Here is a 136,734-nt window from a genome sequence, read left to right on the forward strand (position 1 = left end):
CATCTCTCGCTGCACCAAAGTACCCACTTGCACGACGTTCGCCCGTCCACGTCTGCACTAGGCTGCATTAGGCGCCTTTCTGCGGCGCCTAGTGCAGCCGTTTTATTAGTCGGTGCCAGTGCATTCGAAGCAGTAGGCGGCGGAGAAACACCGTTGGTCCATTTGGAAGGGGCCCTACGCTGGCGCGGAGGCCTCCATCATTAAACCTTGCACGTAACTGCGCCGTCACCGAATTGAATCACCGCGCACGCCGCGTTTCACTGACAACAGTTTCCTACAACACTGCAGCGAAATCCTCCGCTGCGTTGAGACTACCAGAACGCTCGCAGTCGTCGCTCGTTATTGTCATGGTGAATTACTCGTTGCCTCCGAGATTGGCTCCGGCACCGCAGCGTTCCGTTGCTAGTGTTGCTGAGGCCGGTGCATTCGCACGGGGAGAGTGTAATCGGAGAAAGCGGTGTGACAGCTATACTCCGTCTCAGAAGTACCTTGCAGCACTGTGGAAGCTGCAGCGCTTGTTAGCCCATAGGAACGGCGAAAAACCCTCAAGACGTGTTCAACCGCATCACGTCGGCTCCCCTGCTTTTCGGTACTTGCTCCCTGCAGTTAATATAGCACGCAAAAACCCCTTTGGTAACGCCACCTCGCCGTTCCTTTGATGTTCAGAAACCGACTTGTACACGACGCTTTTGCTGGCATTATTTGTGAGAAACGCGGTTCATTTTGTAACAGCGTTCATACTGTCGCTTTCACCGAGTTTTTTTTTTTTGACTGCACCAAAACGTTTCTAGTACACTCTAACCAAACGCATTCAGCGCCTTGCTTCTTTCGGAAAATACTCGATATTTGACCTATAGCGCTCCGGTGATCCACTCGAAGCGATTTCAGTGGCCATCACGTACCGTTCTTGGTGGGATGGATACAATTTTATTTCAAACAATCTAAGTAAATGTGGTTGGGCCCCTAGACGTCCGGGAGCCCCCTGGCCGACATCTCTAGGCAGGCCCGGTTCACCAGCCACAGCTGGTCATCCGAGCCAGTGGCCCGAAGAGCGACCTCCCACGAGAAAAGGGAAGGGTCGGGCATAGGGTCTACCGCGAGAGCCTTGGGGCAGATCCACAAACAGGGGAAAGATCCGCCCGGGTGCCCCGCAGGTGGTGCAATGTGGTTTAGCGGAAGAGCAAATTATTCGCGCAGTAAACAATCAGGGCGTTTCGCATCGTCGACGCATCACCGACGCTAACGTTGTGGCGCCATCTGGTCAGTTGACATCAAACCACTTTTGCGGCTCGGCACCGCCTCGGTAGTCCTAGCAGCATCAAAACTAACAATTTATCTAAATAATACCAACAAAACATACCTGATGCTTTGCCCTCAGCGTTAGGTCAGACTAAGCGATGACAGATTATACCACTTATTTCTTGCTGTCCGGGCAGAGAGCCAGTAAATAGTACAAATTCGGATGGAAGCGGACGGTCTGGGCTGTATGGGGTCGGCCATGTTGTTGTACATCATCGCAGTTAGAGTGGCTATTACGGTTACCAGCCGGTAATCGCTACAAGAATTCATCAAATGCCAAGTGCATGCGTGGAAGGCCTGACGTACCACGTATCCCTGTAACGCGCCATGCAAGCAGCACAGTTAAAACACTTGTATCTCGTTGATAATAAAACAGTTACGCCCTGAACAATATTATATGGTGCGCAAGGATATGCCTGTGTGCTCCTCGTAGCTTCGGCAGTGCTGCAAGGTAGTTGTGCGATTGAGTATAGAAGACCGTCGCTGACTGGACGCTTCGCTTGAGCTAAGGTCGACATCCCGCGGAATGTTAGAGTTATCACACCCCGACCTGGCTAGAAATGCGACGGGAAACGCGACGCGCGTCGTGTCTCTCCTCTTGTCTGGCCGTGATTGCACACAAGGAGAGCGGGGAAGGCTGTGTGACAGCCAGGCAAACGTCGGAGACCTATTTTTAATATGGGTGGATGTTATGAGCGAGGCTTCGAATAAAGCCGCCACCTCGCGCTGTGTTGAGGCGCTGACAAAATCGCACTTCTATATGAAATGCGCCGAATGGGACGGCCGTAGCAACGATGCGTTGCCGGAGCCAATACGGAGACCACGCATTACAACCACTCTTCCGCTTCCAGACGGCGAGACCACCCCGCGAACCAAGATTGAGAGGAAAGTGTGAGAGATGAAAGGCGCATTCATGTAGCCTCCTTCACATGTTTGACGGTAGCGCAGTGGTTTAAGCGCCCGCCAGCTATTGGCGTGGAGCAAGAGGTCGGCAGTTGGATTCTCATCAATGCAGCTTTTTCTTCTAGTTTTTAAGCTCTTAAAGCTCGAGGTAAAACGTCAGGTGTCTGCAAAAAAACCTCCACGCCGTCACTTATCAATAACCAAGCCACAGCTGCGCACCACCTGGGTTTTACCTCGCCTAGCCGCGCATGCGCCGAGGAGCAGCCGCCGTCATGCCACGCTCACAGACGGAGACAGTCGGCGCAGCCGCCGCGCCGAGTTGGTCCAGCGTGGCGCGAGCCGAGTACGAGCGACGAAATGTCCGCGCTTCTACAGGGGTTGCCACAGCCATGTTTGCACGTTAGTTTCTGGCGCTCGAGTTTGGACATTCTTACATGGTCTGTGACATGCTGTGGTTCGACTCTGCCCTGTTTACGCTAAGGAAAGACCTAGCATCAGCCAAGAAGGCCACGTTAAGATGCTAAGGTCAACCAGCTTCGCCGTTTCTTAAGCTTTACGCGGCTAATGTAAACTTGCTCTTTTTTTTCTCTGCCATCTCATCGCTAGCATTTTCCTGACGCATTCGTGTGAAGGAAACACGTCATGAAAGTGTTCGTGCACCCCGGCATGAAACACTTCCGTGGCTTTCGCCTTCGAGTCGTCTTAGGCGAATGCATAAGGGACGCTGTTTTTTCTCTGGTTTTTTTTTTCTCGCGCTAATACATGCTGCGATTCATACTATTCCAACGAACAGACCCTAAAACTGTGGTCTCGTTATCACTCAGATATATGTTGCAGTCCTCATATAAGTTTCTCTTTCGCGCTTATTTAAAATGTTTTTGGTCTATTTGATTAGACTTGTACTCATCCATTATCTTTTTTTCTCTGGTGTGCGCTTTCATTCATAGTACCACTAGCACCGTTTACTTACGGATGCCACAATCGTCGCTCGCCTTGGTTCCCTCCATAACGACCACGCTCGTAGACTCAGCCTCCAGGTACCTGGTGATAACCCGGCAGGTGTAGCTCCCAGTCAGGTTTGAGTGCATCCGGCGTATCCACAGGGTGCTAGGTGGAACCAAGTACAGATCGGGCTGGGGCTCGGAAGGGTTTAGCATCACCCCGTCTTTGAACCTGCATGTGACAACCCAGACAATGCGCTGAAGTTTGAATACAATGGCTTAGGCAGCGTTTGTGGCTACCCACCGCGGTGATCTAGTGGTTATGGTGCTTGGCTGCTGACCCGAAGATCGCGCGATCAAATCCCGGCTGCGGCTGGCGCATTTCGGTGTAGGCGAAATGCTAGGGGCCCGTGTACTTAGATTTAGGTGCACGTTAAAGAACCTCAAGTGGTCAAAATTTCCGGACTCCTTCAGTACGGCGTCACCCACAATCATAAGATGGCGTTGGAACGTAAAACCCGAACAATTATATTATATAGCGCTTGTGGCTCGCATGCTCTTTTTGTAAATATCCCGGTACAGTTCCCATGAAACGTCTCTAATTAGGATGCTTTGACTCCGCCGTCCCTAGCAGCAGACACATGAAATGCAGAAAAAAACAAGAAAGCGCTGGATAGCTTAAAATATACGTACACCACTCCATTTAAATATATGAGATGACCAGTGCGCAGTTATAATTAAAACATATATGTTCAATTTCTCGAGGGTGAGTGAGTGAGTGAGTGAGTGAGTGAGTGAGTGAGTGAGTGAGTGAGTGAGTGAGTGAGTGAGTGAGTGAGTGAGTGAGTGAGTGAGTGAGTGAGTGAGTGAGTGAGTGAGTGAGTGAGTGAGTGAGTGAGTGAGTGAGTGAGTGAGTGAGTGAGTGAGTGAGGGTGGTGAGTTCGTGCGTTGTGGTGTTGTGGTGTTGCAACTCATCTTGAAAACAATCCGCGCCAAACTTCATCGCTTAATGTGATCTGATCACACGGGGCGTCAGTCCGAAAAACGTGTTTCGTACCACGTCACGCCTGATCCAGGTACCTTCGGTATGCAGTTTAGAAGCGCCTCGTCATCTTGGGCAACGGCTACGCCTCCGGGAATATCTTGCATCAGCTTAAGGGCCGGGACCAGCGTCCTGTTGAGCGTGACTATGGTGTTGCCTTCCGCCGCTTTCGGTCTGTCTGTACGCAACAGAGATAAAGGGTTGAAAAGGAGAGACATATCTAAACGTAAGTTATGCTGTTCTCAACCCACTCGTTATTCTAGGTATTAGCTGACCACTGTTATTGTAAGCAAGACTGCCACGTACCAATGAAATTGCCACGTGCGACCCCCTGCCAATGGCCACGTCACGTGATGTTGCACTCGGAGTCAAAATCATCTCGCAGTAATTCCATTTTACTCTCCTCAACGACTCGTCCTCCTCCTCTCGTAATAATTAAACGTTCTGTCATTGATCTTGATAACAAAATTCCAGCGATGCTTGAGACTAGTTTGATAACAGCGGTAGTAAGGACTCTGGAGGAGGCAATCGACATTTGCGAAATTTGGCACACACAGCTCGGCACTAAACACTTCGGGATATCCTATGAAACACCAGCGTCGACAACGACAGCACTGCCCTCCGCCACACCATCCGTTAAGTGCAAGAGAATCGTATGAGTGGCTCCGGCTGTAGACAAGCACATATCCGCGTCCGCGTCTAAAGCATGTCACCCACCCAACCGCATATCCCGGTACTTGCCCGTGGTGTGGAGGACAGCCAAGTCTCGGCCATGTTACGTGGGAATCGGAACTCGGGCCATCCAAAATTAACACGCCTCACATTCCGGCGCAAAAAAAAATTTGGACGGAGCAGTGGGAGACCTGGCTTGCCAGCGAGGACAAGGAGGCGCGAGTGGTGTGGCGCTCCTCGACCACGCACGGTCGGCCGCTGAGGCCAGAGGAGCCCTAAACAAGTTGGGTCACCCACCTGCTTCCCCGACCCCTTTCGTTTTAGTGAACTTTTTTTCGATTCATTTCTACTGAACTTACCTTGCGGGAAGACCAGGCGGAAGTTGGCCACGAAGCCTCGCCACTCGGTGAGGTTGTCGCAGTCGAACTCCACTCGCATGCGGTTCTCGGAGGACACCAGCTCGGCGATCTCCTCTTTGTCTCCGCACAGTCGTCCCATAGATTGCCAGCCTGCAGCGTCAGGGTGGCAAATGAATGGCGCCATACCTAAAGTCACTTAAATGGCAATTAACAAGACTTTGCCATGCCGAACCCTTAACGTCTTTTACAACCAAAAACGAATTCTTTCAAATACTCTTTCCTCCCTCACACCATTTCAGAATAGAGTGGTTTGCTTCTCACATCTATACATAGCACTGACTTGATTGGTCATATAATATCATAACTTCTCAGAAAAAAAAGTAACATTTCCACCGCAAGGGCGAAGCGATGAATGCGATAGCAACAAATTGTAATGTTATACGAAGTGAGGTTGGCAGCTGACTCTTTTGAATCCGATCTCGCGTAACTCTAGAAAACGCTGGTGTAAGAGGATACGGCCGCTCCATGGAGAAATGCCCTTTCCGCACACTCTCTTCGCGTTGAGAGCGCAGCACGTAGAAGGGTGTACGAGCCGCCCACTGATGGCTGCCGAGATAGCGCGCGCGTCAGCGATCGTGACCGCGCCCTTAGAATCAAAGTTCAACGTTGCTGCTCGAGCAACGCCCCCCCCCCCCTCGCGTCTTTTCATGCTCGTTCAAGACGGGCGGGGCGTTTCATCTCTGCTTCGACGGCAGGCCTCCCGAGCGGGGTGATGTTATCGCATGCGCCCTCTGAGCGACGGAATAAAATGCTCTGCTGGGTGTGTTGGTTCATTATGTAATAAATTGAGCGCAAATGGACGGGACAAAAGAAGACAAGACGTCTAGAAGAGCGCTCACTACCAACTGGTTTTATTCAGAAAAAAACATAAGTATATAAAGCATAGTACGCCACAAGCGCGCCTGGGCACACATCACGTGAGAAAAAATTATTAATAAAGTTATCTTAGATACCACTGAATCAACTGAAGCTCACTCCCCCGCAAGCATACTGACGTTTGGCTAACACAATCGGTGCCTTTCTTTTGGATGTGAAAAGACTCCAGAAGCTCACGTGCCATGGTGTCTCTACTGCGGCCCAGCACCTTCAGTTCAGTAAACCGAGGCTCACAGTCGCACCCCACGCAGTGCGCCGGAAGGTGCGCGCGCCGATCATTTGTGAGCAACAGCTCATGATCACGTGCCCGGTCGTTGACACGCCGGCTCGTTTGTCCGATATAGGACTTCCCGCAGCTCAGTGGCAACTCATACGCGACCGCCTCCGCACATTCCCTGTAAGGCCGGGTGTGCTTTTTACCACAAGACGCTTTCCTGTCACAACAGGAAAGCGTCTCACCTGATGTGTGCGCAGGCGCGCTTGTGGCGTACTATGCTTTATATACTTATGTTTTTTTCTGAATAAAACCAGTTGGTAGTGAGCGCTCGTCTAGTCGTCTTGTCTTCTTTTGTCCCGTCCATTTGAGCGACGGAGATGGGCCGGCTCGTTTGATCTCTGCTTCAGCCGTGTTCGTCGCCCCCGCTCGCGCACTTCTACTCGCTTTTACCCGCGGGGGGATGTTACCAACTTGGACATCATACGGGACATCACGGCGACGGCAAAAACTCCTCGAGAGTGTCCATATAACTGATGTCGCAATATTATACTTACAACGAGGTTCATATGCTGTACCATGCATTACTCATTATTCGGTGGCTTAGCACTTACGTGCCGTGTTGTTTTGTTTATTCTTTCGCACATATATTGTTTTGGCTGTTTATTTCATTTAGTTCTTACACGATGCTCCTCCTGCATGGGCCGTTCACAGGCCTGCAGTACTTCTGTAAATAATTAAAAAAACATCCACAGCATATCCGCGGGGTGAATGATGATGAGTGGGGCGAAGCTCCGGAGAGAATCATCGGTAGACCGTGAATACTCCGAGTAATTCGCCCTGTATATGATCAAGTAAGCACGTGAGAAACACCGTGTACATATTAAACATAAAACTTTTATTGTACTGTTGGTTTACGGGGTCGCTTCATTACAACCGTCCCCCTAGCGTACGTCGCGGCACTAAATCGAACGATTGCTTTCCACCAATTACACGCGCTATATGTGAATCTTCCGTGAATTCTGGCCAGTATATCATCAACGACGTGAGATCGGGCGCGTCTATACTTAAGGGTCGATGAGAGTCATGGCGACTTGCAGCTCACTTTAATTTTGCATGTACGCTGTGAATTTTTATTGTTCAATCACGCACAGGAGAAATCTCACACAAGCGCTACATTGGAGGCAAAAATCCAGTGCCATATATACGGGGTGGTCAGTGAACGGTTGTGCAGCGCGAGCAGTCGGTTTTTTCAATCAAGAAACTCGCTAGCAGACGCTGCCTGCGTCGGCCTCGCGAGGCGAGAGAGGGGGGGGGGGGAGACTAGAGCACGCATCTACAACGCAGCGAGCGCCTCCGCGCCATCTAGAGATCTTTCTTATCCCTACGACAACGCAATCTAGTGAACACTCCAAGAACTAGAGGTGGCTACCTACTACTACTACTACATACTATAGAGGAGGGAAAGACCCACACCCAAAGGAGCTTCGCCCCTAAAAGAACCCGAGAGCAAAGGAAAGGGAGATGACGGTAACAAAAGCAAGGTTGCGTCTTTCTGCAGCCTGAAAAGCGGGACATGCGATCGCCATCACGTGCGGGGTAGTCACATGACCTTTGCAGAAACATCAAGTATGACGTCATTGGTCTGAGCGGTGTGTCGCTGTCCACTCTGGTTCTGGCAGTAGTGATGTTGGCAAAATAGCGAGAACTCCGAAGCGGCATGGCGTACGTTACTGGCAGACCCTCCATGTGGCACGAACCAACCACACTGCCAAAATAGCGATGCTTGTGCAACACCAGGCAGAACCTTTGCATTTAATTGGCAAATTTTACGGCGGTAGTGTGACGTCACACGTGACGTTTCTGCCCAGCTCACCTGACTGTCCCGTATGTGACGGCGACCGGAAGTTCTGTTACTGCGCGCTTTAGGATGTGGAAACGCGCTGCAAGGTTGGAGTCGAGACAGGCGGCGTTCAGACACAACTCAATGCGTGGCAGCCGATTTTACAGTATTGTCAATATGTTTTTACGGCGTCCTTCGTCTTTAGTTTACCGATGGTTATGAAGGGTAACAGACTGGATTCCGAAAGAAGGTAAGCGCATATGGGGGTGCCATATTGTTAGGTGGGCGGATGATATGAAGCTTCCGAGGATTAAGTCGCCTTAGTTAGCACAGGACCGGGTTAATCCGGTTTCTATTTTTTTTTCACGTTCTTGTGCGCCCTCTGCCGTTTTGGTACAGTCTTGGTAAAGGCCGGGAAAACTGTTATCGACAGAACGAAAGACTCCGTGATCGAGAGGCGTTTATCTACTTTTCCTCTAGGGAACGAGCGAATGCGTCTTGGCATCGTGAAAGAAGACAAAGCGAAAAAATATCGAGAGGTCATTGCCCCGCAGTGGGTGCAGTCAGGTTGATGGTGATTGTGATGACGATGAAGAGGGGACGATGATTACGATTTCGCTATGGTTATTACGTATTTTTTGTTCTACGCATTGTGAAGCTGTTGCTGGATCAGGGTGAAGACTTGGGCTAGTCGGTACGCACTTAGAAGGGAACAGCACGCAAGTACGAAAGGAGAGGAAAAGGGACATAATGCAGCGCTTTTGGCCAGGAAACTGTTGCGTTGTTGGCCAGCTGTTTGACCCTCTTCTTCGTGCTTCGTCCTTGCGCGGAATCGTCCGCAGCTGCTTTCTGACGAAAAAAATCACAGCATATCCACGGAGTGAATGATGATCACTGGGCGAAGCTGCGGAGGTTCATCGGTAAACCGTGAATCTTCCGTGAATTCTGCCCAGTACATCATCACCGACGTGAGATCGGGCGCGTTTATACTAAAGGTTCGATGAGTTATGACGACTTGCAGCTCACTTTAATTTTACATGTACGCTGTGAATTTTCATTGTTTAGAAAACCATTGCTTTAGAAAACATCTGGCGTCTTTCGTTAAGCAGCTGGCGTCTTTTCGTTTTGCTTTAGAAACATCTGGCGTTCTTTCGTTCTGCTTTTACAAAACATTTGGCGTCTTTCGTTGGTTTATTTCATCAATCAACGGCGTTTTGAACAAAATTTTTATTGTTTAATCACGCACAGGAGAAATCTCACCAGGCACTACCTTGGAGGTAAACAATGGCTGCTAATGGGAATGAGAGACAGAAGAAGTCGGCTTTTAGCTAACACTTACACTTCTACTTCTACTAACGTTTCCTACTGGAACATGCCAATGGCTGCTAATGGGGAATGAGAGACAGAAGAATTCGGCTTTTAGTTAACGCGCACGCTGCGAATTTTTTATTGTTCAACAACGCACAGGAAAAATCTCCCACCGGCACCACCTTGGAGGTCAAAGCGTAAGACTTGTTACGGACTACGACTACTACTACTACTACTACTACGACGACGACGACGACTACGAGGGACGAACGGGTGCCGCCTTAAGGAGCTTCGCCCCTAATAAAGTTTTAGGAGCTGGCTCGCCAGGTTGTTAAGCTGGAGCAAAGTCCCGCGCCGTAAGCGTAACCTTAGTTCCAGAGGCGCCCGCTACAGGCGCAGCTCGGGCGAAAGAAAAGTCTTCTTCCTCTTGCTCTTCGAGCGTCGTGATGATGATATTACCGCAAGCAAAAACACATATAGCATAGCCAACTGCAGCATGGGCACGCTCGCGCGAAAGAGAAGACTTCTTCCTCGTGTTCTTCGAGCGTCTTAGTGATGACATTAAAAGGCCCCTCACCAGGTTTGACCATTTTGAGCTGACGAGCGCAATGCATGCACTGGGCGTTCACGATTACGTCTGCCAAAATTTGCAACGCTACGCGCCGCGTAAATGGGTCCAATTTCAAGCTGAACGCTGCTTGCCCTTCTTGTCGCGGCCGCACGCCCAGAGAATGGGGGATGACGTACATGGTGGAATGGCCCTACGTAGATGGTAGTGCTGTGACGTCGCTCTTCTACGTAGACGACTGTAGTCTGACGCCGCCAACAGTAGCACGTGACACTGCGATAATTATTTCACACGACGTGTAGTTTGTGTAATTTGTTGCTTGAATGGATCAATAAAACTTGAGAGCAATAATAAAATACACAAACGGAAGGTGTGCGTTTTCTTTTTTAATTTTTACTGCGAATTGCAGCGAGATTCGAGACTAATCTACCTCCGTTTCGCACGCGTTCGTGTTCTCGCACTTTGTGCATCGTGCAGACGCCACCCTTTACAAGGAAACTAATTTTCTACCGCGTTCCAGCGCTCGTTAGGCTCATTTATCCTCCCGCGTCTAACTAGATGCTCATGCGGCACACCGCTGGTCTCGCGTCCGTACAAATGTCGCAGCTTTCGTGCTCAGTAATAGGTTGAAAGCCAAGTGATCGGCGACGGCGCATTCGGCATAACTTGCAGAGATGAAGCGCAAAGAAAGCCGCCACAACACCGCTCGCGTCTCGGGGGCTCGGGCTGGTCAGTGCACGTCATGCGCTCGTGACACTGTGTGCGCATGACGTCTTCATGTGTATGCGTTATGTGATCCTCCTGCTCGCGTGCCGAAGAGGGCAGGGAAGGGATTTGGCTTGCGAAGGCTACACCGGGCGAGCGGCAAGGGTTTGCAGCTCGCCTCCTCGTATCATGGTTTCGCGCCGCTACAAATTATTGTTTTTATCGGCTTCTAACAGACCGATTAGAAAATTCTTAGAGCATCATGCTCTTTATTGGGCTCCCAACAACTTCCAATGTCTAACTAAAATTCGTTATTTCACCTGGTGAGGGGCCCTTTAACGCAGGCAAAACCACATATAGCATAGTCAACTGTAGCATGCGCACGTTCGCGCGAAAGAGAAGTCTTCTTCCTCTTGTTCTTCGAGAGCCTTGATGATGATAATAAAGCAGGCAAAACCACATATAGCATAGCCAACTGTAGCATGCGGCGCTCACTCCACTCCGGCAGTGCTCTTCTATACTATTACCATGAACGAGGAAGGCAAGGCGGCGGAGCGGAGGGCGCGCAAGGCAGCAGCAGTGCGGGCTCGCCGCCAAGACCCTGGGGTGAGAGCTCGCGAGGCCGCGAGAGACGTCAGCGTCGTGCGGACCCCTAGATACAAGCCCGCAAAGCCGAAGCAGCATGGAAGCGGCCGCAAGAGAATCTCGAAGAGGTGCGGGCGCGGGATGCAGCGGCCAAGCGCTGAAAGCGGTCGCTACCTGAGGTTGGTGGCGCCAACGCGCGCTTCAAGCGCGATATCCTCGGTCACACGTTCGGCCACAGCTGCGAGGTCTGCGACCGCTCGTGGTTCGACAGCAACCTGACCACAGTCGCTACTATAACAATGTGTCACGTCTTTATATGACAGTAGAGGAGTTGTACGGAGCAGTCAAGGTTTACCCGATTATCTCCACGCCGGCTCCTCAATCATCATTCACTTCGTGGATATGGCATGATTTTTTTTCCATCCATCCATCGTCCTTGCGTGCCGTTTCCTTTACAAGCCTGTCGTTGCTCACTTCCCTAAGTAAAGGTCTCGCTACATAACTGTTACAAGAAGGATCCAGAGGTGCTGCAACCCAAGAGCGTACAGTGTTTCACGCAAGCCGCATGCTCCAGTTATTCGCTTTCTCCTCCTCTTCTGATTTCCGCCTCCTCGTCGTCTATGAACTCCGGTGCATCAAGTTTCTTATGACCGTCCGGGACGCGGGACGCTCGCTCGCCTCTCAGCACCTTACATTCCTACCACCATGCAGCCACACCTCTTCTTGTACCCCAATGCTTAATAAGCCCAGTTGATTCTTTTTAACAAAAGCCCAGTGATTGATCAGCCTCTATGATAAGACATAACCAAATAATTATCACAAAGAGTATATCGTCGTTCACGTACCGTCCTTCTGTCTGTCCCAAATCTCGACGAAATCGTAGTGGCATTGAGCTTCCTGCTCGACTGAGAAGTCGACGAATCGCAGCGCCACGTTGGCTTCTCGAGGAGCTTTAAGGTCGATCAGGCAGCGCGCCAAGGCCGGGTAATTGTTGGGGTACCCGGGTGACGCCACGGTGCCGTTCTCAAATCCTGATGTCACCATGCAACCTGTACAGGGACCCAAGCTGACCTTGTGAACCAGGAAGACAAAATTTGTGCTCTTCTAAGGACTTAAAGCTTGTATTAACCGGTGTACATGTGCCACAGACAGGCCGGCCGACGTTTAAGCCCGGTGAGCCTATCTTTCATGTTAAAAGGCACGGTTTTCCTGACTTCTCACTTGTGTCCCTGTTTGCACGCCCCGTCCTTTAATAGGGAGTTTTAGCTTGTAACGTATACTTCTTTACGTTACCGTGTTACCGGATACCGGATGGAATCTGCGCATGCGCGAACTCTTACGGAACGTAAACTACTCGCCGGATAGGCTTTACGTTTACGGCCCTATCTGGCAAGTCCACCTTCGTTCGTGGCTACTCGCGATATCCGCTTCGCGGAGACTCCAGCCTCCGAGTCAAAATAAGCCGAAGTGCGAGCGCCACTTACGATCACCTTATTTCAGCCAGATTACCGAGGCTAGAGCGACCAAGAATACCGAATCCGCAAATGTGAGAGGCCTAAAGACGCTGACAGGCTGGATAGGTGGCGCCGTCTAGCGGGGCCAAGGTGTACCAGGCGAGCACAAAATTGTTATTGCAGAAACATCGGGCATTCTACTCCCAGTGTAAATGCCTTGCAGCGGGATTATTACGAATGAGTTGCCTTTTCAATCATTTTTTCCCCTCAAGAACACTAAGCAAGAACAAACATGTCCATGATTGTGGTTGCGAGAAGTGTCACAAGGTGTCGACACCATCGCCCGGTAACCTGGTATTGCTACAGTCCTTCGCTTAATTATACCGGGATACTGCACACGCTAAAAACCTCTCTTATGATTTTGCCGCAGCGTAATTCAATATTACCTAATTTAAATGTAGTTTAAATGCTGTTATCATCACCATTTAGTGGTTTGCGCAAACGTAAAGGTTTACGTACGTACGTAAAGCTTTACGTTACGCAGCTAAAAAACTTTACTGAAACTCGAGTTCCGGTAAAACGGTAAACGTAATCCGGTAACGGTAACGTAAAGAAGTATACGTTACAAGCTTAAACTCCCTAATATATATCACTGCCAACTAGCTAAACGTTCTGTTATTCGAATATATCTTTGTGAAACCTGTCTTGTCAGCCTGACTTTTCAGCTTTAACTGGGGTAGTCGTTGACATCTAACAACCCCATCGAGATTAACCCTGAGGCTAACGCTTCAAACTTGACAAGGCCCCTTTGACGAAGATGAGTCCACCTACCGAAATGTCGGTGGCTGTGGCACCTTTCCGGTTCATACAGCCTCTATAGCGTGTTGCTTTGTAGCATTACCTACACTTGCCTAGCCGGAGCCAATTTCGCGTGGAGCGTCATGAGCCGTGCTGCGCATGCGCGAGGATCAGTGATGTCACACAGCTGGGTCACCGAAGCTGGCATCTCACGCGCTCTCCGACACCGCTGCGCGCGGCTCGCGCGCTGCTTGTCTGCGCGTTCAAGAGAAGTGGCGTCGTAGCCGCGGCAGACAAACTGGCGCCGGCGCGCGCGCAGACTCCGCCACCGCCGCGCGCGACTCGCCGCCGCCGGTCTGCGCTTTCCAGAGTGACGTCGTAGCCTTGGCAGATGTATTGGCGCCAGCGCGCGCGCAGCTATTCGCCTTCGCTGTGCATTCGCCGTCTGACACTGTGCTGGGGGCCGCTTGATAGCGCCTCTGACTGGCGTTTGCAGGTGGGTAACGCCATGGATAAGGAGAGCGCAAATGCTGCTCAAAGGCGCAGAAGAGCCGAGAAGCTTATCTCATCGGATCCCGAAGTAGTTGCCTAGAAATTAGCGGTTCAGTGTACGAAGAATGAACAGAAGAAGGCCAATAATCCTAGACAATCTGGAAAGCTAAGAATAATCAGCTGAACCTTTGCTAACGCTACGTATATCCCGGCGTAGCCGAGCTAACCACTGCAAATTTTTTCCATCTGTCATCTCCTAACTTTGCTTTGGCATTATAAGTACATATTTTATTTCAAAATGAACTACCCTCTAAATACATAAAGCAAGAACCAACTCTTAATTTCTGGTTCTCTGGTAAACGTGAAGTTTCTTTTGGCTTGCTTCAAAGGGTTGACCTTCGTCCTGCCATGTGCCAACCAGTATACATCAGTGCTATTCTGGTCACTGTCAAAATCCGCCATTTTGTCAGATTTTGTAATGGTGGCACTGGAAGCCAATAAGAGGAGTCATAGCAGATCTCTGGGCTAATCATCATCATCATCAGCCTAACTAACCCACTGCAGGTCAAAGGTCTCTCCTATGTTCTGCCAATGAACGGGGTCCTGTGCTTTCTGCTGCCACGTTATACCCGCAAACTTCTTAAATCTCATCTGCCCACCTAACTTTCTGTCTCCCCCTCGCGCGTTTGCCTTCCTTGGAGTCCAGTCAGTTACTCCTAATGACCAGGGCTATCTTGCCTACGCGCTACATGCCCTGCCCATGTCCATTTCTTCTTCTTGATTTCGACTAAGATGTCCTTAATACCCGTCTGTTCCCTCATGCACTCTGCTCTCTTCTTGTCTCTTAAGGTTACACCTATCATTTTCCTTTCCATTGCTCGCTGCATCGTCCTCAGTTTCAATTGAACCCTCTTTGTGCGCATCCAGGTGTCTGCTCCGTAGGAGAGTACCGGTAAGATGCAGCTGTTTTATACCTTCCTCTTGAGTGACAGTGGTAAACTGTCATCACAGTCGACATACAGGTAATAGCAGTTGACAAATGGCGGAATTTGGCAAAACAACGTCATTCGACAGTGTCCGGAATAGCAGCCCATATATAGGCTTGTAAATGTTCGCAACCACTGGAGAGATGAGCGTACTACTACTACTCGTTCACGCGACGACCGATACTTGTTTGCCCCTGGTAGTTTACCTCCTTCGTGGCTGACCTGGAGTCCCACGCTGGCACTTTTGTACTCGAGAAGGAATCCCCTACTGCTGGTGAAGTCGTCGGACTTGAAGTGGACCAGGACGCTGCTGGTCGTAGACCTGAGCGTCCGTTGCTGGGAGTCCGTGCAGAACCGTCCGAACGATGGAGAGTCTTCAAATAAAAGAGAGAGGGCAAACAAGACGTAGCTGAAGCCATGCCTGATCACGTTTTATGTGCTCATAATAATAATAATAATAATAATAATAATAATAATAATAATAATAATAATAATAATAATAATAATAATAATAATAATAATAATAATATTAATAATAATAATAATATCTTATTTCTATCATTTCTTATTTATTAGTAACTTTCATTGCACTGTGAGGCATTACAGCAGGTTGGGTCACATACTTAAAGGGGCCCTGCAACACCTTTCTTAGTTATATTGGAATAGTCTCATTATTGACGTATGACTCTTCACGAGTCATATGCCGCAAAAATTTTTCGAATCCGTCAAGTCTAAGTGGTGTTACCAAATTATAGAGATCACGTTCCGCAGCTTTCTCCCTCAACTCAACGCCGCGAGCGCGCGGAAAGGTAGGCAGCGAGTCGAGGGAGGCAGCGCAGAGGAGCGAGGCCCCGCCCAAGAGCGCCGGCGGAGTTTTTTTCTTCATTTTTTTCTCTCTGACGTCTGGGCGCAACCACGTGGTCTGTGCCGCCACTTCCGGTCGGCTTGCGTCGTTCTCGTCGAGCGGAGCCGATATCGCGCGTGCTTGAAAACTGCGCGTCGGTTTGGTAATGTTGGGTGTGCACCTCGAACGCCGTAGTGTTTTCATCGCTCTGCCAACCATGGAAGCAAACCTGCGCGCTCATTTGGAACGAATGACAGCTGAGATCGGTTTCGGCCCCATACTCCGATACACCGCCTCGTAAGACGGCACTGGCAGACGAGCCCGAAGCGCCGCCATTACCGGACGCCAGCATTGTTATCGGAGACACGCTGTGCCCGTGCCTCGGTCGGTCGTGAGAACGTGCCGACGATGCAGTTCTCAGCTGACGAGGCAACACTCGAACGGCTGCCACTCTCAACGGCAACCGGCGATGGTCAAAAGCACAGAAATATTCACGTTTTCGGCACTACGAGCAGACGAGCTGTCGGTGAGACCGGAAGTGCTAATATTAATGTTTGTTCGGTGTTTTTTAACGCGATAACAGAATATAAACATACATATTATCTACTTATTGAACTCAAAATTAACAACGAAAGTAATAATGAGGGTGTTATCGTGATTATAACATCAGCCAATGGTGGAACTGCCGACAATCGCGTCATATTTTGCGGACTAATACATCATTTGTCGAGAGAAGAGGGAGCTATTTTCAGCTGACTTTGAGAATTTATTGTAAATTCCAGGCCGTGCGCATCGCTGTAATATTTGGCTCGCGTGTTCTCGGGAGCCTCGACTACCGATCGGCAGCGCTTTTTGAGCATGCTCGAAAAGTGTTGCAGGGCCCCTTTAACTGCGAACACGAACAAATTCTTTCAATGCGTGGAAAAAAACATGATTTGATGTGATATTGCCACGCGTGTTTTATTTTGACGTATTCGGATTTCACCCACACGGACTGTTAGCAACGCTGGGCGATCGTTTGAGATTATTCGGTTAAGATGGCGCGCAGGACGCGAATAGTCTAGATTATTCGAGAGCGTACGCGGCCGCCAGCGATGACGCTGGAATCTTTGATGGCACCTGTACAACAGCCGACGCGCTTTACCGAATGGCAGATTATCCGACTTCCGACGACAGTGCTCGCCGCTATCAGCGTATAACGCGTGTATTGTTTGTCCCTTAAGTTTTCATTTCCTGGGCACAAGTTCGCCCGAATAAAAAATTTCGTCGTGAACACGCCGACTGCTGCATTCGTCAACGTCCCGACCACGTGCTAATATACACAATGCTACATACAAAGTCGAATTATATCGGTCGCGAAGCTTGGAACAAAAAGTGGTCGAAAACCTATCGCCACAGACATCAACGCACGCCGTGCGATCGAAGCGCGACTAGGTGAGGAGGGGACAAATAACGAAAACCAAAAACTCAATGTAATTTTTTTTCGAATACTCTTAATTTATATATGCCAAAGTAAACTAGAAATTGACTTTAAGGTTTATCTGACACCTGGCTAAATAGTTCGTACCCTCAATATTTTGGTCAAGCGTCATAAATGGGGGGGGGGGGGGGGAGGGCGCAGGCAGGCAGTCGGCTATGTGGGCTCTTGTTTAGTTCGGCTCATTGTCAACGAGGCATCGCTCACTTTTGCACGGTGGTTTCGTTTCGTGAGTATCTTCCGTAGGTCATTCATTTGCTTATGCGTTGTTTACTGGCGTGACACTTCCAAGAAGCTGAACTAGCTCACAGAATGTGTAGATAACCGCTCCTACGACTGCCGACTGCTTTCACTGGCGCACGGCCGGCGTGCCCTCGCTTTTTGTGACGGCGAATGCGGCACGCTAAGCGAATAAACGCTGTACTGTAAGGTTGCCAAAGTGATACTTTCAAGGCTTCTGTCTCGCTCCAGTGGTTTTGCTCGATTGGACTACGTGAGTTTTCGAATTTTTGTGCTGTTGTACTTGGTGAGCTCATAATTTCTTCATCTGCAAAGTATTTTGGTGTGTATTGCAAGTACACTGTTTAGCTGATAAAACAAGCTTGCTTCCCCAACCTTTCTTGTTGATCTTCCTTTTCTCTCGTACACGCAACTGGTGAGCAATAAAGACGCAATGAAATCGCGTAGCTATCAAAAGCATAAAAACAATTAGCAATTAAAAATTCAATTTTGCGCCATGTAGTGCAGATGCGCGACGTCGCAACCGCTTCCGGTAGTGACGTCATATGTTATTTTTTATTTCTTGCTTGCTGTTAGTTGTCCCCACGATACGTACATAGTGACGGTGGCAACGAGCCGCCAACTGCTTCACACATGGGCTTCTATGGATGCTCTTTACATATACCTTGCAATGCTAGATAACAAGCTGTTCCAATCTGCAACAGTTCGAGTGAAAACAAGAACAACCAAAGACGTCACCTTTACAAGAAAACTGCATGACCTTCAAGCAGTGGTCCAGTATTTTTAATATATATGTTGGTGCCTGAATATATTGTTCTTAGTGTATGCCTGTTTTAAAATTATAGGTGTCATGAAAACATTTTAGTCTGATGTGCCTTCTACGGTCCCTCAACTCTGCCATTTCACTTTGTGTTTACTTCCTGTCATACCAAGCTGCCGGCTACAGTTACCAAGAATTTGCGGTTTTATGTCGGTAACTGGAGTTTGATGTGCCGAAACTACGATAGGATTATGAGAGACACCGTAGTCGAGGGCTCCGGAAATTTCGGCCACCTGGAGGTCTTTAACGTGCACCATCGCATTTGTATGGAGGCGCTTTGCCTCCATCGATATGCGACAGCCGCAGCCGGGATCGAGACTGCGACCTTCGGAGGAGCATCCGAGCACCGTAACAGCTGTACCATGGCGCCGACATTACGTACTCATAATGAAATCAAACATGCTTGTCTATAACAATAATAAAACAGATCTTTATGTGCACTTTTAGTGCGAAATGAAGCATTGTGACAGTTGGTGTGTTGCTAGCCAGATCCGCCTACAAGGTGTCCAGGATCTCCGAGAACGATGTATTTACGAAGTCACCGTGTGCCGTCATTGCCATGCATACGACGTCTATTTCGAAAACAGCATTGTTGGCGCGCACGGACACTGGGCATATAAAAAGAGACACAGAGCACAAACACCGAACTGCTACGCAATTGAATCTCTGCGTTCCTCTTCTTTGTCTCTCGCTGTGTCCCGTCATAATGCGCACCTATGAAACCATGTTCCATAAAGCCAGTAGCCAAGTAGCCAACCTTAGTATGTTAGTTACGCACAACGGCGTTGCAGCAATAGTTCTTCACAGAATGCATGACTACTTCTGAACCACGCATGCCACACTCACCTTCCGACGGGCCGTTGAAGATCTCGACGTAATCGAAGGTGCACAGCTCGTCCGCCTCCAGCGCCAAGTCCTTGAAGCGCATGACGATGACGCGGCCAGGATCGACGTTAATTAGCGTCCAGCAGCTGCTTTTGTGCGGATATTGGAGCGGGTATCCCGGGCTCATGACAATGCCAATGCCCCTTTTTCCCACCAGTGCGTCGCCGCATTCTTCGGCGAGACCTGCATTGCAACAGACGCGAAGGTCGACCACCTGTCCGTCGTGTAACGTGGTAGTGGTCATTGTCAGAAAAAAAGTGAGCTGTAGCTTACAGTGCCCTTGCTGCAGGGAACGTATGCTCTGACGGCGCTCTGACTGTGATCTAGAATCGAGAACGCATGATCTGACGATGCTTCTCGTTACGTAGGGAGAAATACTGCACAGAACAAAAATGGAGCTCGGCCCTCAAGTTCTCGGAGTATCATCATCAACTGTCCAGAGAGCCTGGGATGCGGCGGTTAGGTTAGGTCTCACTGTCCCCACTTGGGAGCGCCCTGGGGGGTTGCCCTAACGGGTGGCACTACTTTACGGTGCTTTCAATAACGTTTTATACTCGCGGACAGCTTTTCCTGGCAATGAAGGGAAGGCTACAGAGCCAAACTACGCGTGTGCTACCGCTGAAGAATATAGCCCCACGATTGCGTCCGTATTTTCTGCGTAAGAATAAAAAACAACAACGTTACTTTATTTTCTACGGGGCGCTGTTTGAAGAGAGGGTCAGCGCGCACCATGGAGACATTTACATTTGTTTTGCTTTATGCAGAGTCATTTCGCGTTTTTGGACCTGTGGAAACGTCGCACCTTTTACGTGCACCTCACAGTCAAAATGGCGTCTTCGTCTTCAGGTGAGCGCTCGTCACCCTCCAGCTTTTCCGACGATTCGCCGAGGGAGCTTGTGACGAATTTCACTAACAAATGGCTGTCTAAGCCTGTGACGGCCGCTCGAATAACCCGAACGGCCGTCACAGGAGATACGGAAGGTTCACAAACCAAAACTAAAATCGAAACGCGCGCCGAACCGGACTACTTCGCGGAGCAGTACGTGTGCAGTAGCTCCGCCCCCATAGCCTTTCCTTCATTGCCAGGAAAAGTTGTCCGCGAGGATAGGTACCATACAGAGGCTCCAGATTCTGCAGCCCATAAGGAAGCACGCGGATTAGCGCAACAGGGATGGTTGTGTGGCGATTGAAGCAGAAAACAGAGGAGCAAGAGATTTGACCCCATGGGCGGAGCGGGTGTCCTTATGTCATCAAACAAGCGGAGAGGGCGCCCGCACGTCTGTGACCTGCATCGACCAAGTCACGAGGCTGTCGCGTAATGCGCACACCTGCTGTCACATCTGGCATGACCTTCATTCTCACGTTCTCTGCCATGGGATGCTTAGCGGTCGCCATAGAAAAACTGTTTTTCACTTAAGTCACAGTATTGAGCTATAATAATTTCATCATCACCCCCACCCCCCGCCCTCTGCCATTTTCCTTTCTTTTACCTTGCGAAGTATAGATAATGCTCTTGTGTATATATCAATCTGTGAGGAGCACACAGTTTCTTGGCGTGTAGCTGCTTCTAGTACGCCTCGTACCGATTACCCATACTGAGATCCCGTATTTTTTTCAGGTATCCGCCTTTCCACACGTACAGCAATTACACGCTTAGAAAAAAGGTCGGCATGTTCACTAACTGTGTACTAACCGTTTACTTGTCGCAAAAAGCACTAAACTCGTAGTAAATCAAGGTGGTAAAATACAGGTTGGTGAAATTCGCTACCCACCTTGGTAAGTGAATAGTACTATCTCGAATGGTTAGTCCGTTACTAAGTTGTAATAACATAGCAACTTCGTAGCCGTACTAAAAGTCTAAAACTGAGAACTGCCTTTGCACAACTAGATGTTTCTGCCTATTTAGTATTTTTATGCGTGTGCATTGCCATATCAATTTGATTATATTACAAAAGTACATATAGGATGAAATAAAAAGAAACGAAGTGGCAGGTAATTGTCCTTTTACGCAAATTAATAACCGCTAATTAGTTCAAAAAATTACCATGGTAAGTACACAGCGCAGCAACGTACCTAAGGCATGAACGGACCATTAACGATAACACACACTCACACACGCGCAGAAAATCAAGACTTTTACGTACCCGACATTGGCTCCAACAGCACCTTGAAGGCTAAATATTCTCCTACTTTGGGATAGCACACCGTGTACCGGTAAGCAGTCATAGAATTTTGAAGAAAATTTTACTAATTATTCTGTGCCCTACTATTTGAATATATGTGTGTCATCACGTAGCACGAAACTGTTATTCTAACTTAATGAAGTAAATTAAGGTTTGTCTCAATTTTGCATAAGACTGTCACAGTTATGCAATAATATACTGCGGCATCTACGAAGCATCTGGCAACACAGATGGCTTAGCAGTTACCTAGTTAAGATACCAAGAAAGCCTCCCTCGTTAGTAACGGCAAAATTTACATGCTTTACTAGTTGCTGGCTAGTAAAGGAAAAGGAATGCCGTGAAGGTAGTAAAATACTCTGGAACTTAGTGCATACATGTGTTCACCAATTGTTTGCTAACTATTTAAGAATGTACTGCTGTTGCATTAGCGCTATAATGAACTAAAATATATTCTCGTTCACTATAATTAGCGCGCAGATTGGCGATAAGCTGAGGCTTTATTTGATCGGTGGCCAGTTGTTTTTTCACCCTGTTTCGTTCCTTTGCTTCGTCATTTCGTTGTTCACTTAAGTAATTAATTTTCGCCACGCCTTCCTTTATTATCATTGTGTCCTGGCTTCTTCATTACAAATCTTCCATCGCCTCGACTGCATTTTAAACAAATGTTACTTTGCGATCCTCCGGCTTCGCGATGCATCCTTTTTGGATTGGCTATGGCAGCGGATGCCTGCTCGTTCCCGACAAAGGCTGTGTTCCAATTCTGGACAGCATCGTAGACAGTCTACGCTGACAGCTTAGAAGACAGCATCGAAGTCATGTTGTCCGACAAATGGAACGCGTCCAGAAGACGTCTACGCGACGCGATGCCACCTCGCGTCGAGAAGAGAAAGCTAAGACAAACAAACGTAAATGTCCTTTCTTTAGCCTCTTTCGTGTTCAAACCTATGAAAAAAATAACGTAGCTTACATTGAGCGCCTGGAAAAGCGCCTACTGGTGTACAGACGACCATACCGGCGGGATCCGAGCTACGCGAGCATTGCGCTGAGCCGCCATCTTGTTTGGACAGCAAAGTAGCCTGCATCGTTTTTGTCTTTCTCGAAGCTGTCTATTTTGCCGGCTACGTGAGAATTGGAATGGGACTTAAGATGGCCGCTGTCCACTTAGCTGTCTATCTAGCCGTCTACGCTGAGTATTGGAACACACCCAAAGAAGGCGATCCATGGATAGAAGGATGGATGCTATGAGCGTCCCCTTTATAACGGGGCGGTGACAAGTGTGCCACCAGGCTCGACAAAAAAAGCCCTTTACTCTTCTTTTTCTTAGCGTTGGCCTAGTGTCTTTACTTCAATTAAAACTATCTTACTCCAGAAAAAAAAAACTTAAGTTTTCAGCTCCGTTCTCTGCCCTTTACGGCAGAATGTCCTTATTTTTTTTTCCAATATTTATTTTTGTCCTTTCTCTCTAATTTTCTGCCACCAATACTCTAACTGTCTCTTACTTATTTGAATCGCGGGTGTGTTCAGCTTTCCATTGTCTCTAAAACCCAAGGCGTCATGTAGGTTCGTGCCCAAACGTACACCTGGGTGGATGTCTCCACAGCTCGCCATAAAAGGCTACAAAAGCTCAATTGTTGGACACCCATATTTAGGCTTTGAAATTTTTTAATTTTTATCGCAATGTTTTTTCTTGGCTCTAGTGAAATCGTGTCAAATAATATCTTGCAAACTGCATCTCGTGTTCTTGCCTACATCTTTGCTAGGTAGTAAAGAGGTTATGCGAATTAAATCAACGATTCTGTTGCAGCTGGCCTTTACGGTAACAGATCTGCATCGGTGGTATATTCATGGGGATAACTCACCGTTTGCGTCAATCTCAGCGTAGAATTCCAAAGAGAATCCTTTCTCTTCGTGCGAGCCGTCCGACCGAAAGACGACCGTTACGGTTGATGAGTTTGTGGCGATCGTGTGGTTCGTCATGGCGCCGCACAACTTTACCGCGGACCCTTGACCCGGGCCAGGCAGGACTCCGACGCTGTCGAACCTGTACGAGAGTTACAGGCACGTGCTCTGTTATGGTGTAGTAATTATGATGTAAATGTGAAGAAAGGAAAGTGGACAAAAAGATAACTTGCCGCTGGCAGGGACCGAACCTGCGACCTGCGAAGAGCGTGACCGATGCTCTACCAACTGAGCTACAGCGGCGGTCATCCCCCGTCCACTTTACGGGGTATATCTGTGCATTTTTAAACTTGGGATTGTTAGTCAGCGCCGCTAGTAGCTATGACGGCGAGTGTGGAACACTTTTTGTCTGCTGGCGTCACGAAGCACGTGATCTTTTTACAAGCTTGTAATGCTTGCCTTGGCTTGGCTTGGATATTTTTACGAGCTTCGTTTTTCTTGTCTGTTAGTCCTAATTTATGTTCTGTCCAGCAAAGAACAACTAGCCCTTAAAATGGCCCTTCCTACGCACGTGCTCTATACGACGAAAGCGTCCTGTTTCTTTTTTTTTTTTTAATGATATGTTCATGAGCTACGCAGAAGTCACTGGTTTCCAGCATTTTTATTGTGAGGCACCCCATGCGGTCACGATGTGTTCAACAAAAACTCCATATTTTAGAATCGGCGTCCTAATTTTAGTCATTCTGGTGTTTCTTAAACGTGTTGGTCCAAACCTGTCGTCAAATCCCCTTCGAAGATGACCCATACATGAGATATGGGAAAACCTTTCTTTCGAATACCAACGGCCCCCACCCCTCTACAACCTTTTTCCCTTTCCCTGCCCTTGCGGAAGACTAAACTTTGTGACTGCGGCCCGCTGTCTGAGCTGAGGCTGAGATCCCTGGCCTACAGTGTTTCTATGTACTATACTGGGTAGCGGGTGTGGCAGGTCTGACATTTGCTGTTTGGCTTACGCCTCCTAGTGTCACGTCCTTTTCGAGATCAGCAAGTGCATAGAGAGGCAAGGACTGTATCCACGAAAACGTGCTTTTTTTATGCGGACTTACCCGCAACCTGGTGACTCTTCGATCTGCACATTGAGAAATCGGAGCGTGACGCTTCCCTGGTCCGCGGTGATGACCCATCGGCAGAGCCGGTCTGAATCGTAGGTCATCGGGTAACCAGGCGAGTATAACATCGTCGGCTGTGAGAACGCCGTCAAGTTACCTCCACAGTCTGCGCGACAGGCGAAGACAAAAAAAAGTGAACACGGATCCACGTGCTGCCTAAAACAACGACGCTAATAGTGTAAGCAGTTTAAGTTGTTTCACGATGTGCAGTGTAGCGCTCCGTTGCTAAACAGGTTCTGCTTTTTGACGGACGATTACGACGCAAAAAAAAAGTACAAAAACTTTATTTCGATAAATACGTCAAAATCCTCCGTACAAAATGTGACAGCTGCTTCCGTTTTTTGTTTTCCACGCGCTTCCAAAGGTAATAATTCGCTTAGTGCAACGTTTTTCATGAAATTGATAGAACATCCGCACTATTTTGATATGGAATATTCGTATCTTTTTTTAGCGGCAGACGTACGGGCGCGCTCGCCGATTCTTGCCTTAATTTCTTTCACTTAGCTACGCCACAGACTTTGACCAGGGCAGCTTTTAAAGTGCACAAAGGACGAGCACACACGTGCACTCATAGCTCATATGCATAGCTGGCGGAGTTCCTATTTACTTATTTATTTTATTATTAAACATTATTTCTATGCCCAAGGCCACTAAATGAGGGAGCAGTGGTTCCTTGAACAGAAAATATGCTGTAGATAATCATTACAAAACATTTTGAAAGTGTGCAGGAATCTTCGCCCCGACGCGCTCAGGCCATAAAAATCCATATAAAATCAAGGTCTAGTGTTTAATAACGAAGATTTATTTATTTATTTATTTATTTATTTATTTATTTATTTATTTATTTATTTATTTATTTATTTATTTATTTATTTATTTATTTAACAATACTGCCGATCTCATTCGAGATCACTGCGGGAAGAACACGTATTAAGGTATAGCATACTAAAATTCATAGACGAGAGAATAAAACAAAAATTGAATAGTACACTGGAAATTGGTTAGTACAATACAACCTATAGAGACTTCTGCAATAACTATACAATAGCGTCCGTAGGACACCGCAGCAGCTCGAACAAAAAATGAGAGTATTTCGCGTGATTATGCGCATTTTCAGATGTGTAGCCATACGAATGAAGGAGGGAAAAAATGCATTCAGTCGCAGCAGATACATTTAACGACAATAAAATAAGTACAGTATTATAATATACACTCGCATACGCGTTATAAAAAAAATCGATTTTGATGCTAGTGTTATGCAGATGCGTTGGGGAAAAAAACAACCAAGACAAGGGAGAAAAAAAAGAGATAGAAAAAACGGTACCTATACTGGTTCGGCTAAAGAACATTCCACGGTAAAGTGTAGTTTCTCGGAGGAAAAAGGCAAGAAACAGAAGGACTATGGCGACTGTGTGGTAATCAGCACTTTTTTTAATAATGTTACAAAAGTGTTTATGGATTTAGTATTAGCGATTGATTTATCTAATTTATTCCATTCTCTAATTACCAGAGGAAAATAAGAGTATTTGGGGCAGTTTGCGCTGGTTGAGTATTCAGCCAGTGTGCGGGAGTGTTTGCGTCTTGTCGGTCTAGAAGTGTTGAATGAGATGAACTTAGTGATATCAGTCTTAATGTCTCCATTCAGACATTGGAATAAGAACTTGAGTCTCGCTATTTTTGCTCTGTTTTCTATGGTTAGTAATCCGGCTTTTATTGGCAGTTCTGTTGGTGAATCAGTAGGTTTATATTTATTAAATACAACGTGAATCGCTTTTCGTTGTACGCCTTCCAGTTGAGATATCAGTTTCTTGGTATGTGGAAACCATGCGATTATGCCATATTCTAGTATTGATTGAATTAGTGTAGTGTAGGCCAGTAGTTTTGTCCTTGATGATGCGAGCCGTAGCCGGTGTCTAAGAAGAAAAAGCTTTTTTAGGGCTGCTGACGTGATGTTATTTATGTGGGTTTCGCACCTGAGATCGTGTGAAAGTGTTAGTCCCAAGTATTTGTGCTCGTTCACTCTTGGAATTGTGATATTATTGATCGCGTAATTGAAGTGTGTTTTTACTTTTTTACGGCTTATTGAGAGTATCGCAGACTTTTTGATGTTAATCGTCATCTGCCATTCTTGAAACCAGTTATGAACAGAGTTTAGTGCTTCATTAAGTGTCTCGTGATCAGATAAATCATTTGTTGGATCTGTAGCCAAAGACTATTTGAAGGTCCGATAAAAAGTACCTAGGTCGATGATCACGCTTACCTGGCGCGAATCATTTCATGAGTGGCGTGGCCAGTGAAAAGTCACTCACCCCTGAATTCACGCACGGACCCAGGTTCGGGTATTGTCACGTACGGTGTCCTGCTTCTCCGAGCGCGCAAGGAGCCGTTTTGTGGGTGTATGGACAGCTGCAGACACCTGCGTATGAGGACACACATATTAAAGATCACCTGTGAAGTCGCCTGTACTACCGTTATCAAGAGAGTCATGGTCATTGAAACACGCCATTAGGTTTGGAGATACTTTTATGATTCTCACAGTCGCGTAAAGTGACTCGATTCATGCCAGAACGAAAGAATAGGAATGTTTTCGAGGGGCTTGTTTTCCTTGTTAGACACAACCAAACAGACCCACTAAACAATTAGGTCAGGGAAGGCATAGGGGACCTTAATTGTTGTCTTCAAGTGCAGCGTAGTAATTATGAAGTAAATTAAAACAGACTAAACAGGACGAAAATTCACCGTTTCCAGTGTTGGGATCATAACCCCCAACCTTCGAATGACGCGTCCCATGCTCCATGAACTGAACTACGAGAGAAGACACTTCCGCAGCTACTTCGTTTGGGTATTTAGGATAGAATCTTTCGTTGGGTATCTTAGAATAGAATCATTCATGCAATTGATTCTATTCTACGGTTATAATGCCTCAAAATGTACCCGGATTTTCCACCGTTTTGCCGTTGAACAGTCGTGCTGGCTAGATTTCAATTACTCATCATCACAAACAGACCTGATTAGTAACCACATACTTTCGAACGTCTCCCGGACGAAGGGGAGATAGACGGAGACGAGGTTGAGAGGCTGATGGATGTCGACGACTTGAATGACCCAAAGATATGCGTCATGGATATAAATGCGTCAAGTCAGACGGTTCTTTACGATGAAACATGAATGGCCACTCTGCAACATCAGACACGCTTTTTAACCATCGCTTCCGGCGAAGGTCAGACTCCAATCTCACTTTTATACGATTCTAATTTGGAAGACCATTCAAGCGACTTCGCAGTGGGTAATCGTTCTGGGTGTCACAGCCTCCGTGTCCAACCACCTTCAGAGCGTTGACTGGAGCCATTATTTTTTTAAGGTTTTGCCTCCTTGTTTACCTATAGACTCGGAGCTAGGCGTTTTACTACTCCTGACAAACGAGACCACCACCCCACCACAAGCCAACCAAGCGGCTCGCTATCACCTGGCGCCTACTCCAGACGCATTCCTTCCCGTCCCCGTATGTTTACTCGCGTATCTACCCTGACTTCATTAGTCCCCATTGCTCATTATGCGGGGAAATAGCCACCCTGTTTCATATTCTCTGCAACTGCAGGGAAGACGCTCCCCCACCTAGTCTCCTCGTCACTCCTTCACCTGTGGCGTCCGGGGGTCCAGCTTCGGGCCATAAATGGAGCCGTGGAGGTGGCTGACAGGCATGGTCTGGCAGAATACCTCCCCTTATAGAAGACTCGCCGGTCACTAAATGTTTCTTCTTCATACTACTCCTGCTCACTGCTCAACGGGTTGGTTTATTCGCTTGAGCTCCAAAGCCTAATGTCTATCCACACAATAGTTGTGAGGCATTTGCTGCGTGGGACTCCATCGTTTCCTCCTCCTCTCTTTTTTTTTCACTTCTGGAGAGGTTCTCCTTGGAGCCGCTGTCACATCTGCCCGAGGGACTGTTCTTCTTGACGTAAAGAGGAAGATTGTTCCTCCTCGTCCAGGTGAGTTGCCAGCTCGCCCAGATAGACCTGAACTGCTCTTCTCTCAAGACGAGGAGCAGTGTTTGATAGCAGTCATGCCAGCGCAAGAGTATACGAGCTCACAACATCAGAAACAGCAAATAAGGTGATCCAGGCGACGCTGCGTGGCAACAAATCCTTCAGAGTTTGAGTAATGTATATATCTTTGGCACGTTGAACGATAGCCATGTCGGGCCCAGACTGCTGACACCGTACAACTATAGCCTCGTGCTGGTATCTCTGCAACATGACACTCCAAAGCGGAACTTTCCGAGTGGAGTGTCGAGATTAGAAGACGGGTAATACGCTCACCTCGACCAGCTCAGCTATGAAGGATCGCCTCGCGCTTGTGATCCCCTGTGAACTGCACGTTCTTGTGGACGCACTCAGTCCAATCTGAGAAGTTATGTGTTTTTTTGTTGTTGGTATAAGGCGCATGACACGCTGTTCATACCGGCAGTAATTCAAGCTTGTCGGTAGAAGGTTCAATGGTAAAAAATTGGCCGCGTATCTGCGTGCTTCGCTGCAAATGTCGTCTAAAGACGATAGAAGAGGCGCTGCGTGAGATATGGACGCCATCTGGCAATACGTCGGGAAACACGAGTGCTGTGTTGCGGGCTGGTAGTCCCGGCGCAGCGCAGGCGAAGAACGGCGGTGACCAACGCGACCGGTGGGGACGCCGGCCAGCCCGAACACGCTGTTTGGCGCGATACGCCGAAGGAGAAGAAACGTCCGAACTCAACGAGTACTCTCCACAAACTCTCTTACTTACACGTCGCCTGGGTAAAACAGGAATGCCAGAGCGGCGCCCCCTGTCATTCGTACAATGCAATACTGAACCGAAACCGAAACGCAACATGAGCTTGTGCAGAGGGCACGGAGGAAGACAAGTTTCAGCGCAGTCGCATTTTCAGCGCACCTTAAGAAACTAGGGTTGTAACATTGTAGGGCGAGTAGGGCCAGAAGGACCGTCACGACGAAAACCTGCCTCCTCAGTCGTATTCGCCTGGAACGTTGGTGTGGCTTCGCGTTCCCTCCTCCGCTCCTGGCCTTTCCACAAAGCTACTGCCTAAGTACGAAGGCCCCTACCGCGTCCTACGTCAAGCATCCCCAGTTAACTATATGATTGAGCCTGTTCAATCATCTACGGACCGCCGTCGTCGCGGCCGCGAGACTGTTCACGTCGATCGACTGAAGCCGCATTATGACCCACCAGTTGTACCTGTTCCTTAGGTCGCCAGGATGGCTCCTTTTCCGCGGGGGAGTGATTTGTAACATGGTAGGGCGCAGGCAAGAACGCCTGCGAAAGAAGACGACGAAGACGGTTGTTGTTGGCGCTCGCGCTTGCTCGGCTTGGACCGCTGATCGCTTCAGCTGTGGCAATCTTTTAATAAACGCGTTACTGTCTCAACGTTAAACGCATACCATCAAGGTCTTTAAAATTGCGTATCTATGTATTTTCTGTTAAAGGAACACACCGCCTAATACTTACCTAGTGATGTTGCGCCTCAGATATGCGTAATGTTTGCTTTTTGATCAACAATGTACACATGTATGAACCTCTTCAGCCGTTCACGATGGCTGGCCCTTGGGCAAGTGGTTCAACTTTGGCCGAGTGGCTGAATCGAGGGACGTGCCGACAAACAGAAAGACAGACAGAAAGACAGACAGAAGGACAGACAGAAAGACAGACCAAAATTTCTGCGTTTAAGTTCCCCAAGAAAGACTATCGTCTTTAAAAATGTTTCCTAATGGCGTTCTCTTTGTGAGCTTCGGTTCATTTGGGCCCGTGTCTGTGTGTATAACCTTTTTTTCTGTTATATATACATATATAATATATGATAATATTACTCAGCTATGGTAAGTGCTCAACACACAGGCATTCTTTAACACAGCTTTTGTCACCCGATACCTTAAATTAGGGAATAGGCCTCTCAAAACTGGTCGGGCATCATTGAAACAGCTAATTTTCACTTTTGCAGTTTTATGTTGCTTTTTGTGTGTCCTTTTCTTTTTCCTTTGAATTAGGTGCCCCTTCACATTAATTCACATAAGTTTAGAATGTGTCGCTAAAGTGAAAATTTCCCAAAAAAATAATTGCTAGGTTCGTTAATGGTATGGATACCTACAATAGCATCATGACGCCGAGATTGAGAGAACCTATGTGTGAGACATGATCAACCGTAAGCGCATTTCCACTCTAGAAAATCAAATTTTACGAGTGAAAAGTTCCGGCCTAGTCGGCACGCATTCAGGCTGGCACTGCATTCAGACTGGTTTTGACACTAACGCTACAAAGAGGCCAAATATGTAATCGCCCAACCAAGTTCTAGGCATCCTATGAAGAACCATCTCGCTGACCTCATCTCATCGGTTGTGTACTTACGTGGCTTGGCTCGCCAACATCACGACGGCCGCTGATAGGAATACTGTCCGAAGTCTCACTTTTCGAACATTCCTGCAGTGCCTTCCATATGCCACCTCCTCGTTTGACTGCCGGCCATTGACGGTCGCTTTCTTCGTGACAACGACGTTTGAAAGATCCTCGGTCAAAGCAACCATGGTCTTATTCTCTTAACGTCACACGAGATCACCGGACGCAACAGAAATCCGTACTGACTCCTCGCCCGGTGAACAAGTTCAGCGCACACTCAAGTATCGAAAGACGCTGGGTGAAAGACTTTGTTGACTAACTTGCGACTTTCTTCGTCACTTCTTGCATCGAGGTGCGTCACTTTCTTCGAGACATGCAGAGAAGGCAATGCGGGTGCAAAACAGAAAGAGAGAGAGAAAGGAAGCCGGGGAAGGGTGGAGAAGCAGTTTTATCAATGCGACGGCCTATTCATTATCTAAGCAACGGCTACCTGCTTTGCCGTCGTAAGCGGAGACGTGTCGTACTTCATAAGGATGAGTCTGGAGGTGAACTAAGTGGCCACGCACTCCCCCCTCCCGTGTCATTCAATCTGTCAAGATGAAACAGCAAACAGGGCAAATAGAAATTATCCCGAAGACAGATAGAGAATAGAGTGAGAAAGAATGCTAAATGACACGTTCCTCTTCCCCGAAGATTGCGGGATTGCATCCCGGCCGCGGCGGCTGCATTTTCGATGGAGGCGAAAATGTTTGAGGCCCGTGTACTTAGGTTTAGGTGCAAGTTAAAGAACCCCAAGTGGTCGAAATTTCCGGAGCCCTCCACTACGGCGTCCCTCATAATCATATCGTTGTTTTGGGACGTTAAACCCCAGATATTGTTATTACTCTTACTTCCTTTTTTTGCGCTATTTCGTCAAGTCGTTTCTCATGAAAAAAAAAGCAACCACATTAGAGTAAATCCAAAACTTGGCGAGCCCAATGCAACAGTGGAAGCGCACATATTGAAAAACAAGTTGCAATAAAGCTTGAATAAACAGAGGTAAAATGTCTCAGACTGACTGCCCGACGTTTCGATAGATGGACCATCTTTCCCATCCATGCTTTACCTCCACGATAGGCGTGGGGTGATCCCTTAATCCGGTCCGAGGTCCGAGCCGCTCAAGCTGATTCGCAAGAGCCCTTTCGGAAGTGCTGTGAGATTTTCTTTCTTGTTCTTGTTTTAATTTTTTTCTTTATATATGAAAGATATAGAAAGGTAGGCTACGTAGAGCTGGCTATCCTACCAACATATTTTTATTGCATAAACACGCAAAAACAAGAAAACTTGTTGGTGCTGCTGCTGTCGTATGCTTATATTTAAAAAGATGGGATGGGAGGCTGCTGTAGAGCTGGCTATCCCAACGTCGTGAACGAAAGTTAGTGATTGCATGTGTTGTTGTTGTTGTTGTTGTCGTCGTCGTCGTCGTCGTCGTCGTCGTCGTCGTCGTCGTCGTCGTTGTTGTTGTTGTTGTTGTTGTTGTTGTTGTTGTTGTTGTTGTTGTTGTTGTTCAGGGCATTTCTATACCGGGGCCTGCAACTGGCGATACGTCTCCATCGTGGCGGTTTCTAGAGACAAAGGGCGAGAAGATATGCGACCCAGTTTCTCATGGCTCTCTCTTTTCGTATAAATGCAAATTGCTTTCTTACTTCACGCGGATAAAAAAACAAAGTCACGCCGCATGAGCCTCATAAGACCGCGCCGTCATACATATCTCGCGAATCTTTGACAGCGTTCTGGAAAGAACACGCTTCGGGGCAGGCTAGATCAGCAGAGAGAGTGTGCAAAGTTTTTTTTAATGCGAAGCATTTCTTAGCGAACTTCTGCGACTTTGAGCGTATCTATCTATCTATCTATCTATCTATCTATCTATCTATCTATCTATCTATCTATCTATCTATCTATCTATCTATCTATCTATCTATCTATCCGCCTACGACTTTGTGCTCTCCTGGTCGCTTGGTTCATCGAATGTGCACCAAAATTGGTATGGCGTAACATGACTGTATGACGAACATAAATGTCAAGTCATAACATGAAAATCATGACACCCATGTCATGTACAGCATGATTTACATGCCACGATCATGGCGCGCTGGCGGCCGTTTCGCTAGTTTGATATACACCAAAATTGGTATCTTGCGACGTGACTCTGTGACGAACATAAATAACACGAGTTAACATGAAAATCATGACACGCATGTCATGCACAGCATGACTTACGTGCCACGCTCATGGTGCGCTGGCAGCCGTTTCGCTAGCTTTATATACACCAAAATTGGTATCTTGCGACGTGACCGTGTAACGAAAATAAATAACACGAGATAACATGAAAATCATGACACGCACGTCATGTACAGCATGACTTACGTGGCACGCTCATGGGGCGCTGGCGGCAGTTTCGCTAGCTTGATCTACCCCGAAATTGGTATTGCGCGACGTGACTGTATGACGAACATAAAAACTCGAGTTAACATGAAAATCATGACACGCATGTCATGTACAGCATGACTTACGTGCCACGCTCATGGAGCGCTGGCGGCAGTTTCGCTAGCTTGATATACACCAAAATTGGTATCTTGTGACGTGACTGTCTAATGAACATAAATAACACGAGTTAACATGAAAATCATGACACGCATGTCATGTACAGCATGACTTACGTGCCACGCTCATGGAGCGCTGGCGGCAGTTTCGCTAGCTTGATCTACCCCGAAATTGGTATTGCGCGACGTGACTGTGTAACGAACATAAATACACGAGTTAACATGAAAATCATGACACGCATGTCATGTACAGTATGACTTACGTGCCACGCACATGGGGCGCTGGCGGCGGTTTCGCTAGATTTATATACACCAAAATTGGTATCTTGTGACGTCACTGTGTGACGAACATAAAAACACGAGGTAACATGACAATCATGACTCGCAACATGCACAGCATGACACGTGCCACACTCATGGGGCGCTGGCGGCCATTTCGCTAGCTTGATCTACCCTGAAATTGGTATTGCGCGACGTGACTGTGTGACGAACATAAATAACACGAGTTAATATGAAAATCATGACACGCATGTCATGTACAGCATGACTTACGTGCCACGCTCATGGAGCGCTGGCGGCCATTTCACTAGCTTGCTCTACCCCGAAATTGGTATTGCGCGATGTGACTGTGTGGCGAACATAAAAACACGAGTTAACATGAAAATCATGACACGCATGTCACGTGCAGCATGACTTACGTGCCACGCTCATGGGGCGCTGGCGGCCGTTTCGCTAGCTTGATCTACCCCGAAATTGGTATTGCGCGACGTGACTGTGTAACGAACATAAATAACACGAGTTAACATGAAAATCATGACACGCATGTCATGTACAGCATGACTTCCGTGCCACGCTCATGGGGCGCTGGCGGCGGTTTCGCTAGCTGGATCTACACCGAAATTGGTATTGCGCGACGTGACTGTGTAACGAACAGAAATAACACGAGTTAACATGAAAATCATGACACGCATGTCATGTACAGCATGACTTCCGTGCCACGCTCATGGGGCGCTGGCGGCGGTTTCGCTAGCTAGATCTACCCCGAAATTGGTATTGCGCGACGTGACTGTGTAACGAACATAAATAACACGACTTAACATGAAAATCATGACACGCATGTCATGTACAGCATGACTTCCGTGCCACGCTCATGGAGCGCTGGCGGCCATTTCACTAGCTTGCTCTACCCCGAAATTGGTATTGCGCGATGTGACTGTGTGACGAACATAAAAACACGAGTTAACATGAAAATCATGACACGCATGTCACGTGCAGCATGACTTACGTGCCACGCTCATGGGGCGCTGGCGGCCGTTTCGCTAGCTTGATCTACCCTGAAATTGGTATTGCGCGACGTGACTATGTGACGAACATAATAACACGAGTTAACATGAAAATAATGACACGCATGTCATGTACAGCACCACTTACGTGCCACGATCATGGCGCGCTGGCGGCCGTTTCGCTAGCTTGATCTACCCGGGAATTGGTTTTGCGCGACGTGACTGTGTGACGAACATAAAAACACGAGTTAACATGAAAATCATGACACGCATGTCACGTACAGCATGACTTACGTGCCACGCTCATGGGGTGCTGGCGGCCGTTTCGCTAGCTTGATATACACCAAAATTGGTATCTTGCGACGTAACCGTGTGAGGAACATAAATACCACGAGTTAACGTGAAAGTCATGACACGTATGTCATGTACAGCATGACTTGCGTGCCACGCTCATGGGGCGCTGGCGGCCGTTTCTCTAGCTTGATCGACCCCGAAGTTGGTATTGCGCGACGTGACTGTGTAACGAACATAAATAACACGAGTTAACATGAAAATCATGACACGCATGTCATGTACAGCATGACTTCCGTGCCACGCTCATGGGGCGCTGGCGGCGGTTTCGCTAGCTAGATCTACACCGAAATTGGTATTGCGCGACGTGACTGTGTAACGAACAGAAATAACACGAGTTGACATGAAAATCATGACACGCATGTCATGTACAGCATGACTTCCGTGCCACGCTCATGGGGCGCTGGCGGCGGTTTCGCTAGCTAGATCTACCCCGAAATTGGTATTGCGCGACGTGACTGTGTAACGAACATAAATAACACGAGTTAACATGAAAATCATGACACGCATGTCATGTACAGCATGACTTCCGTGCCACGCTCATGGAGCGCTGGCGGCCATTTCACTAGCTTGCTCTACCCCGAAATTGGTATTGCGCGATGTGACTGTGTGGCGAACATAAAAACACGAGTTAACATGAAAATCATGACACGCATGTCACGTGCAGCATGACTTACGTGCCACGCTTATGGGGCGCTGGCGGCCGTTTCGCTAGCTTGATCTACCCTGAAATTGGTATTGCGCGACGTGACTGTGTGACGAACATAAAAACACGAGTTAACATGAAAATCATGACACGCATGTCACGTACAGCATGACTTACGTGCCACGCTCATGGGGTGCTGGCGGCCGTTTCGCTAGCTTGATATACACCAAAATTGGTATCTTGCGACGTAACCGTGTGAGGAACATAAATACCACGAGTTAACGTGAAAGTCATGACACGTATGTCATGTACAGCATGACTTGCGTGCCACGCTCATGGGGCGCTGGCGGCCGTTTCTCTAGCTTGATCGACCCCGAAGTTGGTATTGCGCGACGTTACTGTGTGACTAACATAAATAATAGGAGTCAACATGAAAACCATGACACGCATTTTCCTCAATGACATACAAGACGATGTATGCAGCTCTTTGCTGGCTGCTTCGCATTACATCGATTCCCACAATGCGTGGGATCTGCCGGCTTTTTTTAAAAAAACGAGTGACCGGAAGCATTCGGGGAATGGCGGTTTTATGTAGAGACGATGATTACGTCGGAGTGGCGTGCACGGCAGCGGCGACCTTTGTAGAGAAAACGTGCAAAGCGAGCTCCCCGCGCGCAGCTCTATGGTTTCTTTGGTAAGGCATAAGTACTCACTTGCGTAACAAGGAGCCTATTTCGTTAGGCCCTTTCATTTATTCTTTCCTTACTTCTTCCTTTTTCTTTTGTTTTCATTTTCTTTCTGCAATATGGATTGCTTTCTCGCGTGCACATTGTGTAGAGAGCTTTTTTACAGCAAAACTGTCTTAATCTACCCTGTGTTGTCGTCGTTGTCGTAGTAGTAGTAGTAGTAGTAGTAGTAGTAGTAGTAGTAGTAGTAGTAGTAGTAGTAGTAGTAGCAGCAGCAGTAGTAGTAGTAGTAGTGGTAGTTTTCGTTGCGTTGGTCACGTGAACGGAGGGGTAGTGGATATATAAGTAGAACGAAATGCTGGCGATGCCCTGAATGATGATGGTGATGATGATGATACTTTTTTCTTCCGAAAGCAATTATCATCATCAATGCAGCTACGCTGTCCGACGGCTCTTTTTTTTTTCAATCGTTTTCATTTCCTATGAGCTACCGTATACCTGTACAACTGTGCGATGCACCAGCACATCCAACATGGCCCGCAAAGAAGTTCGAAAATCGCTGGGAATCCCTGAACCACCACAGCCTCAGCCGCATGCCTTAAGCTACGCTGCTGCAGCCCGACGCACCCGCCCCCCCTCCACGCCCGCAGAGCTTCAGTACCACCGCAGAGCCTCAGAGCCTCAGTACCACCGCACAGCCGCAGCTAACATCCATGCTCTCTGCAAGGTCATCCTTCATGCCGCCGCAAGGTCTTCAGAGTTCGCTGCTAAGCTCTAGGGGGCAGGTTCGATTCCCTGCCACGGCGGCCGCATTTTGATGGGGCTTCGGCCGCATTTCAACGAATGCTTTGTGTGCTCGGTGATCCATCACCTTAGGACCCAGAAGCGTTACCGTGGCTCAATTTTAGGGGCGAAGCTCCTTAAGGCGGCACCCGTTCGTCCCTCGTAGTCGTCGTCATCGTAGTAGTCCGTAACAAGTCTTACGCTTTGACCTCCAAGATGGTGCCGGTGGGAGATTTCTCCTGTGCGTTCTTGAACAATAAAAAATTCGCAGCGTGCGCGTTAACTAAAAGCCGAATTCTTCTGTCTCTCATTCCCCATTAGCAGCCATTGGCATGTTCCAGTAGGAAACGTTAGTAGAAGTAGAAGTGTAAGTGTTAGCTAAAAGCCGACTTCTTCTGTCTCTCATTCCCATTAGCAGCCATTGTTTACCTCCAAGGTAGTGCCTGGTGAGATTTCTCCTGTGCGTGATTAAACAATAAAAATTTTGTTCAAAACGCCGTTGATTGATGAAATAAACCAACGAAAGACGCCAGATGTTTTGTAAAAGCAGAACGAAAGAACGCCAGATGTTTTTCTTAAAGTGTAGTAGTAGTAGTTGTATGTAGCCACCTCGCCCGATCGTCAACGGGCGAGGTGGACCGGCAACGGCGCGAGGACCCTGCCGTACGAGAGTTAAATCACACTAAAGACATACTTTGCGGGCGATACACTCTAGTGAGCTTTCGACTTTTCGTCTTAATGTACATGATAAAGAAATTATTTCTACGAAAAACGCAAGGCACACCTTGAGCAATATATTTGGTTTTGGGACGCTAAATGGAACCATGAGGCGATGCGAAGCCGGAGCAGGCTAGTGAAAGAAACCCACGTGACCGGTATGGCAAATTGAGGCGCCATCTGTTGACTGGGATCAGAGTTAAAATCTGCGTTCCGTCTCTTTCCTCCCAACTCTCTTCAACCCCCTCTCTGGCGGGATCAACTCCCTTTCCTGCGGGAGGCGCGCTTTCCGCCGCCTTGCTGGCGCCGCCGACTTTGAAATCCGTTAGAAAGTTTCGTGTCTGGCGTTGGTAAGGCGTGCGTTAGCCGTCGTCGCTCGTCCGTTTCATGGTGCTCGCTCGCTGTGTGCTTGTGCGACGCGATGTTTTACGACTCGCGCTGTTCGTGCATAGTGCTTTGTTGCTTGAATACTTCCAGAACAAGTCCCGGAATATATGTGCCGGCCCCCAAAAGAACGACAGGTGAGCGTGCCCTTTGACAGACAGACAACGAACTTTGAGTCGCGGTTTTCATTGTGTCAATTTGAACTCACGTCCATACCGAGTAGCTGTTCTTTGCAGTGGGGCTTCAGTTAATGTTTTCAAAAATGTCTGATTTGAAAAGGGCACGATGCTGCGTTTAAATCGTTATACGAACAAGCAGTGGACATGAAGCCCATGCGACGTAACTATAGTTACAGGTTTACAACTCTCACAGAATGTTTGAGTGTGTGCTTTGCATTTGTCTCCGGTTAATTACTCTCCATCGCCTATAACCACGTTTGTGAGACATTAGGTAGATGTATGAAAACTTGTGCTGCGCTGAGACGAACAAACGAGTTAACTTTTGCACGAGTCGACGGCGCTCTTTATCTGATTGAAACTTGCCCTTTTCTTTAGGGTGTATTTCGGAACGCAACACAGCTGATCGGTGCGCCCAGAGAAAAGCTGAAGAACTGCAGAATCGGCGCACTTCAAGAAGAGATGCCATGAATCATCCGATATCAGTCGTTCATTTTCTTCGCGTTTATCATCACTAGTTATGTGAAGATCAACGTTTTTGGAAATGTAGTCAATAAAGTGCGGCCAATATTAGTTGTGTTATATGTGGAGTTCATTTTGACATCTTTAAAATGATATTTACATTATTATTCTACTTTTAGGTATTTCAACTGCTTTCATTGTTTTTGCATTTCAGGAATTGTTCAATTTTGTTATGATAATTTTGTGCAATATCGTGCGCATATATCAGAAGCTGTTCTGCACTTTTGTCAGTATAAATATTGTGTTTTTGAATATGTGCCCTAGTGTTATGTTCTGTTTTTTTTTCACTGTTCTTTAAATTCTTAACATTGCCGAGAACTTTCGTGTTGTTTAGTGATCATGAACACGTGTATGTTAATAACCTGAGCCTGTATCGCACCACATTTGATAGAATGTTGATTTTCGGAAACGAGGAGAATAAAAAGAGACCAAAGATATTTTGTGTTGTGAGTGGAATTCATTCTTTTGCGTTCTGGCACATGCTGCACGACTGCAGTGTTTGCAGAATGCCTGATTGCAAATTGCGCACATTCAAACGCGCAACGAACGCGCGGCGCAGCACGCGCAGCGGATGCAAAAAAAAAAAAAAAAAAAGCGCCCGGCGCGCTGCACGGCGCAGCACGCGGAGGAGGGGCGAGGGGGTCATAAAAGAAAGGGAGAGGGAGCCCGCGCACGCAAACAAAACAAAAAGAGAAAAACCCGGCGCGCGCGAGGGTGCTAGGAGAGGAGGCGCGGCTGGTGTTAGTGTTGCCATGACGACGCATACCGTGTGCGCCGCCATTCTGCCGTTCGAGTCTCTGAATCCCAGCCGCCAGGATATTAACTGAAGGGACGTTTGGCGCTGCCAGCGCTGACGTCATGAATTAAGGCATCCTATGGGAGGTATACGGAGTAACCTCCCCCTGGCCGGAGCACTTGCACGATCGCGTTCCGTTGGCTTTCGTTGGGCATGCTACCGACCTCGCGTCGTGGAACGCGCGTCCTGTCTTCCCTCTAGCCTTGCCTTTAATTCGCACAGGGCGAGCGGGGAATGCGGTCGCTCTTGGCGCTCTTTCGCTCGGGAGCGGACTTCTTCCTTGCATTTCACCGATCACAAGTGATAATGAAGGGACCACGTAAACCAACAGTACAATAAAAGTTTGATGTTTAAATATATACACGATGTTTCACACTCTTTATATTATGTACTGGGCGCATTTCACGGAAGAGTTTCACGGTTTACAGATGATTCCCTCCGTAGCTTCGCCCCACTCATCATCATTCACCCCGTGGATATGCTGTGATTTTTTTCTACCAATTGGCTTTTTTACCACTAAATTAGCGCTTTGGGTAGTTCTTATACCCCTCTTCGTTTATCTTGATTGGCTTTACGCCCGTTATTGCTTACAGTAGGAGCGGGCATGCCCCCACTTTGTTTTAATGTTCTTTTCCTATTCGGATGGCGAAGAGTTTGGAGTGCGGGCCAAAATGCAAAGAACACTCGTGTGGCTAAATTTAGGTGCACCTTAAAGAACCCCGGGTGGTCCCTATTAATCCGCAGTCCCCCACTAGTGTGTGCCTCATAATTATATATCGTGGTTTTGGCACGTAAAACCTCAGCAATTAGTAAGGTCTTCGGAGCCCGCTGGCACGTGCGACCCAGTCGCGCCTCGTAAGGCACGGATGAAGCAGTGCCACACATTGCGTCAAAAATATGACAACGGAATGAGTGAATCCCTTTTATTTCCAAAGTGTTCAGGAGAAGCCATGGAGCATCTTTTTGGTTTGCACAGGCGTCGTATTTGATTGTCTCGGGCTGACAGACGTGGAAACTTGCCCCTGCTAATAACATGTCCTTTTTTTCCACGTCAAACAAGACAGCCGTTGCTTGCTGAAACAAATCGGAAGGTACCTACATATGCGGTGCAAGAATGTCTCCAACTTGCCGAGCCGTTCCCACAGCAGTTCCTTGTGGAATGCAGCAACTGTGTTTCTGCCCAATATATTCTTAAAAAATGACCACCGTAGCGGGCTTTCCTACATGAATTGTAGAGAAGTTACTCTCATGAACACAGTCAAAAGAACATTCACGGTGTACTGGTCCTGCGTCTATGTTAAGGTGAAAGCCTCAAATGCCTCATCAAAAGAGGAGGAGGGGGTTGAGATCACTATATCGAATGAGAGAGAAGGAACAGAAGAATATGGCTTTCGCCTTCTAAGGAACCCTGTGTTGTTGTTGTTTTATTCGAGTAAGCCTGGTAGGGATCACGTCCTCCGTTGTCCTCCTGGACTAGACAAGTGTCGTATTGCCGGCTATTACGGAGAAGTTTGTTCATTTTCCTGCTTGATGTAGACTTCCTCGGTTACAAGCAGAAATATAACATTGGTTTACTTGCACCACTTGAGAAGCCATCACTCGGGTTTGTCCGCTTAAACCATTGTTCAAGCTGCAGGAGAGGCGTCCGGCCGTTTCTCACAAAGCACGGAGGGACAGTGAAGGTCCGCCTGCTAGTAGACGATTTTCTCCTTGATCCAGTTGTGATAGTTGGTGACCCTGGTGTAGTACCCGTAGCTCCCCCTGCGGCCGCATCCCACGCCCCAGCTGACAATGCCGATAACGTACCAGCGATTCTTGCGTCGCACCACGAAGGGACCTCCGCTGTCTCCCTGACAGGCGTCGCCCACTATCTCCTGCGCGTATCCCGCACAGAACATATTGTCCGTGACCTGCAAAACAAGACGAAAAGCAAAAACAAATTGGACCAATAGTACGCACACTGACACGCTAAGAAACCGCTTGTACTCAATTCCTATGCGTAGCTAAGTCAACGACATCAATAGAATGTGAGACTTGACTAGTCGGTTAATGTTTATTATCTTAGGCAGTGCTGAAGACGGCAACACAGGACAAAAAGTACCACAGGACAAGGACTTTGTCCCGTAGCGCTCTTCTTTGCCTTAAGCTGCTGCATTTTTCGCTGCCGTAAAAAAAATCATTAGCATCGTCTGAGCCCGTTTCACGACAACTTTCGTAGACCGGAAGCTGTCCTAACGGCACACGCCAGAGAATTGTGACGTTAGACGTGTTATTAGCAAGTACGGTGGTCCAGTGGCAAGAATTCCTTTCGAAAAGCTTTCAGAACTGGTGGTGGTGGTGGTGGTGGACCGTGGGAGCGGTTTGTGTGTTGTAAATGATGATGGTGGCGTTGAAAATACCTTGTTCACCGTCGCGTTTCGGCAGACGTCTTGGTCCACGATGGGCAGCTCGATCTCCTGCAGGTACCGGGGCAGCGTGTGGACGTCCTCGGCGAGCTGACCCCATCCGGTGACCTTGCCCTTGCGCACACCATCCGTCGAGTTGAACTGGTCGCGCTCGATGGCCGCGCTGTCGCCCAGGCACGCCGGCTGGATGTAGTCCGTGAATTTCACCCGGTCGGCGAGCAGAAGCAGCGCTAAGTCGTTGTCGAACGTGTTCGCGTCGAACTGCCTGCAAATTGACGAGACCGTGGCGCTCCGCTGACCTTTTCTTAGACCAGTAGAGAGGTTTATTTTGACCGCAATCTTAACATATGTGAATACCGGGTTACCGGAGCTGTTGACGGTTGACGGCAGTAGCAGAGCAGCTGGCGAACTCTTGCGGTAAAACTACCATAGGCTTGTGCAGGGTTGTCTGTTAAAGGGGGTAAAGTTTCCTCGAAGCTCTTCAGAAGGGAGGACGTTTGGGCGTGTTGGTAGTTGATCGCACTTCAGGAAACATAGCGCGCTAAACGAACACGAGACGAGACGAAGACAGGACAAGCCCTTACTTTCAACTAAGGTTTTATTGCGTATCCCGGGCATACATAAACGCGCATCTGAAACTGCAAGAGGAAACGAAGTGGCAGAAAGAAAGAAGGCAAATGGACACGTGTCTGTCATTTTACCTAAGTGCTTGATTGTTTGGCTTAGACGACACATTTCCATTCACCTTCTTTCTTACTGCGAGTTGTTTCCTCTTGCAGGTTCAGATGTGCCTTTACATATGCCCAGCATCTACAATAAAAGCTTAGTTGAGAGTAAGCGCTTGTCCTGGCTTCGTTTGGTGCGTTTTGTTTTTTGAAGTACGTTCATCGAAGCACACCCTCCCTCCTCCCTCTCTTTGAACGAGTCCAAACGACAATGTTGGCAATAACAATGTTGGCAATGGATGCCAGAATGAAAGTAAAAGTGATGACGTGCTTCGCACAACGAACGACCTGCATTTGGTCCCCGGCATTCCTGGGGTAAAGGCGGAAAGCAAACAGTTCTTGGTATGCAACAATACGAGTCCTTGGCTGTCATTATCGTCAAAAACCTGTGTGGCCTAGCAATGACGGAACAGGTCCGCCTAAGTAAATATACGGTGCTGACTTAGCGCCCTCCTTAAATTATTAGGAGGAGGGGGGGCCTCGCTCCCCCCCTCCTGCCCCCACCCCCTGTGCGCACGCTTATGTTACCTACAATACATTTGAATTTCTTTTTAAGCTGTGTCAGTGTTCTCGTCGAAAGAATATAATGAAAGTACTGTGCCTTAATGGTTAACTCACCCTCAATGCAACACGGGCGTGTTAGTGGTAATTCTTCACTCATAGGCTACAGCGCTAAGCGGAGGAGGGCAGCAGAAAGAAGAGGTCATAGCCATAGGCGTGCGCACAGGGGGGGGGGGGGGGGGGCGCAATATCTGCCCCGCACATTGGCCCTTCTGGTCACCTAAGAGAGGGGGGGGGGGGCAAAATCTGCCCCATACATTGAATTAGTAGGGTGGGGGCACTGCGATGAACCCCCCTGATGGGGAACCCTGCGCACGCCTATGGTCATAGCTCTTCTTTTCCATACTCCACAAGCCATACCCCACGAAACGTATATGCGTGTGTGGATGTGTGCGCGAATGAGGGAGTGCTAAGTTGCGTCTAGTTGCTTTATTATGACGGCTTACCAACTAAAGCAGCATCAAGTTGTATTAAGGTCATAAGAGGCTAACTTGCGACGTAATCTATTCATTTGAGCACACAGCGCTTGAGGAAACACGTACACAGAGGGCAAAGAACGAGGAAGGGCACTGACTGCCAACAGTGGATTTCCTGGGCGTTAACATATATAAGCGGCCGGAAAAAGGAGGCTTGGAAACCACGAAAGAAAATAGACTTGTGCGCATGGGTGACACGGCGACAAGACAACAAGATGCTTTCGATTATTGACTTCGATAGCGGTATTCCTTCTCTGTTAGGGTGAGCAAAGGGGCACTGACGCACTCCTCACCTTTGCACATGATCGTCAGCACCCGTACTCGTTCTTTGCCCTCTGTCTGTGTGTTTCCTCAAGCGCTGTGTATTCGAATGGATCCTCACCAACGAGCTCGCCTCAACACCCTTTTAAGTCGCGTAATCTATTCCTGCGATTATCACTGCGACGCATCCCAAGCGTGGACGCACTTACGGGTGGAAGTAGACGTCGGCGATCTTGGTGACGACCTCCTCGGGTTCGACTTCGAGCCGGTCGTGCTCGCCCAGGCGTGCTTCGACTTCGGCCGGCTGGATCAACTCGTGCCGAAAGCAGTGCGCCGCCGACAGCACCCACCGGTCGGTCAGCAGAGTGCCTCCGCAGAACGCTCTCCCCAAAGACGGCGACCAGAACATCACCTGCCCGAGTTAATTGGCAATAATTACAAAAACTTCCAGGGTCCCTTATGCATTCACTTAAGACGACTCGAAGGGGAAAGCCATCTTTTTATTCCTCTCAGCCGATGTGCTGGTGCTGCCCCGCCACACTTCGAAAGTGTTCTGCACCTAACGTGGTTTTGCACTGCCTCCAAGAAGTGAGCCATTTATAGTATAGTATAGCAATGGGTGGGAAAAAAAAGTGAGGCTGAGAAGGACCGATGTGAGGGTGATTAGGAGCGAAAGGAGGAGGTGAGTGGGTAAAGCATAGTATAGTCATGTGTAGTATATGAGAGCAAGGGGGTGTAAACAAGGAGTTAGAGTGAGAAGCAAGGAAAGGAGGAGGGGATGGTCGTCAGCTCCGCTGGTTCCTTAGTCCTCGCACCACTCGTGCGTAGATGCCGCGATTCTTTTTTTTAGATGCGAAGCAGCTTTTGCTCGGGGCTGTGTCCGACGCTGGTGGTGGCGTCCGCACTCCACTGCGCATGCACCTACCCTCTCTCCCACTCTGCTCCTTTACGCAGGTGTTCGGTCGCCTTCTCTCCTCTCCTTCCCCGCGCTGCAGCCACGGCGCAGCCTCTTCTCCCACGTGATGCAGCCGCGCCGCAGCCAAATACAACCTGTAACCCACTCTCTCCTTTCCATCCCCCATTTCATGTGTCTATAAGCGCGTGCGCTCGGTTGGCTTCCGTCAATCTCGCTTCGCTCCCGTTCAGATGAGTTGTAACGTCAACGTCAGCACCACTCGTTCACTCGGAGCTAACGGAAAGCAACGCACAAACACAACGTAATGATAACACAAACACTAAATACAAACCTCACACACTAACGGAAATTCCGAGTGAATGTAACGGAAACTTGGTGTGCGCCCCAATGTTTCTTCGCATCCCCTCATGGTTCCCTTGAGTGAGAGATGTTGTAACTTTTTTAATCAGAAAGCCTTACAAATCTGGAAACGACGACACCTGCATCGCTTCTGATAATTTACCGGCCGAGGAGTGACAGAACATCATCCCTCTCACCTGCCACGGATAGGCACCCTTCACGGTGTCCTCTCCGCCAACAATCTTGCCTTTCGGTCTGGGTGGCCTCATTGCGTTGGCGCGGCTGACGATAGGATTGCCACAAACTGAAAAGAAATAGTGCATTTCGTACTCAGCAGCTAGTAAGGCAACCATGCATATCTTTTTCAGTGATAACTTGTTAATGGTTCCTCAGGAAACGTGCGTAACTCAAGAGAAGCGCTGGGATAGTTCTGTGGCAATGACGATGCGTTAATCACGGGATAGGAAGTTCGATTCCCGGACGTTGGTATTGCATGTACATCAGAGGCAATGTGTTAATGCTTATGTGGCCGGTCATCTGGCCCACTTTAACAGTGTTCTATTTTACCAAATTAGTATGACGACAGAAAGGTTAATATCTGAGCTAGTTGTTACATGTCAACTTAACGTAGCAACGCGAAACTATGGGACAAGAAAGGCAACACGTTTAGGATGCGTTAATGTTAAGGCATTTCCTACGTGTTTAAATGCCTTGTTTATTCTTCCGACTCTCCATGTTCACTTGTTTCTTTTTATCGCCATTAAAACGGAAGCAGTGGCCATTTTACGGCTAGTGCGAAGTAATCTTGGGCTGTAATGTGACTCTCCGGCAATAAAGGAAGATATCATGCGAGCCTGTCGCACTTGGAATAACACCGTATTCTACAGCGACATTCCCCATTCGAGAACTTCGCACAACTCTTTGCGACACGCATTATGTTCAACTGTCTATAAGTGCGTGATGTTTACACAATTTGATGCCAAGGTCCTGGACACCAAGTTTAAAGTGGAAGAGTTAGAATAAATTATAGTGTATTCTGCAGCAATTAATTTTAATTACAAGTTAAGTAACTATATCATTATCGCACTCTCAGTCATGTGATTTTTTCTTCATAAACCGGATTCAACGACCCGCTCAAGTAACATACGATAGTTAACTGCTGGCAGCGAGCATTCCTAAAAAGACTTTAAAAATATTCTGAAATTCCTGCCGAACTGTCTGACGTCCAGCATCTCGTTAAATACGTTACTGCCTTCACCGAAGCGACCATGTGTAGCAAAATATTTCAGCCAGAAGCGATATAAAAGAACTTTAAGCACCAAGAATGCTTAATTTACTATTACTTCAGTTTATGGTCTCCTCCTCGCCAATAGGGAACAGAAATTGCAAAAGTAATTCGCGTCTCCAAATGACGGCTCCGGGTCGCAAAGGGACAACTTCGAGCCTCCATCTTCCCCGGTGTTTCAAGGGTTGAAAAACTCACTCTCCTCGACACTGATCCTGGGCATGACCCTGTACAGAGCAGATTTCTGGAGGCTGCACTTGTTGTGGCGGTCAGTGGCAACGCAAGTGTATACAGCAGTGTCCTTGGGCGCGGCGTCACTGACGTAAGCAAGCCCGTTGCCCAGATCCCGGGACCGGTTGCTGGTCGGGAACGGCAGGCCGTTGCGTAGCCACGCTATCTTGACGTCCGACGCAGGCTCCAGTGAGATCTGGGCGGCGCACTGCAGGACCATCGTCTCACCCTGGGGAAGCTCCTCGTCCTTGGGACTCTTGCGGAATACTGGAATGTAGGCGTACGGTAGCGCAATGAAACGAGTGTTGATTGTACGTGGAACACCGTTGCAGTGTTCCTTGAACAAGTGGTCGTGGAACACGCTGCAGTGAAACACCGCTACAGGCGCTGTGGTGGTACTTGGCTCCCCCTAATGCAGACCCCTCCGCGCGCCTATGGTCACTACTAAATACACCGACCACTAGGGTACCTATCAGGATTATCGACGAAGTGGCGTAGGCTTATAAGACTACAGAAGTTGTACTGATGGACAGCCATTGTTGCTGGGATGGTCGATTAATACTTTCAGAAGGGTTGCTGTTCGGGCGAGTTGGTGTTTCATAACAGCAGCATGTATTAGCGCGACACATGTAAGAAAAGGAACCACGGAACAGACGAAGAGGCATGTGGCGCCTATTTGTCTCTCGTGTGTGTCGTGGTTTTTTGCTTATACGTGCAGCACTAATACATGCTGCGATTCGTACTATTCGAACAGACCATAAACTGTGGTCTCTATATCACTCCCCTAGCTTGTATCCCTCCAAATCCTTCCTTTTTCTCGATGATTCAACATAGTCCTGTGGTATATTCCATTATACTTGTACTTATCCGTTGTCTCTTTCTTGGTGTGCGCTGTCATTCATAGTATCATTGGTACCGTCTACTTACGGATGCCACACTCGTCACTCTGCTTCGTTCCCTCCATGACGACTACGCTCGTAGACGTGGTCTCCAAGTGATGGCGATGACTCGGCAGGTGTAACTGCCTGTCAGGTTTGAGTGCATCCGCCGTATCCATAGAGTGCTCGGTGGAACCAGGTACAGATCGGGCAGGGGCTCGGCACCATTTACCATTAGCCCGTCCTTGAACCTGCACATAAAAACCCACGGAGAAAGTGCTCAAGTTTTGTTACGATGGTTGAGGCAGCGTTTGTGACTCGCAGGTACCATATCCAGGTGCGATTCCCGTGAAACGTACCTGAATGAGCAGCTCTGAGTCTGCCGTCACTAGGAGCAGATATTTGAGACAGATAAAGGACAAAGAAGAGCTTTGAACAGCTAAATATATCCATGCACAAGTCCGTTTGAGAATATGTTGCCAGAATACAGCGATAACTGGCACATATGTTTATTTTCAATTTATAGGCTGTGTGTGTGTGTGTGTGTGTGTGTGTGTGTGGTGTGTGAGTGCGTTGCGTGCGTGCGTGCGTGGTGTGTGTGTGTGTGTGTGTGTGTGTGTGTGTGTGTGTTTGTGTGTGTGTGTGTGTGTGTGTGTGTGTGTGTGTGTGTGTGTGTGTGTGTGTGTGTGTGTGTGTGTGTGTGTGTGTGTGTGTGTGTGTGTGTGTGTGTGTGTGTGTGTGTGTGTGTGTGTGTGTGTGTGTGTGTGTGTGTGTGTGTGTGTCTAACCCGGATTGAAAATATTCCGTCTTAAACTTCAGCGTTTAATACGGGGCAACAGTAACAAAAACCTCATTCGTACCACGTGACGTTGTATCCAGGCGCCTTCGGTATGCAGTTTAGAAACACCTCCTCATCTTGGGCAACGGCTACGTCGCCGGGAATCTCCTGCATGAGCTTAATGGCCGGAACCAGCGTCCTATTTTGCATGACTGTGGCGTTGCCTGCTGCCACTTCCGGTAGACTGTCTGCGTGCAACAGAGATATAAAGGTGAGAAAAGAAGATACATTGTAAGCGCAAGTGATATTGAATGAGTGCACCTAACTCGGCTGGTTGGTACATCATTGAAAATTTTAATTGTTGGTGTTTTACGTCCCAAAACAACGATATGATTATGAGGCACGCCGTAGTGGCGGGCACACTCTCAGCAATGCTTGAAACGAGTTTGATAACGGTGTTAATAAGGGACTCGCGAGGAGGCGCCGCCAGCTTTACGAAGCTGGGCAAACGAAACTGGACAATCGCGTCTAGGCACTAACCGCGACCTTACCTTCCGGGAAGACGAGCTGGAAGTTGGCCACGAAGCCTCGCGACTCGGTGGAGTTGTCGCTGTGGAACTTGAGTCGCATACGGTTCTCGGAGGACACCAGCTCCGTGTTCTCCCCTTTGTCGCCGCACAGTCGCCCCAGAGATCGCCAGCCTGCAGGGTCGGGGCGACAAATAAATGGCACCATGGAACACGACAGTCGAGGAAAGAGGGAGAGTCCTTGAAAGGAAAGGCGCAGATTTAGACACCACAAAAGTGAGACAACAAGACGAGCGTGCTGCCCAAATTTTCGCCTTGCCTTTCATGACGCTTCGCCGACTAGCCCCTCAAGAAGTACTTGTAAGAGTGAGGAGGGTGACGGTGTGCAAGGTTGTGAGTTTATACGTCCTAAAGCGCACCATAACGGAACTTGCGGTCCCCATCACATGCGGGATGGTCACGTGACCTTAGCGGAAATGTCACGTATGTCGTCATTCGTAGAGCGGTACGTCAATGTCGACTCTGGTTCTGGTTGTACGTATAGTGCATGATGCTGGCAAAATTGTAAGGACCGCGAAGCGGCCCTTCCTTGGCTAATTTCCTGTTGGATTTCCTGTTGGATTTCCTGGTGTCTGACATAATGTAGAAGCTTGGACGTGTTGGTGCAGCATCGGAAGGAGCACAGCGCAACAGAATACGGGGAGAAGGAAGGGCGAGCCACACAAAGCGCTGGCTTCTGCTTACTGTACGTGTGCGTCGCCTTTCCTTGTCCACGGGGTCTTCTATTGAGCTGTGTTCCTTCCAGTGTGTGACATAACCACAAGAAGTATACCGTCGTGCACGTACCGTCCTGCTGTCCGTCCCAAATCTCGACAAAATCGAAGGTGCATTCGTCGTCCGGTTCGAGCGAGAAGTCAACAAACCGCAGCGCCACCTTGGCCTCCCGCGGAGCCTTCATGTCGATCAGGCAGCGCGCCGAGGCCGGGTAGTTGTTGGGGTAGCCGGGTGAGGCCACGGTACCAGTTCCCAAATCCCGATGTCACCGCACAGCCTGTACGGGGACACATGCTCACCTGAATTATCTCTCTCTCTCTCTCTCTCATGCGGACCTGAATGAACAAAAAGCAGCCGAAATGCGTACTTTCTTTTGCTAAACATGTTATTTCTGGCGCAATGCTTGAAAACATGAGATATGACAGAGGAGCGCCAACTACCGAATGTTTGTTGAAGGTAGGCAGCTGGAATCCAGAAAACTTCCAAGCATGCGCAGTGGCGTGAAAGAGTGACGTCAGACATGTCATCAGGGAAGCTGTTCATTAAAAAAGCGTAACGCAGATCCATATAACACAATTGATGTGTCATATGTATTGATGTTATACGGATCTGAATGGAGCTTTTTAACCTCCCTGCCTTTCACTTAACTTTCTCTTTCCCCCCCCTCTCTATCTCTTAATGACAGCTTCTGCGAGGACAGTGTTTGACGTCACTCTTTCGTGCCACTACGCATGCTTAGAAGTTTACCTGTTTCCAACTTTTACCGTCGATAAACGGTTGGTAGTTTGCGCTACTGTGTCTCTTCTCTGTCCTTTCTTCATGTTTCAAGCATTGCGCCAGAAATTACATGCTTAGCGAACTTAGGCGTCAAGTCGCAGAGGAACAAATTCCTTCTAGCGTGCCCTTCTAAGGACATAGAGGTTCTATGAACACGAATATGTGCCTCAGACAGCCGGTCCACCCCGGTCCGCAGCCTTCTAAGCAAGACTTCTTGCGCCCTAGTAAGGTGAGGGGGGAAGTACACTGGCTGTCATCTCAACGTGGAACTGGTCGCATTTGCCAATGGTTGCCATGTGTCCATACTGCTCCGTACCAGTGATGGACGCAGATGCGTACCATCTCTTGTGGACATAATGCTTGCATTGAGAACGCTCCCGTCTCCTACTGCAAGTGGGCCATTGCTACAGTGTCACGACCTGCCTACTCCTTCGGGAGTAGAAATAGAGGAAAGGTAGATAAGAGAAGAGAAAGATGAAAGAAGATAGAAAAGAAAAGAAAACAATTCACGAAGACTTGGACAAAAATAGGTAAAAACACGAAAGAAGACGTCTATGAACGAATGGCCAGATCCGAGCGTTCACTACTCGTTCACGCAACGACCGATTCTTGTTTGCTCGTGGTGTTTACCTCCTTCATGGCTGACCTTAACGCCAGCGCTGTCGCTTCTGTATTCGAGGAGGAAACCCCGACTATTTGTCAAGTCGTCGGACTTGAAGTGGACCAAGGACGCTGCTGGTCGTAGACCTAAGGGTCCGTTGCTGGGATTCCATGCAGAACCGTCCGAGCGACGGAGAGCCTTCGAATAAAAGAAAGAGGACAAACAAAACGTAGCTGAAGCCATATCCAATCACTTTTTATGTGCTCATCATGAAAACATCAGTTGGAGGTGGTGGGGCAGTAGATATTGAAAAATCACTATAATCGCTTAACGTGAGCGGAAATAAAAACACATTTGTCTGTAATGAAAAGGAAACAGCTCTTTATGGGCTGTCTTAGTGCGAAATGAAGCATTGTGACAGCCGGGCTTGTCAGGTGCTTTCTCCAAGGTGTCCAGGGATATCGGGAAGCGATGCAATCACGAAGTCACCATGTTCCGGCAATGCCATGCATACAACGGTTATTCGGAAAATACCATTATCGATGCGTATGGTGACTGGGCATAGCCAGATACACAGAGGACCGGCGCCGAACTTCTACAGAGTTGAATCTCGGCGTTCCTCCTCTTTGTCTCTTACTGTGCCGCGTCACAATACCGGCCGATGAAACCATATTCCATAAAGCCCGTTACCAAGCACACAACCTATTGGAACATTCGACTGGTCATTTTCGAGTGCTCCAGTGCGCTCTGGCGACGCACGTTACATTTCAGCTGGTCGTAGTGGAGCGCTGAATACATTCGGCTGGGTCTTTCAGAGCACGACGCTCCAACTTGGGGCGCTCTGGGGCGCTCTCACTTTGAACTCCTAGCGAGACCGACATCTCACCACGTGACACACGTCACCGCGTCTTGTGTTGCAAGCAGTCACGTGGTGACTGCTTGCAACACAAGACGCGGTGATGTGTGTCCTCTCCCGGCCTCCGATTGCTCTGGCAAGCAGCTGCTCGTTCGGCTCGCACACGCGTTTTCTGGCTCTGATCAAGAGCGGGCTCTGCATTGTTGCAATCCGGGTCAGAGCGCGGTGTCACCCAGCCGAATGTACCATTAGTCTCTTAGTAACATACAACGGCGTCGCAGCTACAGTTCTTTACAAAGTGTATAACTCTCAATAAACCAAGCATGACACACGTACCTTCTGATGGGCCGTCAAAGACCTCGACGAAGTCGAAGGTGCACAGCTCGTCCTCCTCCAGCGTCAAGTCTTTGAAGCGCATGACAATGACGCGGCCAGGATCGACGTTAATTAAAGTCCAGCAGCTGCTTTTGTGCGGGTATGGGAGCGGGTATCCCGGGCTCGTGACGTTGCCTGCTTCTCCCACCAGGGTGTCACCGCATTCTTCGGCAAGACCTGCATTGCAATTGACGCGATGGTCGACTACCTGTCTGTCGCGTAACGGGGGATGCGATCATTGTTAGCAAAAGAGCAGTGTCACTAGAATCTGCAGCTCATGGGGAAGCACGGCCGCTGCTTGTTTCCATACCATGAACAGCGCAGCAGCAAAGCTTCCGGTCGTCGCCACATGTAGGAGAGTCACGTGACTTAAGCAGAAACGTTGCGTACGACGGCATTCCTAGAGCGGTACGTCGCTGTCGACACAGGCTTTGGAAGTAGGGATGCTGGCAAAATAGTGAAAACCGCGGAGCCGCTTAGCTGCCCCCCCCCCCACACTCTAAAAAATATCTTTCGACTCTTTTTGGTGAATCTTGACGTAACACGTATATGACCCCCTTTAAAGAGACACGTGACTCTCTTGGGAGAATCGTGTGACTCAATATGGAATTAAAGTGCCTCTCTAAGGAGAGTCATATACGTGGAAAGTCAGTACTCACCAAAAAGAGTAACACATACTCTCTTTTTCTTAGAGTGCAGTCACACGGGCCTACTACCGGCACTGGCAGAATAGCGATACTCATGCAACGCCTGACCGAACGTTCGCTTTCGCACAAATTTTACGGTGGCGGTATGACGTCATACGCGGCGTTTCTGACTACAGCGCGCTCCTGGGATAGCTTGGAACATATTTCTATTGTACATAAGCTTGCACTAAGTCACGCAAGCCACAGCGAAGATGGACGATAATGAAGTCTAACCCCGTTGTTTCTAGGTTGTTGCTAGGCTTTAGCTAGAGGATGCTAGGTTGTTTCTAGGTTGCTTCTAGGCTGTTGCTAGGCTGTTGTTAGGCTTTAGTAGGTGACGCTAGGTTGTTTCTACGTTGATTCTCTGCGCAGAGAGGTTCGAGTTAAACCACAGACAGTCACAGACACGACACAGATGCCCAAACCCCAGGGACAGAAACTCGCGCTGAAACCAAGCGTTCACACCTCCCATAAATCTACGGGCACGTCGTCATTCGCGTAGGGCTTCCATCGCTTGGGGGTCTTCTCGCAACCGCCGTTGCCTTTCCCATTCCCTAGTACTCTCACTGTATTTGTACGTACCACTGGAGCACTCCGTACAGATACTTCAGCGAAGCTGAAATGTGCGGCCACAGTGTTTATTACTGGGTTAATCCCGACGATTTATTAAAGCTTTTCTCAATTACTGGTTACGTCTGTGTAGAAATCTTAATTTGTGTTTGCCGCCCGTCTATTGCCTTCTTCATTTTTAGTGGTCCAGTGGTGAGTAGTGGGATTTGCCCAATTTCTGTGGTACATACCCGTTCATGATGACGATACTTTTTGTACACACTGTACACACCGAAGTTTTTATGGCTGGCTGTTAAAAGGAAGACACGACAAGAAAATACGGGCATGAAATTGACAGGACCTGTCCTTCATGTCCGCGTTTTAGTCAATCACATTTCTTCTACAGTAGGCCCTTTTATATGTTCTCTACCTAATGAGCCTTGTGAGCCACATCGCTGTTGCAACATGCCATGCATGACTTCTTGGCTTTTGCCCGAAGAAGGGCCTCCTGCCCCTAGAACTGATCAAGCTCTTTGGACCTGTCAAGCCATCTCATGGCCACGTGAAGCGACTTTGCAAGGTTCTCAAATCGGAGGTTTGGTTACCACTCGTACTGCGCTACATGTCAGGGTTTTCTTGTCGCCTCTTCCTTTTCTAAGTGGCGTTTCTGCGCCAGGTCATGTGACTGCCGCAAGGGACCGCGACCGGAAATTTTGCATTTGCACTATTTAGGATTTGGAAACGTGCCTCGGTGTCACAGGAATGTTTCTATGAGAACTGCAAGACGGGAATAAAGAGGAGTAGGATATTTGACCTGACGTGCGGAGCGGGCTCCCGCATGTGTGCAGTCTGCATCGACCGAGCGACGAGGCTGTCGCGTAACGTTTTTAGCTGTTGCGCTATAGGACAGCATAGCCTTTATTCCCGCGTTCTCGGTCATTGTGTGCATAACTGTTGCCTGGCAAACACAGTTGTTCCTTCAGGTCATGGTACCGAGTAGTAATGCTTCCACCCCACGCCCACCCCAACTCCCCATTTTTATTTCTTTTACTCACGTTTCATAACGCTCCTTACTCTGTGTGAATCAAGGAGTATTGGTTGGTCTTTCGTCTAAGCGGCTTTTAGTGCTTGCGACATTCCGATCCCGCATTTTCTCAAACCCAGTGTTCAACACGTAACTCCTATTACATTAGCACACAGACGCCCGGCCGAGGCACTGTTTGTTCCCGCCTGAGTTTGCTTCCTTCGTCATTTATTAGTTCAGTTAATTAATCATTAGGTAATTTCCCTACGATTGCCTTCGTTATCATTGTCTGTTGGGTCCATTCTGATTTACGCAGTTCTTCCAACACAACTCGGCCTTTGATGAAGGGCCCCACCTCCAATAAACCATTTTTTTTAATAATAAATGTTGTCTGTCTCTCTCTCACCAACACAGAACACAATGAATATTCTTTCAGCTCGTCGCATTTTAGGTAAATAGTGCTATGCCATCCCCGCGCCTCTCGGCGGATTGGTTTTGGAGCTGCTACGGCAGGTGATACCTGGTTGCTTCTGACCGATACACAAGGCGATCCATGGTGGCGCTACTGCGGCGGCCCCTGGTGCATGATCTGCAGACTTCTCGCTCTAATAGGCCTGCGTTATTTGCGCCAACTTAGCCAAAGTAAAATTGCGTTGTCGCTGACTTTTACGGTAATAGATTCGCGTCTGTAGCATTGATGGAAATAACTCACTTGTGGGGTCAATTTCTGCGTAGAACTCCAAGGAGAACCCTTTTTCTTCGTAAGAATCGTCCGACTGAAAGACGACCGTGACGGTTGAGGAGTTGGTGGCGATCGTGTGGTTCGTCAGTGCACCGCACAGCCTACCCGCGGACTCTTGGCTCGAACCAATCAGGACGTCGACGCTGTCGAACCTGTAAGATAGTAAGAAGATAATATTTAATGAAGAGAAAGGAGGAGAGGTTGGCCTGGAGAGCGTGTCTCTAGCCTGCTACTGCTCACCGTGGGAAGGGTTAAAGGGACAGACAGGGGTAGAGGGAGGTATGATGACAGGTGACTATGGTATGATGCAACGAACTGTTACTGTACAGACGTTGTCCTGCGTTTCGAATGCGCACTGCGCGCAAGTCTTCGAAGCACAGCACATCCCTGCTGAAACATTCCGTACATTCCAATAATTCTGGACGTTCTCGTACGGAATCCGTACACCATTGAGTCCACATATTTTCCGTATATTTGCCCTGTACTTCCGTAAGAAACTTACGGAAACATATGGATGTATTGGAACAGCATACGGAACGTTTCAAGTAAGGACTCTCTAGACGAGGCGAGTATCTAAGCCTGTCTCAATGAGAAACTTCAATAGGAACGAGAGAATAATATGATTTATGACGGGGACGTTTGCTCATAGCAAGGGTTGTGTTCCAATTCTGGACAGCATTGTAGACAGTCTATGCTGACAGCTGAGAAGACAGCATCGAGCCCCAGGTACTCTGAAGAATGAATGCGTCTGGATGACATCTGCGCGACGTAGCGCCACCTCGCTCCGAGAGGAGAAAAGCTAAGAAAAACAAACGCAACTGTTATTTCTTTAACTTCTTTCGTGTTCAAATCTATTAAAAATTGAACGTAGCTCACATTGAGCGCCCGGAAAAGCGCATGCTTGTGTGCAGACGACCATACCGGAGAGATCCGAGCTATCCGAGAATTTCGCTGAGCCGCAATCTTGTTTGGACAGCACCGTAGCGTGCATCTTTTTTGTCTCCGATACCATCTTCTCTAAGCTGTCTATTCTGACAACTACGTCAGAATCTGCCTTTTTCATTTTCTTGTACTACCCTCCGCCGTTTTGGTAGGGCTTTGGTCGGGGCCGGGACAATCGGTATTGCCAGAACGAAAGCCTGCGAGGTGAACAGGTGTTTCGTGACTTTTCCGCTAGGGGAAGGGTGCATGCGCTGTGGCATCATGAAAGAGGCGGATTGGAATGGGAATTAAGATGGCTGCTGTCCACTTAGCTGTCTATTTAGACGTCTACCATGAGTATTGGAACACACCCAAGGTTAGCACCTTTTCTTCGCGAAAGATGGACTACAGTGTACATAAAATTGGCGACAGACTGGTCTTGTCTCTGCCGAGCTCGACTGGCTGCCAGCGGCGGCCGCGTTTCGATGGCGGCGAAATGCAAGCACACCCATGTACTCGCATTTAATTGCACGTTAAAAAACGCCGCGTGGTTGTAATCAATCCGGAGTATCCCACCATCCCTCCACGTGGTGCCCCGTGATCATACCGTCATCTTGGCACGTAAGACACCAGAAATTATTATTGTACTTGTCTCGATTATAGAACCATAGGTGTGCGCAGCGCTCCCCATTAGGGGGGGGGGGGGGGTATCGCAGCCCCCGCCCATCGTTAGTCAAGAATCCTAAGGGCGACAGTCTTCATAGTTATTGAAAAAAAAGTTAAAAATGAAGCCATGTCCGTGCTTCTCACAGCGGCCTGCCTTTGGTTCCTGGCTTTCCTGAAGTTAAGATCGCAAGTAAACAGCTCTTGGAATGCAACATCAGGGACCTTCGGCTGCCATTATCGTCAAACACTTACGTGGTCATAACTGAGTAAACGTATGGGACAGACTTAGCCCCCCCCCTCCTAGTTGATTAAGGGGGGGGAGGGGGCACGTTCATGTACAGAACTTTTAGTCACCAATGACGACCAGAATATCGAAGCGAACTTCGAAATCCCTGACATCACAAAGACGTACGGCGCTCAAAATTAAAGTTTTAGTGGAATGCTGACTCATCGTTCTTTTCAAAACAATTTCCGATATAGCTTCGAAAGGACACTTTCTGTTTGAACTGGTTTAGTGCATTTATTGTAACAGAAAGGATAGGCTTGGCATATTCGGCTGGAGTGTTGCCGCGTGGTGTCACGTCCTTTTCGCGATCAGTGAATGCATAAAGAAACAACGGCAGTGTCCACGAAAACCTTCTCTTTTTTTTTTTTTTGCAGACTTACTCGCAGTCGGGTGACTCTTCGATCTGTACATTAAGAAATCGGAGCGTAACGTTTCCCTGGACTGCGCTGATGACCCAACGGCACAGCTGATCCGAGTCGTAGGTCCTCGGGTAACCAGGTGAGTATAACTTCGCTGGCTGCGAGAACGCCGTCAGGTTACCTCCGCAGTCTACAAAATAGGAGAACACAACAAAGCGAGAAAACGTCACCATGTTACCTCATACAATCACGTTAATAGTGTAAAGAAATAAGGGGTTTAGCAATGTCTAATGTGGGGCTACCTGCTAAACAAGCTCCGCAATTTGTCAGACATAATGTACATGAAGGAAGGACAATAACTTCGTATAAAAAATACCAAGACACCCTGTGTAAAAGAATGGAAAGGTGCTTCCGTGTTAAGTTCTACACACATTTCGAACGTAGGAACTCGGCCACTGTTCTGTTTTCCTGAAATTGGCATACCGTCCTTATTTTATTTAGGAGCACATTCTTACTATATTTTAGTAGTATACGCACGGATGCAACCACCAGGGCTTGCTTTAATTTTGCTTCTTCTGCGACGCGCCGAAATTTGACCTGACCAGCTCTAACGTTACAAAGGACGAACACACAGGCGTACCTTTAGTTGGTGCATAGCTGCCGGAGTTTTTAATTATTTATTTTATTATTAAAAATCCTTTAAATGCATAGAGTCACTACTTGAGGGGGTGATGGTTCGTGGAACAGAAAATGCGCTATAGAGAATTGTGACAAAAAGTATTGCATGTGGGCAGAAAACCTCGTCCCGGTGCTGTCAGGAGATGACACTTAGCATGCACTTCAGAAGCAGTGTGACCAATTAACTGTCACTCACCCCTGAATTCGCGCACGACCCCGGGCTCGGGTGTTGTCATGTACGGTCTCCTGCCTCTCAGAATGCTCACGGAGCCGTTTGCGGGGTCTATGGACAGCTGCAGACACCTGCACATAAGACAGCATTCACCAGTGAAGCCACTATACCACCGTTACCGGTGGAGTGACGGTTACTGAAGTACGATGTTATATTTGGTGATAATTTGGTGACTCCTGCAAGTCCCGTTATTGTGGTTCGATTCCGGAAAATTATTCGATTCTTTTGATGTGCTGCCTCAAAATGGGCGCGGATTCCCCACCCTCTTGCCGCTGAACAAAATTTTGCTGGCTAGCTGTTCAATTACTCTTCAACACAAACAGACCTCACCAGTAAAATAAATTAGGCTCGTTTACATAAGTTTTTATGATTCTGAAGGCTCAGCAATGAGATGAAATAATGAAGCAATGATACGACTTCTTTGATTTGTCTACGACGCTTGTGCAATCCGTCGTCGATAGATATTTCACAGCGAAATTAAGCTATTATGAGATCGCAACAACAGCCGTTTTTGGCGTCGTGGTTGTCCGCCGCCGCCGCCGGTGTTCGTAATCGCTATCGCGCGAAATAAGAAAAAAATATTCATAATAGAACGGGGTTCGAACCTGGACCCTCTGTGTGGCAGCCCAGTAGTCTACCTCAGAGCCATGCCGGTGCTTGAAACTAATAATAATAATAATAATATCTGGGGTTTAACGTCCCAAAACCACGATATGATTATGAGAGACGCCGTAGTGAAGGGCTCCGGAAATTTCGACCTCCTGGGGTTCTTTAACGTGCACCTAAATCTAAGTACACGGGCCTCAAACATTTTCGCCTCCATCGAAAATGCAGCCGCCGCGGCCGGGATTCGATCCCGCGACCTTCGGGTCAGCAGTCGAGCGCCATAACCACTAGACCACCGTGGCGGGGCCAGTGCTTGAAACTCTTTTGCAAAAATATCCTGTACAGGCTTCATGTCAGGAACGAACCAGATTAACACATGTAAAATAACAACCATGCAGAAGAGCAAAATAACAACCATGTATCACAAAAGGTGAATTCGGTAACTAGGCATCCCACAATGCGATTTGCGCATCGAGTGGGTCGTTGAATGTTTCCAACCCATTACAAAGGGATCAGCCGTAATTCCTCGTCGTCATCAGCCACAGCATCAACAAAGTGCACATAATGCCTTAAAAGTGTTTAGCGGATACCCCCATTCTCCACAGAATGACGAAAAATGGCACAGTGGCTGCTTCCCCTACTTCACAAAAATTATGATGATTTATAGCGTAGTAGGTACCTCGCAAGTGCACATGTATAAGTTGCCAAGGAAGCCCATAGGCCACCACGATCCATTTCCTCGGGGCCTCAGTAATGTTCTTTCCCTCCTTCTCGCTCTTTCTCACGTTAAAGCATGTTATATAGTGTGGTAGAAGAGCGAAATAACGACCGGACGTCACACAATGCGAATTACGTAACTAGGGGTCGTTTAAAGCTTCCAACCCATTACAAAGGGCTCAGCCATAATTCTTCATCGTCATCAGCCGCCGCATCAACAAAGCGTACATAATGCCTTACAGACGATTAGCGGGTACCTCGCTTCTCCGCAGAATGACGAACAATGGCGTAGTGAGTGCTTCCCAACTTCACACAAATTATTATTTATAGCGTAGTGGGTACCTTGTTGCACGTGTACTTGTATTAGTAGTCCCAAGAGAGTTTATAAGGGGCTCTAGAAATGCCGCTCTTCCAGCTTTCGCTGTGAATGTGCCGTGCTTTCCGCGCAGGCCTGGCATTCTTTTAAGACCATGCATGCTGGGTTTATGAGGCCTCGAATTTAGGCGTTTTACTACACTTGCTCACTGCTTAACGGGTCCGTACATTCGCTCGAGCTCTAAGGGCAGTGGGAGCCTTTCGTCTGTCGCACAATGGATGTAGGGCATTTGCTGCTCGAAGCCCCATCGCAGCTTCCGTTTTCTTTAAGGCGATAGCCTTAGATGCCTCATCAAACGCGAAAATTTAGCGTCGACGTCGTCAACAAGAATGATACAAAAAATTATCATCACGTGATGACGTCAAACATTTAAACATTTGTAACGTTATCATGTCGTCATGATGACGTCACATAACGGGGCGTCACATGATGACTTCATCACATGACAACGTCGCTTGGTTAAATGTGGGCCGATCACGGAGCCAGTGCAAAACCAGGCGAGGTGCAGAAAGCTTGCAATTCATCCGATCCCGGAGGCAATGCAAAACCACGTTAGGTACCGAAACTTTCGGACAGAAAGGGGAGGGGGGGGGTCACTACATCTACTGAGAAGAAAAAGATGACTTTTGCCTTCGAGTTGTCTTAGGCGAAAGCAATAAAGACCCTGTGAGATTTTTTTTTTCACTTCTGGAGTGGCTCTCTTCGGAGCCGCTATTGCATCTGCCCGAAGAACGAACCTTCTTGACTTCAAGAAGATTCATCTTCCACGTCTAGATAAATTACTCATCTTGCCCACGCCCCGCCACGGTGATCTAGTGGTTATGGCGCTCGAATGCTGACCCGAAGGTCGCGGAATCGAATCCTGGCCGCGGCGGCTGCATTTTCGATGGAGGCGAAAAAGCTTGAGGCCAGATTTAGGTGCACGTTAAAGAACCCCAGGTGGTCGAAATTTCCGGAGACCTCCACTACGGCGTCTCTTATTTATTTATTTAAAAATACCTTACAGGCCTCCGTTGAGGCATTGTGTAAGGGGGCAGTACAAAAAAGTGGACTTCCGAAGCATAACACAACAAAGCACGAGGTCCGTAACATAACACAAAGTTCATGAACAGCGGTCATGTAGCAGATCACGTAAGAAGAGCAGTACAATATAATTAATGAGTTCATCAGCAATGGTAACAAAAAAATTAAAAGAAATCAACAACACTGGCAAATATAAGACATATAATAAAGAAATATTCATCTAGTCAAGCACAACTGAAATCGTACAGTACTAGAGTTAAATAGAAAAAGAAAAGAAAAAGAAAAGCGACACTGCGGTGCTATACAATAAGAAATTGCAAAAATGTTACGACACAATAATCATATCGTGGTTTTTGGACGTTAAACCCCAGAAAAAAAAATCTTGCCCTGCAAAACCATCCTTCTGAATTGTTTACTCCTTGAGGAAGGGAAGTTTCTTTGAAAGTGGCCGTGCGAGCGTAAAAATTCACGGATGAGTTATCAACAGTTGAAGCAGCTGATAAGCTGAGACATGCCTAAGTGCGCGGCGACAATTCCTCCAGAGTTCGAGTAACGTATATGCATGTCTGGGGCACATTGAACAACCGCCGGGGCGGGCCCAGCCTGCTAACCGCCGACAGCGTAAAAATATAGCTTCGCGTTGGTATCTTTGCAACGCGACACTCCAAAGAGGAACTTAGCGTGGTGTGGAGATTAGAAGACGGGTAAGACGGGTCACCTCGTCCAGCTCTGAAGGATCGCCTCCGGCTTGTGATCCCCTGTGAGCTGCATATTCTTGTGGACAACCTCCAACGAAACTGTGCAATGAGGTGTTTTGTTGGTCTGCGACGACCCAGTTGTTGTTTAGACCGACATAAAATCAAGAATGTTGATAGGGGGTTTAATACAAAAAGATGTTCCTGGTGGTATTAGTGGTGTTAGTGTTGTCCATTTCGGTTCACTTGTGCCCGCGACTGCGTGTGCAACTTTTTTTTTCTCAGTCATATTGGGTCCTGCCTCGTGCTTCGACGCTTCTTTAAACATCGCGCAGCCAAATTTAGTCACGTTAAAAAAATTTTGTGATAGTAATTTGCTATGGCAAGTGTTCAATACAAAGGCTAGGCCAAGCTCTTTTAACACCTCGTTTGCCTCACATTGGCTTGAATTCAGAAAACTGGCCTTTCAGACATGGTCGGCCTCACTGAAACGATTTTCTCTATAGTTTTAATAGTTTTCTATTGTATCGTGTCTGTTTTTTTTTTCTTTTGTATTGCATACACCTCCATATTCACTAAATACGAAAATGGGCAACTAAACGTGAAGATATAATAGAATTGGTTGCTGGACGATTTAACGGTAATGGTATGCACGTCAAATAACAACAGGTGGCAGAACTTTCCGGAACCCTCCACTGAGGCGTCTCTTACAATCATATCGCCCTTTCAAGACGTAAAACCCCAACAATTATTATTACTTTATGGTATGGGTGCCCATATTGCAGTAATAACGCAAAGATTTCATTGGGTAAGGTGTGGGACATAATAAATCCTGAGCCCCATTTCACAACAAAACTTCAGATTTTGCTAGTAGTAAGCACAGGCCCAGTCGGCTCGCATTCAGAGTGGTACTGGTCAAACGAACCTCTTGCACACGGAACCGTTTGGAGACGAATGCTGCAGAGCAACTGAAGATTTCACCACCCAATGAAGTTCTATGCATATTAGGAAGCCCATATTCGGTGACGGCATCTCCACGGCTGTGTACTTACGTAGCTTGGCTCGCCAAGATCACGACGGTCGCTGCAAAGAACACCGTCCAACGTCGCATGTTCCCAACATTCCTACAGTCTCCTCCACTCGGCACCTGTCTGCTAGCGATTGTCTGCCGGCCATTGACGCTCACTTTCTTCGTGAGGACTATGTTCGAAAAATCACAGCTCGAACGAAGCATGGTCACATATTCTTGTTCCATAATTAATTCCCACACGAGATCACCACACGCAACAAAAAATCATACTGTTGCCTCGGCTGGCGAATGTGCACAGCGCACTCTGAAGCGTCGAAAAACACTGGGTGAAGAAGGCTATGTTGACTAACTTGCAACTTTGTCGTCACTTCCTGCATCGATATGCGTCACTTCCTTCGAGGAAATATGGAGAAGGCAATGCGGGTGCAAGAAAGGGACAGAGATTAAAAGGGGAGGCGGGTTTATCAACGAGACTGCCGATTCATTATCTAACCAACGGCAGCCTGCTTCGCCACCGTAAGCTGAGAGGTGTCGTACGTCGTAAGGATGGTGCCGGAGAGGAGCTAGTGGCAACGTTCTCCCCCAACCCACGTCATTCGACCTGTCAAGAATAAACAGCTAAACGTCCGTCTCGGTGGCACAGTGCTTAAGTTTCTCCATTCTATCTTACAGCGCACCCTGGCACACGGACGAAGAAGAGACACACGAAGACCATGTGTCAGAGTGCACTGTAAGCTATACAATGTATCTTCACCAAATAGCCCGGTCAAAAACCTGGCTACAGTTAAGTCACTCGGCTGCTGACCCGAAGGTTGCGGGTTCGATCCCGGCAGCGGCGGTCCCATCTTGATGGAGGCGAACTTCTAGATGCCACAGAACTAGAGTCTGGCCTAGTTGGTGCTTACTGTTTGGCATCTCGACCGCACACAGTGTGCTGTGCGATGTCAGTGCACGTGAAAGAACACCAGATGACCGAAAATTTCCAGAGCTCTTCACTCCGGCGTGCCTCATAATTGTATCGTGGTTTTGGCCCGTAAAACCCTAGATATTATTATTATGAAACAGCAAATAGGGAAAACGAAAAAATATCGCGAAGACGGATAGAGGCAATGATGAGAAACAATGTTAAACGACACGCTCCTTTTACTGCCCTTCTCTTTTTTCTTGTGCTCTTTCGTCGAGTCGTTTTTCATGGAAAAACAACAAATTTGAAGTGTAATAAATCATAAATCTAAACCTTGGCGAGTCCAATGCAAAAGCGGGAGCCGACAGATCGAAACACAAGTTGCAATAAAAGTTGGATAAACAGAGGTAAATTGCCTCAGTGTGGCTGGCTGACGTTTCGATAGATGGACATATGTTTGTCAAAAGCGGCTTCGTCATCCTTGGTAGGTTGCATTTAGAGGGTTAGTGGTTGACGTCACGTAGTGTCGCTGCCGGCGCCTGTCATCTGCAAAAGAAGAAACCACGTGACGAAACCACGTGGCGTCAACCACAATGCCTGCAAAATGAAGCCACAAAGGATGACGGGGTGCATTTTGACAAGTCCACCAACCGAAACTACCGCTAGCCAGTCTAAGGCAGTTTACACCTCTGCTGATTCTACTTTTATTGCAAACCTTGGCGAGATAACACTCCACCAAGACTGGCTTACTGCATACGAGTGATTGCGACGCGAAAGACACTTCGACAAAGACGTAATAATGAGGGGAAAAAACTTTATTCTATGGCATGACAACACGGTCACAGGAACCTCGGTGACATTTGGTACATGAACATGAATATAAATGTTTCGCGGAGAGAATAATAATAATAGTCGAGAAAAATGAGGAAGTTGAAATACCACAAGAGGGCGCCCCGCGCACAGATATAAATACTGACTACAATGTACGCCTAGACACACCGGTTCGCAACGCAATGTATAAAACAAAATTAAAATAGAAAGAGCGAGAGCTATGTTACGTCGGCGTGAATGTACGACTCCGCTTGTCTATGACGTCACGTTTCTTCATCTGGCTTTGTTGACCTACAAGTTGACGTACAATGGTTCACTACTACTCGTAGAAAAGTACTGACTCTCCGCAGGAGCAATAATCCTATCCGGCATATAAAGGTAAGCATGGACATGTGGACTCCTGGATCTCATAGGCTTTATCTAGATTGAGCTTTTCTCGTGAGATGGCACACACAAACAGAGCAGTGGAAGATATCACATGTATACTCAAGATGTCATGATGGAGTTATTAAAAATGAGTCTACTTGCGACTGGCTTGATCGATGCTGTAGTTTTACGTTTAATTTGAGCCACTTCTTTAAGAAAGAGTTTGCTTAAGTACTACCGCAATCACGCTTAATAGGTATTTGCTTCATAGGCTTGAGCATAATGCTGATGTGCAAATGAACATAAAGCCAGCATCAAAAGCTTAGAGACCATGATACATAAGAAAAAGCTGAATATTCCCGCTTACTCGGCAGGCAACCTTGAATTTATATTTTAGATCTGTCCTAAAACGCGCTAACAACATGTACAGTGCAATACGATCGAACGCATTCACAAAGTTACTGAAAAATTCAAAGTTTTCTCAGACATATAGTGATCTCTAAACTTTTGACGTCGACTGTACTTCTAAGCGATTCCCTGGAACGGAAAACAACACCGCTATACTCGCTATCAATCTTGCGTGAATACACTATAAATGCAACCATGCTGACGGTACAAACGCTGCTACCTATGCACATGTTAACTTCGCGATTCTAATCAACGCAATCGCACCATTTCGAAAAGCGCACGAGCGATGGTAATGCCTGGACTGCTCCATTATCACAAGATACAAGCGCAGGACCAAGTATCATACGCCATGTCACCCATTGGCGTCAAAGCTTCAAAACGTCTTCTAGCGATAACTGAAAAATACGTCTAAGAGGGCTCTCCGAAAAACTAAGCGCCTCGACATACTGGCGAAACAAGCACACACATACACACACAAATACACATGGAAACACAGAAACAGTGACACGTAAGAAAAAGTCCTTATCGAATAAATTATAAACAGCAGGACGGTATAAGCAGCGTCTGCCACATTACTGCATTTGGGACGTGTTTACAAGTCCTGCTCTCGGTCGGCAAACTTTTTCTTGCCGCGAAAAAGGCACTTAGCTGCACAGAACAACTTGCTTTTTGATTAGGCAGGAAAGCTAGAATTGTTCCTCAATGTGACGTAAGTTCCAGTGCAGGACTTCCTGGAACATGAATCAGTGTTACACGGCACGGCACAACCTTTATACTAAACGCCCAGTTGTATGCGTTTTTAACAATGCCATTACGTGTGGTCAGGAAGCATCGCGATGATTGAATAATCAAGTAACACATGCTTCGGCAGAGCATATAGTTCACATAAAATATCCACTGAATGCCCAAAGACCAGTAGAAAATCGGCCTTAAAAGCCTGCTATTCAAAAAGAAAGACTCTGAGACGTCGATATTGTTAACTGGATGCCCGTTCTCATAATGCCTCGCCTCGAACAAGTTCATGTAGACACATCTCTGCTAAACTCTTACCCATCACTTCCATTGCAATTGTTGCACATAACCAACAATTCCACTGCGTGCCAGGCAATTTTCACATTGTCGCATCATCGCATACACCACAGTCTATTTACCAAGCACTTGATCTTTCTTTCTTTCATTTTTTTTTCTGTAAAGCTTTACAAGTATGTGGTTATATCTACTACGATCACCTTTCTCTCAAACCTTCCTTCTCATAAATGATGGTTCATTGTCATCAGTGATAACGTATCGAAGGCGACGGTCCCTGCCTGTTATCGACATATTAACTATCATGTGTTGACAAGTGCTTGCGCTTTAGCAAGCTCGTCGGTTCAACAGGAACACCACACATGTGTTGGTCCAGACAACGATGTCCCGGCAGACGTTGTTCAAGGTGTCCACACTCTGGTCCGATGATCCCACAGCACGGCACAGTTCTCGTTGGGAGCAGCGTCGTCGTCTTCGGTTTCACAGGTCGCGCGTTGCTCGTAATCGTTGAGCAATCAGTCCTGAGCTCGCACGATCGATGTATCCCTCAAAATGAAAGAGGGAGAGGGTATCGACGCTTTGATCTAGTAAAGGATCTTCTCCTTAATCCAGCTGTGGTAGTTGCTGACCTTGGCGTAGTAGCCGTAGTGGTCCTTGCGACCGCACCCAACACCCCAGCTGACGATGCCGATGAGGTACCAGCGGTTCTTGCGCTGCACCACGAAGGGACCACCGCTGTCGCCCTTGCAGGCGTCTCCCACAATCTCCTGCTTGTAGCCGGCGCAGAACATGTTCCTCGTCACCTGAAAGCCGCCCAATGACAATAAAAGTGTTTAGAAGACTAGAAGACGTAAGCTAATGACCACTCAGTGCACACGTGAGACAATGTGAGGTCATTTTGATTTTTCAAGCGCTCTCCTCCACGGTATGAATTGAGCTAGCTAACACGGACAGAGTCACCTGACACCGACAGTGTGATGTCAGCTGACTCAGCTATAGTACTGTACACAAGCCCTGCCTGGGAGTATGCGTAGTTCTACAAAATGAATTGTGAGCAGATGCCAAAAAAAAAAAGAAAGCCTGCTCAAAAAAGCACAAAAGAAATTCGTAAACATAACCAGCTCGCTCTCGATTACATCCTTATAATAAACATTCCTGCAGACGTTTCAAAGACCTGCAGAGTGCCGTAACAGTTTATCAGCCCAATTCCTTCGATGCCTAGGAACCTTGCTTGACTTTTATTTGCCCTGTCTGCTGCATAGATCTGAGCTGTTAACGACAAACAGCGTCTGGTAACATTTCACAAGGTGCCCAAACCGAGAAGAAAATTGTTTTCGTAGCTGAAACATTTGAGAAGCTCCGATATTTTACAGAGATACAGGACAAAAAACATGCAAAGATTTTGCTTGCATTTTCCTACAATAAGAAAGGTGCACATTAGTTCGAATTGTCTTTTATTTCTTTTGAACTATGTTCTTTACGATACTAAATGCTCGGTATCTCCTTCACGAGAGGCTTCCCCTTCTCGCAAGATGGCAAGATGTTTTCCTACAGTCCCCAACAATACACCACGGCCAAAATCAAATGGCAATAGTTGGTGGCATTGTACTGCTGTACTGCTATGCACGAGGTCGTTGGTTCGATTCCCGGTCGCAGGGGCCGCATTTCGGTATGAAAGAACGTAAAAAACGTCGTCTCACTTAGATTAAGGTTTAACTAACCCCAGTGTGTCAAAATTATTCCGTAGTCTTCCACTCCACCAGATTTCACAATCAGATTTGTGCACGGTTTCGGCGCATAAAACACGAGCATTCAGTTTATGAACACAATAGTGTTTTATGCCACGTTTTAAGTCACCAAGAACTGTTCCACGTCATTTCCGTCACGGAAGTGGCATCAATAAAAGAGCACGATTTTATGAATTTCGAACAAGCATGGGGGTGGAACGTGCCTACCACTACACCATGAACGCAAACACCATTGCGTCGCCGTCAGCTTCTTAGAGATAGGTTGTGCTCCCACAGGAAGAGTCGCTCGAGTAGCGTTCAAGTATCTTACCGGGTACTGCGTGGACGCTTGGCAGGTCTTGTGGTCGATGATGGGCAGCCTGATCTCCTGCAGGAACCGAGGTAGCGTGTTGACGCTCTCCGTGAGCTGTCCCCAGCCGGTCACGGTGCCCAGTTGCACGTCGCCCGAGCTGAAGAAGTCGCGCTCGATGGTGGCGCTGTCGCCCAGGCACACGGGCAGGATGAAGTCCGTGAAGGTGACCCGGTCGGCAAGCTGCACCAACGCGATGTCGTTGTCGAACGTGTTCACGTTGAAGTTCCTGCGAGGAGAGGGTAGCCGTGGAAACGTTGTTTAGTTGGTTACCGGTGTTTCAAACCTCCCCCTCACTTCAGAGTTTCATCTACGATTACAGCAGCTGTTCAACTCATCTGAAAAGAAAAACTGTATGTTTCATGCCTCGCCTTTTTATGATCTAAGGAATAGTTGGCGCAATATTTATGCACCAAGTTCAACATCTCTTTATATGATGTCAATAAGGAAAGCTTGCTCCAGCTTTTACTCCTCTAAAAATAACGATTCGCTGCGAACTAGAGTGTTTTTATTTGTACAGCCTGCCGGAACAGGTTTTAGTAATAGTTAGTCTCAGTGTTAAGTGCTCTAATCGTGTCATGTATCACCCTAATAGCATTCAGACTATTCTTTTCCAGCATTAGGTTCGCGGTTGTCCTCGCACGATTTCTTTAGTAGACTGATAAAGGGCACATGCTAACAAAAGAAACGTGGAGGTTTCAACTTTTCACTCTGAGACCGCGCACATGCTCTCCTCAAGAATGACAGTAGGCTTAAAAGAACGACGTTGCACAACTTCAACATGCCTATACAAACTATCAGAATCGGATCTAGCACTGTAAATAAATGCGAACACTTTTCTTCACATCCGCAATTAACAAGGACAGCATTGATGTAAAAGTCAATTCCACAAATTGTAGTGGGTGTCGTTCCTGTGGACATACGTCTCTGAGGCTTAAAAGCAGTTTATGGAATCGGGGGTCGAATTCACCCTAACCTTTCTGTTCAAAGGTGACCTTTGTCACTCGCCAGCTGCCTTTGGTAATCACATGTCCAGCTTCACGATTGGTTACGACTGGATCGCATAAACGGTTCTATCATACGAGTTTTTTTTTTCATGAATTCGAGTTTTGGCCCTATGGCAGCAGATGCTCCAAGTGCTGGAAGTCGTTTTACCGTGATCGCTCTTCTTAGAATCTAACAGTGTCTCTTGTGTGAACATCGTGATGTTACTTCTGTTACGTGCGAACGTACCGGTCGTGTGAACATTTATGCTGCGTTAACTCTCCTGTTTCGTGAATATTTATATTGTCACGTATCTTCGGAGGTCTAGGCGGCGTTTCTTGCCACCACAATATTACCACCACAGGTGGCAATATTTTACTACTGAGACTGAGTATAAATGCCGATTAACGTGTTTGTTTGTTTAATTTTGTGATTGTTGAAAGTTTTACGAGAACTATCATGTAAGAGGAGAGTAGACGCCAACCTCTCCTTAAATACATTCATTTTAAAAAAAGGCATTACTGCGCATGGCATGGAGGTATCTTTTTTTTACATGTTATGAGTCATCTTATGCAAGCAGCTGTTCTTCCTCCGCATGCTACTTACGGGTGGAAGTGCACGTCGGCAATCTTGGTGACCATCTGCTGCGGCTCGACCACGGTCTGGTCGTATTTTCCTAGCCTCACTTCCACTTCGTCGATGCGGATCTCGTCCCGCTTGAAGCAGTGCGAGGCAGTGAGCACCCACTGGTCGTTCACCAGGCTTCCGCCGCAGAAGGCCTTGCGCAAGTCAGTCCAGAACATGACCTGCACGAACATAGCGGAACACACTGTGTAACCACCGACTAGTGCACTCCAAATAAATGATACTAATAATTGTTGGGGTTTAACGTCCCAAAACCACGATATGATTATGAGAGACGCCAGAGTTGAGGGCTCCGCGAAATTTCGACCAACCGGGGTTCTTTAACGTGCACCTAAATCGAAGTACACGGGCCTCAATCATTTTCGCCTCCATCGAAAATGCAGCCGCCGCGGCCGGGAATTCCAAACAAAAGCACTGAATGAAAGGGCATGTTGCTCGCCCAAGTGGCGTTTACTTGAAGTGACATTGCAGATCCAAGGCACAATTATTCATACAACTACGTCTGTGATGTGTAGTTGCCTAATTTCTTGCGATTGTGCCTTTGCGCTACAATATATCTCCTAATTAAGACATTCGTTACAATGAGTCCTAAAGCCACAAAAAAAATCGCAGGGTGGGTCTCTTATGCATTGGCATAAAGTGGCTTGAAGGCGACAACCATCTTTTTCTTCTTCTTCTTCTTCTTCTTCTTCTTCTTCTTCTTCTTCTACTTCTTCTTCTTCTTCTTCTCAATTGATTATATTCATCTTCTCTTCCCCCACTAAAGTTCCCTTCACTTAACGTGTCTTTGCAGTGCCTCCAGGATCGAAGGCATCGCAGCTTCACCTCACATGGTTTTACAGCCCTGCCTCCGAGATCGCCCCACATTTGACCAATTGACGATGTCGTGTGATGACGTCATCGACTGACGTCATGTAATTTAGAAGAACAACAACAACAACAATTTTATTCATTCAAAGAGATGTTACACAGCAACATAATATACAGAAGGAATGTGACGTCACTATGGCAGTCTATGACGTCGTGATGATGTCATGAAGCCATAATCTATGATCACGTGAATTTTCTGTTGGCGACGACAGTCGCTTTTCGCGTTTGATGAGGCGTCTAAGGCTCGCGCCTTAATGAAGCAATTAAGACAGTCGTATTCGACCTGTCTAGGATCAGTAAATGCATTTCAAGGGTCCGCAATGTCATCCCCCAAGTTAGAGTTTCATTTCTCCATTTGCGGAAGACAAGACCAGAATAGCAAAAACAGGTCAAAGGGATGGTTTTCCATCTTTCACGTGAGCTTCCTACCCCATATTTCCCATGCGTAAGTGGGGTTTCTAGTTCCAGCATCACAAAGAAGATAGTCATCGAGCTCACCTGCCAAGGGTAGGCCCCCTTGATAGAGTCCATTCCACCGACGATTTTTCCATGCTCGACGTGAGGCTTCGTCATGTTGGGACGTCCCACAAACGGAATTCCGCAAACTGGGAAAAGGGCAGAAGTTCTTCATTGATGCTGTGTTTATCCTTTCCTTTATTTAAATACTATCGCTCAGCAACTCCGGTATTTTCTTCTTACAGGTGCTCAGCAAGTGTAAGTACAAAATACAAAAGGGATAACTGCGCTACCTGACACACACGTAACAACCATAGACACACACAGGCGCCTGTGTGTGTCTATGGTTGTTACGTGTGTGTCAGGTAGCGCAGTTATCCCTTTTGTATTAAGATGCACCAACTCGCCCACCAACAAGTTCTTGTAAGTACAAATGCAGACAAAAAGGGACTAAGACCTCCAGACCCCAGTACACCGGAAACCAGCCAGCAACGAAGTACTTAGATAGCAGGTATTCGTGTCGAAACCATGAGCTTTCCAAAGGGAACTTGTGGCTCGGACCTCCCAAGTGTGTTAAATAGTAGCGTTTGTTTCGCTGGCGGAACAGTGCCGCGTAGGAGGAACAAAATTATCCAAGAGGTAACACATGACAAAGTACTTACTGTGATTGGAAACTCAAATATTTACTGTTTAACTTGAGTCCCATTACTATTTACCTAAGGAGAGGCATGAGAGATCGCTCTCGCGGGCAGTAAATACCTTAAGGGTGGTCAGTGCACTACTTATTATAGAGAGATTATACGATACGCCAAAGTACGTGGTCACTTCATTTTGCTGAATATAGGGAGTCCTACGTTCAAGATGCCAGCCAATGTTCTTGGCTCAGTGTAATCAAATGCTGCTATCCCGAATTCCTGTGTACTCGTACAGAGAACAGAAACTACAATATAGCAAGGTTACCTACACTAGACTTTCAGTTCGTTACATTGCACAGTGAAAACATAAAGAGGGCGCGATGAGCGCAAGATAGCGCCCAGACGAAATATGTCATGTGGTTCCTTCTTTCCTCCTTCCTCTCATATTTCACGCTCAATCACACAAAGGCATTTTATGTAGGGCCACTAACCACAATCTTCTATATAAAGTATGGCAATGCAGGACTGGTTACGTTTGTGTGTCTTGTATTTCACGAGAGAGGTACGTTATACCGCCTTCAACTCATAAATGCACAAAGATGGTTGGATCATGTGACTCACTCTCCTCGATGTTCACCCTAGGCAGCACCCTGAGCAGAGCTGACTCCTGGACGGTGCAGTTACTGCGTCGGTCGGTGGCCACGCAGGTGTAGACGGCGGAGTCCTTGGGCATGGCGTCGCTGATGTAGACCAGCCCGTTGCCGAGGTCCCGGTACCGGTTGCTAGTCGGGAATGGTAGCCCGTTGCGTAGCCAGCTGATCTTGACGTCAGAGGAGGGCCGCTGCGGCGCCTGCGCCGTACAGTGCATGATGGCCGTCTCGCCATGGGGGATCTCCTGATCCTTGGGACTTTTGCGGAAAACTGCGTTTGTTTTAACAGCGAAGCTGTTTAGGCCTGCCGTAAAAACTTTGCGGGGTACAATGTATACAAAAAGCTATCATCTCATGAACCGTCACGCGCTCTATTCATTCTCTTTACAGTGACATTGCTTAAGCTATCGGTAAGTTGTGCTCCGTCGTGCAAAACTCCTCAGGTGGGTATGCGCCACGGGTATTGGGCAAGCCCCACTACCGAGTACAGCAGGTGCGATCGTTAAACGAAAACTCTGCTCGGCGAAGCGGAGCACGTGAAACACGTGAGAGAGAGAAAAAAAAGAAATAGAAAGAAAGAGCAAGAGAAAATAGAGAGAGAGAAAGAAGGAGACAAAGAAAGCGATTGCGGCACTCGGAAGTAGCCGTGCATTGTCGGTAACACTCAAGAAGGCGTCAGTTGTGTTCGAAATTTGGAAGCTTATTTACACATTGTTAATTTCAGATGTACGCTAAGCACCCAGAAGAAAACGCAGTCGGTAATTAACGCTGCCTATAAGGTTCACTGTCCGGAAAGGGGAGCGTGGAGGTGGAGTCTTGACCCTTCGTGGATGAGCCGGGGGGAAAGCGCGTGAGAGCACCCTGCTTCTCGTAACTTACGCTGATGGACACGGACTATACTCCATTCTTTGTACGTCGTTTTCCGGGATTCGTACGAAGATACGTAGCCGTTATAAAACGAGGCAGTTAAAGCGAGCCTATACTCACAGACGTTGCACTTGCTGCGAGGCTTCGTTCCGGCCATGACGACAAGTGTGGACGCCATGGCCTCTCGGTCCTCAGTGCTGACCAGGCAGGTGTAGCTGCCCGCCAGGTCCGAGTGCATGCGCCGGATCCACAGCGTGCTCGGCGACACCAGGTACAGATGGGGAAGGGGCATGGTTCCGTTCAACACCGTCTCGTTCTTCACCCTGCGCCAACGGCACCAAGCGATGAACACACGCGTTTGTAGTGCCATTATTTTTTTTCCTTTCATCTCCTTCAGGACATACCACACACATTGACCCGCAGTACTCCACGATACTAGAATATTGCAGAGGCAGCGGGAGAAGACATCCACCCCTGCAGAAGGAATTCGCGGCGACTGAGTCCACGACACTATACAGACTTCAAACAGGTGCATATACTTACATCTACATATCCTACACATAACGCACCCCACAGTATACACGGACAATATGCCCATGAGGCGGGTCAATACCCACACTATCTCCTATAGCTGGGAGTGTACAGTACATAGCATCACACATATCAGAAACCCAAATGAGCGTCAATGAGAAGCACTGCTGTCCAGCTCGGACAGGGACGACCATGTGCTCCTCATCAACCAAGTGACCCTCACTAGCGCAAGCCAGTGGAGCCTTGGAAGAGGGCTCCACTGGCTTGTATAACCATCGTATAGCCCTCAACCGGCCACCAAGAATATTTAAAACAATAATTAAGTTTTTATTCCTTTCTTTCTTTCATGCACTAACCACTGCATGTTTGTCTCAGACTGAAAACTTGCAGCAATATTTACTTTCTGCACTTACAGTCAGATTATTCTAATGCCTTCCGTGAACTATCCAGGCCAGCCTAGGGTAGCCCGGGCGACGTCTAGTCTCGCTCAGGCCAAAAGGCACAAATAATCGGTTGGACCGGGCTGCGTTCGTGCCCTAGTTACGACGCTAAACGCTCGGCGCGAGTTTTTCCAACATCAAAGAAGCGATGGACCACGGCTAACACGGGCTTTTGCGCATGGAACGATTTTACAGCGTCACGATCAAAACTTGTACACAAAGCTGATTGCATAGGCGCAAGGAAGTTTATTCGTGTAATGGCTTGTTGTATAGAGGTTAGCACTTTTAGTTGGCGCAGTTTGTAAAATCCTAAGTTGCGACTTTTCGTAAGAGCAGAAGATCGTAAAGCGAACATGGTTGGCCAATACCAAACCGCACACTTAGCGTCAAATGTTGAACCACGAGACACAAAAAAGAAGCTGAATATTCCTGCTGCTGTGAAAGGTGACTTAAATTTAGATTACTGGCCTGTACTAAAACGCACTATCAGCATATACTCCGCAGTTCGACCGGACACAGTCGCAAATTGCTGAGAAGTATAAGTTTTCTCAAACCTAGCGGACTCTAAACCTTTCACACCGACTGTACATTACAGTGGGCAAGTTGGCACCACAGCTCTTCTCTGTGTCCCTATCGTTCCCTTCACTGGGCAGTGGTGGTGTATAGGTTGTCTCACTTTCAACCAATAAAAGTTCTCATGCTAAAAGACCGGACGTGCAAACATGGACACAAAAGAGACACTACATACGCCAACTAACTACTGCAATAGGGCACAACGGCGGAAAAGAACGAAGGCACGAAAACTTATCTGTGCATGCCCAGCATTAGACGATCCCTATCAATCCGGCACGCGTGGGGGTCTACGTAAAAGGTAACTGTTAAGGCATTTGATTTATTTTTTATGCAAGTTAATTGATGGTTAATCGATGGTCTTCACTTCTCTTGCATCCGTGTTTGCACGTCCAGTCTTTTAGTACGAATACTTACCAACTAGCTCAGCTCTCTGTTATTCTAAACTTTTCCAATTCGGCGCCTGGAACTTTTGCGCAGAACGATGCTTACCACTTGACCTTGGATCCTGGAACTTTGGGAATGCACTTGAGGATCCTCTGGTCGTCCCCTGCCACCGTCTCGTCGGGCGAGATTTCCTCGATCAGCTCTCGGGCCGGAACCAGCGAGTTCTTGCGCAGGATCACAGTCTTGGCGTCTTCCACTTCCGGTTTACCTGCAGAGAACAAGTGTCTCTATGGCATATAAACTCTGAAATACGGCAACAGCACATCGCCTAGCAACGTGTGCTCGTAGTTCCGAGCTACAAATTGGCCAATACATGGTGACTTGTTTGCGAATCCTCAGCTGTTTTACGAGGTCTGTGCGGTTTCATCAAAGTTGCTCAAGAATGTACTCCTTAATCCATGTTATACCGATTTTCAGCTAGAAAAAGTAGCGTTGAAAATGAAAGTTTCAAAAACAGCATATTTTTGCTACCAATTATAACTGTTCGCGATGATTTGAAGTGCGAATACGGGCAAGCAAACGTTGCATGCAGTATGCCGGCACCATGAATTAGTAATCACATGATTAGTCTAGGCGAGAGGTGGACACAGCATAAACATTTCATTCATTCGATTATTACTTTTCGCATCTAAACTTCAATATGGCAAAAATTCAAAATTTTAGAAAAAATTATCGCAGCATGCACTAAGTTGCTCAAGGCCTGGGTCACGGCAAAGCTGGTGGGCCCGTTTCAGCTTCAGTTGTTAACCATCTGTAGGGAATGCTTGGGCGGCGACTGAGCGCGTGCTGATTCATGATGCTAATTTTCAATCTACGACACACGGCAAACCTCGACCATAACAGTTCTGCTGTCAAGAACAGAGGTACGTGCCTTTTTTTATCATGTCAGTCAGCCTTTATTCACGGAGCGCCCGGCTTCAAACTGTGTGCTCTGTTTTATTCGGTTGCCCTGTTTGTAGTTTATGCTTATACGGCAGACCATTTACCCAAGATACTCAATCAGTGTGACACGCTTGTACATTGTTTTATGCATAAGACCCCGAAATTCGCAGCACTCTCCGCATCTTAAGAACTGGGCGCATTCGTCCATTAACGGTAGAAAATGGTGTCTCTTCCCAAGCCAGACCTCCCAGCCTCCAAGAAAAAGATTAAAGGGCCCCTGACAGCCGATTTTTTGTTTGTGACATTTATGTTGTAATAAGTAGGTCTAAGTCTTGCAATCACGGAATGACACCGTAAATCCTCCAACGTGATGTCTAAATAATCCTAGCAGCGTTAATTGTGGTCATTTTTAGTGTAGGTTCAAAACGCGCGCCGAAAGAGGATAAGAAACTAGCGCCGCGCAGCGGCGGTCGCGCCTCGGGGCACGCGTGATGACGTGCGCTCAGTATTGGGTGACGTCAGCCACGCACTTGTTGAACTGCCAGTTGGAGAACCCACACACGGAGAGTTCACGCTGCCTGCCGACACGTACCGAAGAAGGAGAAGGTGGGAGGAGCAAAGAGCAAACATGTTTCGCAATATACCGTGCACCACGCATATTTCTGTCTGTGACGTCGACAACACTTGCTTTACCTCTGCAACGTCACAAGGGGCCTACGTCTACGTCATACTAGTGGTTATGTTGATAGGAGTTCAAAATTCAGATGAGCACTCAGGCTTACTTTAAAACCAAATTAAAATATCTTAAAGGCAACGCTCGTCACTCGTAATCGGTCAGAAGTGCCCCCGCATGCAGGACTATCAAACAACACAAGCATCTCGAGTTTCCAAATTCGGTGTCAGGGGTCCTTTAATGGTATGTATACTGTCAAACTGTTACTAAGAAGGTCGATAACAAACGTTTATTATCAGGCTTAGCTTATCCTTCGTACCTGCCGCGTCACGACTTCCGAGTTTTCTCCGTCCATGTACGCGTCCGCTCAGTGCGTTGGTGTTCCCGTGTGTCATCTACCCAGACCCTCGATGAAAGAGCACAGGGGCGCACATCATATGCTACATAATTTAGCTATACCAAGGCTGTCTCAACGCTTTTCTGATTGTTTCAACAGCACGTATACGACAGAGCAATCGCCGGCCAGGTCTACCAGGCTAACCCCGCCTGCAGCAACACCACCACGTGCACCATAGCTGTTCACAGAAAAGTCTAAACTAAGTCAGGCTACCCTGGGTTTATTAGTCTTTCTCCAAGTCTAATTACAGACTTACCGGTCGCAGAGACGAGATAGAAGTTAGCGAAGAAGCCTCGGAACTCGGAGAAGTTGTCGCTGTAGAACTTGACTCGCATGCGGTTCTCGGAGGTCACCAGTTCCTTCATTTCGCCCTTGTCCCCGCACAGACGTCCCAGGGATCTCCATCCTGAAAGAATACCAGAAACTAAACAACTGCGGCCAGCTTTCCTCGTGGAGGCCGTCGCAGTGAGCGCAGCGTTTGATTGAGGCAGAGGCATTGCATTACATTTCAATTACAGCCGATAGCCACTAGAAACGAACCTATTGGCCAACCCTAGCCATTGCAACATCATCAATTAGTTGGCCAAGATATCTAGTGCCAGTACCACGAGATTAAAACATAGCAGGATTCGCACAATCTGTACGCTTCTCTCTTTTTTTAATTATTGGACGTTCTAATGTACATTTGCTTTGGTTTTATTTTTTATACGAAAATCTGTATATCCTACGAAGTTGTCAGTACGAGAGGAGAGAAAATGTAATCGCAGTCACAATCTGAAATATTGGCTCTTACTGCGTGTGCCGATGTTTTCTATTGAGATATATAGGCTGCCGTCAGGTCCACTCTCAAGCAGGATTCACTGAAAAACTTGTCACCTGCTTTCAATGAGGAGGTCTTAAAAGAATCGCTCTTCCACTTCTCCACACACGTCTACGGACGATGTGTTCTCCACACACGTCTACAGACGATTTGTAACACGTGCAAACTTGACTGCGGGCGAAAGCAGCTTTTAAAGCGTCTAAAGCGACTACAATTAGTCACACACACACACACACACACACACACACACACACACACACACACACACACACACACACACCACACACACACACACACACACACACACACACACCTTTAATTTCGGTTCTCACATAGGTAAGCCTAACCACATGACGAAAACTGAAAGTTGCTGAAAGCTACATCTGAAGAACGAACACGATCTGGAAGTTATTCATTGTCCTTCTAGCTCCAACGCTACACGGCCAGACGCATACGCAGGTCATTTACCACACTGCAAAAACCCACCGCCCCTTTAGGCGATTCATTTTGTAATGACTTTAACTGCGCTATAACAAGGACAGCATAAGAAGAGCAGACAGCACTGCACACGTGCTTTTTTCTCTTCTTCTCGTGTCCTCGTTATAGCGCAGTTAAAGCCCTTACAAAATGAACGTCAACCAATTAGCCCAACTTCGTGCTCTTCTTAGGGGATTCCCCTACAAAACACGGTGCACGTCTTCTTAGGCAATGATTATGCTGGAAAAGACTCGTTAGCAGTGGTTTCTTCTGTACTATACCACTACGCAAAAAAAAAAAAACGTACATTTCTTTTGCTACCGCCAACTAGCAAAAATCTAAACTTTCCGTGTCCCGACAAGAGGAAGGTCGAGTTGCTTCGTTATCATCAGCTCCTCACGCGGTTGCTATTTGATTTTTTTTTTTTCATTCGTTGTTCACTTTCTTTTCACATTGGACAAGTCAACACGTGGGAACCCATTTATCCCTCCTGAATGGCCGCGACACAAAGATACAATGAAGAGGCTTCCGTTTGTCGCTATTACGTCGCCTCGCGCGCTTAATGTTCTTCCTTTTCAGGGGGTAGTCCACACGTTTTCTTTCTCTTTCTTATTTTTTTTTCTTTCCTCAATAGTCATTGCTTCACGCCAGCCTTATTTGGCGGCTCCTCTACTCTTTTATATTCAATCATCGCGGGCACGGGGCCTACCCAAGCGCGGAAAACACCTTTTTGATAGCTGCTCTCTCTTTCCTTCTTTCTCTCTTTCCTTCTTTCTCTCTCTCTCTCTCTTTCTTCCTCTGTCTTGTTCTCTCTTACTAACACGCACACACACGCACTCTCACTCACTCAAAGCACCTTTCGATAGCTGCTCAACTCGCGCACACGCTCTAACTCACTCAAAATACATTTTGATAGCTGCTCTACCACACAGACACACACGCGCGCGCACACACATATGCACACGCTCAAGGCACATCTCGATAGCTGTGAAACCCTCGCACCCTCACTCATTCACTCATAAAAGAACCTTTAGTTGCTGCTTTCCCTCCCTCCATCTCCCTCTCTTTCTCATAAGCCCCTTTTGAAGACTTCTCTCTCACTCTCGCCCAATTCCTTTCAGGCCACTGGTCACGCAATGGTCGTGTTTTTTCCCGGATCGTTTGTAAATGCGCAGCTCGTTCCCATGTGCGCTTCTATGGCCGCCTGTAACGGGTTTGCGACAGTTTATTTCATTTGTGCTTTTTTTTTTTTTTTACGAACGACGCTTCGCTGCGGCGGTGATCGCTGTATGTCCTCCCCGTGATCTGGTCGGCCTATATCTTGTTTCGTTCCTGTGGACGTTCTCGTATCGTCCTTTCTGGGAAGTCCTCACCAAAGACCAAGGTTATATTCCGCGCTTGCCGTGAGACTTTCCCGTATCGATGCGCTTCTAATAGTGTACGATTGTTTGTCCAACATGCATAGTTTAGTAAGTGTTGGCATTCTTACAAAATTTCACAAGTTCTTGAAAATCAGTTCACGAGACTTAGATACCTTCACAAATAACTTGTGTTAAGCATACCTCACTGGCACTTATGTGCTGATGGTGTTACCAGGAGTCGATAGAGACCCAATATGGTGCGCAACAACAACAAAAAAATGCAGTCATTTAGCTAACACGAAGGAGATTAAATCACTTTGGCGTTATCACTTACTAAATCACTTTGGCGTTATCAGTACATCGCACTGTATGGCCTACTTCCTATTGTCCTATTTCGGTCGCCTAGACATGACCACTGGCTCTACATGCTGAGGGCTGAATTTCTTCACGTTTAATAACCTTGCACGCTAATTAACTCTTCTAAACACTTGGCATACCTTTACCTCATTAAGTCTCCTCCCCCCCCCCCCTTTTTTTGGCACCTAGAATAAGTTGTTAAAAATGACAAGAGCCGTGACACTTGAGGACAGCGGTTCGTGAAGTCACCACATCGTGAGGAACTGACTGTCAGTTCCTTGTCCAACGTACCGTCCTGGTATCCGTCCCAGATCTCGACGAAGTCGAAGGTGCAGTTCGCGTCTGGCTCGAGCGAGAAGTCCACGAACCGCAGCGCCACCTTGGCCTCCCGCGGAGCTTCCAGGTCCAGCAGGCAGTGCGCCGAGGCCGGGTACCTGTTGGGGTAGTTGGGCGTGGCCACGGTGCCGTTCTCCGCATCAGACGCAACGGCGCAACCTACGCAGGGCATCCGAGCACATCTGAGTTACACTCGTCACTTGGCTGTGCCAAATCAGGCAGAAGTTCAAGGGAACATGGAAACTTGAAGAGGTGAAAAGTCCTTGAACAGGGGTTGTCGCTGGAGTCAATGTTTCGACACGCGGTCTTGTATTTAAGGTTGCAACTGCCTACCTTAGCTCATGCACGTGTATGTTTAGTGCCCTCGGTACGAAGGGTACGAAGCATACTTTCGTACCCTTTGTACGTACCATTCGCATCCTCGGTACTAAGGGTACGAAACATCCGAAGAGTACCCTCGCACACGAAGCATACCGCCGGTACAAATGGTATCAAACATACACATGCATTCGCTAAGGTAGGCAGTCTGCAACTTCAAGAAGGCAAGACCGTATGCCGAAACGTTTGCTGCAGCAAGATGCCCTGTTCAAGGTTTTTTTGTCTCTTGGCTGCGGCAGTTACACAAGTCCAAGCATTGCCAGCCTGAGCCGATGTGCCCGAACCTACCCCTCCGTACCAAAAGAAAAGATACTGAAGATAATCAGGGATATAAGCACAGCAAATAAGGATTCATTTGGTTAGACTGAGGTATCAAGCTTATAATAGCAAGGATTCATCGGATTGGTTTCAATTAACAAGTTTTCATTAGCATAAGGATGCATAAGTGTCTGAGTATTAAGTGTGGATATAAAAGTCTCACAGCAAGAACTGTTAAAGAACGCTCCCCTCTGTGCACCGTTAGTTTAGTATAGGGCAGATGGTTCTAGAAGCAGTTGACGTAAAAATGATTTAAAAAACACAATGACAATTTCGGAAATACAACAGGACATCATGCGTGTATAGATTCAAACAGTAAAGAATGCTACACATCGATAAAATATGAAAACAGAAAATAAGTAGTATATTAGTGTTATAGAGAGCAAGCATGATGCTGATGAGATGTGAAAGTCCCCGGTCAGCGATGATTATTCATAAGATGTATCAGCTTGATCCGCATGTCTATATGCAAGGTGAATGCCTTGTGATGTTTAATGGATAATAATTAAACAGTATAGTACGTTCATAAACATTTATACTTAAAAGGTGTCCTGTTAGGCTCTTCAAAGTAATGTCACGAGCTTTTGCAATGAATTGTGGACACCGCACGAATTATCATGAAAATTAAAAGTGGTGTGCTGTCTCGGCACCCCGCTCTCAAAATATCGACCATCCCGACTCGTCTGGTTTTCGGGGTGTTAAGTGGTTCGTACCAAGGACGTCCCATACATAGAGGTCATTGCGTTAACTGAAAGAATGCAATTACCTCCTGACTATTGAGTTATACAATGCAGTGTACTTAAATGTTGCTGCCACCGGGATGAAATATAGATGCGCAAGTAAAACCTGAAAGCAAGCGAAGAAAGAAATGTTCGCTGCAAATTCGAAACAAACTTTCTCCGCACCTCGCGTGCGAGCGGTTCTTCCCTACGTTAAGCTGCGATGCGACCTTGCAGTTAGTGAAGCTTGAAAACCACCGCTGTTTCTTTTTTCTTTTTACTTCTACTGCACTACAGATGTTTCCGCACCGCACGTGTCTAATAAGCTAAAGCGCAACCGGAAACTTGGAAATTCTGGGTAACTGTAGGAGCCGTTGGGCAGCTCGTACCTCTCAGGGAAATCCCCATTTTTTTCAAGGTCGTGTCTACGAGGCAATATTCAAACTGCGTATTATTATCTTTCTGTGCGAGGCCCGATCCGTGGTAAAGAGCTGAAAAATTAATTACTAAACTATGCAAGTGGCCACTTGCACTATTACTTTTCTTTTCTAGAGTGCACTTCGAAATCCTCCTGTGAGATCCTCTATCCTCCTCAGCTCAAACAAGTTGTTACTGAACAGTCCTGCTTGTGGGCATCGTGGTGCAAGGTATGATCAATTTATTCTGATCTTGTTTCGTTAAGTACCTGAAATAAAATAGATGCAAACGACACAAAAGTTCAGGGAAAGATGGGGGCTTGAAGAGATGAATGAATCGCTGAACAGGGAATCAACGCTTCGTCATGTTGGACTGGTCTTCATCAGGGCACAAGTGGACAAGTGGACTTGTCTTCATAGGGGCAAATCCGCCGCGGTGGTTTAGTGGTTATGGTGCTCGACTGCTGACCCTGAAGGTCGCAGGATCGAATCCCGGCCGCGGCAGCCGCATTTCGATGGAGGCGAAATGCTAGAGACCCGTGTACTGTAGAATGAGGTGCACGTTAAATAACCTCAGGTGGTCGAAATGTCCGGAGCCCTCCACTACGGCGTCCCTCACAATCGTATCGTGGTTTCGGGACGTTCAACCCCAGCAATTATTAACGCGATCGCGTTAAAAAGCTCGTTCCGCAGAAATTCCGGCGTCGGTGTCGGCGTCGCTGGTTGTGAGCGAAAAATCATCATCTTGTCCGTGACCGAAAAATCAAGAAAGATGTAAATAAAATAAATAATAATAAATCTTAGGTTCGAGTGAGAATCGAACCCAGGCCATCTGCGTGGCAAGCAGGTGTTCCGCCACAGAGCCACTCCATCGCTTGCAACTGCACTGAAATTAACATTAAGGCTTCACAAACATACGCGTCCTGTCTACAGGTGTCACAGTACGAGGTGTAATATCGCAGTAAAACGGGGTACAAGCGTATATTGCCATCGGGCGTCACACCATGTGAACTGCACAACAAGTTGGTGGTTTAAAGCCGGCCACCCATTACAAAAGGCACACACATTACTGCGCGTATTCCCTTACGAACACGCAGTGGGTGCTTCGCAACTTCGAAAGAGTATCACGCGCGTAATTTCTGTTGGTTTTAAAGCATGCCACCCATTACAAAGGGTGTACACATTAGTGCGCGCATTCTCTTACACACACGTGTGTGTACACTGTTGTCATAAAAGTGCTGTTGAAGAGGGCGAAAACCTTTACCTTTACTGTAGGTATGTGGAGTGTGTGTGTGTGTGTGTGTGTGTGTGTGTGTGTGTGTGTGTGTGTGTGTGTGTGTGTGTGTGTGTGTGTGTGTGGTGTGTGTGTGTGTTGTGTGTGTGTGTGGTGTGTGTGTGTGTGTGTGGGTGTGTGTGTGGTGTGTGTGTGTGTGTGTGGGTTGTGTGTGTGTGTGTGTGTGTGTGTGTGTGTGTGTGTGACCGGGCGACTGAACATAATGACAAGCGAAATAGAGCACGATGTGGATGGGGCCGGATATCGCTATCGCGTTCAGCTCTTAAAGGTGAAGCTTAAGCGTTCCCCAAATATTTATTATTCGTCAAGGCAACTACGAACGCAAGTTCACTTGTCCACTGTGTCCGTTTGTACCCTGACGAACACAACTCCACTTGTTGAAACATTGGCTCCAACCGACATTCCCTGAGCAACGATTTTGTCATCTGATAAAAGGGGAGGCTTAATCTGGATTAATTGCGCATTCGCTGGAGCACATAACAGCGCCCACATTGTCTCCATCATGTCCACTGCAATATCCATCGTTATGGTGAAGAGAATTCCATCATAATAGTGCATTAAATAGATTATGGACAGATATTCACTTGAGAGAGAGAGGTAAAAGGAGCACACAAAAACACAGTAGTGTCGTCATCCTCCAACAAGGTGGGTTGCTCGTAGAATTCTCAGCACCGACTTCATCGCTTTCTGATGTGAAGCCTGAACCTACCGGCATTCTAAGATGGATCGCTCGGAAGCGTTTCCGGCATCGGGGTATAAAAATTTTCTCTCTCTCTCTCTCTCTCTCTCTCTCTCTCTCTCTCTCTCTCTCTCTCTCTCTCTCTCTCTCTCTCTCTCTCTTTCTTTCTGTCTCCGTCGTCAGTACAAAAAAAACCTACCGTGTTAATGTTACCTGGTAGGAGCCTTTTTGTTTGTTTCCATGAGCGGTTCCCTATGCCTTATGACCGTCGGAACGACACCAAACAAAACAACATAACAAAAAAACGCAGGAAACGGTCCGATTGTTGACGCAGTCGGCGGTGGTCATCACTTTTTTCCAGGCATCGCTTACCTCCGTCGTGGCTGACCTTGATGCCGCCGCTGTTGCTCTCGTACTGAAGCAGGAAGCCGCGATTGCTGAGCAGGTCGTCAGACTTGAAGTGCACCAGCACGCTGCTGCTCGTCGAGCGAAGGATCCGCTTCTGGGAGTCCCCGCAGAAGCGGCCGAACGAAGGAGAGTCTTGAACGGAAGGAAAAAAAGATTGTTACGATAGTTATGCGCATATGCCCACGCTCTGGGATTCTAGCATGGATGTCATCGAGCAAGTCGTTAGGCGAGTCATTGAGAAGCCTCGAGCTTTAAGCATGCATGTCATAGGTCATAGAAGAGGGCCGATGCTTGGTACAGAACAGAAAGATCAAGGTCGCTACGAAGTACAAACAAAACGCGTCAACATGTTTACTTGCAGCCCAGGGGGGAAGCTAGAGATTTCTTTTTTTTTCGGAGGGAGGGGGCAGGGGGTCGACTACCTATTACGTACGTTCTTGCGCGTGCTTATATGCGTGCGTGTATATACATACATGCAAAATGTGAATACTTCCGGGGGATCGGAACCCCCTAGCTAAGCCATTGTCGTGGCCCGACATTTTCTTGTTACATTTGTCATGGTGTACTTCGAAAACCTTCCTAACCTTTCCACAACACGTAAAACAAGAAACAAGGCGTTTGTGTTGTCTTCTTCCCCTCCATTGTGCCCGTATCTTCAAGCCTTATCGTCTCTCATGAAGAGAGACCGAGGGTGCTATTGTGGATACTGTCAAATTCCGCCATATTGTCAAATTTCGCAATCGCGGCAAATTTAGGCCAAGCAGAAAGGCCGTAGCAATCCTCTGGGCCAATCAGTGTTGATAAGATGGAGAACCTGACAACATGGCGGAATTTGATACTGTTCAGAGAAAGCACTTCTGGACCGATAATACCCTGCTACAGCCGACGAATATAAAGGTCGTTAAATCCGTAAACTGTAAATCCGTAAATTGCACATCTGTAAATTGTAAATCCGTAATCGTAATCCGTAAATCATTGCATTCGTACAAGACAAGTACAAGACGCGCGTTTAGTTCATGTTCGTGCTCGTGGACTCCGCAGTAGGGTCGCACTTTTCTGCGAAATGAAACATCGGACCTTGAGATTCGAAGTAAATGCAATCGTAAATATCGGCTCTTCATACCGAAAGCAGATTGCTCTGAGGACCTCCGACTGGCTGTAAAACGTTTCGCCCAGTGTCAGTTGTGAGTGCGTCGGCCTCTCATGACTGGAGTACGTGTTCTAGGCCTCAAAAATAGTACTAATATCCTCTCTCTCTTTTAGCGCAGTTTTTTTTATTTAACGTTTGAAGAATACAATCAATTAAAGCGGTCAGTATTCATGCCAGTAAGCAAAGGGGCTAAAGCCTTGTTTCCCACAAGTGCAGTCTACAACGTAAACTTCGTATCTTTTTGACGACCTTGTTAATAAAATTTGGTATACTTTAATTACTTTATTATTTGCCTATATAAATAAATAAATAAGCTTTGCACAGAGAAGTTTGTAGGGATATTTCTCACCAGAGGTCTCGCTTGCTCTTTCGACAGCTGGTAGCTCTAGCAACGCATCTCTTTATTATAACATTCCTGTTCAATTTAACTTGGCAAATTCGCTATAAGAATGGAACCGCTATGAGAAGAACGTCCCCGCGCAGGACAGTGTGTGTACAGTGACTCGTTGTACTATTGGCCTCGAGGAGTTACGGAGTCGCCCTCTATCGGACGCGCCTCGATTGCGTGCTAGGCAGGATACCGCCGGCGCGCTCCCCATAGTTTTGCTGTCGGCGCTCTACAAGAACACCTCGCGGAAGCCCTCCAGGGCATTTCTGTAAGTACTTTCGAAATTAACTGTCTTCTTTAATGTCAAAATAATCATTTTCGACGAACTGAAAGCACAAGATAGTCTACAGTCGCTGTCTCTTTGCAGAAAACCGAGCACCCGCTTCACGCTGTCACCGCGTTGGAGACTCCGAACCGACTTCTTGCGTGAAAGGTAGTCACTCGCTGTGTGCAAACTACGTGAAATATCTCGTTAGAGTAGACTGTCTGTATAACCAAACGGAGCATAACAGAAAGAAGCCTCAAGCCAGCGATCGCACGGGTTCGCGACGACTGACGGTGCCTCTGCATGTATGAGCGTCTGCATGTATGTTCGTACTGATGGTTTCGCTTTTGCTACGAGCGCGTTTCGGGCACCGCGCTGTGAACTTTAGGCCGCAAAATATGAGAATTTGTGAGTAAACAAACAACTACTGTTGCGCGGACGCTATCAGAGCAGTTCAAAAACAATTTCCTTACAATTGCGGCTTCGGTGAGCATGGCAACTTTGTGATCTGCCGTCCCGACGATTTAGTGTTTTTTTTTTTCTTTTCGGTCTAAATTCGGGTACGTTTCAATGTCATTTGACAAGCTGTCTCGCACTGCGTATTGATCGGTCTTCTCAGCGGGCAAATGCCGCTGCTTCTATTTCTTCATTCAGCGCATTCGTTCGTTTGGTGCTCACACAAAACGTGAGCAAATGCGACGCCCTTTTTTAATGCTCCTTAATTATCGTTCCGTTTGCATTCCAGTGAACTTGCCGCTCTCTGTCATCAACAAATTCATGGACCAAAGCTTCACCACTTCGAGATTGCTGGTGGAAGAAGAACCAGTCTACGAGACCGAGCATGTAGTAGCATGCGACGCCTAGGAAAAGAAAGAAAATACAGTAATATTTGCCGGACTTGTTCTGCAAACGTCGGTTGTGAACTAGGACCCACATGAGCTTGAAATAGCGGTGAATAAAATAGAAGTTATTGCAGCAACCAGCAGCCGCAAAACAGGACAGTAATTATTTGGCGAGTACCCCAGCAATTTTGGCAGCAGTGTCGTGTCTAACGCGAACAGGGTGGCATCTTTCCCACGTAAATAAATGAAGCTCCAAGAAAATACATGGGGTTGGCCGTTGGGCCGATCACGGAGGCAATGCAAAATTTATGTAGCTTATTAAGCAATGCATGCCTCATCAAATGGGAACGTTGCCCGTCGGCGTCCCGCGTCGGCGGCGTCAGCACGAGTGATGCAAAAAATAATCGTCACGTGATGGTGTCACCATATGACGTCATCATGACGTCACAGATCGTCAAAATATGTAGCGTCATTATGACGTCACATAATGTGACGTCAAATTATGGACGTATTCACACGTCATGGTCGCTTTGCATTGCCTCCGTGATCGGTCACGGAGGCCGTGCAAAACCGCGTTAGGCGCAGAACGCTTTTGGAGGGAGGCGCGGGAGAATCAGTACATCGACTGACAAGAAGAAGATGGCTTTCGCCTTCTAGTCATCTTTAACGAATGCATAAGGGACCCTGTGGGCTTTTTAATTTAACGTATCTAAACAATGACTTGCGCATCTGCAGCCGATTTTGTGGACGCTGAGCACGGGGCCGACGATCAAGAGGTCGCATTGGATGGTTCTGAGATGGCATCGCACGTGGTAAAAGGTAGCGCTTTTACCATCCTGTGGCAGATAAGCATCATTTGCCGGCGGGAAACGCGCGCGAGCCATCGTCTCAGTGCGCGCTGTCTGCTACTCACCGAACATCGCAGGCCCGACGCAGTAACAAGTCTTCGTCGCGGAAGTGCTTGTTGCACACCAGCCTCGTAGCGGATGGCTACTTGCCGGTTCTTAGCTTTACAACCCATGCTTCACGCTGTTTCTTGTCCCGCGGTTACCGGTGCAGGCCGACACTGGGCTCCTTTGCGTAAGCGCGGCACTGCGGCACCGAGCGGTAGAGACCCATGTTCGTCGCCTTCGGAGGCAGCCACTCTATTGCAATGGTTTCTATTGAGTAGAAAATGAGAGAAAACTTCCGAATTTGAACAGACCGCAGCGCATGTGGGACTTGAAACTCGTTTTCAAAGCACGCGGCAGTGCGCCACAAGCAGCCGACGCGGCCGCTGAGACCACGTGATCCTGCCAAGCACGTCACGCCGACGGTGGCGCCGGCGCTTCCAGTGGTGGGCCTCGAGGCCAATACCATACTCACCTATCATCATACCTCCCTGTTTCTCTTTCCCTTTTCCCCTTGTCCCCGCGAGGAGTAGCAGGCTAGAAACCCGCTTTTCAGGCCGACCTCTCCTCCTTTCTTTTCATTAACTATTATCTTCTTACCTCGGCTACATACATATTGTAGTGAAGAGGAGGAAGACGAAACGCTCGGGCGTCTGTTGCTGTGAGCATGATCTCCGTTCGTGCTGGACCGTCGCTACTTCGACTGTGCAAGTCGTTCATGTCTGATAATAATCGTCATACGACATCTGGTGGAGGTGCCGGTGGAGGTTCTTCCTCCTCTTCACTACAACATGAATAGCAAGTTGACAACTACACAACAACTGCCCGCCATACGCACCTTCGGTGGGGCCGTCGAAGATCTCGACGTAGTCGAAGGCGCACGTCTCGTCGAATTCGAGTGCGATGACCTTGAATCTCATGACGATGACTCGACCGGGCTCGACGTTGATGAGCGACCAGCAGCTGCTGTTGTCGGGATACTCGAACGGGTAGCCAGGGCTGGTCACGTTGCCCTCCTCGGCAGTCAACGTGTCCCCACACGCGTTCTCCGAGATCTCTGCGTAATGGCGAGTGCAAGGGCGGGGAGGTTGATTGATTGATTGATTGATTGATTGATTGATTGATTGATTGATTGATTGATTGATTGATTGATTGATTGATTGATTGATTGATTGATTGATTGATTGATTGATTGATTGATTGATTGATTGATTGATTGATTGATTGGGTCGTTCTCAGCAATAGACGAAATGTCGCAAACAGAATGTCGATTGCTGGTGTTGCCGGAATCTACAAGGCAACGTAGGCGGATGGCAATCACAGAGACAAATACGTATTGATTAGAAGACACTTTTTTGTCTACGGTACTGATAGCACAGTGATGAAGTCTTCTTCGAGTTTCAAATATAGAAACTCATCCAGACTAACAGGCAGTCAAGGCAGACGAAGAAGTGTATCCGCCTTGCCTTTCTCTGTATTTCAATATGCTGTTGCGACCTGGGGCACTTCAGAACATAATGTTCTTCCATGATATTAAAAGAGACCCACAATAACTTATCTCGCCAACAGACTTAAGAACCTATTCTCTATAGAGTTATCAGTGCTGACCTGCGACCCCGGTGTCCGCGGAGAACTCGAGGTAGAAGCCTTTCTCCTCATACGACTCGTCCGACTTGAAGACCACCGTGACCGCCGTGGAGTTTGTGGCGATGGTGCGGTTCGTGATGGTGCCGCACATCTTGCCCATGGGCACCTGCTTGGGCCCGATGAGCACGACGATGTTGTCGTACCTGTACGAACCAGAAACGCTTAGTACACCTGTCTCGAAAACTTAGGGGAGTACATCGGTTCATTGAAGGAAAAGCATTTCATAATACAAAAGCGTTCTAGGAAATGAAAGCGACAGGACAGAGGGCAGACTAATATAGGTAAGCTACGCACCTCCGCCCTGTCACTAAGTCTTCTGCATTTTTCTCAAACGTTTTACACACTCGAAAAAGTTATTTCCTTGTCTGAAGTAATGCTTTATCGCCCATTTGAACAAGCCGCCATTTCACAATACTCAGTACACTGTTGTGAACACAAACGTGGCGGCTGTGGTCATAACAAAGAAATCGAACAAATAAGGCGCCCTCTTTTCTTTAATCACTATATTATTGGTCACTATGGCTCAGTGCGCTTTCGCAAACTTTATGGTATGTTGCCTTCTTATGACATTTCTCTTCCGTGCCTTTTACTTCTACGCTGTCGTTGCTAATGCACCGTCAAAGCTAAAAATAGCTGGAGTGGTGATGTGGCAATAAGTGCAACATGTCTGTTGGCTCCATACCATTGGCCAGCTATTAAAATTATGTGCACATTTGGCCCCTCGCAGACCGACGGCACCTCCCGCCACTCTTGTGCAGCTGTTCCGGATTCCTGCCGAGCGATAGGCTAAATCTGAACCCCCTGCTCCACTGCCATATGTGTACCTACGGCCCGTACATCTCTGCCGAACTTCAGTGAACAGAACAAGTTATACGATACGAGTATCCCCGTTATTGATGGTCTATACTGGCCAGGGTTTGTAGTTCCCTCGAAGTTTAGTCACGCAGGCCTAAAAGTGGCAACTATGGTTCAAACATCAAAACGCAAATACTACCGTGCACCCACCTATTCTCATCTCTATACGCATTAGGACATGAAGGTTTTGTTGTTGTTGTTGTTGTTGTTTTCGAATCGAACCCTTTTTGCTATTTTCACAATCCAACAACTGCGCTGCCGGTTGGACACCCCTTTCATCATCAGCAGCAGCAGCCTGGCTGTACCACTTGCAAGGTACAGGGTATCTTGTTTCCCCAATAAACCCAGTCCAGTGCAAGTCGCGGCCTTGTTATCCCCACAAACATCTCAATATTATCTACCCACCTAATATGGTCACTGCATATTTACAGAAGGCTAATAGGGTGTCCTCCACCAGGCCTGTCACACAACAGAGGAACGACAACATATTGCCCTTCCATAAACACACAATTATTGGTCATAGCTGATTCGTCCTGCTACAACAATGCGCGACGTACTCGCATCCGGGGGAATCCTCGATCTCGACGTTGACGAAGTGCAGCGTGATGTCTCCGTCGGCAGTGATGACCCAGCGGCAGAGCTGGTTGGACTCGTAAGCCTTCGGGTAGCCAGGGTTGTAGAGGCGGGCTGGTCGCGATAGCGCCGTCAGGTTTCCGCCGCAATCTGTGAGCCAATAAGAAAAGAATGAGCAAGCTTTTTTTGTCAATCACACCAATGCGAATCGACCACACGTTCAAGGTCCAAGTACTAAGTTGCCAGACGAACCTTTTCTTCAATTCATTCCAGCCAAAGACAGCATCTGAATGCAACCACCTCCCTGCCTCCGTAGCCAACAACGCAGACCATTCATCAATTCAAGCTGTCTTGCATAACAATGTATAGTGTACATGTATTAACCACTCCCCTCCGGAATGCCCGTTCGGTATTGAGAGTATTTTAAATCAATAAAAATAAATAAAACCTGGTAATGATGAATGTGGGAATGCAAAGTGTGCTCTATGTGCGTCTTGTCCTCACCTTTCATCCTTGTCTTTCAAACACATTTCCACATTTATCGCGCACAAGCAACTCGCCCGACTATCTTCAGTGAGAAATCTTTCGGTTTGGCATTTCAACACACACGCCATGCTTCTTGCAAACGTTCACTCTACTCGCTAATCTTCAAAGCCCTAATAATTCCTGGAAAGAACGAGAGAAGGTAAAATTGGGGTGGGAGGGGCCTGCATGGCCCCTCCCACCATAAAACCTGCGTGGCATTACCCCTGCGCATTAAACAATGTGACGGTACAGGTCCCACTGAGTAAATGTTAAGGGCAGACTTGCCCCCCCCCCCCCCCGGGAAATGATTAGGAGGGGGGGGGGCGCACATCTGACCCCCTCCCCGTCGATCGTGCGCACGCCCGGCTAGGTCACTACCTTGCACATGACCTTTCTTGCAACGTGAAGTCCCCAAGACTCTTACCCAAAGGCACTGAAATGTGCATGGTTTGCTATGTATGTTTGATACAAAGATAATGTTTCATAGATAAACGTAGACAATGTGAAACATACACAATGTTTTTTATCTGAGAATGTGTGTGTACTTTTATACATCGAAGCTTCTTGAGAGATACCAAACCATATGTACTCTAATGCATAGAGGAAAGAGTGCCTGACCTTCATCTTTGAATATGCAAGTAGTGGCCTATGCAGGATGCGTTTGAAACAGAGGTCCTCATTAAGGGAATAAAATATACCCGTTTTTTTTTATTGGTGTGTAATCTACAGCTCAGCCCTTTCAGTGCTTCTTTCGTAAACTGCAATAGGTATGCTGGATTAATCCGAGGAAGCTTAAGCGAGTTTCTTCCAGCTATTTTCAAAACAAAGCCCTTTGATTGCGCACTAATTTGCAAACGACCGCATCATTATCATAAATGTAATGGCAATCGGCTACAATAACAGTAAGACGAGACGGGTGACACACGAGCCGAATGTTTTTTTCTGCATGCGCTGTGGAGATAGCATCCAAGAGACACTCCATCGCTACTGAACTGCTCTCACAAGAGGACCGTTTTCCGCGCTGAGCCGCCATGGCGTACTTCAGGCGTTGCCGTGAAAACTGAAACGCCGTGGTAACCCATACCTCTGACCCGTTGTAGGAAATAACGCGATCGGAATGCCTTCGCTATGAGCATTTAGTTTTGTCGCTGTGTCCGATTGTGTCGCTAGTGTTGCATTCTGTCCTGATCGCTAACATTCTGCGGCAAACGAAAACATTTACATCTACAGGAACTCGAATACCACGTGTACGCGTATCCATCTTTTCTTAGTGAACTGGAAATGCTTGTCCTTCCATATAACGCAGTCCCGCACGCTTAAAGGAACACTAAAGTGAAACAATGAATGGGTTTAGACTGATAAACTGTACTCTGAGAACTCTAATGTCGTTAATATAATCCATCATAGGTTTATTGATACAGGATAAAAGCAAGGTCAAAGTTACATTTTTAAATTTCTCGCCGAAATCTGCGGGCGTGACGTCAAGGATTTCAATGTGTACATATTTCACTTTGGTGACATTGGTTCAACGAAATTACATGAAACTTCGCACGTTAAGTCTGTGACCCCCTCCGAGGTCAATCAATGTACTTCATTTTTACCGATTAGGAACTACGCCGGACGAAGGACGCCGTCAAAGTCTATGACGTCACGGCGTTTGGTGCGAGAATCGCAATGTGCCGTCGTCACCCGCATGTTCTTTTTGAGCGTTTTCTCGCTTACCAAGCGTCTTCTCGCGGCAAGCGTGATGATTTTGGAATTGTGAAAGAGTAATTTACTAATCCGGGAAAAATCGTTTTTCTCTTTCGTGTCCGTTTAAGTAAATTCGCTAACCTTTTTTTCCTTCTCTTCCCTTCACTGTCTTTCTCTCTCCCTTATCTTTCTATTCCCTTTCCCTAATCCCCAATGTAGGGTAGCCAACCGGAAGCTTTTATGGTTAGCCTTCCTGCCTTCCTTTCTTCCTTTGTGCTGGAAAGTTTGCAGCTACTTTTATAAGGCAACATGACCAATGGGTTCAATCTTGACCATGGAAGCAGTGGCAAGGACAGGTGACCAGGAAGGGTGATCAGGTCTTTGCGGATGTCAGTGGATATTCATCCAAACGTAACACACCAAAAATGCTATTTAACTACACTCGCTCATGCTTAGCACAATGACCTGTGAGCATACTTCTCCGATAGCACTCCCGGATGTCGCTGAGTATGCCACCCCATATAAAATTTCGAATGAGTAAGCCTGGCATATTCTTTTCATTAACCTAACCGTTCGCGCCACACGGAAAACACAGGTTCGTCGTCAGAATATCGCTATGCGAATCCGGGTTAAATTAAATGAGTGTCTTGTCAATAACGTAACGGAAAAATCCTTCGTGCTACGTCCGAACAGATTTATTTAGTTTTCGCGCCCAAGCATGCCATCACGATGACAAAGCGTTCCTCGCTACCCCAGAAGCCGCATTCCTTCGAAGGTCGTTACTCACTACTGGAACTTCCTGAGGGCTCAAATTCCTCGACCGTGATGGTATATTTCGTCTACATCCCTTACGGCCTCCTGTAATCTCGTTCTAACTACACGCGTGTCATACATGCTTTCCAACTTCCACCGTGCATATTACCTGTTAAGCACACACCTACGCACCTTTATCATGCACTCGCCTTTGCGTATTACCTGTTAAGGACACGTTCGCGTACTTTCATCGTATCCTCGCTTTTTTTACGTACACACACATTCAGCATCGTTTCGTAAATGGTCGTCCCTGTTGCACCTTGCTTTCACGAGAGCTCGTCATCTCGCCTTCGTAGCTAGCGGCTTTCTTCTGCATCTTATTCGTTGTGTTTTTCTTTTCTTTTCTTACGCCTTTACGTCCAGGAAACTCGAAACGAGGCAATAACCCTGCGAGCTCGAAGAAAGATCGAGCCAAGCCGAATACGAGATTTCGACATCGATACTCTTTGGCGCTTAGCTTAAACCACGCACGCACGCAAGAAAGAAAGAAAGAAAGAAAGAAAGAAAGAAAGAAAGAAAGAAAGAAAGAAAGAAAGAAAGAAAGAAAGAAAGAAAGAAAGAAAGAAAGAAAGAAAGAAAGAAAGAAAGAAAGAAAGAAAGAAAGAAAGAAAGAAAGAGTCCCGGCCGGTTATTCCTTATCCTTGGTGTTCGGTAGGACTCGTGCTAGATGGTGTTTACGCACTTTCCAAATGCATCGCGTTCGTTGCGCAATCGCTCGAGACACCCTTGATGAATGCTGTTGCACCATTACTTCTCGCGTGTCAGCTGCAGGTGAGAGCGTACAGCAGTGTGTAGGGTGAGAGCGAGAAATTGGCGACGGGTTTCCATCGACGATGCCATTCACTATAGATTGGTTGTCAAGGTGACATCGTCACGTGCACATGTAGCCCTCAGTAAACGTGTACATGGAGTACGTATGTGAATCGATCAAATCACTAGATTATTCAGCGCATAGCTTTTTGTATATATACTGTTAAGCAGGGGCGTAGAAAATTTTTTTGAAGGGGGGGGGGGCACCTCCATGATCTGAAGCGGGGGGAGGGCAGGCAGATGTGGTCGAATGTCATTTTGTGTTGTGTATACCATGGCAAAAAAAAGGGGGGGGGGGACGGGCCCGGTGTGCTCCGCCCCCCCCCCCCCTCCCCTGGCTACGCCACTGCTGTTAAGAGCCGACCCTGTCATCGTCTCAAGCTTCACGTTTACGTCACGCAGGTCCCGCGTTTCATACGCATAAGCCGGACAGGTCGCACGTTTGGAACGCCAGCATCGCCGAAAGGGGCTTACTCTTCTGTCCGAGCCAGCGTCGGGAGTTAGACGCACCGCGCTCGGAGCAGCAAACAGTAGAAAAACAGTAGAAAGGAGACCATGGAACAGAAAACAGATAATCGCAAAACAAATCAGATGAAATCAAGAAAAGAACAGAAAGGCATTAAAAATATCGCACGAAAAGTACAGAGAATAGCAGATAAATACAAGAGAAGAACACAGAAGAGCAGAAAAGAGCAGATAAACACAAAATAAACACAAGGAAAAAAACAAAAACAGGCGAATCAATGCTCCTCTGTTCGTATAGCTTTCACTTATGTGGAACTGGCTTACATATTTCCACTATACTCTCCGATATCGCGTTGAGATAGGAGAACAGAGCATGTGAAATGCGGGCACAACAGTAGCAGCCACAATGTTGAAATTTGAGCTAATCAATTGGCATACGACTCCATGACAAGCAACCGTGATAGCAATGCATGTGCGGTTCTCTGCCCTCTGTCAGAGAAAGTGCTGGACCCCTTGTAACGTGCGGTAAAAAGACTTTTCTACAAACCAAAAATCAGATTTTGATTGATTGATTGATTGATTGATTGATTGATTGATTGATTGATTGATTGATTGATTGATTGATTGATTGATTGATTGATTGATTGATTGATTGATTGATTGATTGATTGATTGTAATTTTCCCAAAGTAGTTATGAGAAAGAACATAAATAGGCCGCAGCACTATTATCTTTTCAAAGGCCCAAATTCTCGCTGACTTCAATAATTCAGCGAAGACATGACGAGAATATAAATGACGGAGTGCAGGTCTCTTCAAGGAAGTTTGGCAGCATCGTATATGTGCAGCCTATCGTTCGATTGCGAACCATTGCGACGCTGGATAGCTGGCCGGAATGCAAATGAGCGACTTTCGTCTTGATTGATTCTTTTTCTGTTACTTCTTTGGTGACCACAAAGGTCGTACCGGTTGTGCCGGCTCGTAAGCAAACCAGTTTTGTAAATGCGGTCGCCTTATTGACTGAAGCATCGCCGTCGACATTAAAATACATGGTAAACAATTGTCGTGATGGAGTGGTCGGGATAGGAGAAGGATTTCGTTATCAGCGGTATCAGAACAGACTGTTGGTCTGGTTGGCTATTCGTGAACACCAAAAGTGTATAGCGCAAAAAAAAAAACGAGTAACGCAGAAAAGAGAGGGTGTCAACGGACATTTACGTGTCCGTCGTTTTTCGCACTATTTCGTTAAGAGCGCGTGCATGTGTGTATGTATGCGTGCATGTTCGCATGTGTGTATGCGTATATACGTATGTGTGCTTATGTGCGTATGAGTGTATGTGCGCTTGTCCGTATTTGTATGCGTGTGCGTGTGTGGTAGGGGTAGTTACATAAATTTACATACACATGGGCAGCTACATAAACGACATGAACCCGTATATAACCTTCGTATGTTTTAGCGCACGTGTTCCGAATTTGGAAAGAAAAAGACACTCGCTGTACGCGTACGCGTATTTGTGCTACGGCGCGCAAGAAGCCACCTGCGTCCCGTGACGCAGCTTACCCTTGACATGGTTGGCCCCTGCTGCACAGATCTGGATCTCGAAGTCAGGGTCGGGAAAGCTGGCATCACGACACTATAGTGGAAGACGCCGGTGTGTGACCTTCGTGGCCACTGAGTTATACGCTTTCCTTTACATCTCGAGTCTGTTCGGGCAGAACAGACAAAACTCACCCATTGTTTCACCCTTAATCCGATTCGCTGACTTGTGATCCCTCGTGTTAGTGCGTGTGACCACACCCGAACGACCACCCAACAGGATCACCCATAGGCGTACTCACAGATCTCCATCGAAAGGAAAGCAAGTCCGCAAGTCCCCCCCCCCCCCTCTCCGATGGCTCACAGCCGCCCTGCCGCTGTGAGAAGCACTTCAGGTCGCGTAAGGTCGCTGGACAGAATCCCTACCGCAGCGGCCGTATTTCGACAGAGGCAAAATGTCATAGGCCCGTGTACTTAGATTTATGTGCACGTTAAAGAACACCAGATGGCCAAAATTTCCGGAGCACTCCACTACGGTGTCCCTCATAATCATGTCGTGGTTTTGGGACCTAAAAACCCGAAGTTATTATTGTTATCTGTTGTACGCTGACCAAAAATGGATAAGTTCCAACGCGCCCGTCGTTCGGTTCTTCTACAGCTCGGATTCGTCACGCTGGCGTAACGATATTGATGTTTGGTACTGTCGTTGAGTATGGCGTGTCTGGTAAGCCCCTCTGTGCAAGACCAGGTGGTTTCACAATACTGTGCACACGCGACTGTCAGATATGCGTTTCGCGGGAAGTGCTGGCGTGACTCACGATCGTCTACGACACTTTGATGCGCATGGTTGTGCGCGCATACATACATCAGAGCTGGACGAAAAAAAAAAAAAAGACCGCGCACATCGTTGGCTTTTTGACAGCCCACGGTAAAGGTTCTGCACTCAGTTTGCATTTGTCCTTGCACGCGCACGGCCGCCGCACACTTCTATGGTCGCGATGACGAAGAGCCACTTCGGCATGGTACTCTTTTCGCGTAGCAGGGCATTCATATAGCAATGTCAGTTCTGAATCATCTGTTTAACTACCCTGCCATTATTTTGCTTTTAATCTATCTATCTATCTATCTATCTATCTATCTATCTATCTATCTATCTATCTATCTATCTATCTATCTATCTATCTATCTATCTATCTATCTATCTATCTATCTATCTATCTATCTATCTTCTTCGAGTAATAGGAACAAAAGTCCCGACATTGCTCTCCGCGACGCATGCGTAATGTAGAGCGTAGGTGATGCTGAGAGAAGAAGGTCGCGCGGGGCGTAGGAGCAAAACAACCGGCTGGGGCCGGCGGCATCGTCAAGCCACCTTTAAAACCCGCAAACAAAGACGCGCCAAAAAAGCCTGAATGCCGCTCGCGTGCGTCATATCTCTTTCGCCTGCATGCTCGAACAGGAAGCCGACAACGAAGTGATACTGTTTACGCGGTCACACGCTTATATAAAAGCACGGCAGGATGTTTCACTCTGTTTAACACTTTAAAGGGACACTAAAGAGAAAAACGACTCTTCTCGTATTAGCGAACTACTCGTTCAAATAACCAAAAGCACCACGCTTGCCACGAGAAGACGCTTGGTAAGCGAGAAAACGAGCAAAAAAGAACACGAGGGTGGCGACGCCACATTGAAATTCCCGCAACAGTCAACGTGACGTCATAGATTTCGACGGCGTCTGCTAGGGTCAGCGTGGTTCCTTAATCGGTAAAAAATGAAGTGCGCTGTCCTCTGAGGGGGGCCGGACTTGACATACCAAGCTGCAAGAAATTTCGTTGGGCAAATGTCGCCAAAATACGGAGGATACACATAGAAATCCGTGTCGCCACGCACGGAGATTCCTGCGCAAAATTTAAAAATGAAACTTTGACCTTCGATTTTTCGCGTCTATTAAAATGCCTATGATGGTGAAAGTTACGTTATTAGAGATTTCATAGTACAGTTTATCAATCTAAACAGAATCATCGTTTCACTTCAGTGTCCGTTTAAGGCGAAAGCCTTCTGCACACTTGGTAATAATAATAATTGTTGGGGCTTAACGGTCCCAAAACCACGATATGATTATGATAGGATACGCCGTAGTGAGGGCACTGGAAATTCGTGGTTCTTTAGGTGCACCTCAATATCAGTACACGGGTCTCCAGCATTTCACCTGCATTGGTAATGCATTAATAATAATAATTGTTGGGGTTTTTAATAATTAATAATAAGTGTTAGGGGCACAACATTCGGTGGGAATAACCGTTGCCGAGTATCGCGACACCTGTGAAAGAGGCATCGGAGGTGGCGAGGGGAACCCGTGGCAAGGGGCGAAGTGAGAAGGGCGAGTGCTTAAATTGTGGCGAGGGGCGCCGAAAATTGTTCTACCCGTCGTATTGTCCGCGGACGTGATCAGTCAGAACCTACAGCCATGTTCAGTACGGTCCACTGTTAAAGGGAACACTCGAATGAGCATGTTTCATATTGTTGGCCCCCTAATGGCCAGTGGATGTGTAAACACTGTTCGTGGATGGATTTAGCCTGTCGAAAGGAGCCAGGACTATCAGCCACCAGTAGCCATATCCAAAGCTAAGCCACTATACTTTTGTAGGAGTACAGTGGTAGGAGAGCGAAATCCGGGCATACCCGGCACGCAAGTGTTCCCTTTATTAGAGGACCCGTCTGTACAGCTTGGGTGTAAAAGCATCGTGTGAACAACACGCGTGGCACTTCGTCATGTCATGTTTCGCTAAATCTGGGCGTCTTCTAACTAATTTCGGCTGATAGTCAGCGCCGCGTTGTGTCTAATTCTTTTCGTTCTGCCAATGTTTCGGTAACAATACTTGTTATCTTGCCAATACTTGCCCGATACAGATGGTGCCTACACGGTAGGGTTAAGCTGGGAAGGAAGCTTCGTTTGTTCGCAGCTCACTCCTGCTGATCGTGCGCGCGAGTAGAAGGACCACGCGCAGGATGCTCCCCCTCTTGCTCGCCTTCCTTTACAACCAAACACAGTACTCGTCGCTTCACGCTTGGTCGGTGCCGCGACGACGAGCGGGCGGCATAAACGAATGCGTCCGTGTCACGCAAGTCCTATTCCCCCCTCCGTCCGTATAAATGGGTTGAGGAGGGTACGTGCGAAACGAGAAAGCGCATCCTTTGGTGCGTAAACACGACGCGCCTGGGTTGGGTCTCTGAGTTCCGTGCATCAGCTGCAAGACCCTTTGGAATTGTCGAGACGTGGGAGAAATTTTAGTAGCTGACCGTGGGAGAACAAAAGAATCCTCAGCCTGGAGCTGACGTTCTCACAAAGAAGACTCGTTTTTGTCAGAAAACCCATGACAAGTCAGCGTATCAGTGATATGTCTTACGTGAATCAGTGTTTTGCTGACAAGTATCTGTAAAACAAGAGAATCCCCAGCCTGGAGGTAACGGTCTGACAAAGGTGTGTCTTTGTCAGACGGTAGACCGTTACCAAGCATCAAAAGCACATGGGTGATGCGAAAACAAGAAACGCTGTACCTAAAGTGATCCACGTAACGATACCGTACTCGCGGAGTGGTGTGGACTCTCGGTTGACGTCACTCGTGTGAAACTGTCCAGTAGCTTATCGGCCGCAAACAGACCAGAACTACAGGTGCGTGCGGAGAAAGGACTCTGGCAGAATGTTTCGGCTCGCGGCTGAACTCAACAGAGGCCATGGAATAATGCCTTCCTCGTAAGATTCTCCTCGATGCTGTTTTCATCCTAGCCAACGCGCACTTCATCAGCCCTGTGGGCAGACCGAACTATGGACGGTGCCAAGTGCTCGAGGCATCAAAACATCTGTTCGGGGACTGCCTAGTTTCGTGTCAATGCTGAAGATGCTGGCATCCACGCTGGCAGGCATTGGAAGGAGAGCACGAGCTGAAAGTTCTGTTTTGTCCGCAACGTGCGACAGCAGCTACAAGTAGCAACGAGAGCTGAAAGGGTTGTCAGGGGCTCTTTGAAGAGTAGACTATGACTCAACAGATAAGGGGAAGGCATTGTGTTATGTAACCACTGTACATACGCAACACACTTCTTCCTGTATTCGTAGCCATCATCCTTATTCGCTCGTTTTTTATCTCATTTCCAAATTCCGCTGTGCAGAGAGGCGAAATGCCCACGCTATCTCATGCCGATCACAGCTTCCATCCGATAAACCCCCTCTCTCTCTCTCTCTCTCTATCTATCTATCTATCTATCTATCTATCTATCTATCTATCTATCTATCTATCTATCTATCTATCTATCTATCTATCTATCTATCTATCTATCTATCTATCTATCTATCTATCTATCTACAATGAATAAGAATCAATGTACAAGTCCTCGATAGGCAACTTGTCTTCACAGCAGAGCTGACCGAAAGATTGTTTGGGTGAGCCCTAAATGGCGCATATCACATGCAGAGTAAGCACATTCGCGGAAATATACGCACTGTAACACTATGCGGCATTCGGAACTATATCAGAGGTAGTACATGTAGGATCGCGTACGAAACGCCGCACCCAACTAACCTGGGGCTCGCTCAATTGGCAAAAGTTATATACACAATGCACAGATACAGGGGGGCAAGCGCGCGGTGACGTGTGTGCCGAAAGGGTGGTGCAGGGGAGGCGGCAGGTGTGTGTGCCCAGCGGACCGTTGCTCCCCCCTGAACTCTCGCAATGAGTCAGACGAGGGCATGGATACGGCTAGCCTAAGTCCTCACACTACTGCAATATTAGAGAATTTTGGTGGTTCACATTGGACGACAATGGCTACAAGTAATAACAGCAGTTATAAGAATACGGGAGGAGATTCGAGAGTTTAAGGGAGAACATTACTTTACTCTGTCACTCTACACACACATCACTTCTTCCTGTATTCATAATCATCATCATTAATCACTCATTTATGTCTGATTCTCTATTTTCCCTGTGCAGAGCAGCTCAATTCGATCGTCTCTGGCTTCATATTAATAACTCAATCTCTCCCTCTCTTTCGCACGCAATCTATCTATCTATCTATCTATCTATCTATCTATCTATCTATCTATCTATCTATCTATCTATCTATCTATCTATCTATCTATCTATCTATCTATCTATCTATCTATCTATCTATCTATCTATCTATCTATGTCTGCAGTGAATAAAAGCTAATATGCAAGCTTCGATAGGTGACTTGTCTTATGAAGAGAGCTGGCCGAAATACTGTCTAGGTATGCCCTTTGGTATGTCGTATATCACATGCAGGTACCTGGAAGACAGAAGTGTAACGCTACAGAGCATGGGACAATGCATCAGAGGCCGTACGTGCTAAAATCTTTCGCTATCTCAGCGCTTGAGCATTCATAACTGCTTAAGAAAATTCGTTGCTGGGCTAGACTCGCTATCTCAGCGCTTGAGCATTCACAACTGCTTAATAAAATTCGTTGCTGGGCTAGTTGGTTCATAAAGCTTAACTGATGAGAGTAAATTAGGTAGGGGACATAGGAGAACACACACAACACAGGACAAGCCCTTGTCCTGTGCTGTGTGTGTTCTTCTACGTTCCGTATGTACTTTGTGATCAACAGTTTACTATCACGACTGCTGCAACGGCTCACGAAACGCTGCACCCAACTAACCTGGGGCTCTCTCAGTTCACATGCACTGGGCCAGACGCGCGGTGGCGTGTGTGGTGGTGCAGTGGCGGCGACGGCAGGTGCGTGCCCGGTGGACCGTATACGTTACTCACCCCTGAACTCCCGCACTGAGTCAGACGACGGTATGGAGGCCCTCCTGTCCCGCAGGATGCGCACGGAACCGCTGTTGGGGTCGATGGACAGCTGTAGGCACCTGCACCAGAGGAGTGGATTCATTCGTTGTCACAACAAACTGCCAATGTACCCTCTTTATAAAATATCGCCAGGCCTGCGCGGAACACGCAGCAGTCACAACGAAAGCTGGAAGCGCGGCCTTTCTAGAGCCCGTTGTAGATTCTCTCTGGGCAACTAGTACAAGTACACACGCAAGGTACCCACTACGCCATAAATCATCGTAACTTTCATGAAGAAGGGAAGCACCCACTATGCCATCATCCGTCATTCTGCGGAGAAGCATGGTACCCGCTACACATATGTAAGGCGTTATGTGCACTTTTCTTGTGCTGTGGCTGATGGCGATGAATAAAATCACTGAGCCTTTTGTAATGGTTTGTTGACGCCTGATTGTTATTTTACTCTTCTACGACGCTATATTACATATGTTAACACGATAGCTTGTCCGGCATGACACCTGCCAAAACAAAGTGTCAGCTAAATGCCACTTCAAAGAAGGCCTTTCCCATATCTAAAATATGGGTCCATTTCTCAAGGGGATTTGGCGTCAAGACCCGAGAAACTTATCGGTACCGGTCTTCAGAATGACTAAAATCCGGTCGCCTATTGTAAAATACAGAATTTTTGTTGCACGGTTGTGTTTCCACACATGGTGACCGCATGGGGTGTCATCACGAAAAATATCTGATGAGGGCAGTCATCTGCAGGCCTGGCCGCTAGCGTAAGGCCCGCGTGCCGCGTGTTTGAGACCCCTGCTGTAGACTATTTTACGTAAGACACATGGGCGCCGCTATACCTTGGGCTGTTACACGATTGTCATTTAATTTTTGTGTGTCGCAACGTGAATGAATAAGGTCATGAAACGCCGAATGCACCAACCCAACCGTTTTCACGCGTATGCGTCTACCGTAGCACTGTTCGTTTAGTTGTTTAAGAAGCAAAATGGCAAGGCTACAGCCCAATATGGCGGCACCGAAACCCATTTGTAAAAAATCTACATGTATACGTGAGAGCATTATTAAGTTGAGACCATAAGCGTGCGCAGGGTTCCCCATCAGGAGAGGGGGGGGGGGGTGGACAAGGTTCATCACAGCGCCCCCCCCCCCCTGCTACTATATCAATCTATGGGACAGATTTTGCGCCCCCCTGCACCTCCGTGCGCGCGCCTATCGCTGAGACCCTCAGATGTCTCATGAAACGCGAAAAGTGACCGTGTACGGCAACACGAACGGTACAAAAAGTATCACGTGATCACATATTATGTCATCAAGGCGTCAGAGCTTGCTAAAATTTGTGACGTCACATGATGACATCGCCACGTGATATCGTTGATTGGCCAATGGTGGGCCGAGAAGAAGAGATGGCTTTCGCCTTCGAGTAGTTTTAGGCGAACGCATAAGGGACCATGGGAATGTTTTGGATCGATATTGAATGAAGACGTGTTTATGTTAGAACAGGGCGTGAAGTACATTATCCTACACACGCTCAATTATGCATTGTCTAATTGGGCTGGTTCAGAAGCAAGCGATTATATTACAAGAAAGAGTCTTGTACGATTCTGAACTGCATTGACGTTGACTAGGCATTTTGAATAAAACAGTCACGTCAAATTACGAAACCACGTGTAGAACGTAATGTTTGGTGTGAACTACGTAAACGCTACACAAAAACGAAGGGCACAGTTGAGTTCCTGTTCATTTCATAGTATGCTAACGGTTTGCACCGAATAATACATTGCGCGTGATAAAGAGATATCAATTTTTAATGGCATCCCCGGAGATGTTAGCCTGGCTTAGCGCCTGGCTTGCTACTCCAGGTGTCGGGTGATGACTGTGTTATGTACAGTGACAACATATACATACAACTAATACGTACACACGCGCAGACGCGCACACTTTGCCATGAAGTGCCGCAGCTACGAGCTCAAGCTGCGTTGCAAATGTATGGCTGTTTTCAGAACCCGTGAAATGAACTGATTACGCTGCCAGCAAAAGCTTTCAAAGCAATTCATGTTTAAAGCAAGAGCTTTTTAAGCGCACGTAAAACGAGGAGAGAAGAACTAAGATTTTGACAGGACAGCGCTTCCTGTCAAGATCTTAGTTCATCTGTCCTCATTTTATGTGCGCTTAAAAAGCTTTTGCTTTAAACATGAATGTTCATCAACTAGCCCATCTCGCCGTCTTGTTTCAAAGCAATGGCAGCTTTTCATGCTCTTGTCACCTCTATTGAGTCAAAACGCACGTGTGGTATTAGTCCAGCCATATAATGTCATCCATTCTAATACTGACGTCATGCAGGCACTTTTGATCTCGAAGAAACTACGTCACGCGTTGGCATACCTAAATATGGGACTCTAATGGCGTTGACAAGCAGAATATATTACATGGTATGTCGTCTGAACACGTCATCTGGTTATCTATTCTGTTTAACGCTCCTGGGAGCCTCACTACATATGAGCATGTGGGGACAGCGAATCCCATGTTGAGTCAACGGCGTGACAGCGTAACAAAATCTGCTACGTGAAATGCACAAGCGTTCGTTTCGCCATGCCGCGTTACAATCAACCACGGAGGATGAACGTCACGATACGTTTGTACCTTTTTGCAACGTAGAACATTCTTTCAGGTATACGTGCGTGCTGTTGGTGACTTCTTCTATTACAACAGAACACGTAAACCTTACCGTACGCGAAGTGACTTTGAGGACGTGCGCCTGTGTGAGGGGAAACACCATAGAGCTCTTTTAGTCATGTACGTTGCGAAAGTTCGCGCAAGCCTTGTACTTCAAAAGAAGGAGAAGAAGAAGAGGAAATGAGAAAGAACAAGAAAGTGGGCTCATTGGAAGACTGTTGCGAGGGCTAAGAAAAGTTAGTGACACCCGCGATGGACGGATGAAGCTAGTGGGTGAATTTCAATCGCATCGCTTAGGCCACATAGAAATATGTAAGTTTGTGTTCCGCTCAAGGAGCGCGCATCCAACTTCATCTGTACGACAATCAGTAGCACACGTTTTCAAGGCAGGGGAACCGTGGAACCAATAGACAAGTAATGAATGAATGAAACAACTTTATTCGGAGTCCGGCCAAGTGAGTCATGGGCACAACGCGCACTTTCTTGATTGAAGGATGAAAGTTGGATGGTGAAGACCAATTGATTCGATGAATACGAACAAGGAGTTCGGTGCTTTTCGCTGCTTATCTGTTGTTTTTTTTATGTTTTACTTTAACTATTGAGACAGTCCATTCATCATCTGGTACAGCTATTACAAGACCTGTATTTCATTCCTATTTTCTTTTACCTATCTTTCTGCACACATCCTTCTAGGGCGTCTTTCTCTTCTCCTCCCCTTTCCCTGCAAAATAACAAGTGGGCGAATATACGCTGGCTGAATTTTCTGCTTTTTATAAAGAGCTCTCTCTCTCTCTCTCTCTCTCTCTCTCTCTCTCTCTCTCTCTCTCTCTCTCTCTCTCTCTCCATATATCCACATTTGTGCTCTTTGCGACTTTTCTGCACAGTATATCGACGTTATATCAACGAGCTGACGTCTCCATGCGCCTATAACAGTATATAGGCCTAACAGCCTGAGTGCATAGTCTATAATAAAGCCTGTAAGAGTCCGAGTGTATATATTTTGGTATGCTTCGTCGATTTCAGCGCTGCATCTCTCTTCAACGAGCAGTTCGTGAGCAAAATCTCAGTGAAGTCACTTTCACACTTAGCGCGAAGAAAACCTTGTCAATTTCGACACACTCTGCGTGGTTCGAAAGCTATATTGAGGTACTGACGTCGTAACACGTCCTCCTGCAATCTCCTTTCATGCAGGGACAGAACTAGGACGAATGTCGAATTACGTGAGCGAAAGGGTTTTCCTTTGAAAGCTATATCGAGGTCTTGACGTCGCAATATACGTCCTATTGCAGCATACTTTCAAACAGGGACGGAACTAGGAGGAATACCGAATTGCGTAAGCGAAAAAAGGTTTTTCCCTTGATAGCAATCGGCCATTAGCCGCGCAAAGCATCGATTTGCCAATTCTGGCAATGTAGTGCGATGCAGTCCGTTAAATCTCCGATTTGAACTCGTCCTCGGTCAAGAAATTTAACATAGCTGAAGTCCATAACATCTATAGAACCAGACTCGTGCGCGAGTATTATTTTAGTGCTAAACGTAATAACACCTTACGGTTGTAGAACTTGTCAACCTATATGTCAATTTACACCGGTCTACCACTCGTGTACAGCAGAAGTATGGAAGGTTCTGCACTTTAGAACTAACAACGGCTGTCAAATGCTATGCAATACTCTCCCAAGACTACTGAATTCATACAATAGAACAGATGATAATTCACGCGATTTAACGTTGTCAGAATTTAAAACTTTAATGCTTACCACTCTCTAGATCTGTTATGAAGGGTATTAATGTGTGTTACTTTTTTTTCATGTATTCTTGCACGTTATGAAGTGTATATGATTTATTTTATTGCCGCATTATCCAAGTAATGTAATTACTTGTGCATAATGATTTCTTTTTCATATATCGTATAACTGACATGCTTTATGGTCACTGCATAAGTATATTATACAAAGTGTATAGTGTGCTTTACCATGCAGCCGTACTGTACTAAAAGAGATGAAGTTCCCTGAAGCCGCGTTTGTGTGACTTTTTTTCTTTCCCTCATCCACCTCCATTTACCACTCTTTTCTACGTGTGTAGGCGTAAATGAAAATCAATAAAACCAAATCGTATAAAAACCCGGCCGACGATCTGGCACAATTCTTCATTAGACACGCGTACGTGAGAACATTCCCGTTCGAAAGCGACCGTTTTTCCCACCGAACGCCACCGCCACCGGTTCACCCTTCTTTCTGCGGAAACTGCGTATACGTCAGGGGGAAGAGGGCGCGCTTCGATGACGTCACAAGCTGGACGGGGGAAACCTGCCGCCGGCGTCTGTTGCGGAGTCGCGGTGCCGCGCGGAGAGGCGCGGTGCTTCCGCTATGCAAATTTTTCGGCTTGATAGAGAGAAATCCCGCACTCGACGCGCAATTCGTGTCGTCGCCTATTCATGCACGTGCGGCGAAGTACACGTACGAGCAGCGTACGAGTCGGGGATACACGCAATCGGCTGTGTCTTTAGTCGAGACGGGTGTGTGTGTCAACGGAGATGGAAGGGGAATTGATAATAATAATTCTTGGGGTTTAACTCCCCAAAACCACGATATGATTATCGGGGACACCGTATCACTCTAAACGTGGTAACCGATAAATGTGATTTTGTGCACCGATAATAAGGGTTACCAAGTTTAGAATTTATGCACTCAAAGCTAATGTAACCCTTACTTTATAGGTGCACAAAATCACATTTATCGGTTACCACGTTTAGAGTGTATAGTGGAGGGCTCCGGAAATTTCGGCCACCTAGGATTCTTTATTGTGCACCTAAATCAAAGTGCACGCGCCTCTAGCATTTTCGCCTCCATCGAAAATGCAGCCGCCGCGGTCTGGATTCGATTCCGCGACCTTCGGGTCAGCAGTCGAGCACCATAACCACTAGATCATGGCACCGTGGCGGGTCAAGGTGAATTGAAATAAATTAACTGCGAATTTATTTACTTGACATTGTGTTTACCCGGCGCGGTAGACTATAGTAGATACTATATGGTGCTCGACTGCTGACCCGAAGATCGTGGGATCGAGTCCCGGCCGCTGCATTTCGAAGGACGCGAAATGCTGAAGACCTGTTTCGAACACCAGGTGGTCGAAATTTGCGAAGCCCTCCACTACGGCGTCTCTCATAATCATATCGTGGTTTTGGGACTTAAAACCCCAACAATTATTATTAACGAGTTAACATATCAAACATAAGTATAAAACCTTTGAATATGCAGGACAAACGGGCATGACCCCAGCGCGCGTAAGATGAATTGCAAGAATGCAGTGAACGTCTGTCTGTCTGTCTGTCTGTCTGTCTGTCTGTCTGTCTGTCTGTCTGTCTGTCTGTCTGTCTGTCTGTCTGTCTGTCTGTCTGTCTGTCTGTCTGTCTGTCTGTCTGTCTGTCTATCTATCTATCTATCTATCTATCTATCTATCTATCTATCTATCTATCTATCTATCTATCTATCTATCTATCTATCTATCTATCTATCTATCTATGGCTATGATTGTAAGATACGAAAACATCGCAAGTTCTCTGTCTAAGCAGCCAAGAACCTATACACGTGATTGCAGTTGCGTTCATGATGCCGTCTCCTTCCTGCAAGGCTTTACTGAAATATCTCCTTTTTCTTTTCGCGGTATTTTTGTTTTTCTTCGCGCAGTGGCAACAGCGATGCCGGACTAATTACTCAACAATTTTCGTCGTAGCGTTTACGAGCGATAATTATACACCTAAAATACACCCTCAGTAGGGCTGTGTTTTCACAAAACTTGTTCTACTCGCTGGTCACGTGATGTTGTCTGCGCCTCGGATGCACAAACAACCCGTCGAGCGCGTCTCAGTATACCTTTCTCGAGCGCATAGCGCATTCGAACAAAATTCTACTGCGCCCTGTGTGGTGCAGAATTCATCGTTATTTTGTTCTTGTTTTCTACAGTATAGCAGGACTCCAGTGGAACCACTAGAAGAACAAGAGAGTTGCGGCGAAATTCCCTAAGGGATAACTGTCGCAGGGTACGAGTCATTTAAAGGGGTACTAAAGAAAAAAAACGACTTTTTTCTTATTAGTAAATTACTCTTCCACAACTCCAAAATCCCCACGCTTGCCACGAGAAAACACGCAAAAAGAAAATGCGGGTGGCGACGTCACATTGAAGTTCCCGCACCAAACGTCGTGACGTCACAGATTCTGACGGCATCTCCTAGGCCCAACGTAGTTCCTAATCTGTAAAAATGAAGTACATTGACCTCTGAGGGGGCCATAGACTTAACATACCAAGCTTCAGGAAACTTCCTTGAGCCAACGTCGCCAAAGTACGAAAAATACATTTTGAAATCCGTGACGTCACATGCGGCGATTTCGCCGCGAAATTTAAAATTTAAACTTTGACTTTCATTTTCTCCTCTATTAATAAAACTGTGATCGTGAAATGAACGACATTAGGGTTCTCAGAGTACAATTTGTCAATCTAAACCGATTCACCGTTTTGCTTTAGTGTTTCTTTAATGGAGTAAAGCCAGGAAAGAGTAGTATTGAAGTACTCTGGTAGTGCACATGTACTGTTGTACATGTGTACACATCTATAACGTTGTTATAGGAGTAGAAAGTCAATGTGAGGCAGTGGAAACCAACAGTTCGCCAACAGTTAGCCAAGTAGATGAGGTCTGCATTACGAGAACAAATACAATAGGCTTCACGCAATACATACACTCATTTGCTTTAAATTTCGCTTTCTATCGTATATTTAATCTCTATTATGGGTATATGTGGTAGTTTCTGTGTTCTAGCTAATTCACATCATTTCTTCTTAGCGCAAAACGCTGCTGTAACATGGGACGAACAGAACGCGGCACACACAAGCGCTATGGGTGTCGCGATTCGCAGAAGCGTAGAGGCTCTGGAGCGGAGTTACCAATAAAAATAAGTGTCCGAATAATAAAAATTCGTTTGGAAGTTGGCGCTTGCGTGTGGCGCATTCTATTCGTCCCCCGTTACAGAAGTTTCTTGCGCTAAGAATAAATCACGGACTACCACTATTTCGAACATGCACATTACGTCATATCAGTATCGTAGGCAGACATTTTTTTTTTCATGGAAATTTGGGGGGGGGGGGGGGGGGGGGAGTGTTCAACCATACTTTATGTATGTTTGTGCGTGTGCTTGTTTGTGTGCGTGTATATATAGACATGCTAAGTTGAAACAATTCGGGGGGTCCGGGGGGGTTGAACTCCCCCTCCCTCTCCTGTCTACGCGAGACAAGAAAGGGAGAGGTGCTTTCTAGTGCTTCACATCACTAGAAACATTTGCTGAAGCTTAACTCGAAAAATGATATAATTTGTTTTTACTTCCACCGCCCTGCAACTGTTTCTGAAGTACCAGTTGACTTCCCACAGAATACTTCGCACTAAGAAAGAACTAACGGCTGGTTAAGTCTGCGGGGATAACTGTCCGCAGTAAGCACTGCAAGACCGGGTTAATTGGCGAAACATGGGAATGGCCTTTGCTCTGCAGTGGGCGTAGTGCAGGCTGATTATAATGAATTACTTGGTAATCTTACTGCATAGTTTGTATACCTAAACCCGCCAGTGACACTTTCGGAAATGGATATTGACTTTCTGGTACGATAGATGCTTTGTGACGTCACGATGAGGAATCCGTTTTTGTTTTGTTTTTAAGCTATAGGTTTCTGTCTATCTTCAAAAAGCTTTAGCTGAAAGCTTGCGCCTGCCTGTCGTACTTGTGTTCTTTTTGCCGTTGTGTTTCTTGAGCTGCTATATTATCTAGACCCACAATCCGCGAACACTCGAAGCCTATATATTTAAGAGGCTCTGGGTAACACCCGGATAATCGCATGGCCAATCGTTCAACGCCTCTGCCTTCCCCTTCTTCTCTTGGAACATCACTCGAGCCGAAACGTCTGAAAGAACGTAGCAGCACTTTAATTTTATTAGCAAGAATTGCTTTTCCGTCGACTGAAACTCACGCTGGCGCGGATTCTGCTTGAGAGACTATAGGTTCTTCGTCATTTGTCTGGCTGTTATTTAACCAGCTGTACACTCTTTTCCTTCCTAATGATTACAAGGTACAAGTAATAATATGAATTTATGCATCGGTACAGGTAACAAAAACCGGTTTCCTGTATGATAGGCATTAGCGTATATAATGGTTATGGCGCTTAGAGCGGGCGCGAATGCATCAAACTAGTTCTTTCCCGCGTTTGTCGCATTCACATTGCCTAGATGATTGAGTACGCAGGCACGAAAAACCTGCAACCCGTGCTAACCATCCCATAATTCGCCCTATAATTGGACTGGATAACAACCGCGTATGCAGAAAGCGTGTTTGGGCGGTCAGCAACTCACCAGACAAGCTGGCGAGCATCCCAACTTCGTAAATGCAGACACGGTACGACCTTAGATACTTGACTGGTCGAGTTCGTTCTTACGAAGCCCAAATATAAAGGGTAGAATGCATTGAGGCTGTTAGGTTAGTGACATATCGGGCTTAAATGCGGCAAGTTGAACTGGTTGGTCGAGTCGCGTATGGACGGACATCTTATTATTATATCTAGGGTTTAACGTCCCGAAACCACGCTATGATTATGAGAGACGCAGGGCTTCGGAAGTTTCGGCCATCGGGTGTTGTTTAACGTGCACTGACATCGCACAGTACACGGGCCTCTTGCATTTCGCCTCCATCAAAATGCGACCGCCGCGGCCAGGATCGAACCCGCGACCTTCGAGTCAGCTGTCGAGCACCGTAACCGCTTCACCACCGCGGCGGGTGGCGACGCCACCTAGAAGTTTCCGCACCATTCGCCGTGACGCCACATATTTTGACGGTGCCTTCCATGGCCTACGTAGTTCCTAATCGGTAAAAATGAAGTACATTGACCTCTGAGGGGCCCATAGACTTAACATACCAAGTTTGAGGAAATTCCGTTGAGCCAATGGCGTCAAAATACGATAAGTACGCTTTGAAATCCGTGACGTCACGCACGGAGATTCCGGCGCGAAATTTAAAAATGAAACTTTGAACTTGATTTTCTCCTCTCTTAATAAACCTATGATGGTGAAATTAACGGCATTAGAGTTCTTAGAGTACAATTTATCAATCTAAACCTATTCATTGTTTCTCTTTAGTGTCCCTTTAAAGTGGAGCTTCGGGTCTGGCAGGTCACTGCCCCGTTACCAAGGGCAAGTTCGCAGCAACCATCCATCCATCCTTCTAGATTAAAAGGGGAGGGGGCAATTACTGCAAATAAAGGTATAACCTATTTTGTGGAAAGTGTTAAAAATAGTTCGCCTCTAGAGGATAACGAGATAACAGAAGCTTTAAAATCGCTGATACTGCGAGTTTAGTAGCGGCTGGCTGTGCTCAACTTCGCGCTGTAAGGCCACAGATCAGAGCTATCTTTTGCAACGCGAGTCGCGAGTGCGAGCCATCGCTTCTCCGGTGTCAAGATTACGACGTTACCGGAAGGGCGCGATCGTTCAACGTCCCGCATGCTGGTACACTGACGTGGTCATTCATACATGAAGCTTTCTCAGCTCGCAACACGAACAAAAAAAAAAAGCAAGTTGTTTGAAGCACATACTTTTAAATATGATTGATAATTAGTTATCCGTAGAAATAATTTGTCCGCGACGTTGTAATTGAGCGTTGTGTATCACGAACCGGGTTTCAATTCTTCGCGACATTTGACGGGATTTTACGAAGGCAAGATTCATGCGTTGTCGTTGACAAACGCCAAACAGTCACATGGGCGTGCGCGGGGTTCTCTATTAGTGGGGAAGAGGGGGTGCAAGTTTCACCGTAATGCACTCCCCCACCCTTGTCGAGTCCGAAAGAAAAACGAGCTTCGCACTGGATGCAAAAAAAAAAAAAATGAAAACGAAGCAATGACATGTTTCTAACAACAGCCTGCCTTTGGTCCCCGGATTACCGGGGGTAAAAGTGCGAAGTGAGCGGTTCTTTGAATGCAACATCAGGCCCAGGGGGTCCTCAGACGTCATTATCGTTAAAAACCTGCATGGCCTTAACCTTGCGCATTAAACAATGACGTGTAGTTCCGACTGCGTAACTAGATGAGGCTTACTTGGCGCCACCTTCTAGATAATTTGGTGCCCCCCACCCCCCAACCCCACCCCTGCACGCATGCCAGTGGTACTTGATTAGTATGACATGGTTACTAGCTTAAAGGGAGACGTGGACGAGAGGAAGAACACGCGACCACGCTTTCTCCTTCTCGTCCCCGTCTCCTTTTACGCTAGTATCCATGTCATACTATTCTCGGATATATCAACAAGTCCAACTTTCCGCCCTAACTGGTCCTTGATGTTTGTTTCTATAACTCCTGTCATCGTTTACAGGAGGTCCCAACTCCTTTTTCAACTACGAGACCACCCTTCTCCCGTAAGTGCATAGCATATCTTGTAATGAGTAGTGACGTAACAGTGACGTAGCGATTGTTGCAAGCGTCCTACGCTGCCGATATTGCAGCTGATTGCCCGGCTGTTCGTGATACGCGATCGCGAGTTGCTGATCGTTATGTATGTTTTCTTTCTACGTGGTCTTTAAAAGCCGAAGCCTTTGAAAAACTTCGTAGCATGCAGCTCTGAATCAATTGTTGTTTTTGTAACCACCGGGTGGTAATTTACGAACACCGAAATAACGGCACACGTTGAAGTGCAGCCACAGCTGCTCGTACTCGAACCCAAGACCTTGTGAAAAGCAGCGGGACATGATAGCCACCGGCCTTGACGTTTGTTATAAACATCAAGATATGCTTTCACAGTTAGGGTCATCGCGGTAAAGATTTGTACAGTGTATAGGCTTCGTTTATCACATATCTTCGTCATTTCTTTATCATATTGATTTATTGATGTGATACTGACTGACATACTATTGTACAAACATGAGTGCTATACGAACTGGGCTGGGTCCTCTGTAAGGCTCTGGGCCTTTAGTACCAACATTCCATTGTTTCTTGTACAAGGAAACGACAACGCAATCTTGAAACTCAACTCAATATGCTCTTGTTATTGAGGATAGGTTAATGATAATAATTGTTGGGGTTTTCCGTCCCAAAACCAATATATGATTATGAGGGACGCCGTAGTGGAGATCTCCGGAAATTTCGGACCGTACGGGGTTTCTTAACGTGCACCTAAATCTAAGTACACGGGCCTCAAGCATTTCGCTTCCATCGAAGCGCGACCGCCGCGGCCGGTATTCGATCCCGCGACCTTCGGCTCAGCAGTAGAGTATTGAGGAGAGGTTGGCGGCAAGTCGCGTGGCCGTCCGCTTATTCCGTGGAGATGAATTTCGTAGTGGATCAGCTGCCAAACTGGCATCGTACGTCAGACCCTGTTGAGCTGATTTGCAACAGCGTTTAGCCTGTTACCATATTAAGGAATGCTTTTCTGGCGAAAACTAAATCGAGTATTGAGCCCTCTACCAGCCGAAGAAGACTGCCGAATAAAACATTCTTTCCGTTCTGATAGATCTTGTTTATTGTCGCGATTTCCAGAAAGTCTTGTCTCACGAGAAACCGTCAGGTTTTTAAACATCTGTGAAATGGTAATAGTCGATCATTTCAGCGTTGTAATCGCTTTGCTACTGTATTTGCCGCTTTTACGATGCTCTGTCAAGTGACAACTCTACACCAACTCAAATATACCTATGAACTTGTAAAAAGCCCATAGAAAGAATATAGACTGCTTTACTTGCATACTTGGTGTATTAGACCATCCGCTATCTGTGAACATCTCATAAACATTTACTAAAAGCTCACTAAGCTCGAGAATATCTCCGTAATTAACCTCCCTGCTTTTCCTCCCTCTAAAGGAATGTCCACGGGCAACTTACAGACTATACAGGCTGTTGGTTCGTTAGTTACGTTTAGTTTGGTCTTACGATCAAGCAAAGCACAGTTTGTATATCTGGTAAACAAAAACATTGTGACCTTTTTCGATGCAATTCGTAAAGCAGCAGCGGTCTCTCTCAATGACTAGTAAGGCATCTCTGTATAGCCCTAAGAAAGTTCGAGCGAAGCGGTTATTCGTATTAAGCGGGTTCGTTGTACCGACAGTTTGTTATACCGGCGACTTGCACGCCACTTACGGTATATCAGAGGTCAAAACACTTGGCGAACAGTTTAGATGTGTGGTTAGCTTGCTTGTGACCTTGCCTTTTTTTTTTTTACACCATGGTTAATAAGATTGACTGACCGGTGCCGAATGTGAAGTTGCACCTCAGGCTTGTCTCATCGATGTCGACACCGCAAGATGCACTTTCGATCGCGATCGAGTCCGACCGCGAATGCCTATACCTTCCGTATATTTGCGCGAATAAGCTGATAACAATCAACGAATTCGATTCCAAGCTGGATCGATCCCGATCGAAAGTGCTCCCGTATTACTGTAGCTCTAGTCTACGCACTGGCGTCTACAAGTGCGTTATTACGGACATGAGCGTTAATTAGTTAATTTTCTCTGTGTCACCTGCTCCGAGACACTTTTTAGCAGTCGCGCACATAACGAACACGGCGGTAATTCACCAAGGTCACGTTACCACAAGGTCAGGGTTGTTATATGTATGCACTTACGTTCCTTGACTCGCCAGTACCACAGCTGCCAGGGCGAATATCACAGTCCTTCCGAACCACGGGTTACCAACGGTGGTCCTACCACGAAGTTTCCGACTTGTAGCGTCTCTGTCGAAGCTCTCAACACCACAAGTTTCACTTTTCAGCCGTCTTCCACAAACGGTGTCGTCGTCCCGCAGGCGATCGAACGTCGAACTAGCACAAGACATCGCACCCTCAAGTTCCATGACGTCCCGTTTCGTTTGGTGATGAAACTCCGGAACCAACAGGTGGAATTGGTTGCGTTCTTCCCCGTCCGAAGCAAAAAAAAAACCTTCGGAGAGACGCTCGCCTGGCCGTAAACAACGCGATGTATCCAAGGGTTTTGTCGATCGCTTCCTCGATCGAATTCAAGGTGCGCAGCGTTCGAAGGTTTTTCTTCTCGTTACTAGCCGCCGGTGTTGCTGCCGTTCACGTAGGTTGCGATGGCGCCGAGCCGGCATTTATAACGACGACGTCTTTTCAGCGAGGAAATTAAGTAGTACTGGACGCGCGCGGAGTTCTAGCGGCGAGCAGCGTCATTCCCCCGCGGGCAACGCGAGGAATATGTCCAGAGGAACGCACACGCCGGCACCGACGGTAACTCAAGACCCTCGACGCGATGAAGGACTACGTCAACCGACTAACAGCGGTCTGCGGTGGCTGGAATCTCATTTCGCTGCGGCAAGAGCGCGTACGGGAAAGAGTTTTTCGACGCCAGAGAGGAAGAGGAGGAAGAGTACGTTCGCGTAGCGTCGAGGAAGAAGGGGAAAGGACCAAATGTCGTCCGACCAGTTTTGCCCTTTTATTTCTTTCTACGTGTGTTTTACGCCGCCGGCTCTGTACGATTTGTGTCTGTTCTGATGATTTCTGCTGTTTTTGTTACCCGGCGTCGTCTGCTCCCGTTGGTCTTCTTCTTCCTCCTCATCGTCTGTCTGCCATGCGTTCTTCGTGTGTTTAGGTTCCGTTTGATGTACTTGGCCGCCCTATCTTTAGGCTATCTTCTCAAGAATCTAGAAACGACGATGGAGAAGAATAATGCTAGTTATGACCGTCCTCTTCTTTTCTCTTCCTCTTCTTTTTTTTATGTGTGTACACGTTTTACGACGCTTCGAGCCCTCTACTACGGTTCGTCTGCTCATTCCTGATCGTCTGATGTCTGATCTTCGCTGGACGTCATTTTTCCGGACTGTATTTTCTTCGTGGCCCTGTATTATATCATCCAATGACTTCCACTTAATTGGAACCAATTACGCGCGAGTGAGTGAGTGAGTGAGTGAGTGAGTGAGTGAGTGAGTGAGTGAGTGAGTGAGTGAGTGAGTGAGTGAGTGAGTGAGTGAGTGAGTGAGTGAGTGAGTGAGTGAGTGAGTGAGTGAGTGAGTGAGTGAGTGAGTGCATGCGTGCGTGCGTGCGCGCGTGCGTGCGTGCGTGCGTGTGTATATGTTTGTGTGTTGGGTGTTTGTGTGTGTGTGCTTCAGTTTTATTTCTTCTGCTTCGCCGATCGCACTCACCACGACAACTGGTAACACAGAACTATTCTAGGCACTACAAACAGAACGCTAGAGACGAGAAAGTGAAACGGCCATTTAAGGCAAGAAGCGTCTAACCTTTGTTTCAGTCTCTCCCACCTTCCGTATGAGCATTTCATTCACTTTACTCCTACGAAAAGAAACAGAATATGAGGAGGTGTAAACAGTTTCGTCGCAAACGGGATGGGTGCGAACACCCATGCGGAAAGAGCACAGCCCGCTTTCGTGTCGTCTGCTACTACCTCGTTCCGGCTGTTTCGTACAATACAACTGCGTTTCCGTTTGTCAGTTTCATTTCCGTTTTCCTTCGACATTCAATTCTTCCCACGCCCCGAAGTAAAGCGTTCGCCACACTGGCGCCTGATTCTAATACGGGACGTCCTGAAGGAAAAAAAGAAGACGTACGTAGTTCTATATTTGGTATGCAATACCTGCAATACAGCGCTCGCCTGCAGTATACAGGTGTCACGCCATTTCTTTTGCTTGCGCGCGTGGGAAATTACAACTGGTAAGCGAATGGCCTTTGCATTCATTCATTCGTCTTCGCATGTATTCAATTGGTGACCTGATTCATTCATTGATTGATTCATTCATTCATTCATTCATTCATTGATTGATTGATTGATTGATTGATTGATTGATTGATTGATTGATTGATTGATTGATTGATTGATTGATTGATTGATTGATTGATTGATTGATTGATTGATTGATGTGTGTTTGTCCGCACTTGAACCATTGGGACTGTATTGGCCCAATATCAACGAAAAGCCAACAAGCGTTTGGCACTCTTAGTGAAGAGTCCATGGAAGGTGTTTCAGATAACAGTTTCAAAAATTCTAAGGCATAGGGTTTCCGATAAAAAAGAGCAAATTTCATTAGGAAGTAAACCGTCAGGCGTTCATAAATATGATAATTCAATATCAATTCAATATCATTCAATATAGGTCAATTCAATATAGGTCTTCTCATTATTACTCTATCTAATCACCTCACGGTGCATGTTGCAATGACGGACTGTAGCCGGTTTTGCTGGCATACTTAACTTAATAAAAGAAAAAACAGCAAAAGAAAGGCATATACCGCTCTTTCCTCAGACCACACCAAACTTCATAGGTGTATTTGACGTGATTTTGGGCAACTTGCGCTATGAGTTTTTTTAGCATCACTCATCCACTAAGTTCCACTAAGTTGGTTAACGTTGCGTGTCCATCAAATCCACATTATGCTGTATATGGCTTCCTAGTCCCACTGTGCTTCCAATTCTAACACTAATAAAAAGCGTTGTGTTCTGACGTGAAGGAAACGCGCTATTATTATTTTTTACTATTTTTTTCCCTAGCACTGCATCATATCGTCCAATGACTAACACTTAATCGGGACTAGTTGCATATCGAGGACTCATCAAATGGCCTTATTCTAATACGCATTCCCGCGCAAATAAAAGTGACACATTTAATTTAACTATAAGTTGTGTGTGTCCCCGCGCAAGTGAGATCGTCATATAAAAAAATTCGACCAGTTCCGCTTCGAGGACACCGACGAAGCAGCGAAACTGGTGGCGTTCCCTTCGTCATGCTAACGAATTTCTATGTTTTGCAAGTCTTTCAGGTATGTCGTATCACTGCTCTTTATTAAGCACTCTTTGTTAAGCTTTGAGGTGGTATAGTGTAGTTTTATTGCATCTTGACCATGCCACTCTTATGCATAGGTTTACAAAGAAGCATTCGCTTAAGATGCTCCGATATGCTGTATTACCGATGTTTATTAAACACGCTTTGTTAAGCTTTGAGGTTGTGGTATAGCCACCCCCTTTTATAGCCACAAAGTATCACGTGACAGTGGTGTGACTATGGTAACGCGCACGCCATTTGTTGGCCTAACTGTTGCCTTCTTCCTTTTTAGTAGAAGTTGTGTGCAGTGGGATTTACCCAATTTCTGTGCCGCATACGCGTTTACGATGATGATAGTTTTCTGATAGGCCGCGCAGTTTCTGTGGAACATACCCGTTTGTTGGATTAACTGCAGCTGTTGCCTTCATGTTCAGTGGACGATGTAGTGGTGAGAAGTGCGATTTACCCAATGTCTGTGGCGCATACCCGTTTATGATTCCCACAAGCGCGTTACCACGGATCCCGGACATGAAAGAAAGTTCGGGGCCCCAAAGCCCTTTGCGTGTGCTCGCTTTGGGTCAAGCAGGAGCTAGGAGGTTTCAAATGGGGTCTGCGGCGCTTTGGACACTCCCCCTATTCTGGATCACTCAAGTCTGGGCCAAGAGCCATCGCTTCAGTGGGCACCGTACGTCATGTTTGTTTGACCCAAAGCTTTTGGGGCGCAAGCTTTGGGGCTCCCGCTAAATTCGTGAAATAGCGTCCCCAACGAAAAACCCAAACGCTGTTTGGGTCTCGCGCATACGCAGTGGCCGCGACGCTATTTCTTTGGGGACTCGACCAAGAGCAACTTCGCTGTTAAAAGCTTTATCGATTAATGAGTTTACGTTGGACTGACAGGAAAGTAATAAACACTTGTACCAAGCTTACATAAACCCCTGTCAGAACGATAAGCATGTGATACGTCTAACACAAGTATTTATTAGGCTAATACAAATATGTGTTGTAATTTTCGCTGGGCAGACGAGCAGACGAAACCGACATTTCGAAAAAGAAACTTGCGTTCGTGTTTCTGTAAATGTTTACTGCATTTTAACGGTGACAGTTCGAGTCAATTAAAGTACCCTGACTATTTATGAAGTCAATGCGACTTGAATGAAAAGCCGGCGTCTCGTAAAACCACGAATTAATAATAAAAAAAGTTACGAAGAAAAGGTACAAAACTTCATAACTGCCTTAAACGCATTGTCGAAGCCGTGCAGTCGTGGCCGAGTGGTTAAGGCGATGGACTCGAAATCCATTGGGGTTTCCCCGCACAGGTTCGAATCCTGTCGGCTGCGTAACTTTTTTTTGTATTACTTTCTTTTTATTTAAACCTTTTACTAGTCGAATTTGATCTCTCAACTCGGTAATTCGCTTAGGTTAATGAGAAAAAGACGCTTAGCAATATTTTAAACTCCTTACATCTTGGTCACTGGTGAAGGTAACTTTGTAGCTTTATTCACAGCTTCATTTCGTCATTCAACAGGGAGTTCATATTTATGCACCTGGCACAAATGCTCCAATGCACGTCATAGCCGATTTTGACATCGTTGTGTGAAATTAAGGTCCTTCTCGCAAGCGAACTGCAACTGCATCCCAGAAAGCGACAGGAGGTACTGGCTGGTTCTGGACATGTATTGTGTCGCCATCTGTCGCGTCTTACAATAACAAAATATCGGATGTGCTGTCCTCTCTCGGTTGAGGTTCACAGTTTGTACAGATCGTGCATGTTTAGCAATAATTGTAATATAATTACTGCTAAATTTGAGACTGCGTGTTTCCTTATTTGCTCATCATTTCAAAAATTATTGCGTTTGGTTCTATGTATAGCTTCCAAGACTATCAACACAGCTGACGCTGCGTTGGTTATCTCGGAGGCTAGGCTCTTTTTCATGACATTTTTCTAGACCTCCGTGCAATGACGCTACATTTCAGCTAATTCTTTATTGGTGCATATATTCATGTGGACGCCTTGAGTAAAATTATTTTTCTATGCTTTAATTGCGTGTTCACACTGTTATGACGTTGTTATAGCAAAACCAAGTGAAACGTTTTGTTTTGTATATTGTCGCCATCTACCCCTGTTGATCATAACTAAGTGTCGGATGTGCTGTCCTCTCTCGGTACAGGTTGACAATTTGTATAGGCCTGCCAGCGAAATAATGTTGCGTTTCGGTTTGTTTCAAGGAGGTTTAAAAAACCTCCTTGGTTTGTTTATAGCTTTCACATGAAACTCCATGAGCTTTCAAGAGCAACAACGTAGCTGACGTGACGTAGGTAATTTCGGAGGCTGCACCACGTACAGTGACGCCATCACCTGGCGAGTGCAGCAACGGCGGCCAACCAGCAAATAAGTGCACGTCTTTGTTTACATATTAGCTAATACAAACTTTTCATTCTTTGCTCATCACACGTCATAGCGAAGTCAGCCTCCGAAACTACGAATATATTTTTGGGCAGCGTTGGCAATTTCGGAGGCTACACTCTTTTTCTAAGTAGTTTTTCAAATATACGTACGATGCCGCTGCGGTCCAACACATGCTTTGTGGCGCACATTTTGAACTACTTGTTCGGTACGAATGAATGTTTCGTTCGTATCTTCCACGCTTAAATTTGCGTACATGTTAGCTAACCCCGTTTTTTCGCCGATATGCGTCCTAGGTCACAGCGAAGTTACTGTGTTCCTTCATGATTTTCGCGTCGTTTCGATAATAGCTTATTACAATACGACATATGCAAGTGAGAGGGAACACGATGGACTTGAATGAATGAATGAATGAATGAATGAATGAATGAATGAATGAATGAATGAATGAATGAATGAATGAATGAATGAATGAAAGGCTTGAATTTTGTTCTCATTGAGTTCAGAGAAAAGCCAAGGCAAGCTTAGGAACTGCAGTCTTGAAAGTGACCGAATGTTTCAGTAGTAGCGCGCTGACAGAAAGCTGTTTCATACATACATACATACATACATACATACATACATACATACATACATACATACATACATACATACATACATACATACATACATACATACATACATACATACAAGCTTGAATTCCGCACCTCCTAATGAATATGTATGTGCAACTGAATTAAATGGGCGTGTTCTGCAATTATGTGTGGGACAGTTTCATCAGCATGGTCCTTCAACCGACTCTAACTGGCGTGTTTCGAAAATGATCTGACATCAACGCACATGTCGAACTAGTCGATCGCAAGAATTCAATGTTTATTATTATTCTGCTGAACAGAAAAATCCTCTCCCGACGTTAACTCAAACATTCCTCAGAAAGCATACGACCGCAAAGACGCCAAGAGAGCTAAATTTGTGTGTTTGTCAAAGCGTACAAAGTGCTACATACTTTCGAACATATCATAATTTGCACTCCTATTATTTCGTATTCTCACCATCGCTTAGTTAACTGGCGTGATCCACAATGAAGGGATGAAAGGGACACTCTAGGGACATCGGTTTCCATTTTGTCAGCGAATGTAACAACTCTTTCTCTAAGTTTTATCGTGCCCAAGTGTTCGCACAGCTATATCGACCGCACTGCTCCGAAGCAAAAGTAAAAAAAAAAAGAAAAAAAACCTCAGATATAATGATGACGACTTTCCTGGCGCCCTAGAGCCATCCATCGGTAAAAAGCGAAACAGAAACAACCACTACCGAAGCTACAACAATCAGGTGCTGCCACCAAACGATAAACGGATGAACTAAAAGCTTCTCTACGTTTCCGCGTTCAGCACGAGCGTCAGTTCCGCTTTAGGCTCGCTGGCTTCCTCCTAGCAACAGGACGATAAACAACCTGCCTCCCCCACACCCTCGTAAAAACAAATAATTCCCTCCGATGACGTCCGACGTTCTTGAAAAAGCGCCGGCGGCTAGTGTCCGTGAAGGTCTTTTCAGCCGCATAAGCCGGGCATACGCCGTTTTAAACGGACACGCATGCGCAAAAAACCGCGCGCGCGTGTACTGTGTTCACCCTGTTCGTCAGTTGATACACGTACTGCTCCGTTAGATACAGTGTATACACAGAGAACCCAGACGGTGTTGCGCAAGGCATCGAAAAGCGCCGGCGGTCTGCGGTGTTGCAATGGCGTTGAGCTAGCCGTCCGGGTCCGCTTTATTATTCTTGTCTTTCTCGCCAGCAGCGGTTTTTCCAATATCGAGGCCGGTAACTATGCGTGGCAGTTGGAGCCAGGGAACGTACATTTGAAGGAGATTGGCGGAGACACTGCGTTGGAGGGGAAGTGAACGTATATAATAAACGCGAGCGCTGTCGTAAAAAAGAGACGGGGAAATAAAGAGGAAGAGCAGCGAACGGGGAATGTAAACATGACACAGAGACCCGCATTCTGAGCGGCGGCGACGCACCTTCCCCACCCATGCCTCCTCCCTAACCCCCTCAGCTATATCGATCTGGGGATACGCGCTTCGCATGTGGCAACGCCAAGCGTTGCCGCCGCCAACTAGCGTCGACGGCGTTGCACCGATCCAACACAAGACCCGGCTGAAAACCGGTGTCGTTATACGTCGCGGGGGACGGCTACTCGATTTACCAGCCCCCGTCGGCGCTCCTTTCTTTATTTGTTTCACGAGGAAGCGCCCGAGCCATAGCGAAGTACACACACACGCAATATTTGCCGATGCAAAACGCGTTTTTCTTTCGCGTCGGCTGCAGCAAGCGGCGGGCGAGACGCATCAGAGTTCTTGAATCAAGCGAGTTGAGAAAGTCCCCATCAGCTCCAAGTATCAAAATCTAAACACGCCATTGACATAAATTTTTGAACTCTTTTTTAATGTTCGCGTCATCTGTTGACGAAAAAGCAAACTAATAAATTTAAAGTAATATAATTAAACATGTAACAACGACGTATTTTTGTTTTAAATTATTACCCCTAGATGGCGCGACAATTTGCAAGTTTGAGCAAAATTGGCCACTGGTATGTTTGGGTTGTGGAACGTAGTTTCGCGACTCTTACGCTTGAATAGCTCTGGTGTAGGGAGGGATAAGGCTGGTCACGTGACCGAGCCCCGCGCGGCGCATGCCGGGACGGGAGCTGTTCAGGCGGTCGCCATTTTGGAAGCGCGGTGTGCCCGTAATGTCGACGCACCAGCGGGCTTCGGACAACGACGCGTGGGCCCTCCTGGCCCTCAAGTCGGCCCCTTCGAGCCCGTCGCGACTCCAGTGGAACCCGGAACGCACGGGTGCGGCCATCGCGAAGCTCGAAGGTCGCGAGTTCGAGTACCTGATCCGCCAGAAGCGCATCTCCATCGGCCGCAACAGCAGCCGCGGCGAGGTGGATGTAAATATGGGCCACTCCAGCTTCATCTCACGCCAGCACCTCGAGATTTTCTACGAGTGCGCGCACTTCTTCATGGTTTGCAACGGCAAGAACGGCGTATTCGTGGACGGCGTGTTTCAGCGAAAGGGCGCAGCGCCCTTGCCGCTGCCCAAGACGTGAGTAGCGATGTTTTCGTACACGTTTAACGTCGCCGGGACCGTGTATGTAGCTGCCGACGAGAAACCATGTGTGCCATTAGGCCTGACCAACACATGGTCTGGGGGGTGCGCTTGTTGCTATGCGTGTTCGCGTCGCCGTATTGCCCGCTTAGCGCGGTGCGCCTTCATTTTTCTTTCCGCGATTGAATACCCCCCTCTTCGCTAACGTCTTCCCGAATCGTAGTTGCACCAGGGGTTCGAACCCCCTACCTACACGCGGTCGCTTCTTGATTGCCTGCGTTTGGTTTGTTGTTGTTACCGATCGTGGCCAATTTGTTTACACTTGCGTCCCGGCTGTGTTAGGTGGTAGTGGGCGAGGAGGTTTTCCTTGTTTACCGTACTCAGCCACCCCCACGGCTGACATTGAAAAACGAGTTTAGGCTATGCTCGTGTCGCCAGCCGCGTGCTTAATCTCATTTTTGTTGCTTACCCAATCGTTGTGCCTAAAGCGTATTGCGTGTTATACGATAACTATTAGTAATAGAAGGGGAACAGTTCTCGCGACCGAACTGCGTACAACATGGGGTCGACCCTTTTCGCGTATCGAATACGGGTCGCGTTGCACGGAACGTGTTCGGGGTCCACACCTTTTCATTCATTCGGCGGTCGGGCCGAGCCTGGGTGCCCTTTCCACGGAAAAAAGCCGTGCCATTTTCATCTTAGTCGCCAGTGGCATCATCACACCCTCTACTTCGTGCCAAGCAGTCACAACTACTTGTTCCTGTTTTGTTGTTCATCAAACCCCCTCCCCCTGCCCCCTTCATCCTCACATCTCAACAGTTTTTATTATCTCCGCACCGTTTCTCCTAACTTCCTCCTTTTGTGCGTCTCTTTTTGTAATCGTGTTTGCTGCGCCTGCCGGCTTCGCGACGTAGTAGCATAGGTTCGAGTTTTGCGTATCCATCCCCGGTCTCTCTTTCTTTTTTTGTGTGTGAAGAGAGAGATAGACTACGCCGCGTCAACAGCGTTTTCAGGGGGGGGGGAAAGAAGGTGGGGGGGGTGGAGGTAGTAGCAGTGGAGTGACATATCCATAGGGCCAATGGGGACGTTTTTCCGCTTCCGGCGACGGTGGCGGTTCCTGGAGCTGGCGGTGATTGACTGGATTTTGGATTTCTGCTGGAGGCGAGCCAATCCGAAAGGAAAAAATCCAATATGGCCGCGCCCGTTCGCGGTCGCTTCCTCGCTCGTGGTGCCGCCGGCCCCGCGGCCGCGACGTCGGTTTCGAGCGTTTGCGCACTAATTGCTACTGCACTGTCTTCTCTCTTTATTGCCGATGTACGTACGTAATGTGTGTAGTTGTTTTTCTGCTTCGTTGTAGCCTCTGTGGTAGCATGGCGAATGGTGGCGAGCGGCGCCGTCGCAGCTGCATAGCAGCCGCTTTCGGCGCTCGCTCGAGAAGCAAAAAGCGCATATAACTTTCTTCACATGACATTTTATTGAAGGAAACGTAAATTGCTGCACGTTTAGGCAATATTTGGGCTATAATATCGGTAACAATAACAAAAGAAAACGAAAAAGATTCGAAATACTGCTGTGGTAAAACCTGAATACAGGAATGCGTACATCGAGCACGCGTACAATATAAATAGGATACGAAAACGCATAATACAGCATAATACAATCACATAAGCAGGGTAAGCATATAAAGTGCTACATCAGCGTAAATAAGTGTATACATACGAGTTGTACAGATTATGACTAGCAGCATGAAGCGAAACAATCCCGCGCATTGAAATATATCATAACAAAACAAGTTGTTCGAATGGTTGGTGCATACTGTGCAAAAGATAATGACGCAACGCAAGCCGAAGAAAACAAGGGGTATAGGAAAAACACCCTTTCCTTGTACTTTTTTTTTATTGCCCTGCGTTGTGTCACTCCCTTTTGCACATACACACACACACATACTTTTGCATATATGTACACAGAAAGTGCACCTAACAGTCATAGCCTTGGCTCATGTAGACGAACCCATGGAGCATAAGTAGATCAATGTCATAATATGCTGCAGTGCTACAGCATATTATTTTGTAAAAGCAGTGAGACAAATCTACCATTTGGCTCAGCTATCCCTGATCATGTTTTCCTCCAGGTAAATGTGTTGCAGGCAAGCTCACGTGATGTGAACAAGACACGCGATGCTTTAATTTTCAAGTAATAAAGGGAGAAGAAACGCAACGAAGAAGTGGTCTAGACTAAGTTGCAGAGGTGACCTTTGAAATTTGTGGAAACATTGTGGTTGTGACTGGTGAACAACAGGAATGATCACAGGTCATTAGTCAAGTTGGAAGTGGTGCGAAATACTCAAGGTAACATGAAATATACACGAAGATAAGCATCTTATCAAAGAAATAAGTAGAGTAAAGTGCAAAGTTGAACGCAGCTTCCCTATTATTTTTCTACCAGGTATCATGTTGGATCCATCACAATGTCAGAAGATTTTCTGAGCAGTACTTAAATTAGCAGATGGGGAACGCTGCACAGTTTCATCATAATGTGTCATTAACTAGAACTGCATCGCTTGTCATTCGTTGGTTCAGGAAGTGGAATGTCGGAGTTTGCAGAGTTTAGTTAAACAAGAAACACAGTTGCTCTACACAAACAGTACGTTGTGAATAGTTTCAGTGAGTATGGATGCACTGCTTCTATTTCAAACTAACATGCATGTCAACCGAGTCGCAGCTTCTGCACAAACCCCTCTGGAATCCTCACAGAGCTGAGCACTTCATCAATGTATCTTTTATGCCTGTGAATAGCTGACACCATCAGTTCTTTGCAGTGGCACAACAGTCATGACCAGAGGTTGTAATTGAAAAGTGACAGAGCCCCTGGGTGCTGAAAATCTTTTGGACTTGGCTGAGCACCTGAATCATGCATGCTTCAACCTTCGTGGCCCGTCGCAGTGGTCTAGTGGTTACGGTGCTCAACTGCTGGCCCGAACGTAGTGGGATTGAATCCCGGCTGCATATCAATGGATGCAATATGCTTGAGGCCCATCTGCCTAGATTTAGGTGCACGTTAAAAAAAACGCCAGGTGCTCAAAATATCTGAAGTGCTCCACTACTGCATGCCTCATATTCGTATCATGGTTTTTGGACATAAAACCTCCACATTTTTTATTAATCAACCTATTTTTGCAACGTTCATTGTGAATTAATCACACTGTTACTGTTTGTAAAGACTGCTTCAGTGTAAAACGAGTCGTCAGTATTATATAAATTTTGGCATTTTTTGGGAGGCTGGATGTTTGATTGCCTTCCAAACCATGTCAAGCAAACAGAAAGAAAGCAGAACGAGCAGGGTTTTCCAGTGCATTTTGGGAAGTGTTGGCATTTCCAATACTAAAGCAATCCAGAACCTCTGGTTGTAATACTCATGCTGATAGGGGCACACAAGGCTTCAAAAAAAAGTTAGTCGGTTAAACTTGTATAATACAAAAGTAACGCAGCAGGAGCAAAAGTAGTCAATGCATTACATACAACCACAGCAGAATTATAAATACACATATATAAATATATACCTACATAAAATATACATATATACATAAAAATACGTACATATACACATAAAAAAAGAAATAGTGCAACACATCTAAAAAATGGATAGGAAATGGGTGCAGAAGGCTGCACTAGAAATCCAATTTACATAATCATGTTCTAGAAAGGCACAGGATAAATTTAGCCTGCTACTTTACGTTATTGCTGGCAGAAGCACTGTGCCTTGACTTTGTTTCTCGTGTGTTTTTGTTTACAAATGTAATGTGCCAATGTAGCCTTGTGCGGCAGAATATTAAGAAATTTCTCAGTGCAGCCAACTGAACAGAAAATAGCTTGCCGGATTGGCATCCTTTCCACCAGATTTTTGCACACATTGGAAAAATGTGCACAATAGTTGATTTCATGTCTGAAGGCCGAATCTAATTCCTTTATGTAATTCAGACATGATTCAGAGGTTACTGCAATGGAACCGAGGAGTTTCTCGGGTACACCACTTTCCTTGAGTAGTGCAAAGAATTGGTGTCGTCCATGGAGAGAGCCTCCATCCACTTCAAGGAGTGTTCTCTCACATATGCACTCACTAGTCCTCAGTTCAAGAAAGCTGTTCACAAGAGTACCAGCGACATGGTACACAACATTTTCATACACCATGTCGGTCGCATCTTGTGAAGATGCCTGCACATCAGATGAATCAGAGGCCTGCTGCGTGCTGTGGCTTGTGGTTGGTGTGCTGCTATAGTTGACAACAATGCAGATGCACTCTCCAAGTTGTTGAGGAAAGCAATTGTTGTCACCTCACAGTTTCCTTGAGAAAGCTTGAAGAGCTTGCCAATCCAAATATGTTTTAGAGCCGCCACGAATTGGTACACATTTGGTGTCTCATTGCAGCCATGTTTTTGACAAATGATTCCAAAAAAGTTTTCTAGGGGATCTTGCTGCAATCAACGTGTGAAAAGATGAGTGAAATCAAAGTCCTCTTTTAAACCAGTCCACAGCAACAACAAGGCTTTGATTCTAATCTGCCAACCTTTAACAGTGCGCGGCTGCTTGTCCCGAGGACTACCAAAGTGCCATTGGGCAATCCAACTGATGCATGACTCAAGGGAAGCACGGTGTTCCGACCCATCAATCATTGCATACCGCAACTTATCATCCTGATTTTTTGGGGTCGAACTGTTCTGGCTGTCAAAAATCTTATCCATTCTTTCTGTGAACAGAGCTGTAAATTTAGCATCAAGAGGAAGCTCTTGAATGGCAATGAGAGTGGGGAGTGCCACAGAGACAGATTCACTGAATACTTGTGTGGCATACTTCACTCTTATGTCAGCCACGGCCGCTGGATGAAAAAGCGCACTTTTTATCCAGCGGCCGTGTGTCAGCAAAGGGCATCTTGTAGATATGTTGCTCTTTGAGCTTCCTTAGCAATCTTTCTTTTTTAGATGTTCAGTTGGTGTGTTAGAGGCGTGATTTGCGAGTATTTTTGTAAAAGGTTTCAATGTACGCCCAGTCAACAACCTCGGAGCCAATCGTGAGCTTGTGTTTTCTCAAATTATTCCGCGTGCATTTTATCAGGTGTGGGATGTCAAACATGAAGTATAGTTTGCAGTTGTTGACAGTAAAACATGGTTCATGAAGAGAATGGATCAGCATTCTTGACAGGCTGACATTGTTTGACCCTTGATCATAGATGACCACTTTTACCAAAAGACCTTTTTTTTTCAAGCTGCATAATTACATCTAATAGCAGCTTGTGCATTGCAAGAGCTGACGTTGCATTGCGGGACACTGCAAAGGCTACTGGCTGCATCCAAATTCTCGATATGCCAGACACAGCCATTAGAATGGCTGCATTTGCCACACGAGAAGTCCTTGTGTTTCCATCATATGTGTAGCCAATCACTATATCTTTTGATTGATCGTACATCAAATGTCTTTTCAAGGCTATTTAATCGAATAAAAGACAGCATGCTTTGTCTTGCAGAGGCCAAGCTTTAATGATTGATTCTATTGCATCCATGGCACCTGGAATGATACCAGGTGTCATTGGGATGTCTGCCAGCCAGCACCTGAGTGTCCCGCACATGTGGCAAGTGAAGCATTTCTCTGAGGAAGCGTGAATTGAGAGTGAATTGTTTCATCCATTTGGACCAATGTTTTTTTTTGGGGGAATGTACCAAGCCTGATTCGTGCTTTAAGCAGTTCAAAAAGGTCCTTTGACAAATCCGGTTCAAGCTTGTTTAAAACCTCCTGCTGCGTTACTCGCCTCGCCTCGTCCCTTTTTTTCATCTGACCGACTGCCTTGCGGTACCTTTCACTTCGTGAGTGAAGTGTTAGCAGCTTCTTTTTGGTGCGAAGGGTGTGCACAGAGCTGCGTTTTCTTCGCCCACTTTTCTTGGCGTTTCTTGCATCTGCTCCGCGCTGCTGCCCTCCTTGGAAAATTGGAGGCCGCTCGGACCAGGCTCAGCTGAAAAAAAAAGACATGGAAGAATGCGAAGGTATAGGCTTTCATCAGTCTTGTAGAGAAAAAAAAATCACGATTAAGCTATTCAGGGCGCAATCACAGGGCTACTAATATACGGACCACTATGTGCTGCCATGCCATTTTTCATTGGAAGCAATGTGTATTCTGCGACTGAGACAGGAATCATAATTGATTTATACATTCCAAGCATTTTATCTTCAAAGAATCATCCATGATTAAGGAATATCACAAAGCATTGCAAAATGAACATTTCATGAAATGCTGAACAGAGGCAATGACATTTACAAAGTGGAGGATTTTGAATTATTCATCTCATAAATAGCTATCTGGGCTGCATAAGCCACATTTACATGAATGCACACCTTGATTGTGCATCATATTATGCTGGCCTATCTCGCAGAGCTACTCTCATCACAACAAATCGGACAGCACAATTTTCAGTGTGAACCATGTAGGTCCAACTGCACCCACCTTATATTTGAAATATAAATAATTGCGTGAACTAAATCACGGGTTGCAGGCCCTGAACTATATGTATGGTTTTGTCAACATTATAGGTTGTGACAATATTACACAGGCTTAGGTGTCCATATCTACTAGGAAAACATCAAGACTACTGGTCCATACTTCCTTATGCAGATGCAGGATGTGTACTTTGCAATAATTCTCTCTCTCACTTTTTGCACTTACCATCACTTGGTGAAACCTGTGACGGTGGTGTGGGCCTTCTTGTGGTTGTGCTTGGCGAAGCGGCTGTTGAAAAAGAAATAAATATGCTATAAAAGGCTGGCAAGCAGGTATTTTAATACCCTCACTTTGCATTGCACGTGTGAATACTGAGCAACAGACTTATGGAGCAATTTTCACATGTGCCTGAGGAAAACTACTCAGTGTTTTCATCTCTATGGAATGAGCTCAACAAAGAAAGCACTGAGTCTATGCATTGATGTAGAAAAAGAAAAGATATCTATACCACGCAACAAAGTTTTCTTGCAGGGAGGTTGGTTTGTTGTGAACTCATACCGAGCTCCACAAACACTAGAGGAGTAAGGACGGAAACAGGACAGAGTACAAACTATTTATACTGTGAGATGCCAAAAGCCATTTTCGCTGCTCTATCTCCCTGTTTCTTCATTTTGCGTTTGTGCAGCATGCTATCAGTTCATCCATACCATGTAAACAGTGCACTCAGACATTCTTACTGGAAAGCATGCAAAATGCTTCTCTATGAGTGCAAGCAAACAACATTTTTTTTCCCCTAGAGTACATTTCCTGCATTTAAGGTTTACGTACAGCAATTGTTCTCATAGCACTGGTAATTGAAAAACAGCTGTGGCATTTCTACCTACTGTTCTAATTTCAGAGAACAATCTGCTCGAGTGTGCAGGTGTAGAATACAAAATAGTACCGCTCTTTGTTTTTATTTTTTGCAAGCTATTCGTGCAGTATTACAGTGGCACCACCAACCAAATATTCTGTACCCTTTCATTCCAAGCAGAAAGGTGAAACAGATCCTTGTTCGGTACACCTACCTTCCACACTAGGGGGGCAGTCTCAGCAGCAGGGACGGCAACTCGCTTGCAGTAAACTGGTTGTCTGCAATTAAAGTACTCGAACTTAGTCACCCTACGGTGAAAAAACAGCTGGTAGAGTAAATACACTTGCAAGCTTTTAAAGGCATGGCACTAAGCTTAATAAATGTGCTTGCGTTTTAATCTCCACTAAATTATAATTACAGATAATTACATATATCCCGACAATATTCTCTGAATTAAAACTTGATATATGAAACACAACTCGATCGAGTTCTTGTTTTTCCACTGCTTTTGCGAGTCGAAACGATATTGAAAGCTTATAGGAATTATGGTGTGTAAACGCTAGCGCAAACAGCGCATTGAAAAAAAAATACAGAAAAGTGAAAGGGTGGCGGTGGGGATGGGTCCAGATTAGAGAGGGGAAAAAAAAAGTGGCCCCGCGCGATAAGCGCGGCCTGTTTCATGAACATCCAAAACCGAGCTTGGCCATGCCTTCGCCCGTTGGAAGCATCACGAGGGAGTAATGAAGAGATAATCGAAACTGTTTCCGGTAGCTTCCCGAGAGCGAAAAGGGGCAGGTGGGTATCACGCTTGGTTCAAGGTCCCCCGTCGAGCAGCGCGGCAAGGTACGCCGAAGGGAAGGAATGCGGACAATTTACGGCGACAAAAATCCGAACAGGCGGTCGGTGTGTAAACAGACACACAGATGAGGAACGCGGTGGTTTTCACTTGTGCAACACCGCAGCACACATTCGAATCTGAGGGCAGTGTCCCGAGTTCGCTACTGGGGCCTCCGCAATAACTTTGCGAGCGATACTTTCGTCGGCTGCGAGCACCACCCATAAACTACACGGACATGATGTATACGCACGCATTAAAGCGCTTAAAAAAACAGCTGCAGCGAGCACAACAACTATCCCACTCCGTTAATGTTACTAGCACGCATAAGTTAAAGTAACACGTAACAAAACACCCTGAAGACACGGTTGCATGACACGGTAATCCGAATTGGTTAGCTTTCATGAGATAGTAGAGGTAACGTCAGGCAGCTGAGGCACGCACATATATACTAACGTGAGCAACCATAACTAGCGAACAGCTCCGCTTTTGAGAGGTGACGCCGCGTCGAGCCACAAACTGCAGCCCGCCCACTAATTTTAACTTATTATCGTAACCATTTCTCAAACAGATAGCTGCAGCAACGAATGGCAGCAAGAAAATTCGCTGTTCATTCAGCAGTTTCAAATCATAACGGTCAACGACAGTCGAATCAAACTTGCGAACATCTTGGGAAATATATAATAGTGAAACGTATAAATACCTGTGGTCAGCAGGGATTCTGAAGAAGTGTTCGCCTTCATTCCCCGAGGAATCGCACCACTTCACGCCGCAATAAAGGTGCGACATCGCTGCTCCTCGCTGCGGTGGTAAAGTTTGCGTTTCTATGCGCTCTCGTGCTTGCGCGTCGTCTGCTTGTGCGCTGCGCAGGCGTGATGGCGGCGGTACCTAGCGGAGCCACGCACAGTCATGTTTACAAAACTTCTTTAAAACTTTGCCTTGTAATACTCGTGGCTGGTTATAGTTTAATGCAGAAGCACGTTTTTATTTACTACTGTGTACTACCGTGGCCGCGTTATTTTATTTTAATTAGGCTTACTGAGGCCTTCACTCCCCGCCCGTACCAGGTTCGCTGCAATCGTTTCGACGGTAGCGACGCCCCATGGCTCGGACGCCAAACTGCCATCATGCCTCGGGCCTTCCCTCAGACAGTTGCGCACCGCGCGCTCGCTCCGCGGAGCGCCCTCTGCCGTGCGCTTCGGAGAACTAGCGCGCAGCGCATTGACCGCTGTAGCGGGGCCTTCCCGCGTCGGTCTGCTGGTAGCGCGGCCGTTTTCGAACCGAATTGCGCCTGCTTTGGCGTGGAAGCAGCAATCACCCTTGTTTTATGCGCACGCAATTGAGAAGTTGGGGCGGTTCTCGAGAAGCGCAGAGACTGGCTTTTTTGCAAGCAATCGTACAATAATCAACTCGGCCCATAGACTCTCGACTCTGGAGAGTCCAAGACGTGTGGCGCCACCTGTCGGAGAATATGAGTAGTGCATAAACCGACTCCCTCCCAGTTGCTATGGCCAGGTGCAACTAGCGAGTGCGAAACAACGATTGAGCTTAATATCCCGCTTGTGTTTGCGCATTTACATCAGAACGAAAGCTGTGAATTGCTCTCCGCTAGTCGGACGCGCCACCGTACCGTCGTGAAGTGCTTGCTGGATCACTCGCCAGAACGACGGCGAAACAGCAGCAGACGAGTGCCTCCGCACGCTACGAAGAAACGCCGCAAAAGACGCACTGTTGCGTTGTGAATTGCCACGGACGTAAAAGACTGAATAACAACGTTCAGTTTTACCGATTTCCATAGTTGTTCGTACGAAGAAAGAAAGGCGAGAGCGCTGGTACGGGCCGTTGCGAGCGTGTTGGGTAAGCGAAGTACCCGCGTTCTCCACAGCCGGGTGGCATGAATGTGTGGCTCTGCCGTTGTTTTGCGTAGGCCTGGTGCAAAACCGTGGTAACCTGACTATGAAGCTCAGCAGAGGCTCTGACCGCGGTGCTTGTCGTGTAACACGAAGTGAGCAGCTAGAGGCAGACTGGAGACGCGTGATACGCACACCGCGACGAGTTGGTCGTCACAACAGAGCATCGCGGGACGTATGTACGTTTGAATGCTCAGAGTTCTGGTTCTAACTAGCTAACACCAACGTGCGTCATACAAGTAAATCGCAGAATGTTGGTCGTGACACCCTTCACATTTGTTTCGCCCGGGCCCTCCGCGGTTGCCGTAGCTATCTCGAAACAGCCACGGTTTTTGCCTTGGTTGTACCCCGCGAAAGTGGACACGCACGTACCCCATTTGCAGTACACACAAACGGAAAGACGACCATCAAGAGACCATTGAGGATGCATAATAAAACAGTCCAATGCACAGGAAGCGAGAGATGAATTAACGGAGAATGCATCTGCAAAGGCGAAAATCGCCGGGCCCATTCGTCCCTGATGAACGGAGTTTTGTACCACTGATCGTAAGAGCATAGCTAAGTAAATTGATCGTGTTATGTACTTTATCGCTTTTGGCATTACGTATATACCCGATTTTAAGCATTTAGGCGCTAGAGAAACGGATGTGGAGGCTTGCCTCGAATCGATGTTGTGTGGTACTTGAGAGTGCAGCGCGCGGGAATAACTAAAACTTATTTTGCATTGTACTCGCAGTTCGCTTTGATCGTTCCTTTGTTTCTGAAGCGTGGATTGGCGGAAGAAGCTTTCCAGGTCCTTGATTTTCAGGAAACGGCGCCTGGACCCAACGAAAGAGGAGATATATTGTGGCCTATGCACATTCGCTTGCGGAC

The 136,734-nt window shown here is 47.0% G+C and overlaps 2 protein-coding genes and 1 non-coding gene across 3 annotated transcripts in view; 2 read left to right on the top strand and 1 right to left on the bottom strand.

The window, feature by feature from the left end:
- Window positions 1–41,323: 41,323 nt before the first annotated feature.
- LOC119400107 (uncharacterized) lies at window positions 41,324–117,771 on the bottom strand. The gene is made up of 28 exons (XM_037667051.2): window positions 117,105–117,771; window positions 103,758–103,858; window positions 92,121–92,286; window positions 90,670–90,851; window positions 89,900–90,118; window positions 85,491–85,658; window positions 81,270–81,473; window positions 78,220–78,369; window positions 76,057–76,219; window positions 74,144–74,346; window positions 73,128–73,427; window positions 71,914–72,020; window positions 70,507–70,706; window positions 68,878–69,145; window positions 67,449–67,622; window positions 63,180–63,211; window positions 58,802–58,908; window positions 57,949–58,117; window positions 55,666–55,847; window positions 52,656–52,871; window positions 51,509–51,609; window positions 50,158–50,263; window positions 49,336–49,485; window positions 47,096–47,395; window positions 45,810–45,916; window positions 44,567–44,769; window positions 42,329–42,599; window positions 41,324–41,839 (listed from the first exon to the last, which is right to left on the bottom strand). The coding sequence occupies exons 1-28, from the start codon at window positions 117,329–117,331 to the stop codon at window positions 41,621–41,623; spliced, it is 4,995 nt and encodes a 1,664-aa protein (XP_037522979.2). The 5' UTR covers window positions 117,332–117,771; the 3' UTR covers window positions 41,324–41,620.
- A 3,748-nt stretch (window positions 117,772–121,519) lies between these two features.
- Trnas-cga (transfer RNA serine (anticodon CGA)) lies at window positions 121,520–121,601 on the top strand. Its single transcript has one exon. It is a non-coding gene; the product is annotated as a tRNA-Ser (tRNA).
- Window positions 121,602–125,378: 3,777 nt separating this feature from the next.
- LOC119400110 (forkhead box protein K1-like) overlaps window positions 125,379–136,734 on the top strand; it is a 78,109-nt gene continuing 66,753 nt past the window's right edge. The window contains 1 exon segment of the mRNA XM_037667055.2: window positions 125,379–125,777. Within this exon segment, the coding sequence (XP_037522983.1) occupies window positions 125,419–125,777 (359 nt within the window). The 5' untranslated portion in view covers window positions 125,379–125,418.

Source organism: Rhipicephalus sanguineus, chromosome 7 (genome assembly GCF_013339695.2).
Source record: "Rhipicephalus sanguineus isolate Rsan-2018 chromosome 7, BIME_Rsan_1.4, whole genome shotgun sequence".
In the NCBI taxonomy this organism is placed as follows: Eukaryota; Metazoa; Arthropoda; class Arachnida; order Ixodida; family Ixodidae; genus Rhipicephalus; species Rhipicephalus sanguineus.

What these genes read in the sequence shown, in the direction of transcription:
- LOC119400107 (XM_037667051.2), bottom strand. Translation starts at nt 117,331, where the DNA reads ATGGAACTTGAGGGTGCGATGTCTTGTGCTAGTTCGACGTTCGATCGC. An exon ending in GAGGATTCCCCCGGATGCGA is followed by an intron (nt 90,852 to 92,120) that starts GTACGTCGCGCA and finishes TGGTTCGTACAG; the next exon opens with GTACGACAACATCGTCGTGC. An exon ending in GGTCGTGCGCGAATTCAGGG is followed by an intron (nt 58,118 to 58,801) that starts GTGAGTGACAGT and finishes CCTATTTTGTAG; the next exon opens with ACTGCGGAGGTAACCTGACG.